The sequence below is a fragment of the Podarcis vaucheri genome, assembly GCF_965113315.1.
Source record: "Podarcis vaucheri genome assembly, chromosome: 2".
NCBI classification, from domain to species: Eukaryota; Metazoa; Chordata; class Lepidosauria; order Squamata; family Lacertidae; genus Podarcis; species Podarcis vaucheri.
Genome location: NC_138760.1, coordinates 28,966,057 through 29,110,235, shown reverse-complemented (window position 1 = coordinate 29,110,235; position 144,179 = coordinate 28,966,057). Strand labels below are relative to the sequence as shown.

The 144,179-nt window shown below is 43.6% G+C and overlaps 1 protein-coding gene across 2 annotated transcripts; it reads right to left on the bottom strand.

Annotated features, from left to right (window-relative positions):
* Positions 1 to 63,562: 63,562 nt before the first annotated feature.
* MAP2K6 (mitogen-activated protein kinase kinase 6) lies at positions 63,563 to 139,099 on the bottom strand. Of its 2 annotated transcripts, none has more exons than XM_082212771.1 (12): positions 138,651 to 139,099; positions 102,289 to 102,355; positions 96,627 to 96,675; positions 89,440 to 89,553; positions 85,552 to 85,671; positions 82,689 to 82,805; positions 81,241 to 81,292; positions 79,021 to 79,148; positions 78,304 to 78,381; positions 74,861 to 74,997; positions 71,401 to 71,446; positions 63,563 to 66,317 (listed from the first exon to the last, which is right to left on the bottom strand). In XM_082212771.1, the coding sequence occupies exons 1-12, from the start codon at positions 138,664 to 138,666 to the stop codon at positions 66,240 to 66,242; spliced, it is 1,002 nt and encodes a 333-aa protein (XP_082068897.1). In that variant the 5' UTR covers positions 138,667 to 139,099; the 3' UTR covers positions 63,563 to 66,239. The 2 variants fall into 2 exon arrangements, with proteins under 2 accessions (XP_082068897.1, XP_082068898.1); XM_082212772.1 differs by lacking the exon at positions 138,651 to 139,099 and adding an exon at positions 137,070 to 137,314.
* Between the last annotated feature and the right edge of the window lie 5,080 nt (positions 139,100 to 144,179).

Here is a 144,179-nt window from a genome sequence, read left to right as displayed (position 1 = left end):
ATGAAAAAGGCCCATATTGTTCTCATTTGTCTTCTGTTTCCAAAGGCCTGTGCGCCATGAGATTAGAAATGTCAGTGCATACATTTCCGATTTGTAAAGGAGACTATGCATCATGCTGAAATCGACTCCAGAAATACTCATGATTAATAAACTTCAAAGAGAGTGGGCCTTTTACTCAACCTTTACAGAAAACAAACCATCGCAAGGGTTACAGTCTTATGGAAGTAGATAATTCCTGGATGCCAACAGTCAATACAAGAATTTAGATTTGCCAGATATAAACCCAGATACTTATCTTTGGCTTATAGTTTCACAGTAGATATAGAAGCCATGACCTATATATGGTTAAGGCACATCTGCCTACTTAGGCCTACTTAGGGAAGCTCATCTCATGGCCCAGAGAAAGGGCTTTTTCTCTGCTGTGGATCTCCCTTCCTTTGGAGATATGACTGTTCCCCTTATTGATGATTTCTTGAAGGCAACTGAAAAAGCACAGGCATTGGGGTAAGGACTGTAGGTCAGATGTGTTTGCTTTAAACCCCAGGTGAAGCATTTGAACGCTTCAATAGTTTGCTGGCGCTTTGGTTTTATATGTAACATTATTGTTTGTGTCTCCTGCCCTGAGCTCCTTTGGAAGAAGGGTGGTCTACAAACAAACAGGAAAACAAATGTGATGTAGGTGCAGGGTGTATGTGTACATGGTGCAGCAAAACATGTGTAGTTATTATGTGCAACTAGCAAAATTCCCATCATTATGACAGAATAATAATAATAATAATAATAATAATAATAATAATAATAATAATAATAAAGTATTTATACCCCACCCATCTGGCTGGGCTTCCCCAGCTACTCTGGGTGGCTTCCAACAAAATATTAAAATACAGTAATGCATCAAACATTAAAAGCTTCCCGAAACAGGGCTGCCTTCAGTTGTCTTCTAAAAGTCTGGTAGTTGTTGTTGTTCTCTTTGACATCTAGTGGGAGGGTGTTCCTTTGCTCCAGGTTTATCTCCATTCCCCCCTTAAGCATTGCTTCACATCGGAGTTTGTTTCCTGGCCACATTCACAGAATGCTTGGCTAGTGCTATTTTTCAGTGGACATAAAATGTGATGTGTAGAGCCTAATTTGGCACACTACCAAGGGAATATTTCCCCATTAATACAGTATGCACAGTGCTAGATGTTCAGATCTGGGCCTTCAGAAATTAAGGTATGCAAGGAAGAATGGTGTCTCCTTAATGAAGTCTTGCGACCCATACTTGTTTTAGAGATTATCGGCAGAGTTGAGTTTGTCCTTTAGATGGGGAAGCTGTGGCCCTCAAAATGTTGTTGGACTTCAGTTCCCCCATCAACCCCAGCCAATGTGCTCAGGGGTGATGGGAATTGTAGTCCAACCACATCTGAGTAGCAACACGTTCCCCATCCCGCTAGAGAAGATAGCATCAACATTAAATACAAAGTAACTTTTGCAAGGCCCAAGAAGGCAGATCTGATTCTCTGGACTGTGTACAAAGCAAGAGACAAAGTTATACCAAACATGGGAATAAGTGATGCACAAGTAGAATCATAGAATCATAGAATCATAGAATCATAGAGTTGGAAGAGACCACAAGGGCCATCGAGTCCAACCCCCTGCCAAGCAGGAAACACCATCAGAGCACTCCTGACATATGGTTGTCAAGCCTCTGCTTAAAGACCTCCAAAGTAGGAGACTCCACCACACTCCTTGGCAGCAAATTCCACTGTCGAACAGCTCTTACTGTCAGGAAGTTCTTCCTAATGTTTAGGTGGAATCTTCTTTCTTGTAGCTTGGATCCATTGCTCCGTGTCCGCTTCTCCGGAGCAGCAGAAAACAACCTTTCTCCCTCCTCTATGTGACATCCTTTTATATATTTGAACATGGCTATCATATCACCCCTTAACCTCCTCTTCTCCAGGCTAAACATGCCCAGCTCCCTTAGCCGTTCCTCATAAGGCATCGTTTCCAGGCCTTTGACCATTTTGGTTGCCCTCCTCTGGACACGTTCCAGTTTGTCAGTGTCCTTCTTGAATTGTGGTGCCCAGAACTGGACACAGTACTCCAGGTGTGGTCTGACCAGAGCAGAATACAGTGGCACTATTACTTCCCTTGATCTAGATGCTATACTCCTATTGATGCAGCCCAGAATTGCATTGGCTTTTTTAGCTGCCGCGTCACACTGTTGGCTCATGTCGAGTTTGTGGTCAACCAAGACTCCTAGATCCTTTTCACATGTACTGCTCTCAAGCCAGGTGTCACCCATCTTGTATTTGTGCCTCTCATTTTTTTTGCCCAAGTGCAATACTTTACATTTCTCCCTGTTAAAATTCATCTTGTTTATTTTTGCCCAGTTCTCTAATCTGTCAAGGTCGTTTTGAAGTGTGATCCTGTCCTCTGGGGTGTTAGCCACCCCTCCCAGTTTGGTGTCATCTGCAAATTTGATCAGGATGCCCTTGAGTCCATCATCCAAGTCGTTGATAAAGATGTTGAATAAGACCGGGCCCAAGACAGAACCCTGTGGCACCCCACTAGTCACTCTTCTCCAGGATGAAGAGGAACCATTGATGAGACCCTTTGGGTTCGGTCAGTCAGCCAGTTACAAATCCACTGAGTGGTAGCATAGTCAAGACCGCATTTTACCAGCTTCTTTACAAGTATGTGGACTCTTCCCAGAATAAGTCAGAGCAATCGCTTGCATACATCACACTGGGATATTTATGTCGCTTGCATACATCACACTGGGATATTTATGTCGTGGTTAGTTAATAGAGAGATCAGGACATAGTCTTTTAATCATCCAGTGGTCTATCACAGAGCAATTTCGAATTAACCAAAGGCAGTCATTGTGTCTATTTATTTGTTGTCTTCCTTTTTGACCAAAAGGACCAAAAAATACTAATTCATTCCTGACTTTTCCCCCACTTTTCCGGGGCAACTCCCCTGCCATTCTCCATCTAAATTCTCTCCTCCTTCCACCCCTCTCCTGCAGAACACGAAACAAAAATGTTTCTCTTATATTAATTTTGTTGCTCAAGCAGAGCAACTGATTGTTACTCAAGCTGTCATACAAAAGCTTGAAGTCAAGTGACTCAGTTGTGTAGAGTTTTATTTAAACTATTTGTCCAGTGGGGATGCATGGGCAATTACCAGGTTGGTCACATGCAACTCATGTGACTCTGGCTTGTTGCAGGTCTATTTATTTCTTCTTGTTGTGAATCATCATTGCAGGAACACCTGTTTGCAGCAGGTCTCACATTAAATATCAGTTTAAGGGCTACCTGACCATGACAACATTTCAATTTATTTATAATATTTCTTACCTGCCCTTGAACATAAGTTCCCAGAGCAGGTTACAACAATGGAAGATACAATTATAAAAGCTGATAGAACCATTAATGTTATCAGCAAAGTAAAACCAGTGTGTTCTTGATCCATTGCATGACTGCTCAGAAGTAAGCTCCACTGTGTTTATTGAACCCTGGGAACTGTCGCCTACCTCTAACAGAGCTACAATCGCCAGCACCCTTAACAAACTATAGTTCTCGGGAGTCTTTGGGAGAAGCCTTGCGATTTAAACGTTTGGTGGGGAAACAAGGCTTGCCTTCTTCAGATTTTATTATGGATCAAAGCTGCTATAATCCAAGAAATTACTCATTTATTCCACTTCTCTGAAACAAAATATGATCACTCTTCATGGAATGCAAATATATCTCAGGGGAGGATGGTTTGCTTTATTTGTTTTGGTTTGGTTTTTTAAGCAATCTAATTCTCAGAGCAAATATAGCATCATTTGTGGACTTCTTGTTTCATTACTTCGTCTGCTCCACAGCTGCTTTGCACTTGCCTAACACAAAAAGTCAGCGGCCTTATGTGGTAATTCTCCCTCATCCCCCATGCACCCAGCTTTGGAAGTATCTGTTATAACTGCATTTGCACACACATACGCACAACCACTGCCAAGTTTTTTTAAAAATAAAAAAATGTTGTTTTCTCTCCACAGCAAGGCTGTTGTCTTGTAGAACAGCCTTGTTATTGATGTTGATTTTCAGCACCTGACATAAGAAGACCAATTGAAATGAGTTTGTCGCAGGGATACAAAGTTAAAGCTGGTTGTTTCCCTTGTGGCAAAAGGCATCATTCCACTCATATAATTATAGTATTGTAGCGTTAGAAGGCACCTTCTAGGGTCATCTAGTCCCCTTGCAATGCAGGAATCTCAACTAAAGCATCCATGACAGATAGCCGTCCAACCTCTGCTTAAATATTCCTAATGAAGGAGAGTCCACAATCTCCCAAGGGAGACCATTCCACTGTCAAATAGCAATTACTGTCAGAAAGTTCTTCCTGATATTTAGTCAGAAACTCCTTTCTTGTGACTTGAATCCATTGGTTTAGGACCTACCCTCCAGAGCAGAAGAAAACAAGCTTGCTCTATCTTCCATTTGACAGCCCTTGAGATATTTTAAGGTGACTATCATACCTTCGATCACTGCAGATGGTGACTGCAGTCACGAAATTAAAAGACGCCTGCTTCTTGGGAGAAAAGCAATGACAAACCTAGACAGCATCTTAAAAAGCAGAGACATCACCTTGCCAACAGAGGTCCGAATAGTTAAAGCTATGGTTTCCCCAGTAGTAATGTATGGAAGTGAGAGCTGGACCATAAAGAAGTTTGGTAGCCGAAGAATTGGCGCTTTTCAATTATGGTGCTGGAGGAGACTCTTGCGAGTCCCATGGACTGCAAGAAGATCAAACCGATCCATTCTGAAGGAAATCAGCCCTGAGTGCTCACTGGAAGGACAGATCCTGAAGCTGAGGCTCCAATACTTTGGCCACCTCATGAGAAGAAAAGACCCTGATGTTGGAAAAGATTGAGGGCACAAGGAGAAGGGGATGACAAAGGACGAGATGGTTGGACAGTGTTCTTGAAGCTACCAGTATGAGTTTGACCAAGCTGCGGGAAGCAGTGGAAGACAGGAGTGCCTGGCGTACTCTGGTCCATGGGGTCATGAAGAGTCGGACACGACTAAACGACTAAACAACAACAACAACAATCATACCTTCTCTCAGTCTCCTCTTTCAGATCACTGCTACCAAGTTTTGCAGGTATGGGTGTGTGGGTAAAGGTGAAGGTGAAGGTAAAGGTAAATCAGCCGAGGGAGCTAATGTTTGTCCGCGGACAGCTTTCCGGGTCATGTGGCCAGCATGACTAAACCACTTCTGGTGCAACGGAACACCATGAAGGAAACCAGAGCTCATGGAAGCGCTGTTTACCTTCCCGCCACAGCGGTACCTTTTTATCTACTTCCACTGGCATGCTTTCAAACTGCTGGGTTGGCAGGAGCTGGGACAGAGCAACGGGAGCTCACTCCATTGCAGGGATTTGCACCGCCAACCTTCTGATTGGCAAACCCAAGAGGCTCAGTGGTTTAGACCACAGTGTCTAGATAGATAGATAGATAGATAGATAGATAGATAGATAGATAGATAGACAGACAGACAGACACAAATAAGAGAAGTGGTAGACTAAGTTTTATATTACCACTATGGATTTATATGTGTTATTAATTATTACATTTACATCCCACCTTCCTTGGAAGGAGCATGCATCATATCATACATGGAAGTTATCTTCACGGGTAGCCATCAGCACTAAAACTGCAGGTTGGGAAAAGAAGGGAACACATATGCAGTGAACAGAGTGCAGGAAACTTGAGGGATTCATGAAACTCTTCCCTGATTGTTTCAACCCACACATCCCCAGTTACCCTGAATGATTTTATTGGTGAAATTTGTCTCGGCCCCTGGTTTAATCTGTTTATTTCTTTTACATTTATACCCCACCTTTCCTCCAAAGAACTCAGGGTGGTGTGCCTAGCTCTCTCGCTTCTATCGTCACAACAACCCTGTAAGGTAGACAAGGCTAAGAGACAGTGGCTGGTCCATGGTCACCCAGTGTTCTTCATACCTGAGTGGGGATTTGAACCCTAGTTAATAATAATAATAATAATTTATACCCCAGCCATCTGGCTGGGTTTCCCCAGCCACTCTGGGCAGCTTCCAACAGAATACTAAAATACAATAACCTATTAAACATTAAGAGCTTTCCTAAACAGGGCTGCCTTCAGATGTCTTCTAAAAGTCTGGTAGTTGTTTTTTTCTTTGACATCTGATGGGAGGGCGTTCCACAGGGAGGGCGCCACTACCGAGAAGGCCCTCTGCCTGGTTCCCTGTAACTTGGCTCCTCGCAGCGAGGGAACCGCCAGAAGGCCCTCAATGCTGGACCTCAGTGTCTGGGCAGAACAATGGAGGTGGAGATGCTCCTTCAGGTATACTGGACCAAGGCCGTTTAGGGCTTTAAAGGTCAGCACCAACACTTTGAATTGTGCTCAGAAATGGACTGGGAGCCAGTGTAGGTCTTTCAAGACCGGTGTTATGTGGTCTCGGCGGCCGCTCCCAGTCACCAGTCTAGCTGCCTCATTCTGGATTAGTTGAAGTTTCTGGGTCACCTTCAAAGGTAGCCCCACATAGAGCGCATTGCAGTAGTCCAAGCGGGCAGATAGGGTCTCAGCCTGCGTACCAGATGGAGCTTCCCCAAGTCCTTGTCCAACACTCTAATCACTAGGCCATCTTTTGATATCTTTCAAAAAAAATGTAAGGCAAATAAAACCTTAGCAACTCAGATTTTTTGTTCTCCAAGTTTCACGGTCAAGTGGGTGTGTTTTATATGTGCAGGTGGCAATCCTTAGCGCACTTGCTAAGGTCCCATGGAGCTCAGCAGTATTTAGTGCTTTGTGTTTGGGGCTGTACTGGCTTTCTAAGAAGCTTTACCAATTTCAGAGGGGAGGTGAGTAAAGCTCGTTCCCCCTGGAGAAAAACACAGGCTTTCCTTTCGCTGACCTGGGAGGCCACCACTTCAAAAGTTTTGCTTAAGCTGCACCACATAAATATGTTTAGGAGAAGTGCAAACATCTCTGCCAGAACTGGACAGCACATGCCAAAATATATAGAAACAACAAGCGGAAAGCCATCAAGAGTGCTGCTTCCTCGAGTAACAGAGACGTCGAGGTGGAAATGGAGTAGAACTTGGAACTTGAGCAATTCCTTCCAAAAAAGCAATGCAAAGGTACTTGCTTTTCCCCTCCCTTCCCCCACATGCCCCATTGTACAGTGGGGTCAAAACAACCATCTGGAAAGTGCCAAGAGAAACCTTGAAACGAACGGAGGGCTAACATGAAAGCTCAGAATCTACTCACTCTGGAAACGTTCCCCTGTTGATGTGGCATTTCAGATCTTTCTAATGCCCTTAGTTGATATTTTTAAGAATCAATGTAGGCAAGTTTCTCTCTCTCTCTCTCTCTCTCTCTCTCTCTCTCTCTCTCTCTCTCTCTCTCTGTGTGTGTGTGTGTTAGAATGAATTTTTTGGGGGGAGTGATCACATTGCTTTTTTTATTGGTTCTCCAGACATTTACCACAATAGAAACAGTCCAGTTTCAAACAAAAGAGACAAGGATTCTCCTGAGGTTTGCCACCTCACGCTGCAAACAGCACATCAAACCATATGTTCCTGTTTCAGATGGTTTCCAGGTGGTCATAGTCCACAAAGCTTGAATTCTGAAATAAGGGAGATGTGAGCTTTTACAGATCCTTCGGAATGCCTTTGGTTCATCCAGCTGAAGCTTAAGGAAAGCCCAATAGTTTTCTCACAAAGAGTTCTTGCAAATGTTCTATTTAAACTTCAAATCTACAAGGGTTATTTGTTTACTTCTTCGGGAGATCTGATTAGCATATGGCTGGATCAATAACGTTGCTTGAATTTGGCAGCACAGTCTTCTAACACAGAGTAGGACCATTCCGGGAGGTGGAGGCAGGCAAACAGAGGACTTGAATCCACTGGATCTAAAACCCCTTCATGATATGAATGACACATACCTAGGACTCAGCTACATTAGTCAAAAAAACAGCATTTTAAATGCATTATAAACATTCAACACCAGATGGTGCTGCAGAGCACAAAACTTTTCTGAGCAATTTTACATAGGGTTTTATCCCCTTTTGTTATAACGATTTAATTTATGACTTATTGATAGTGGTTTTCCCCTGTGTGTAGATCCACCCCTACAGCTGGGTCTAGAACCACTAATATCTGCACAGTCATCTTTAATTAAGCACTTGACTGCACATGGTATAGGACTGTGTACAAAATCATTCACATTTGCCATTAAAAACTTACTATTCGGGAATAAGCTTGCAGCTAATGTCTCACCGCAACTGCCCCATGTTACATAATAAATGGTATTTATTAAATTGCATTTGTTCTAGCAACTATTTTGTTAAAAAAAAAAAACAGATTTTTTTTTTAAGGAAGAAAAAGAAGATATTCTGAAGCAGTTTAGAATTGCCAGGACTGAGAGCTCAGTATTTCGACCCATGCTTCTTTGCTGCATATTCAGTGGATCATATGCTTGCATATTGAAAATGTGCAATGACTTTTAAATTATATAGTTCAATTACTGGAACTGATCTGCTACCCACACCTTCTGAAATTCCATAGCCCGGCTGCAAATTGCTATGATGACCTAACTGAGCAGGTTCTTAGTAGCTCAGAAGTTGTGGTGCACATCACTCACTCAAAGCTCCCATGCTTGCAATGCTACTTTGATGATTTGAACAGAGGAAGCAGTTCTGTGTGAGTACGTTGGCTGTTCCAATGAAAAGGAATGCTGTAAGCCAGACATGTTAAGAGATCTATGTATACAAAGACATAAACATACACATTTAAATAATAACAGTAGCCTCACATTTACATAGCCCATTGCAAGAAGTTAAAGCACTTTATTAAAGTAATCCTTCCTTCCCTATTTCCCAGGGACAGTCCCGGATTCACAAAAGCCATCCTGGTTTCTACTTTGATCCCAGAATGTCCCGCTTTTCCTTAAAGGTAAAGGGACCCCTGATCATTAGGTCCAGTTGTGGCTGACTCTGGGGTTGTGGCGCTCATCTCACTTTATTGGCCGAGGGAGCTGGCGTACAGCTTCTGGATCATGTGGCCAGCATGACTAAACCGCTTCTGGCGAACCAGAGCAGCGCACGGAAATGCCGTTTACCTTCCCGCTATTTATATTACCTTACCTATTTATCTACTTGCACTTTGATGTGCTTTCGAACTGCTAGGTTGGCAGGAGCACGGACCGAGCAATGGGAGCTCACCCCACCATGGGGATTCGAACCGCCAACCTTCTGATCAGCAAGCCCAAGAGGCTCAGTGGTTTAGACAACAGCGCCACCCGCAAATAGAACGTCCCTATTTTCATTGGAGAAATGTTGGAGGGTACTGAAATTAAGTGAGGCATCCCTAACTTCTTTTGGTGCTGTTAGCTGGTTCTTTCAGAAGTTGACAGAAAGGGCACAACATAAAATTAATAGCTGCAGGAGGAGGTCATAAACATGACACTGAGGGAAGAGGGCCAGCTTTCCCCATTTAAAATACCCCATTTGTGTTGTTGTTTTTCCTTGTTGAGAGAAGCAGGCTGGTATCAAACAGGTAGTTGCAATTTTCCCCTTGTGAAACAAGTAGCAGTGAGGGGCAGGGGATGCGATTCAGAAAACTGGTGCCAAGAGAAAAAATACCATGGGCTGTGGGACCTCTGTCCAGCAGCATGGTTAATATAGTGGAAGATTCTGCTCTCCCAAACAACATCTAAATTGGCCATATGAGCTCCTGCATGTTCCTCAAGGCAGAGATGTATTTCAAAAGCAACTCAGACAAGAATAATTTGGGAGTGTTTATTATTATATTAGGTCATTCAGAAGGCACAGCAACCGAACTCATGCAACCTCTCCCCCCCCCTCCTCCTTCTTCTCCCAAATAGCTTCCGGATGGTATTTTCCACCTCAGGAACCGCTTACTTGATTGGTATCATATATTTGTTCTTCAGTCTATTCATCGATCATTCTCTTGAATTCAGCAAGCAAGAGTCTGAGCTGCTTAGAAATGTATCCCGGCTGGGGAGGGCATGCCCTGACACGCAACTCAGAATGTAAGTAAGAATTTGAACTCACTGGCGCCGCCTCATGATGCATAATTCCCTCTGGAGAATGCCACATACATTTGGCTTTCCTTACCTGTAAATTTGTAAGCAGATGACTTACAAAGATTATTACAGTGGTACCTCAGGTTACAGATGCTTCAGGTTACAGACTCCGCTAACCCAGAAATAGTACCTCGGGTTAAGAACTTTACTTCAGGATGAGCACAGAAATCGTGTGGCGGCGGTGTGGCAGCAGCTGGAGGCCCCATTAGCTAAAGTGGTACCTCAGGTTAAGAACAGTTTCAGGTTAAGAATGGACCTCCAGAATGAATTAAGTTCTTAACCCGTGGTACCACTGTAGTTGCTCAATACAATCAGCCATCAGTATAGCCAGATAGATATGGGCAAGCTTAGGGGGCAGGAATCGTTTTTAAAAGAAAAGAAAAGAAATAAGCATTTTCTAAGCATACTGAAAAAGCATTTTTAATTATTTGACTCGGGGAAGATATTCATTAGCTCAGATGGCAGCACATGAGACTCTTAATCTTAGGGTCAGGGGTTCAAGCCCCAAAAAGAATTCATGGATTGCAGGGAGTTAGACTAGATGATGCTTGTGGTCCTTTCCAGACCCTACAAGTCTATGATTAGAATTGGTATTTATGTGCTGGCAGCATTGCAGCGTTTAGGCAACTTATGAAAGAATACCAAATCACAAATAAAAATAAATAAAGAAACGTATCTGAAAAACAGCAGCAAACAACCAAATTCCTCCATTATGCAAACCTGTTCATAAAAGCAAAATCCCCATAACACAATGACAAAAGTAAAAGTAAAGGTAAAGGGACCCCTGACCATTAGGTCCAGTCATGACCAACTCTGGGGTTGCAGCGCTCAGCTCGCTTTACTGGCCGAGGGAGCAGGCGTACAGCTTCCGGGTCATGTGGCCAGCATGACTAGGCCACTTCTGGCGAAACAGAGCAGCGCACGGAAACACCGTTTACCTTCCCGCTGGAGCGGTACCTATTTATCTACTTGCACTTTGACGTGCTTTCGAACTGCTAGGTTGGCAGGAGCAGGAACCGAGCAACGGGAGCTCACCCTGTCGTGGGGATTTGAACTGCTGACCTTCTGATCAGCAAGTCCTAGGCTCTGTGGTTTAACCCACAGCACCACCCGCATCCCAATGACAAAAGTAGCAACCTCAATAAACGATTGAAAACTAACAAAAGAAGATATTAACTCCAAAGCCGTAACTGCATGGGAAGGAATAATAGGCAGGAGATCTGACAAGCAGAGCACCTTGGAATCTCAGATTTTCCTGCCTAATAGCTGCTGTTGCTGCTGCTCCTTGTAAACTGTATGAAGACATGTACTTTGCAATGTGAGGCAGAGATATCATGTTGCTTGCAAATGCACACAAGAGGAAATGTAAGCAGGGAGAGAAATATTCTAACATTTCAGAATACCTGCACATAGAATTATAGAGTTGGAAGGGACCCTAATGATCATCTACATAGTCCAACCCCCTACAATGCAAGAATATGCAGCTGTCCCAGGGATCAAACCTGCAACCTTGCCATTATCAGCACCACACTCTAACCAACTGAGCTATCCAGACTTTGCAAATGCATCTTCCAACTTGAATGTCCATATGCGTGCAGCAAAATTCTCGTTTCTTTCCTGGTGATTTTAAACACACACATAAAACCACACAGACCTGCATGCCCATGCTTCGAACAAAATCCCATATTCCTTTATGTCAGCAAATGAATGGAATTCTTGAATCCTGTTTAAGTGACTCTAATATCCTTCTGTGACTAAAATGGATCTGGGATGGACACTAGACCAGATGACTTGTCTGAAAATGTCAAGTTAGACACGACTATTTCAGAGATCATTATTTCCACCCAAAATGTAACATCCATGCAACATCTATTGTTCAATGTTAACCCAGAGCACCACCTATTGAATCGACGACAGCCGTTTCCAAACAGCAAACACTCTTTAAATGTGGCAGAGCTCCCCCTGGAGGAACCAGGAGGAGATTCTGTTGCCAATGCTGAAAAATTGACTCTTCCATGTAGCATCATGGTGGACAGTTTTTCAACTATCATAATATGAGTTTTGTTGCTGCTGTACTCATTTCTCAGATACAAATGAATGCAAAACAATAATAGACGCACCAAATACTCCTTCAACCAGTCCTTCTTTAATTTTATTTTTAAACTACTTCACTATATTCCGTATTTTTCGCTCTATAAGACACACTTTCCCCCTCCTAAAAAGTAAGGGGGAATGTGTGTGCGTCTTATGGAGCGAATGCAGGCTGCACAGCTATCCCAGAAGCCAGAACAGCAAGAGGGATCGAAGCGCAGCGCTCCCTCTAACTGTTCTAGCTTCTGGCTTAGCTGCACGCAGGCTCTCCCAGGCAAAGGAAGCCTTCATCCTGCTGCCCTGCAGAGGCTTCGCGTGGCTATCCCAGAAGCCAGAACAGCGAGAGGGATCATTGTGCAGTGCTCCCTCTTGCTGTTCTAGCTTCTGGTTTAGCCCCTCAGTCCCTTCCCCCACCTCCCGGAAAAGCCCCCAAGAGCCGCACAGAGCGTGTGTGCGGCTCTTGGGGGCTTTTCCCTGAGAAGCGAGAAGGGCAGCACTTCAGCTCCGCACAGCTCGTGAAAGGGAGCTCTGAGCAGAGCCTGGGATGCATACAGGCTCTGCTCAGCACTTCCTTTAAAGAATATTTTTTTCTTGCATTCCCCCTCTAAAAAATAGGTGCGTCTTATGCAGCGAAAAATACGGTGTGTATATATATCGATATATCCCATTTTCCAAAAAGCAATTGTGTCAATTGCCCTCTTCACTTTGTCATTTTATAGCGAGATTCATGCTTTGACAGTACTGTGCCAGCCATGCCACCTTGAAAATCCCACAGAGCATTTGGGGATCCCTCAGATTCCATCATTCTCTGGGGATGGGCCATCTCACATGGCCAGCCCCTTCAGGAGGACTTGCTGTCAACAGCCATTGCATTGTATCCTGCATATGTAGGATCTCCAAAGTGACTAGTGCAGGCATGGCCAAACTTGGCCCACCAGATGTTTTGGGACTACAACTCCCATCATCCCTAGCTAGCAGGACCAGTGGTCTGGGATTATGGGGGTTGTAGTCCCAAAACATCTGGAGGGCCAAGTTTGGCCATGCCTGGCCTAGCGCATAAATGGGGCTCTTTTGGTATTGCTGCTTTTGAGCATTTACTTAATGGTGATCTAATCCAATACTGCATGGCTTGTAGGTCTGCTGAGATGAGATCTCAGTTTCTCTACGGAACCATAGAAAAACTGGGATCTCGGCAGACCCACAAGTCACGCAGCACTGGGGCATAAACAAATGTTCAGAAGCAGCTGTACTAGCTGTTTAATTGGCTTTTCAAACTTGGCTCTGTGAACCTTACCATTTTATTAGGGGAGAATCCCTTGCAGCAGACAAAATGGTGGCACCTCAAAGCCCCCTCTCTATCGCAGTAAGGCAATTAGTCATAGAGGAACACAGGCAAAAGTCACGAGCAATGTGGCCTTTCTTCCTGCGGTGCATCTTGCTTTTGTGCTACGAGATATGAGGAAAAGATGACAGGCCGACCGTGTCAGGCTGATGAAGGCAAAGCTGCCAAGTTCTCCTTTGAAAAAAATAAAAACCACAACTTAATAGGAAACATCCTAGACAGCTTAATAGATATGAATCCCTGGGGGGTGGGGTGATCTAGTACCATGTTTTTTCAGATTCTGTGACTCAACACTTTATTGATGATGAGCTGCCTAAAATAGAGATCTGAGCAGCAACAGCTGCTGCAAATGGAATAACTGAGTAGCCACCTGATGCTCAAAGCCCTGTGAAATGGCAAGGTGTGGGATTCGTCAAGCAAACAATTCCCTCTACCAACGCCCAGTTTCATAGCAACTTGTCAGTGGGGACAAACAGACCACAACTCGCCCTTAGGCTAGCAGCAGGTGTGCCAACTCTAGGGGGCTGATGCGTCTCCAGGCCCCTCAATCTTTGTTGGCAAGGGGCTGGGGGCCCCTCAATGCTGAAAAGGCCCAACTAGTATTGAGTGTGTGCAGTGTCACTCACAGCATGCCAGAGTTTCAGCAACTGGCTCCTCCAGAATGCTCCAACTTCTCCAGAGCACATGACGTCTTGTGCGCATCCCTCGTGTGACATCACATGCATGCAACATGCGCTGCTGCCATCCCCCAAATTTTGGAGGCAACCTAACATTAATCACCTCCCTGGCCCAGCTGGCCATCCCCTTCCTAGTTTTTGGTGATAACATAATACATATAACATGAGAATACTGCTTAAAAAACAACAACTCCAAAAGTCCTATTATTTATTTAAAACATTTATTTCACTTTTTTTTTTAATCACACTCAGAGCAGATTATATCAATTTATAGTAAAACATTTTTTAATAGTAAAGCCAAAGGAAAAGATAAAACTAGATAATAGAACATATGAACAATTCTAAATTTCCAAAAAAGGATGCAAATCAATTTGGCAATTTTACTCTTTTCAGTGTTTTGTTGTTGTTGTTTAGTCATTTAGTCGTGTCCGACTCTTCGTGACCCCATGGACCAGAACACGCCAGGCACTCCCGTCTTCCACTGCCTCCCGCAGTTTGGCCAAACTCTTTAGTGTTTTAGTTACCCTTTTATGATTTATCAAACATCTAAATCTTTTTCACATCATGCCTTTTCCTATTAACTTTTAAACGTTTTAACACAGCAGTCCCTTCGTAGGGACGCTATGAATTCTCCTGGTCGAGCATCCATAAAGAATCACAGTTTTGAGGTCTGGGTGGGGGGTGATTTCTTAAGAGCCGCAACAGTTAAAACAATTTTAAACTGTGATGAAGACAACCTTGGATCACCCAACAGAGATGCACATGAAATCCTAGCCTTATGTTCTATGGTACAATGCAACATTTCAAGTGGGATTGTAAAATTGTAAAGAAATATTGGGAAATGATTTACAATGAAACGAAAAGATGTTTAAAATAACCTTTGTTTTTTTAAAAAAACAGAAGCTTTCTTACTAGGTATTACAGGAGCGGATTTACCAAAATCACAAAAGAACTTATTTATGTACACAACTACAGCCGCACAAACACTATTAGCACAACATTTGAAAGAAGAAGTGTCCCAGTTAAAGAAGATTGGCAACTCAGATTAATGGAATATGAAGAAATGGCAAAATTGACAATGAAACTAAGAGGAAGAGACAACAATGAATTTAAAGAAGATTGGGAGGAGTTTATTGCATATACACAGAAGCAAGGTTCACCGGTTAATAATTAGCAGAGTTCTGAGACTACTTGTAATTTAACTATGAATGGACAATGAGTAATTTGAATGGTTTATAACTCTACAATGGGCGTGTGGTATGTTGATAAACAATGGAACCAAGGAAGGGACTAAAGGGAAGTCAATTTGTTTTATTTTGTTTTGATTTAATATTGTTACTATTTTTACCTTTTATATTGTTAGAAAATTAATAAAATGTTATTTAAAAAACAATATTTCAAGTGGCATTACTTGAATGGCATCTTTAGTGAAGATCAAGGCGTCAAGATGAAACATGTTCAGACCACTTGGGGAGCCTGTGTGAGGCTGGACGCCATTTTAAGATCAGTGTTTGCTGCCAGTAAGATCTAATGAAAGCCATTCTTGCGGAGCAATGAGCACTACGTGCTAATTGGCATTTTATGTAACTGCAAAGTGTGCCATAAGTCTTCAGTTTAGCATAGCGATGCTAATTGCCACACAGATTGCACACTTGGTGAGAAGGAGGGTGCTTTGCTGGGAACTGAGCTGTGGAAAAAAGGAAGGAAGCTGTTTGCCAGCTGTCAAATCTTGAGAGGGCCAAACTAGACCTAATGCTAAATGCATTTTTAAAATGCAGTTCAGTAAATGTCCTCCTTCCCCTTCCTAATTAGCAAGTTTTACCTCATATGTTTAGGGCCACATTCACACCATACATTGAAAGTACTATGATGATATCGCTTTAAACAGTCACATGGCTTCCCGCAAAGAATTATGGGGGCTGTAGTTTCTTAAGGATGCTGAGAGTTGTTAGGGGACCTCTGTTCCCCCACAGGGCTACACTTTCCCAGAGACCCGAGCAAAGAGGAATTGTTCCTCTTGGGATTTAGCAACTCATAGAAGGATAGTGGCCCAGAAGGAATCAGATCCAAAGGATAATGATAATGATTTATTATTTATACCCCGCCCATCTGGCTGGGCTTCCCCAGATAGGTAGAAAACAGTATTTCCATGGTAGAGGAAGAAATTTGATTCAGTTCACATTTAAAGACAAATCTATCTAATTAACACTTCCTGAAAAACTATGCAAACAAATGCATAGCCATCCCCTTGAAATTCACAGTTCTCTGAATTTTGCAACACAGTGTACCGGACTGCATAAAACTGCATATATTTAGGAAATCAACATACAAAAGGCAATACATTAGGGATAACTGCATTGCAAAATGGTGTGTGTTAGGCAGAATTGCATACAGAAATGTGTAAATTAAAATAAGTACAGTGGTACCTCGCAAGACGAATGCCTCGCAAGACGAAAAATGCGCAAGACGAAAGAGTTTACCGTTTTTTGAGTCGTTCCGCAAGACGAATTTCCCTATGGGCTTGCTTCGCAAGACGAAACGTCTTGTGAGTTCTTGCGAGTTTGTTTCCTTTTTCTTAAAGCCGCTAAGCCGTTAATAGCCGCTAAGCTGCTAAGCCGCTAATAGCCGCTAATATCCGTGCTTCGCAAGACGAAGAGACTCGCGGAACGGATTAATTTCGTCTTGCGAGGCACCACTGTACACACAGAAATGCTGATAGATTTTTATGACTGTTTAAAAGTCGCAAACCGATGTAGAATAGAGCTGAATTTTAAGATTGGAAAAATGAGAAACTGAGAGAAACTGACATTGACAGATTCACCCACCCCTGTTTAGCAGGCTCATCTAGTCTCACCCTTGTGTGAGAAGCTGTGCCTGCTTCCCCCTCTTCTGCACAATTATTAAGATCTGTTTGCCCTCGAAACATTAAGCACAGAAATCGAAACGGGAAAGCACTACTGCCATTTTATTTGGCAGAAACCCATTGGGCATAGGCTCAAGATCAGGTGGGTTAGGGGTCCCTTAAGACTGCTTAACATTGCAAGAATAATCAGGATGGATGAAGAACAGTGTGATGTACATTTCCCCCAGTGCATATGTATAGCTCAAGCAGGTCTGATGCATAGCTGTCAACGTTTCCCTTTTTTTAAGGGAAATTCACTTATTCCGAATAGGATTCCTCGCAAGACAAGGGGAAAGTTGACAGCTATGGATGGAATGATTGTAAGGAACTACATGTGGGTGGTCATGCTAAATTCACTCCCATGGAGAGTACAAGGACGTGAGTTTGCGCATGTGTTGCATGTGTCATGCTAGAAGCTTTGGAGTTACGATCACTAGTGACTTGATCATGTATAAATAAATGTTTGTACCAGAAATTAGCAAAGCAGAGATTTCATCACCATGCTTCACCTTCCCCCAGTTGTTGTTTTCTAACTTGCAGGTTAAACAGGAAGTTTTCTGCAGGATGTGCCAGTATCCTCTGTTCGTGTTAATAACTTTAACACTTCGCTTTCCTTTTCTCCCACGATAAACTTAATGTTTCCTCCCAAGAGCTCTGACTTTGGATTTCCTGCAGCAGGCCAAAGTGTTTCATTCTTTTAACTCCTTAAAGAATCTATCTATTTCTCAGGACACTTTAAGGAAGCCTGTTGCAGTATCCGTTGTATTCCAGACCCACCTTTTCTTCAAATGAGGTAGTTACATCTCCTCGTTCACATGGATGTGAATGGGTAGACCAGATATGAAGAAAAAAAATTCCTGAAGCAAAATGAGAAGCAACGTTCTCAATCATGATTTGGAAAGGCAACAATAAACAAAATATGTTCATATGACAATCAGATTTGTACACTGATGGTATGCTTGTAGTTTCCTCTCTGGTAGGAATGCACTTAGTGTTCTATGTAATTATTATCTGTTCCTTTCCGCCACCTCTCTCATAAACACTCAACAAAGATTGTACACATACCCTAGGAAGGTGTGGATTTCTTGCAGAATCAACATGAAGACCACTGGAGTCATGCAGGCACCAGTATGCTCTGACCAGGCAGCACTCCAGCAGAGATGCCATTTGCGAGTACTGCTACCTGCATATGGAAGTCTTGCGCATGTTTTCTATCCTGCATGACTGCACCCAACCAAGTTACTATATAGTCAGGTAAAGTTCTCACCTTTATAAAGGCAGGAGCCCACTAATGTGAATTACACTAGCGTGCAAAACTATACATTATAATGCCCAGGTTGCAGGTTCAATCCACTGAGTCTCTTGGGCTTGCTGATCAGAAGGTCAGCGGTTCGAATCCCCATGACGGAGTGAGCTCCCGTTGCTCTGTCCCAACTCCTGCCAACCTAGCAGTTCGAAAGCACACCAGGGCAAGTAGATAAATAGGTACCACTGTGGTAGGAAGGTAAACGGCATTTCCACACACTCCGGTTTCTGTCACAGTGTTCCATTGCACCAGAAGCGGTTTAGTCATGCTGGCCACCTGACCCGGAAAGCTGACTGTGGACTAACGTCAGCTCCCTTAGCCTGAAAGCGAGATGAGCGCCGCAACCCCATAGTCCCCTTTGACTGGACTTAACCATCCAAGGGTCCTTTACCTTTTACCTTTCCTGCATTGCAGGGGTTCAGACTAGATGGTCCTCAGAGTACCTTCCAACTCTACACTTCTATGATGCTATGATTCTATGCAATGTTGATTCATTTATTCATTGTCTCCTCCAAAATACAAAGTAACTCATTAAACAAAGGGTGCTGGCTGCCTGCAGCCCTGGAACTAGCTATATTTCTGGATGGTCCCAATTTTATCCTGATTGCAAATATGTGTAAGTAGCTTGCCTAACCAGCTTGAGAAGCGAACTTTATGGTATTTTAGACAGGACTTTTTGCTGTTTTCATCTGGACTGAACTGATGAGGAGCCAGTGGAAAGCCTTCAGAATTGGACAAGGTGGCAGTTGGATGCCAGATTCACCTACTTTGTGATTTCAGACAACTACATAGGGCAGGACGGATCTCCCTTATTTAGCCTGTTTCAGTTTCTTAGCCTATGCGTCGTTATCTCCCAGGCAACCCACTAATAGGACATTAGACTTTGGGTGATACTAAGGGTCTTGTCAGAGGCCTCGGGGAAGTCAATATATAATGAATAAGTGCAACAAATCAATTCACAGCTTGCAAACTGGGCCAGTCATCCAGCCAGATTCATCGAGAAGTTGCACAGCATTTAAAATCATTGGCATGAATCATCACCTTTACCACAAGTTCATTCACCTCTGTAGGGCTGGGGGAGAAATTCAATTGGCATTTTAAAGCTAACCTACAAAACTGCACTTTCCAGAACAATACGCAAACTCAAACACAACCATCTTAGCCCTTCTCTCAATTTTGCTCTCTAGTTCTCCAGCCAAGTCATATATACATAAAGTGGACATAAAGTCTCCATAGCAATGTAAATATTGGTGAAAATAACATATAAATGTGCATGAAATTAGAGGAAACTGCTTTACAAAAATGTGCTTATTAGGCAAAATTGCATACCAAAAAATACATATCTTGCATTAGGAGAAATTTGCACTAAAATGCTAGTGAATTTTCATGTGGGCTTTTTTAAAAAAAATCTGCAAACTGATGTGGAAGCATGGATAACTGAATGTAAGGTGGGGAAAATTGGAAACTGAGACAAATCAACATGGACAGATTCACCCATCCCTATTCCCCAGTAACCTCCTGGCTTTTCAACAAAAATGTTTTCAGGGACAAGCGCAGAAGGTTGCTGAATGCAAACAAAGGATTTTGAGACTGTCCATGCTGACTCTTTTGAATCCTGAGTCATCTCTTACCATCCCCTTGATCTAATCGAGCTTCTCACCAGGGATGTGAAAGGAGGGGCTCGCCTTGGTAATAATAATAGCTCAAAAACAAACTCTGGAAACAGCGACTCATGAACTAGTTCAGGGAGGATGTTGTTTATATGTTAGATCCTGTTTTCTTCCTTGAGCAAAATGCTTCCCCTACCAGGTGCTTCTCCCAGAAATGCTACCCCTCCCTTTGCATGCGGAGAGCCCCGGGGCAACTTCCTGCCGCTTCTGTGTGAAAACCCAGCCGCTGGGAGGCAAGTGGGAATGCAGTGCGCCTGTCAAAGGTTATCTTCCCACCTGCGCTGCAACTCTCCGACGCAATAGGGGTCACTGTTGTCTGTTTAAGGTCACTTGCGTTATGTGACTCGGGCAGCGTCCTCTTCTGCTGTGCGAAAGGCTGAATTGGAAAGAGATAATGTGAAGGGTGTTTTAATTCAAAGGCCCCTGCAGTGTGACGTTATATGGGAGTACAGGACGCGGTGCCGCTGTGGTCTAAACCACTGAGCTTCTTGGCCGGAAGGTCAGCAGTTTGAATCCTCACAACGAGGTGAGCTCCCCTTGCTCGGTCCCAGCTCCTGCCCACCTAGCAGTTCAAAAGCACATCAGTGCAAGTAGATAAATAGGTACCAATGTGGCGGGAAGGTAAATGGCGTTTCAGTGCACTCTGGTTTCTCTCTCAGTGTTCCATTGCGCCAGAAGTAGTTTAGGCATGCAGGCCACCATGACTCAAAAAGCTGTCTGTGGACAAACGTCAGCTCCCTCGGCCTGAAAGTGAGATGAGCGCCGCAACCCCATAGTTGCCTTTGACTGGACTTAACCGTCCTTTACCTTTTTTCAATATGGGAATCTCTCCTGGGCCCGATTCATACACTCTGCCAGCAGCACAAGTGGATGTGCTTGATGCCAATGTACACAGTCCCAAATAGCACAAAGCAGGGAGGGGGAGCTTGTGGTCCTCTAAACGTTGTAGGACTGCAACTCCCATCTGCCCCAGGCAGGAGTTGCAGTCCAGCAACATCTCAAGGGCTGTACTGGTCCCATACCCTCCATCATTTATCTGGTGGAGATAGAGGCATCCTATTCAATACTACCACTTTCACCTTGGCCATAAAAATATTTCATTATTTGACCAATTTTCACATAAGACCGTTCAGATTTTCATGCCAAATTTTGACACTCAGGCACACCCAAATTCAGCGTGACTGGAAAGCATGATGTTCATATAGATAATTCCTAATATTCTGTTGTAAGCCATCTACCTAATATTGTCAGGGATGGAGTGCTGTATGTTGGCTTTCACAGTTTGTTTGCTTTCCGCAAAGTTATTATGTGCTGCTGTAGGGGGCCATAAGGTTCACCGCTGAGTCAGTGAAAGGATGGATATGGTTTGTTTTCCTGAAATGTGGAGCTATAATTTTTATTGATTGATAAAAGTATTTGTATGTTGCCTTTAGCGCTAAAAAGAGTCCCCCAAGTGGCTTACCTTAAAATACTGTACTTTTTCGTTTATAAGACAAGGGTTTATACTTTAAAAATAATGTTAAAAAAGGAGGGTAGTCTTATACCACGGTGGCAATCTCCTCCCCCCATTTTTTTAATTTTGAGTCCCCCAAAATAGGGGGCATCTTATACACTTTATTCCATAAAGCAGACAACATGCAACTATATATACGTATATACCTTTTTAAAAAAACAAACAAACATTTTTTTAAAAAAACATGAATTGAATATTGCAAAATTTCAACCATGGGTGCATGGGTGGGGAATATCACCTTGGAGAGCTCAGAAATGAATAATGAATTGCAATGTTTAAAATCAGGTGGGGGAAATGGGTGATTAGAGCATCGATCTTCCCAATGTTGTATGAATCTTTCTCAGATACACCTTGAAACACAGAGGATAAGTGCCAGACGTAGCCATCTGGCAGCCTTTAGAAAGTCGAATGAGGACAGGACTCTCCTTGGGAAATATAAATAAATATATCCAACATCCTCTTGTTACAGGTTTATGGCAATGAAAACACAACACATGCCTCGGGAGAAACGGGGGGGGGGGGAGAGGATGCCCAGCGGAAAACTACATCGTGTCTTTTTTAACATCTCTCGTTTCCTTCTCACCCATCGCAAGAATTTCCGCCCAGCCCTTTATTTCCTACATACACTTTTAAAAGATGGTCAAGAATCTGCTTCGGGTTTGCCTTCTGGATCAAGAAGCCCGGGCTTGACATGTGACGCAGAATGTTCAGACACATTTATTGTTTGTTTTGGATCACGAAGAAATATTGCTCTCGGGTGCACAGTTCCCATCGTACTTTACACAGTCAACAACATACACAGTACGCCAGTGTTGTTGTTGTCGTTCCTGGTTTTTGTTCACATAGGGCTTGTGAAAGGAGGAAAGAAACACAAGCAAATGAAAACCTATGTACATTGTAGCAGAATGCTTCTTTTTAATGTATGGGCACGATCCAGCCACAACGAAGCTCGATTCATTATGTCAGAATTACTTATGTGCTTAAGTCTCTCCCACTGAAACATATGAACAGACAGCTTATAGATGCAGACTTTCTTTGGATAAATACAATGATATTTGGAATGAGTTTGCACAGAGTTTATTAGGTCATTGACAATTATATGTGCATTAGGATAATAAGAATATGCACATCTGTGTATTAATGTATGGTAATGTAACAATCTTTTTCTTTTTTTCATTCTCTCACTTGTTTATTTATTTTTGCTCTCTATCTTTTTATAAATAAAATTCTTCTAATAAAATGTTACTTGTAATACTAATAACAATACAGTGGTACCTCGGGTTAAGAACTTAATTCGTTCTGGAGGTCCGTTCTTAACCTGAAACTGTTCTTAACCTGAGGTACCGCTTTAGCTAATGGGGCCTCCCACTGCCGCTGCACCACCACTGCGCGATTTCTGTTCTCATCCTGTAGAAAAGTTCTTGACCCGAGGTACTATTTCTGGGTTAATGGAGTCTGTAACCTGAAGCGCCTGTAACCCGAGGTACCACTGTAATAATAATAATAATAATAATAATAATAATAATAATAATAATAATAGTCTGTCCCATTGAAATTGCTTAACACTGGCTATATCATGTCAAATCTTCCTAATAAGCATGTAGGGGAGGCACTGCTTCCTCCCCTGAGCATTCTGGGTAGGTAAGCAGGTAGAACAAAAAACACAACACAAATGCAATCATTTGTCTTCCATTCTTCCAGGCAAGAAGCAGGCCATCCGAATAGCACATTAGACTCGCTTCACTTCCTGCATTTGCCACCTTTTCCCAAGCCACCCTGTACATCTTCCCTGTAGTTGCAGGAACCTGGCATTGTGGCCAGAATATAAGCATGACTGCTTCACACCCCATGGTTAGAAAGATGCTAAGGAGGACTTCAAGCAGTGCCCCTCCAGCTTATTGACTGATGGAACATGGAGTAGATGTGTTCAAGATCCAAGGTGGAAATCATGTCTCAGCTGCGCTCAGTAGAAGGGCATCTGTTTTGCATGCAGTCCTGTCATCTCCACATTCAGCTGGAAGAGGCTCCTGCCTGAAACCTCAGGAAGCCGCTGAAAGTAAATGAAGGTTATTCTGAGCTAGATGGACCAATGGTCTGAATAGCTCAGTTGGTTTGAGTGTGGTGCTGATAACACCAAGGTTTCAGGTTCGATCCCTGTCTGGGACAGTTGCATATTCCTGCAGGGTCCCTTCCAGCTCTACAAATCTATGAAAATTTGGTTTGTAAGGGAATTTGTAAAGCGTCCCTTTAATTGTAAAAATAGCATGCAAGAACCAAAGAACTTTATGGCAATAGAGAAAGGAAGGGAAATGTCAAAAGAGTACATAATGGGCTTTCAGAGGTGTCAAAAGGAAGCAATCTGACGTCTAAAGACGAGAAAGGTAGGGGTGTAACAGTTCATTGGTTAATATGGCTCATGCACGCTGAGGCTATTTAGAAACTTAGCAGCAACTTAAAAATAAAATGAAATATAAAGACTGCATCCTGTATCCAATGTCTGCAAGTGACACAAACAGGAAGAATTTGGAATGCGCCTCCCTATTCTACACTTCGTTCTAGATCCGCTGCCACTTCTGCAATGTTGGAACTCTTCTACATTTGAGCCGTTGCCAATGATGATAAATTAGAGTAGCCCAGGCTCAGTTTTTGGTTGTTTTCATTTGAAGAAAGGGTTTATAAAACTCAGGGATGATCCTACCATTAGGCAGACTGAGGTAGCTACCTCAGTTGGCCTATACTAGGGGCAGGAGATACAAGGAATTCCTGTGCCCTGTAAGCTAGCCTGCTGCCATCATGTACAGTCGTGTACAGTCAAATACACTGTCCCATTGTCGGTGTTGAAGTAAGATTCAGCTACTAGTTCAGTCAGATTTGGTACATGGAAAGGAGAGGAAACCTTCCTGGCCTTCACCTCAGGCAGCCAAATGTCTTGGTCCTGCCTGTTAATACTTGTACTCCTGAGCCACCTTACTTCCTTTGCTCAGCCAAATATTTACTTAAAGGTAAAGGTAAAGGGAGGACGCGGGTGGCGCTGTGGGTAAAACCTCAGCGCCTAGGACTTGCTGATCGCATGGTCGGCGGTTCGAATCCCCGCAGTGGGGTGCGCTCCCGTTGCTCGATCCCAGCGCCTGCCAACCTAGCAGTTTGAAAGCACCCCCGGGTGCAAGGAGATAAATAGGGACCGCTTACTAGCGGGAAGGTAAACAGCGTTTCCGTGTGCTGCGTTGGCTCACCAGAGCAGCTTCATCACGCTGGCCATGTGACCCGGAAGTGTCTGCGGACAGCGCTGGCTCCCGGCCTCTAGAGTGAGATGAGCGCACAACCCTAGAGTCTGTCAAGACTGGCCCGTACGAGCAGGGGTACCTTTACCTTTACCTTTAAAGGTAAAGGGACCCCTGACAGTTAGGTCCAGTCGTGACCGACTCTGGGGCTGCGGCACTCATCTCGCTTTATTGGCCGAGGGAGCCGGCATACAGCTTCCGGGTCATGTGGCCAGCATGACTAAGCCGCTTCTGGCGAACCAGAGCAGTGCACAGAAACGCCGTTTACCTTCCCACCAGAGCGGTACCTATTTATCTACTTGCACTTTGACATGTTTTCGAACTGCTAGGTTGGCAGTCAACGTCGATGCCAATACTGGGGTATATGGACTAATGGTCTGACTGCATGAATGAATGAATGAATCAATAATCAATCTTTATTTGCATCAGTCATCGACCATAGCAATAAAACAACAATACGATATACAAAGAACAGAAATAAAAAGTCAATTATATAAAATACATATTGGGGTTTTGAATCAATAGTCAAATGGTGGAACTTATTCTCACTGCCCCAGCTAAAAACCTTGCAACCTTTGCTGTCACCTGCTCATCTTGATCTGCCAAGAGAAAGGACACTGTGTCAGTGGTTGGGCGACCCGGAATGGACAATAAAAGAGGGGTGATAGTCTCATTCCTCAAGTCTTTATAAAGAGTGCGAGCCAGCAGGGCATGCACCACCGATTCGGTACTGCCATCTCCACAGGGACATGGTCTGACAGTATAAGGCAGTTTCCAGTGTGGTGTAGTGGTTAAGAGCAGTAGTCTCGTAATCTGGGGAACTGGGTTCGAGTCCCCGCTCCTCCACATGCGGCTGCTGGGTGACCTTGGGCCAGTCACACTTCTCTGAAGTCTCTCAGCCCCACTCACCTCACAGAGTGTTTGTTGTGGGGGAGGAAGGGAAAGGAGAATGTTAGCCGCTTTGAGACTCCTGAAGGGGAGTGAAAGGCGGGATATCAAATCCAAACTCTTCTTCTTCTTCCCTTGTTTCTTGCAAAAGCCTAAGTCCAGTAATACCTTGTCCCTGGATCCTGTTGCATTTGGAACAAAAGTTTCCTGTGTATTCTCCCTCCCTGTACCCAAATATCTGATTTTCTATATAGCATTTTGTGCTTCTCCTTTAATCTTGAATGAAAGCATGACCCTCTCACATACGGTATTACTACTCTGTTTTGGCACCAGCAATTTCCCGCAGGCTGGAGGTTAAATTGCCACATTACCTCGTACGTACCGTGTTTGAAGGAAGAAATTTTTTTTGCTTCTGTTGCTTACTGGCTCCTTTTTCACATTAGTCTGCTCAAACTTCTGATTGCTGGAGCAAAAATATCCTTTTCTTAATCCTGCAGACTTCAGCTAAGAGCCCCGGACATAGCCAGGCTAGCAGCAGAAACAGAGAAACATATGAGGCCTTTCCATGGCCTTTCCAAGGTTTCTTATTACTCCAATTTTCTGCCGCAATCAATCATGCTGTTCAAAGCTCCTAATAAGTTTGGTTAGCCAATGTAGAATAGTTACAACTTTTTGGATTTTCCAGAGGAGGCAAACTTACTGGAAAGATAACACACAATAAGATTAATGTGCACAATGTTGGAGAACTATGATTATGCATCCAACACTCTTTATAGGTCTAAATTCTACATAGGTCAGAAATGCCAAGGCTTATTTTGATCTCTCTTACAGCAGCAAACAGTGAGTCCACAAAAGGAAAGATAACTAGAATAATTGAAAAGGTGGTCACTGATATGGAATCCCTGTCTCAGGCTGCAATCCAAATCCGTCTTGGGCTGTGCATGTGTGTGGGGTGTAATAATAATAATAATAATAATAATAATAATAATAATAATAATAATAGTTTTTATTGTTTATATCCCACCCATCTGGCTGGGTTTCCCCAGCCACTCTGTGCAGCTTCCAGCACATATAAAACATAATAAAACATCAGACATTAAAAACTTTCTCATGCAGGGCTGCCTTTCGATGTCTTCTAAAATAGTTAGATAGTTGTTTATTTCCTTGACATCTGCTGGGAGGCCGTTCCACAGAGAGGGTGTCACTACCGAGAAGGCCCTCTGCCTGGTTCCCTGCAGCCTCACTTCTCGCAGTGAGGGAACTGCCAGAAGACCCTCAGAAGTGGACCTCATTGTCTGGGCTGAATGATGGGGGTGGATACGCTCCTTCAGGTATACCGGGCCGAGACCATTTAGGGCTTTCAAGATCAGCACCATCACTTTGTTTTTTTTTTATAATAATTTTTATTACATTTTTCCAAATTACAGAAAGAACAAAAGAAAAAGCAGAACAGAAGAAAAAAAGAAAAAAGAACAAAAAATCACATCCAATTCAACAGCTTATTTCAAATTTCCATTGGACTTCCCCACATCTCCCGCATAATGCATTCTTGATAATAAAGTCATCAGCAAATTATACCCTTATTTCGTGTGTTTCTTTATATTTTCAGTTGCAGTTTAAGTTTAAATCTCTTATTCTCCATTTACTCCAAAAATATAACATGATATCATTTTTACCCATTTAAACTTTGATTCTTTCACAAATGTTAGCAATTTCATAAATAATTAAATTTCATTGCTGGGGCTAACGTTCCAAATCATACGACGTCTTATGTTTCATACAACTTATAATACTTTTGCAAATAGTCTTTAAATTTTTTCCAGTCCTCCTCCATTGCCTCTTCTCCCAGGTCTCGGATTCTTGCAGTCATCTCGGCCAGCTCCATGTAGTTCATCAATTGCGTCTGCCACTCCTCCAGTGTGGGCAAATCTTGGGTCTTCCAATGCTTGGCGATAAGAATTCTTGCTGCAGTTGTAGCATACAGAAAAAAAGTTCTATCCTTTTTTAACACCTTCTGGCCGACAATGCCCAGAAGGAAGGCCTCTGGTTTCTTGGGAAAGGTGTACTTAAACACCTTTTTTAACTCGTTATAGATCATTTCCCAAAAGGCCTTCAATCTTGGACAAGTCCACCAGAGGTGAAAGAATGTCCCTTCAGCCTCCTTACATTTCCAACATTTATTATCAGACAAATGGTATATCTTAGCGAGCTTGACTGGGGTCATGTACCACCTGTATACCATTTTCATAATGTTTTCTTTCAGGGCATTACATGCCGTAAACCTCATACCGGTGGTCCATAACTTTTCCCAGTCCTCAGACATAATATTGTAACCAATGTCTTGAACCCATTTTATCATGGCTGATTTAACTGTCTCATCCTGAGTGTTCCATTTAAGCAGCAAGTTGTACATTCTCGATATTACCTTGGTCTTTGGTTCTAACAACTCTGTCTCAAGTTTCGATTTTTCCACCTGGAATCCTATTTTTTTATCTAGCTTAAAAACCTCATTAATTTGGGCATAATGTAGCCAATTTTGCACCTTATCCTTTAATTTTTCAAAGCTCTGCAACCTCCAATTACCTCCAATGCTTTCTATTATTTCCCAATATTTCGGCCAATATGCCTCCATATTGGATGTTTTCCGAGCTTTGGCCTCTATTGGTGAGATCCACCTCGGGGTTTTACTTTCCAATAAGTCTTTATATTTTTTCCAGACCATGAATATTGCTTTTCTGACAATATGGTTTTTAAACATTCCATGTGTTTTCCCCTTGTCATACCACAAATACGCATGCCAACCTAACGAATTATTAAAGCCTTCCAGATCTAGGACATCAGTGTTTTCCAATAAAATCCAATCTTTCATCCAGCAGAAGGCCGCAGCTTCATAGTATAACCTTAAGTCCGGCAGGGCAAACCCCCCTCTCTCCTTTGCATCAGTTAGTATTTTAAACTTTATTCGGGGCTTTTTGCCCTGCCAGACAAATTTAGAGATGTCCTTCTGCCACTTTCCAAAACAATCCACTCTGTCCACAATCTGCAAGGCCTGGAACAAAAACAACATTTTTGGCAAAACGTTCATTTTTATAGCTGCAATTCGGCCTAACAAGGATAGTTTCAATCTTGACCAAATTTCTAGATCTTTTTTAACTTCTGACCAACATTTTTCATAATTATCTTTAAATAAATTCAAATTCTTGGAGGACAGATTGACCCCCAGGTATTTCACTTTTTTTACAATGTTTAGTTCTGTTTCCTTCTGAAACCCCTCTGTTTCAGTAACCGTCAAGTTTTTCCCTAACACCTTAGTTTTTTGTTTGTTCAGCTTAAAACCCGCCACCCGACCAAATTTCTGAATCAGTTCCAAAACTCTTTTTGTACTAGGTTCTGGCTCCTGTAATGTTAAAACCAAGTCATCTGCAAATGCTTTCAGTTTATATTGTTTCGCTCCGACCCGTATTCCTTGTACCTGCCGATCCTCCCTTATCATATTCAGCAAAACCTCCAGGACTGAAATAAACAACAGAGGGGATAGGGGGCACCCCTGGCGTGTTCCTTTTTCAATATGAAGTTCTTCTGTCACCACATTGTTCACTATCAACTTAGCTTTTTGTTCTGAATAGATTGCCTCTATTCCGTTCTCAAACCCCCTTCCCACTCCCATCCCTTCCAAGTTTTTCTTCATAAATTTCCAAGAAATGTTGTCGAAGGCCTTCTCCGCATCAATAAAAATTAACACTGCTTTGGTGTTAATATTTGTTTGTAAAAGTTCCAGAATATCGATAATGTTCCTGGTATTATCATACAAATGTCTACCTGGGAGAAAGCCTGCTTGGTCCTTATGGATTACTTCATTTAGTACTTTTTTAAATCTGTTAGCCAAAACATCCGCAAATATTTTGTAATCCACGTTTAGGAGTGAGATGGGGCGGTAGTTCTTGAGTTGAGTCTTTTCAGTTTCCACTTTAGGTATCAGTGTGATGAATGCTTCTTTCCACGTATCCGGTGCCCTCCCTCCCCCCATAATCTGGTTACAAACCTCCATTAATGGTTGTATCAAATAGTCTTTTAAAATCCTGTAGTACTTGGAGGTGAGTCCATCAGGGCCCGGAGATTTGCCTAGTTGCATATTCTGAATGGCATCCTCGATTTCCTGTTGTGTTATTTTACAATTCAAGATTGATCTCTTCTCTTGAGATAATTTTGGTAGGCCGTTATCTTTCAAGAATTGTTCTATCTCAGTTGCTTCCTCGGGTTCTTGTGTATACAGTTTTTTAAAATATTTCTGGAAACACCTTCTAATTTCTCCCGGTTTCTGAATGTTTTTCCCTTCTACTTCTAAGTTGGTGACATAATTTAATTTTTGTCTCTTTTTCAACTGCCAAGCGAGCAGTTTCCCACATTTGTTCGCAGATTCAAAGGATCTTTGTTTCATTTGTTTGATTTTCCATTCCACTTCTTGGTTAATCAATTTCGCATATTGTGACTGGTGAAATTTGATTTCTCTTAAAGTCTCTTTTGATTTTGGATTCACTCTTAATTTTTTCTCTCCATCACTTATCTTCTCCAATATCTTGTCTTTTTTACTATTCCAAAGTTTTTTCTTAATTGTATTCTGTTGTATCAGAAACCCTCTCATAACAGCTTTGCTTGCGTCCCAGATAATTCTTTTTTCCACCGAGGTGTTCAAGTTAATTTCAAAATAATCTTTTAAAGTTTTTTGGGCCTTCTTTACGATCTCTTGATCTCTTAACAGGTTGTCATTCATTTTCCATCTGAAGGAGTCGGCAGTAGTAAATCTCATTTCCATTTTCAAAGCGTTATGGTCGGAGCAAGTCTTTGGGCAGATTTCTATTTTTGTAGTCTTAGGTGCCAGCCCTCTAGTTGCCCAGATTTGGTCGATTCTTGTCCATGACAGGTGGGCCTCAGAAAAGAAAGTTCCTTCTTTACCTAGGGGGTTTCTCGTCCTCCATAAGTCAATTAGGTCCATATTGTCAGTTAGTTCAAAGAAAGTTTTTGGTAGTCTTCCATCTTTAGTCAGATTCTGATTCTGTGACTTATCCATCAAAGTAGAGACGACCCCATTCATGTCTCCCATCATAATGATGTTGGAATAGTCCAGATAGTCCAGTAGTGTCTCATGCAACTTCTTATAAAATTCTGATTTCCCCTCATTTGGTGCATAGATTCCTAATATCAAAACTTTTTCTCCTTGGGTCGAAATTTCAATAGCCAGGATTCTTCCTTGTTCATCTTTAAACAAAAATTTTGGTGATAAATTCTCTTTGGCGTAAATCACCACGCCTCTCTTCTTAACTCTGTCTGATGAAATAAATTCTTGGCCTAATCTTTTATTTGTTAGCACCTTCCTGTGTGACCTGGTCACATGGGTTTCTTGCAAGCAAATTATATCCAAATTCTCTTTCTTTAGGATATGGAAGATCCTTTTGCGTTTTTCTGGGGAATTCGCGCCGTTAATGTTCCAACTATACAGCTGCAGAGACATCCTGTGTCAATCTGTTGTTACTCTTGTTGGGTGTCTTCTTTTTTGTCCAAATCCGAGGGTGGTAACTCTTTTCCTGACTCTGGTGGTGGCCAAATAGCTGCCGCTCCTTTCTGCAAGTCTTCTCCGTGGTCGTGTAGGAACTTCTGGCTATCCTCTTTCGTTTTGATTTTTATCTTCTTTCCTTTGTATTTGAATGAAAGGCCTTGTGGAAACTCCCACCTGTAAGGTATTCCGTTACCTCTCAAAAGTCCAGCTAGGTCAGTGTAGTTAGTTCTTAGATCCAGTAATTGTTTAGGAATATCCTTGTAAATTTGTGCTCTTCTGTCCTGGATCACAAGTGCTTTGTTAAAATGTAGGTCAAGTATCTTGTCTCTCTCCTGCTTAGTCCTTAAGATAATCAAACAGTCTCTAGGTCTGTCCTTCCCGGCAGCCCTTCCCAATCTGAATGCAGTTGTTATTTTGAAGTCTATATCTTCGTTTATACCCCAGAATTTAGCAAATTCTGCTGTTAAAAAGCCAATCAAGTCCTCTTTCTCAATCTCTGGGATAGAGCGTAATCTCAAATTATTTTCCCTGTTTCGCAGTTCCACCAAAGACAAATAGGCCTGCTGGTCAGTAATATGTTTATGGAGCGGCCTTACCTCTCCTTTCAATTCCTCCACTTCTTTGGTTACTGCATCTACTTTTTCATTCGCAGCCTCGGCCAATTTTCGATTTTCGGATACAACGTCCTTTAGGTTTCCAATATCTTGTGAATGCTTAGCCACCTGTTCAGAAAGTTTGGTAATTGAAGATGTGGCTAAGTCAATTTTTGCAGTTTGATCATCCACTTTTTTATTCAAAATTGCAAATTGTTGTAGCATTTCCTCTAGGAGAATGTTGGATCCCCCAGCTGCCATATCTTCACTTGTTGATTGTTCTGATTCTTCAGCTGGGGTTGTTGGTAATGGTACAGCCTGTAGAACCGCAGGGACTGAAGATCTGCGGGCCTGGGAAACCAAAGTTGTTTGTACCAATTTGCCTTTCCCTGCTTTCGACGCAGCTCTTGTTTTTGGTTTACCACTCATTCCACACTCATTCCACACCTGTCTTTGGATTCAAGGTCAAGCTGTCAAAAGTTCCATGGGAAAGACAGGCCTCAGAGTGAGTAACCAGACCACAGAGAGACAAAACAAAGTCAGTTCTCAGGAAATTGTAAATCCCAAACTCCACTAGGGGGAGTGTTGTTCAGTTCATGAAAGAAGAAACAAAGTTTCAGTCGCCATTAAAGTTCCTACAATTTGTTAAATTAATCAGTGTCTTTAGAGAAGATCTTTTCCCTCTGGCAGAGCCCTCTCAATTTTGCCACAATAGTTTCTTAAAAGGTGCAAAATACAGTTACTTAATTGTATCCACCGGTAATGCCTCTAAGTGTCTGTTTCAGCTTTGTAAGTGTATCCGCAACACAACTTTTTGCCCGCTGCAAGTCCGGGACTAGGGATTTTCAAGTCTTTAAAGTTTTTAAAAGTTTTAGCGGAGAAGGAACCCCAAGCAGAATAAACACAATCACAGGAAAATAAAGATAACTTGCCTTTCCCATCAGTTTCCAAACTTCTCCAGACGTATGCTGTCTCTCATTTAAAAAAACCCTTTTGTACTGCTTCCAGCTTGTCAGTTCCTTTGCCTTTGATCATTAAGCACCTCCGGGAGACGGACTTCCTTTTTCTCGTCTCCCGCTTTCAGCCAAATTCACAATTTGTAATCCAATCTCAAATAAATCCTACTCACGAGTAGTTGATTTGTAATCCAATGTGAAGGAAGAAAGGTCGGCGCTCATCGGTAACAGCCGCGCGGCTTCACTCCCGCAGAAAGAGCGATGAATCCACAGCACCGCTTCCCCTCCGCGCTTCCGGAGCCCCTTACGGGGTCCCTTCTTCGTTTTGGGGGTCGCTCTTGGTGCCCGCCGGATCCCACGGCCACGAGCTCGCTCTGCTCGTGGTTTAACTTAATGGGTCGTCGCTTCGCCGTAGCGAACAACCCTTTTCTGCGGAGCCCCTCTTTGCTGCGCAAAGAGGACCGCCATTACTCGTTTCGCGCCGCCTCCGGAACTGCAGCACCATCACTTTGAATTGTGCTTGGAAACGTACTTCTACAGTGCGGACCTCCCGCTTCAGGAGTGGTAGCTCCTGCAGTCAATCGGAAGCCCCGCAGTCAATCGAAAGCCGTGCCTTGGTTTTTGAACCATTTCAGGAGTCAAATGGAATCAATTAAGTTTGACAACCAAGGTAGGCCTGTACATTCAATTCAGCCTGACCATTCCCACCTGCCACCCACATAGTCTGAACAGAAGCACAGCTTGGCCTTGATTGTGGTTTGAAAGACTATCTGCTTCAGGTCCGTACTAAGAAGGAAATAATCCTGGGGACAACTTCTCAGTCAGTACTGGTCAATAAAAAATAGCATGAAATTGTGGAGGCCAGTTTCCATGCTACCCTTTCATGAGAAATGCCCAAACAGAGGAAACATTCAAGCAACGAAGGGAGGGGGAGATGGTGAAATGAGAAAAAGAAGCTTCCTTCATTTATAATCCAAGATCAAAAGCCGAAGTGATGCATAAAATTGTTCTTCATTCAGCTCAATGCACAGCTTTTCACGGCAGCAGGAAGGAAGGAAGATGCAACTTTCTCAGCTAGATGGAAATTGGAGCTTATTTCCAGATCTCACAGGTCAAGAGGTGATGGCGGGGAAAACAAGGTGACATGCATCTAAAAATATGTCTCAGCTTTGCTGGAAGAGGGGAGGGGGGCTTTTAACAACACAAGCAGAGGTGGAAGAAGACTAAAATAAGACCAGAATGTCCATAGGGGGTCAGTATGGTAGCATCTTGAACAGGTGTCTGGGAGTGGAGTAACTCCAGAAGAGGAAATGAGATCTGGAAGCAGGTGCTTGCAGATGAACAAAGAGAGACTTCAGCAAGGCCAGATTTAAAGACGGATTCACAGTGAAAGCTGCATTTGAGGCTGCTTCGTGGGAAGGCCATGCTTCCCTGTCCACCCGTTTTCATATCCAAGATTAGGCTCAGAAGTCTTGCACACAGACTTCCTCACACCAGTCAACCCCACGGTGCCCTGCCTCTCGGACAGAATGCTATATTGGAAATGCTTTGCTTTTTCGTAATGATTAAGTTACTATATTTTCTAGGACGCGGGTGGTGCTGTGGTCACTGAGCTGCTTGGGCTTGCTGATCAGAAGGTTGGCAGTTCAAATCGCCGACACGGAGTGAGCTCCCGTTGCTCTGTCCCAGCTCCTGCCAACCTAGCCATTCAAAAGCACACCAGCACAAGTCGATAAATAGGTACCACTGTGGCGGGAAGGTAAACGGTGTTTCCATGCCCTCTGGTTTCTGTCACGGTGTCTCATTGCACCAGACGTGGTTTAGTCGTGCTGGCCACATGACCCAGAAAGCTGATTGTGGACAAATGCCAGCTCCCTCGGCCTGAAAGCGAGATGAGCACCACAACCCCATAGTCACATTTGACAGGACTAAACGGTCCAGGGGTCCTTTACCTTTTTACCTTTTTATTTTCTGGCAAATACAATTAAGAGTAATTTAACATGAACGAAAACCTGACACTATGCTTTGTGTGATGGGTTTTCAAGGTGCTCTGTGTGGGAAGTGAGACAGATACTCCTGCTTTTTTTGATAATTTGGACATCATCTCCAGACTTAGCCTCCTCAACACTCATGCTTAGAAACATATAAAAAAATTGTCCAGTGGCACCTTAGAGAAAGCTCATACCAAGAACAAACTTAGTTGGTCTCTAAGGTGCCACTGGAATTTTTTATTTTATTTTTATATATATATTTACTGTGTCAGACCAACACGGCTACCTACCTGAATCTAGAACTCAGGCTTAGAAGTACGGTAACTTGATTCGATTTGTGGAAAGAGAAGGGCAAAAATGTCGATTTTGGATTCTCTTGGTTTCTCAACTTCTCAATCTTAAGTTCTCCACATTACTCATTGGTCTGTGAAACTTCTTTAAGTCCTCGTGAAAATACATCAGCATTGTAGTGTGAATATCTTCTAATAGATCCATGTTTATATATATATATTTTCCTAACATGCACCCTTTTGCAAAGCAATTTCCAGATTTGAGCATCATGCTCACTAATACAAATTTTTATGGACACTGTGCCCCAACATATGCATACTATACACACTCCTTGGCTGGAAAACTGCATTGCAAAATTCAAAGTATTATTATTATTATTATTATTATTAACTTTCAAAGGATGGCAGTGTTTTGGTTCTTGTGTTGTTTTGGAAAGTGTAGATTAGGTAAACTGTAATGCAAACTGAATTCCACCTCCTTGTTCCTATTTCTGGACTTAAACTTTTCTAAAGAAATAAAGGTCAGCAGGTACATTCTCCTTAATTATACAAGAAAACGTTTTCTAAAACCATTTTGAAATACATTACTGCTAGCTTATACTAGGTCCCTTGCCGTGTGTGTGTGTGTGTGTGTGTTTCTACCACTTACTAAAGGCATTTTAAATCCTGCTAAAGACACCAGGTTCCTGTGGGAAAACAAGGCATGCAATCAATGCAGAATTGAACCCTGTCTCTCACTAGTGGGTGTCACCTGCCTATCAGTGCCACCAGCTGATTGACAGGTGGGTGTGCCTTGGGGGAAATGGCCTTCCAGGCCAGATTCAAACCCCTAGTAGGCCAAAACTGACCCACATGCTACAGCTTCCCCAGCCTTGCTCTAGCATTAACCCTCTTCCCGCATCAGATTTTTCAGCTACCTCAAATCTTTGACACAACAGAATACAGTGGTGCCTCGCAAGACGAAATTAATTTGTTCCGCGAGTTTTGTCGTCTTGCGATTTTTTTTGTCTTGCGAAGCACGGTGTCGGGAAAGTTTTGGAAAAGCTTCAAAAATCACCAAAGTCTTTAAAAACCTCAAAAAAGGCTACCACACCGCGTTCTATGAGTTGCTCCTCGAAGTCAAGTCACAACTGTATTAACGGTGTTAAGAAAAAGGAAACAAACTTGCAAGACGTTTTCGTCTTGTGAAGCAAGCCCATAGGGAAAATCGTCTTGCGAAGCAGCTCAAAAAACAAAAAACCCTTTCGTCTAGCGAGTTTTTTGTCTTGCGAGGCATTCGTCTTGCGAGGTACCACTGTACATCAAGCCAACATGTTGCAAACCCCTATTTTGGTCTCCTTTATTTAGTTTTATTATAAAGACATTTAACGGCACAAGTCAAAGAGGTTGCACTACTTGTCATGAAATAGGACTGCCATACATCCGGGAATCGAACTGTCCAAATGGTGTTCGAGATGATTTTTCCGAATCGGCAAAATTTCCGGAAAAAACCCGGATGTGTGGCAACTGGACTTAACGGTCAGGGGTACCTTTACCTTTATGGCAACTAGGACAGTTTTTAAAGAAAAATTCTGCAAAAATCCAAATACAGCCCAAAGACTTAGGAAGAGGGAAAGGGAAAGCTTAAGAACTTTGCCCGGATTTTCACTTTGGGGAATATGCCAACCCTACATGAAATCCTTGCAGACCTGTTACTCCATCACCTCCCAGTTATTAACTGCATTGTCAGATTCAGTTGCTTTATGGGTCCATTTTACAGAACTTACAGTTCCCACGTGGAAAATGCCCCAGAGGGGGAATCAGTCCCATTCACATCTGCAGTCTCGTTTTCCTGTTGTTCCTTTCAGTTGCGTGACTTCTCATGGTGCAGCTTCTCATGTTTTCAGTGTATAAATGAATGTTATAATAATAAGCTTCCGTGAACAGCCAGGAAAAGGGATACCAAATTGCCCCCTCTAGATGTTGCTGGACTTTTAGCTTCCATCATTCCTGACCACCAGCCAAGCTGGCTGGGTCTGATGGGAGTTGGAGTCCAACACAATTTGAAAGGCATTTGGTTGGCTACCTATGGGCTATAACAGGCATAGTCAAACTCAGCCCTCCAGATGTTTTGGGACTACAACGCCCATGGTCCCTAGCTAACAGGACCAGTGGTCAGGGATGATGAGAGCTATAGTCCCAAAACATCTGTAGGGCCAAGTTTGCCTATGCCTGGGCTAGAATATAATGCCCAAACAAACAGAACGACGAGGCTTTGACTATTGGGTGGCTGCAGAACTTCCAGAGACTGTTGTTCTGTATATCCTTTGCAAGGCAGGCATTTACGTCAAATGTCCCATGGGCCTGACTTGGAATTAAGCCAGAGCCAAACATTTGTTATGATTCCAACAGGACATTGTATCCTGTTAAGTAAGCCAAGCATTCCCTTACAGGGAAGGAAAGATGCTTTGTCTCGTTTGATGGCAATCTAACAGTTCTGTAAGAGAATCCAAATGTATGTTGCACATGAATTTGCCTTGTAAGTGCAGGGGGAAAAAATCTTTTTGATTAAATTTATCATTTTACCAAATTCATTAATAACATTTTTTAAAGGTTCTGATTTGCATGTTAAGCCTACATCAAAGACAGCTGAGGTTGTAGACTGTAGTCTATTGTGCAGACAAAAGGAAATATGCAAATTCTCACCTTTAACAAGATTTCAATTGTAGTTGTTCTTAGTGCTTAGGGCAGCATATACTTAGCTGCTGATTTCAGGAAATGCATCGAAAACTGTTAGCAAGCAATGCCATTCACCCAACTTATTTGTTGAATGGACATTTTTACCATCATTAGAATATTATTGCTACAGCCTGTTTATTGACAGCAATTTATCTGGACCCAGCTTCCACAGGCAGTGTATAGTTCTTAGTAATGATTTGCTAAAGTTTTGTCCATTGTGAAATTATCCTAAGAGTTCTGTCTGACACAATTCCTTCACCACAGGCATAATTCGGGGGGGGGGGGACATAGCCCAAGATTAAGAAAGTGAAAATACACATTTTTTTCCTGGGTAAGCTTTAGGCAGAATCCAGACATGCACAGACATGTCTGCAAGACTTTATTCAAACTCTTTGGGGTTCGATCAAAACTCTTTGGATGATTAAGCCTGTGGAGGAAGCCTCACATTCTCATTTGATTTCAATTTAGGTGACTGTTTCATGGCAATAATAATAATAATAATAATAATAATAATAATAATAATAATAATAATTTATTTATATCCCGCCCTCCCCAGCCGAAGCCGGGCTCAGGGCGGCTAACAACAATAAAATAAGAATACTAGAATAAAGTAACAAGGAGCAAACCAGTTAAGTGAATTGGCTCTTAAAACATTAAAAACATCCTCTGATATGCTATCCAGTATTAACATTATCTCCTACCCAAGCCTATAATAGAGTATAACTCTTTAAAACACAACCACACTTAAAGAGCACAATGTTACAAGTTTCTCTGAACGTAGTCTAAAGTTATGGGAGCTGCAGGAAAGGGCAACTGTTTTCCTTAGACCTTACTATATAATATGCTACCAGGTCCAGCTAAATAAGGACTGCAGGTCAGAGGTGAATCAACAGAAGCTGGGTGAGGCTCTAAATTTAGCTATCTGCTCCTGTCATGGAGAATATATTTTTAGGCCCAAAGTCCTGGGAAGCCATTGTAACTGCATGCCACATGGACAGGGTGCAAACAGCACATATTTTCCATGACTATTGCACAGTCACATTTTTAAATGATCTCCCCCGCCCCGAATGATTCCATCTCCTCTGCTGAGATCACACAAACCTACCTGATTGGAAGTGGGTGGCGACAAAACCTTACGGGGAATGGAATTTTGTACCAATGGAAACAGGTTGAATTTTGTGGCTTTTGTATAGTCATTGAAATAATAGGTTGAAAGAAAAACACACCATGTGCAGTCTTGAGACCCACAATTAAATACTATCAATAGCATCATTCCTATTGTCTCCCCCTCTTTGTTGAAATGCAGATTGCAAGGGTCTCTGGCAAGGTTTCCTTGTTATGTTACTATGTAAAGTGGTGTTGGGGAGCTTGTGATCCTTATGTGGTACTGAACTATAATCCCAATCATTCCTGACTATTAGCCCTGCTGGGTTGGGTTGACGGGAGCCAGACTCTAACAACATCTGGCAAGTCAAAGGCTCTCCATCCCAGATGTTAAGCATAATGCAGATCAATTATTTGTAATTATAGATCATTGGGATATTTTGGAAATATCTGGCAACGTGAGAAGCTTCACAACGGTTGCACTGGTGAAAGCTATTGCCTTTCATGAACCCATCACTTCCTCTCTTTTTAAGTTAAACCACCTTCCTTCTGTAAGAACGAAATGTGATTTGTACAAAGCACGGCCTACAAGAATGCAACTGCCTACCAAACACACACAAATCAAAGGATGCTTCCCATAGAGTTATTATGGCTTGCCGTGTATACATTGCTTTTCAAGTATTCATTCATTGCTTTTCCAGAATGCAAGGTGCCTCTGTAATGGATGAGAAAAATGTAAATCTCAACGCTATGGATTATTTGCTATACACGAGTACTTTCATTATCCGTTCCAGAATTACGTGGTACTCATGTACTTTGTTGTGATAGCTCTATTTATTTTTTGTTTTGTTTTCTCCTATAAACTTAATAAAAATTACTGAAGGGGGGAAATATGCAAAGTGCTTTATAATCAATACCATCTCATCCTGAAAACAACCATGTCATCATTATTCCCATTTTCCTGATGGGAAGCTTAGCTTGAGAGACATATTTGCTTAGGGACATCCAAGGAGACCACGGATGGTGCAAAATATGAAACTCTAATATCTCTGATGGAAATCTGGCTGCCTGCTTTAAATCCCACCTTCAGGTAGTGGGATGTATGTGTGTGTGCTGTGCTTAATATTGGACAGGAAACTCTGCTGAGTGATGTGGTAATGTCTGGCCATCAACTGGAAGGCTGAAGAGCTTGCTCCAGTTTGACAGCTGCCTCCCGTAGGTCTCAGTGATCTGGCAGCTGTTTTACCATCTATGGCATCCCTATTTGAAATCAGCTTCAAACATTTTCCCAGCGCTAGCAATCTGAGCAGATGACTGCAGCATATTATTCCGGCTGGACTTCTTCTTTCCCATGTTTTAAGCTTTAATCCTTCCTCTGGGGATACCAAGTTGCACACGCTCGTGCTATTTTCTTTCTGGAGAGACTCTTTATACGTATTTTTTTTCATAATAAAAAAAATTATTTAGTTTTCAAGATCACTTGAAGATAATCCCAATGCAGCGAGGTTGGTATCAGTTACAAGCCTTTTTCCAGACAGTGTTTTAAGTTATGTCGTTTCTAATAAGTCAAAGCGCAAGAGTTGAATATATCGGCTTTGTTTTGCCGGCCTGAACTTTTGTCAATTTGCCACCTACAATGCTTGTGTGTTTGCTTTGAGCTGGCTGCCTGCATTTGCTTAATAAATTCCTTCATGCCAACTTGAATTACTCTGGACAATGGAAAAACTACTCAGCATATTCCATTGTGCACTGTACGTTTAGAGTGCTCTCATTTTTATATTACCTTGGGTGTATCTGCATGTAGGAATACATGCATAAGACACCGGAACTAATATGTCCTTTTTATTATTATCTGCATACACTGTTAACATTAGCAGATGAAAAACAGGAACATGGGAAGTTGCCTTATACATAGTCAGATCATTAGTCCATCTAATTCACTATTATTGTCCCCACCAGAAGTGGGAAATCTGCCCTTCAGATGTTGTAGGACTTCAACTCTTATCAGTCCTGGCCAGGGATGATGAGAAGGACATTGGAGGACAATAGGTTCCACATATCTGCTCTACATATAGAGAGGTCCATAGGGGCACATTTGGTCACCAGGCCTGAGGTTTCTCACCTCATTCTAGGGCTTCATAGGTTAGACCTTCAACTGATCTTGGAAACTCAATCTGGTACCCAATAAAGTTGTTTTTATTTAGAAGAATATGTCAACAAATCAGGCAGCAGCATTCTTGTGTTAGCACAAGTTTCTGAACCAACTTCATGGATGATCCCACACAAAGTGCATTTTCCTAGAAAAAGAGATGCCGGAACTCACCATGAACACCTCCCTCATTCTTTTAAAATGGCAAAGGTGCCCACCTGAGAGGTGCCAGAACTGAGTACCAGCTGAAAAGAAGCCCTGATTACAGCAGTCAATTTTCTTTGCTTCTGTCTTCCAACAGAAGTCACAGCCAGTGCACTAGCCAAAGCTAGCCAAAAGTCTTCATCTAGAAGCAAGGCCAACTCCCAAAGTGTTCCCAAGCGATAGACTTAATTCTCACAGGGAGAGCGATTGTGTCTAGAAAAAGCCTTTCTCTTTCCTATCTGCTTCTTGTCTCAATGGAACATAGGTTTATTCACCTTTCATAAGTTTGATCTGAAATTGTCAAGGCCAATGGCAAGTCACCTTCACTCACACAGTCACCCACCGCATGCACATATTTAGGTCCGTCACTGTGGTGTTCGTACGGAGCCCCCAGTCGTCTTACGGACTATTGACCCGTACACCACTAATCCGCTGCCACCAATCAGGTTCTCGCCAGTAAATCACTTAGTCTCAGTCAGGTTCTTAAGTTAACAAAGAAGAGTGTAGTTTATTGCAAACACAAATAAACTTTAATTGCCTTCAAAATCTTGTTACTCTTTACGTTCTTAGTCTTACTTTATCCTGTCTCTAACTCTTCTACCTCCCCTCACACAAGACCCAACTGCACTAACTGTCTCTCTAATTCCAGCTGTCTGCCAACTGCTTTCCCAACTGCCTTTCCCAACCAACCAACCAACCAACCAACCAACCAACCAACCAACCAACGGCTAAGCCCTTTTATAAACAGGTAGGCTCCGCCTCTGGCTTTTCTATTGGTCTACCTATTAACTCTTTCTCTCCCCCTGTACAGACATTTTAAAAAGAACGGGCAAACGCCACAGTCACTGTCCTGTGTGACCCCAATGGCCTCTCTTAAAGGCCTTGCATAGATGGAAAACAAACCAATGTCTAAGCCAACAGTTCACCTTTAAGAGCATTTGGCTTGAAATGAAGAGTGAAATTTGGGCAAGGCAGAGGAGCTGGAACTGGGTGTTATTCCAGGGAAGCTTACCACAGCCGTGGTAGCCATGGCAATACTCCCCTCCCACTTTAATTTTCTCCCCAAAAAGTACATTTTAAGGAAGTGGAATTATATTGAGTACATCCACCACCACCAACCTTTTCCCCACAGGATATGGGGAAGGTTGGGAGCTGAGCATGGGTGTGGGATGGTGGAGAGTGGCTTGCAGATTCAGGTAGGTAGCCGTGTTGGTCTGACGCAGTAGAAATATATTTTTAAAAAATTGTCCAGTAGCACCTTAGAGACCAGCTAAGTTTGTTCTTGGTATGCAGAGTTCGTGTGTTCAAGAAAAGGACCTCAGATAAATCCCTCATCCTAGGGGGCGTAGGATGGAAGTCGATGCTGTGCTCTTGTTATCATTCTGCCAGCGCAAGCATTACTGCTTGCCCTATGGAACAATCTCCACTGCTCCCCACCCCCCGCCTGCATGCTTCTCCTGACCCCCCACCCAGCAGATTTGAGAGAGGTGCACGTGGGGAGAAGACGGGGGGGAATGCCTCATTGTGCTAGCAGGAGTCATTGCACTGGCTTCCACAATTGCAGCTGGTTAATTAAATCCTTTAAAGCCCTAAACGGCCTCAGTCCTGTATACCTGAAGGAGCATCTCCACCCCCATCGTTCTGCCCGGACACTGAGATCCAGCGCTGAGGGGCTTCTGGCGGTTCCCTCGCTGCGAGAAGTGAGGTTACAGGGAACCAGACAGAGGGCCTTCTCAGTAGTGGTGCCCTCCCTTTGGATGGCAAGGAAAGAAACAACTATCTGACTTTTAGAAGACATCTGAAGGCGGCCCTGTTTAGGGAAGTTTTTAATATCTAATGCTGTATTGTTTTTAATACTTGATTGGAAGCCGCCCAGAGTGGCTGGGGAAACTCAGCCAGAGGAGCGGGGGTATAAATAATACTATATTATTATTATTATTATTATTATTATTATTATTATTATTAATCCAACCTAAAGAGTTGTTCTGCTACCACTTTCTTGAACCCCATGCCTCTTAATGATAAGTTAGATACCAAGATAAATGGGGGCCTTCTTCTTTTTTTTAAGAAGGGGCCTGATCACTGCTTCAGTAAAAGCAGCTAGTGAGCAACTGAAATGATAAATTTACCACCAAATTGAACAGGTTAAAACAGTTTACGATGGCTAGATGTCACCAGCCAAGTAGAGAAAATATCAAAAGGATCTTTATAATTATCACAAATGAATAACAGGGATATAGGTTTCAAAGGGTTTAAAAGCACCTATGTCTACTGGATTTCAGCCACGGCTTAAACATACCCGTTTCTCAAAGGGAGCTATCCCTGTAGTGATTTGTCTAAATAATATATATATATAATTTTTATTTATACCCCGCCCATCTGGCTGGGTTTCCCCAGCCACTCTGGGCAGCTTCCAGCAAAATATTAAAATACAATAATTCATCAAATATTAAACGCTTCCTTAAACAGGGCTGCCTTCAGATGTCTTCTAAAAGTCAGATTGCTATCAAAGGATTTACATTCTAAGAATTGGCATCCAAATCACAACAGCCTCTCAAACACAAGATGCTATTATTTTACAAAAAAATTGACATTGTCCAATGTGGATCCAACCAGTGCTGATTTAAATTTGGCTGCCCTTTTAAAGATCATTTTGAGTATTTAACTGCACTGGCAGCATAGATAGCAATAATAGTGAGCGGCTGTGCATGTTCTCTGTATACGTGCAGAAGCTGGCATGACGTGCACAACGCAGGATGCTGACAGTGTCAGTTTTGTCTATAATATTCAAAAGGAATCTAGTTTCTAGTCCAAAGGCTGCAAAAGTAGAATTGAAAGGGCATGGGCAATGCCTGGCAAAATGTCAGTGAACAGAAGGTGATGAAGCAGTATTTCCTGGGCTTGGAGGCAAAGCTTTTATACCATGGCTGTTGGAAAATTTATGTGCCAAAACAGATGCATGCAAATCAATATAATCTACATGATCTACATAGATTTAATTACTAACACCCATGCACTTAAAAGAACTGCCTTTATTATATTGACTGAGTCTGCCCTCATGACATAACTTCAAGTTTTCCATCTGATCCTATATCTAAATACAAGGAACATTAGAATTGTCAAAGCAGTGATACGTGGAACATCATAAGAAAAGCATATCATATTGTGGTTATTGCCAATATGCCAATTTAGGAACCGAATGGACTTTATCTCCTGGCCATCTATTGGACTTTCTCTTGATATGTTCTGTTTGAATGACGTGTTGGTCTATAGAATTACACTTTGTGAGATATTATATGTTGAATTGTGTTTGAAATAGAAGTCACATAGTCAAAAACAGCCTGTTAAGTTGTGTGTGTTGTTACCAGGATTGTATTTACGTAACCTTTAGTAGTCTTTCTCATGATCACTCTAATACCCATTTTATAGATGGGGAAATTATGCTGAAAAAAGCCTGGTGTCTCCAGACTTGCCAGTATTATGTTGGAGGGATTCATGCACAGACTGGAAACTGAAGTTTGCACAACTAAAGTAGATTAAAGGTCTCTGTCTTCCTGATTCACTAAATCCACCTTAACAAAACAAAGAAAAGAATCAAGACTTTTGCAGTTTGGAATGTAATAGGGAAATGAATAGTGTGGGGTGAATGAGTCCAATACTGGGGGAAAGATTCCTGCCTTACAGGGGGTTGGACTAGATGACCCTCATTGTCCCTTTCCAACTCTACAATTCTATGATTTTGTGATTAACAAGAAACTAATTAAACACCCCAAAGAAAAATCAGGAGAAATGCAAGTTGTTGTTGTTAGATTTTAAACATCTTTATTCAAAGTTCAAAAAGTACATAATTATATGTGCACTAAACAATGTGAGGCGCAAATAAAAAAGAGAATCAGAATCCGTGCAGAAGGGAAAATAAAGGGTGGAGGGAGGGGACCCAAAACTGTATCCTTTACAAGGTTGTTATTGTAGTTCACCAGATCTTAACCTATTACAGCATTTGTAAGAATGGATTCGAAATATCATTGAATTTGTCCATGGCACGTCTGCGTTTATATGCAAGTTGTTCATATGTTGCGAGTTTGTCTGAATCTTCAATCCAATCGTAGAAGGGAGCCGCATTTTTAGAAATGCATGTTGTTTTATAACCACCCTGCAAAGATATCAGAATGAATGCTCAATAAAGGCCCAGTAAAACCTAACCTCTGCCTAAGGTTTGTACAAGCAAATCAGGACGAATCCTTGATAAACACGTAAAGATTGCATCCCTCCCTGAGACCAGAGTGTCATGGCCAGTGAGACTAGACAGTACAAAACCGTGCCTGATGTGATGTAAGGCTGCATCCTGCATCAAACAAATGAAACTGCTACCTCTGCACAGGTGAGCCTCTCTGCCTTCCACAGGCTTGGAGTCAACAGCTATTCATGTGCAAAAGGCTCAGCGCAACCCTTTTCACAACTTGTTGAGATTCTATTCCGCTGCCCCACTTGGGTGGCGTCAAGTGAAATCTTGAGTTGGGATGCTGCATCAGTCTCTCTTCCAATGCATGATTTCTTTTGCTCTTTTGTTAAATGTATATACCCTGTTCTTCCTCCCAAAGGAGTTGGGCAGCAACCAGAGAACCAAAAATGACAAGACCTTTTCAATAATTCCAACGCAGATGTAGACTGGAAAGATCTCAGTTTAAAAGGGCTTTTTGAAAGAGGAAGGTCTTCAGTGGGTGCCAAAAAGGCAACTGAGACCGTGCCTGCCCAGTATTCAAAGGGAGGATGTTCTGAAAGGTAGGGACACAATCCAAAATATCCCATTCCGATATTATGAGGAATGGACCTCCTGATAAGATGGTGTCTGCAAACGGTTCTCACCTGCAGAGCACATTGATTGACTGGGTGTATAAGGGGTGAGATGATCTTCCTGTTCCCAAGCGGTATAGTTTGGGAGCCAGTGTGAGAGCCAGTGTGGTGTAGTGGTTCGGAGCAGTGGACTCGTAATCTGGGGAACCGGGTTTGCGTCTCCACTCCTCCACATGCAGCTGCTGGGCGACCTTGGGCCAGTCACACTTCTCTGAAGTCTCTCAGCCCCACTCACCTCACAGAATGTTTGTTGTGGGGGAGGAAGGGAAAGGAGATTGTGAGCCACTTTGAAACTCCTTAGGGTAGTGATAAAGCGGGATATCAAATCCAAACTCCTCCTCCTCCTCCTCCTCCTCCTCCTCCTCTTCTTCTTCTTCTTCTTCTTCTTCTTCTTCTTCTTCTTCTATAGAGCTTTATATGCCAAAACCAGCACATTCAACTTAGCCCAGTGGTTCACTGCATTCTTTCAACAGTGGGGTAATGTGTTGGCAATATCCTGCCCCAGTGAGCAGTCAAACCACCCCATTTTGCACCAGCTGCAACTTCCAGATCAATCTCAAGGGCATTACTCCCACCACCACCAGCAGCAGCAAATTGCAATAATCTGTCCTGGAAGTCACCAGTGTATGGAGGACAGAGGTAAATGCAATCCTGATACAGAAACAGTTGTAGCTGCCTTACCAGCCCAAGAGCACCCCCAGATTAACAATCCGATCTTTCAGGGGGGAGTACGACCCCATTATATCTCTCCTATGTTCTGGTGGTGGTTTATTTTAGAAAAAGAAAAAGAATGGGAGGGCAGTTATAGATGAGGGGGAAAGAGAACACTTGATGTAACTGAAGGTTCTCAGTTGCCTAGCAGAGAAACCACAGGTGTGCATTCCACACACACACACACACATTTTTCGAAATGCAGGTAGGTTCGTGTTACTTGACTAACCTGCGGGAATATTGGAAGGATGTGTCTGTCTCCACGGCAGGTCAGAGTTTTCCAGACCTCCCCCATCTTTAACAGCAGCACAAGTGTTTGACTTGAAGCCAACATCCAGTCAGTTCCAAACGATTTTACTTTCCTCTGCTATTAAAATACTGCTTGAATCAGGCTTTAATGTAATCCCTCTTGCCTCGTTACCTCTCTGTAAAATATGGAAATGTGTGTTTTGCTGCCTCCATGTGGTTGGCATTAGAAATGAGCAGATTATCGGGAAGCTGGCTGCTCCTTTTCCTATTGCTTTCGGTAACATTTGGGGAAGTTCCGTGGGCATCCATCTTTTTGACACCCTGGACCATTCATGTCTATTCTGAACTGCTGTAGTTCCTGTACTGGCAGGACTCCTCTCTCATTGTATTCCAACCAGTGCCAGTAATTTGAGCTATGATGCAGAGGAAATAAAGCTCTATTTGAGCTAAAATTGGTCCATTCAAAGCAATTTGAAAATCAACCCCCGCCACCACGTTTGCCTCAGGGGTTCCTCAGCTCTGTGACTCACCCTAAGCCACGACAGATCCATCTAAGTAGTTAAAATGTTGGTGAGCATTCTGTGACATCACAGCAGCTTAGCCAATGGCAAAAAGTGCATGGGCTCAGAAGTAGCAAATGCAACATTATATAATTCTATATAGTTGCACTTGTATGAGTGGTGGTGCAATAGCAGCTCTTTTCAGGCACTCATTGGACTTGGCTGCAAATCTGAGAAAACTATGTTCCTGCACAATAAACACACAGTGTTCCGATGTGGTAGCCAGAGAAGCCAGATGCTCATCATAGTTAGAAGACACAAACTCTTAACCTATATAGTGGTAGACTACCCATGCAGCAAATGGAGCAGCTGAAAACCTGTGATAGATGGTGGCTGGCTTATATTAGGGTCATTCCCCCCACAGGTGTGTCATGTCATGTCAAAAGAAAGTGACATTGCTGTTTCACAACAAGCTCTCGTTCAACAATAGGAATAAATGTGATTCTGGTAACCTGAAATGACAAAAACCCAAAATTAGCAGGAATTAGTGGGTCGGGGGAAGAAACTTGGGGAAGCAAAGAGAGGTCCAGAGGTTATCTGGAGCTGTCCGTTCAGCACTAGAACAATAACTGCGAAAACAGATGTCTGAGCGGAGTAACCAGAGGTCCAGGAACATTATTATTATTATTATTATTATTATTATTATTATTATTATTATTATTATTATTTATTTATTTATTTATACCCCGCCCATCTGGCTGAGTTTCCCCAGCCACTCTGAGCGGCTCCCAATCAGTGTTAAAAAGAGTACAGCGTTACATATTAAAAACTTCCCTGAACAGGGCTGCCTTAAGATGTCTTCTGAATGTCAGGTAATTATTTATCTCTTTGACATCTGATGGGAGGGCGTTCCACAGGGCGGGCGCCACTACCAAGAAGGCCCTCTGTCTGGTTCCCTGTAGCCTCACTTCTCGCAATGAGGGAACCGCCAGAAGGCCCTCGGCGCTGGATCTCAGTGTCCGGGCTGAACGATGGGGGTGGAGACGCTCCTTCAGGTATACAGGACCAAGGCCGTTTAGGGCTTTAAAGGTCAGCACCAACACTTTGAATCGTGCTCGGAAACGTACTGGCTATTATTCTTATTTAATTATTTGAACCAGGAGCATTCTGTTTTTCCTACCCAAGCAGACGTCCAAGATGGTTCAAAAAAGCTATTAAATCCCCAGAGACACAAGTCTCTGAGCTCCTCCCAGAGCTTGAAAGGGGTATGTTTAACCTCTAGTTCACTTGTAAAACTGCATTATCGTGTCACAGAATTATGCACATCTAAAAAGAGTGTCCGGACATGGGTGGTGCTGTGGGTTAAACCACAGAGCCTAGGACTTGCTGATCAGAAGGTCGCGGTTTGAATCCCAGTGATGGGGTGAGCTCCCGTTGCTTGGTCCCTGCTCCTGCCAACCTAGCAGTTCAAAAGCATGTCAAAGTGCAAGTAGATAAATAGGTACCGCTCCGGCGGGAAGGTAAATGGAGTTTCCGTGCACTGCTCTGGTTCGCCAGAAGCGGCTTAGCCATGCTGGCCACATGACCCGGAAGCTGTACGCCGCCCCCCTCGGCTAATAAAGCGAGATGAGTGCCGCAACCCCAGAGTCGGTCACAACTGGACCTAACGGTCAGGGGTCCCTTTACCTTTTTAAAAAGAGTGTCACAGACATGAAAAGTTTGGAAAGCTCTGTACTAAAGTGTCCACCAGGAAAACCTGTTTGCAGATGGTAGTTACAGAGTCAGCAATGCTCCAGTTATTGGCAGAAAGGGATAGCAAGACAAGCCTAAGTATTGCTACTCTTGGCTTCTAGAGGAGGAAGCCCACTGTAGCCGACCCCAACCCTGGAAAAGGCCATCAGAGAGAGCTGGCAGCAGTGAAAGAGAGGAGGAATTCTCCACTGCCAAGCCAGAGATCAACATACAGTCTGCATATTCTCTTTTCTACTCTGTAGAAGCTCCAAGCAGACAAAGGTTTGGGAGACAATATTCAAATAGATATGGCAGGTTGTAGTGATACACATATCTGCTTTTCCTGGGCATTGCTCAAGCATATGAAAGAAAGACTCACACATAGCTAATATACAGAAATTGAACAGTGTCATGGTGACTACTGAGACATGGTTAGAGGGGAACCTAACTTTTTTTTATTGCACCTTGCCCTGGGCTACAAATGGAATATGCAGAAATTGGCACAAATAGCAACCGGGTGGGTAGTGCCTGTAAGTAAGCCTGAATGGTACACTATTATGTCTACACAGCTTAACCTCAAAATAGGGGTGACTGGATTGTCCTGGAGGCGTAAGGATGTATATTCCTATCTACCCAGTTATGTGTCACAATATTTGTGCACAGATTATTATGGGGGGGTCATTTTCTGCATGTCCACCTGTAAACACATTAGGGGATGGCTCACCCAACAAGCTCAAAAGGCAACGAATACTGGCATGAAAGTAAATTGGAAAAACTTTGGTTGACTCTCCAAAGATGAATGCGGTAAGAAGTAGGAATGGACTGAGTTTGATAACCTGCAGTCCTTTTTTTCCTTCCTCATCAGTAACAGGAACATCAGAAGTTATGCAAAACGAAAAACATGCTCATTTGCTTATTGTATAATACAGGGTACAGGGTTTGGGTTAGTGTGACACAGAATTTTGATGATTATTTTCAAGCAGGGTTCCTGAGTGTAGTCAGGCAGAGGCCCTGACATTCTTCTTGGACTGTAAAAAAAAATACAGCTAACATCTTCAGACTGATCTTTTTAAATTAATATAAAATATCTTGTTCCCCAGGTATGAGCAAATGCTTGTACACCTCAGCCTTGCTTTAGAAGTAGATCAAGCTGACAGACAGACCACATCAGGTAACCAAATGGGTAGCATCTACAGGAAACTGTGGCGTGCATAACTTGGCCACTTCCCTCTCATTTCCCCAAGCATCTAACAATTTTTTAAAGCCCTAAAGGCTGTATAAAACCACAACCTTCCCTCCTGCTTGGAAAATGAAGTAGCTGTTGCAAACTCATACATCTCAAAATATTAACATCTGCTCCTGAAATTTCCATTGGGGCTGCCAAAAAAACGTTGCCTAACTGTACTGTGTGAGGCTCAACTTACAACGTGTCTGGATGATTCCCTTCTTGGCCCCAAACAAAAACTTTGATAATGTTTAATATCAATTTGTCATCTTCATTAATCAAAATGTTTTAGCACTTAATCCTTGTGTCAGGTGCCTCACGTAAAATGGAATAGATTGGGAGCCATTCCTAGCTAGTTTAGTTTTGCCATATTAGGAAATGGAATTATGGTTCCCTGCAAAATGCCTATGCAGTTCTTATCGTGATTTCATGCACTACAATTGGTAGAAAGAGCCTCTTTTTGTATATAATTGTGTGTGAAAAGGAGTGGGGTACAAAGGTGCATTTACATTGTTGTTGGCACCCATGTGTCTCAGGAGACAATGGAGGAGTGCACCTTTGGGGGTAAAGTCAAACCATTGGAGAGTTACAGCTGTAGAGACCATGATGAGAGAGACATGTTTTAGTGCGGATGGGGCAGATGAAGGAGCCTGGTTTCGCTGTTACAGGCACACCATAGTGTTTCTTCTCTCTGTGCTCCTCCCAATGGTCATTCCCTCCTCTGGTGACTGTTACGGATACATGACCCGACTGTCAAAATTAGAAGCATTCAGTGGAAGCATACATTTAAGTATCTGTTCCTAAACTAAAATGCCCCATTTCCACCTATTCCTAAAAGATTATTGCTACAGTGGTACCTCAGGTTAAGAACTTAATTCGTTCTGGAGGTCCGTTCTTAACCTGAAACTGTTCTTAACCTAAGGTACCACTTTAGCTAATGCGGCCTCTCGCTGCCGCTGCACCACAACGGTGCAATCTCTGTTCTTATCCTGAAGCAAAGTTCTTAACCTGAGGTACTATTTCTGGGTTAGAGGAGTCTGTAACCTGAAGCGTTTGTTACCCGTGGTACCACTGTACTTGCTCTTTTAGTTCAACACTGCAAGGCTCAACCTTGCCTTGTGAACATGTATTAAATGTCCTTCTACTGAGGCATGTGTTCATTTAGCTTGGTACAATCTTCTCCAACTGATGCCCCAACATCCCAGGCAAAGATTTCCCTCAGCCCAAACAACCAAGAGCCTTTCAACAGGAAATGACATTAATCAAACCTGGAACCCTCTGCATGCAAAGTCATTGAGCTATACAATCTCTCCCCTTAATAGGTTAAAAAAAAAGGTAAAGGCCCCCTGGACAGTTACGTCCAGTCAAAGGCAACTACGGAGTGTGGCGCTCATTTCGTTTTCAGGCCAAGGGAGCCAGCATTTGTCCGGAGACAGCTTTCCTGGTTATGTGGCCAGCATGACTGAATCACTTCTGGTGCAAAGGAACACAGTGACAGAAACCAGAGCTCACGGAAATGCCGTTTACTTTCCTTCTGCAGCAGTACCTATTTATCTACTTGCACTGGTATGCTTTCAAACTGCTAGGTTGGCAGGAGCTGGGACAGAGCAACGGGAGCTCACCCCATCACGGGGATTCAAACCGTTGACCTTCTGATCGACAAGCCCAAGAGGCTCAGCACCACCAACGTCTCTACAAATTGCATGTACCTGTAAGCAAACAGTGCTTACTTCTGAGCAAAGATATATATTGCCATCCGCTCTCCCCTTAATAGCCAGCAGTATTCAGGTACCTCTCCATTAAGGAAGACATGTTCTCTTCTGTTACCCTCTTGCAACCTGAGCTACATCAATGTTGAATTCATCTCATGGACTCATAACAATAAGCCCTGGAGAAAGGATGGGAAATGGGTGGCCTTGCAGATTTTGCTGGACTACAACTCCCATCACCTCTAATGATAGGCCATGCTGGCTGCAGCTGATGGGAGTTGTGGTCCAGCATTTAGAGGCCCTCAGATTCCCCATGCCTTCCCAGTGACTCTTATCCCACCATCAGCTTGAGCCCCGATTAGTTGACTTCCCAACACAAAAGGACCATTTTGCAAGAAGCACATCAAAACAAGTTAAGACCAGAAAGCAATTGACCACTATGCCTCTGTGTCTACGCGCCTCCAGCTGTTACACAGCTTTCCATTCCTTGTCTGCAATCTTAAATCCAAGTTCCAGGTCACGCCTAGCAAACAGATAGGCTGGTAGGCTGTCCTCAAAAAATTGTTTGCATATTTGTATCTAAGTCCCTGGCATTCAGGTGCAAAAGTGGTTTGTCATATGGCATGAGGGTGGATTGGAAAGCCCCTTGGGTGTTCCAAATTAGTCACATGCTTCTCTGGATCTCAGCCTCTGTTATACATATATTCCATGCTGACCTAAGAGAGAATTTCAGAGCAATGGGAGGTATCTGAAACTGAGACAACCTCTCCCTGTCTGCTGTCCAGAAGGACAGATCTTCTTACTTTCATGTAGCAACATTTAACAAAGTATGGGGGAGCTTTTTCTTACTTCTAGATATGGGTTGCTGATATTTTTATAGAAATTATTGCATTTATGTATTTAAAATTTATGTATTAATTTTTTTTATTTCTAAGCCCTACATTGTAAATCATCTAGAAGCTTCAACGTTGATGTAATAAAATATAATTACCACCACCACCGACTGACAAATGCTGGAAACCCAAATTTCTAACACCAAACACAAATGGCTAGGGGAAAACAAAGCCCATACAGATGGCGCTGCCAATTTACAATGGCGTTGTACGTATATGAGAGAAATGCATAGCATCTCAGACACTTGGACTTCATCCCTCCAGTTGAAGACATCCAGATTTTCCATCTGATCTTTGTCAGGATAACTTGGCCTTCAACTCAGCAGAGAATCAGAGTGATAAAAACCTGAAATAATCATTATCTGAAATGCTTTAGTAATGAATCCTCTGAGAGATATTTTGTCTCAAGGAGTGCACATAATAGTTAAGGCATAAAGGATTTTATAGAAACGTGGTTGTTCGTTTTTTGCTAAAAACAACTAACTAGACATATTTCAAGGGCTGACAATTTGATGAATGTCTTTTCTTTTCCTGAAACAAAGACCATTTGTCTACTTTACACAAGCTACTTTGGGTGCATTGAATGGTCTTCTTTATAAAACAATCCGTGGCAGATTCTTGCTTCCCGACACCTGAGAGTTCAGAGGATTCTGCTCCATCTTCAAAGAGCACCCCATGAACATGAAATTAACGAGAAATACACGTCCACCTTGAACATGAGTGAACAGTGCCACTCCAGCCATCTGTCTGGTACATTTTAGCCTGTGGTCAGTCAGCAAATTCTCCCAAACCAGATTTGATGCTATAATGTTAGCCTGGAAGTGGTAGTGATAGGGAGGCAATAATTAGCTGGAAGTTATAGTAGAAATGTTGTATAATAGTGTCTGGGTGTTTTTCAATCCTAATCCTACTCAGAATAAACCCAGTGATGTTAACAGGCATTACTAACGGGTTCATTAACTTTAATGGGTCTGTTCTAAATAGGACTCATTTAAATACCTCTTTGCTGCTCATCATGACTTCATTATACTTTCATTTTGTAAGGGATCATGTTCAATGTCCAGTTCCTTTCATTAAGTCAACAGACTATATTTATTAGACAAGAGCACCCCCATCCCCACAAAAACACACAACAACTTCCTCCCCCACAACAAACCCCTGTGAGGTGAGTGGGGCTGAGAGACTTCAAAGAAGTATGACTAGCCCAAGGTCACCCAGCAGCTGTATGTGGAGGAGCGGGGACGCGAACCCGGTTCCCCAGATTACGAGTCTATCGCTCTTAACCTCCACACCACAGCATCGGACTTACGCAATCAAAAATTAAGGGTTAAATGACCATGATGGCAAGGTCTGGATTTCATTGCTCAGTCATATATGGTGGTCACTTCTGTTGCAGCATGATCAGTGATTTTGATGTTGATGATGTTTCTTTTAAAAAAATAAGCAAAACAAAGGTATAGTGAAAGGTAATTATGCATGAATGCAGATTTAATTGAGCTTGGAAAATGTAAGGCAGTTGTAATACTGAATGTGTTTCAGGATAAATTATCACTCTATGAAGTATTTGTGAGCCATAAATTTTGCCATGCTTAAAAAAAAAATTATATATAATTATGTCTTTCTGTCATGTGATGCTAAAAATTATTCTCTTTGGGCCAACATGCATGTTTAAAATACACAAACAATTGCAGTTATATATTAGAGGGTTGTATGTTAGAGGGTTTTTAAGCCCAGGTCTTTTAATATGGTTGAGGAACATATGGGAAGGCAAGTGTTAAATTGCTTTGTTAGAATAGCTAAATAAAAGCAGGAATACTGGCTCAAAATGCACTGGAACTGTGGTTTCCAAATGATCATCAAGTAATAAGCACCGCATCTTTTGGGAGTTTCCAGTCTCCTTTCAATACACTCCAGTGATGCCAATTCTACAGTATATTTCGATTCATATATTCCTGTTTTCTCTGTATGCCAATAAAGCTTGATTGATTTGATTAATTGCAGCCGCTCCTTTAGGGCTCTTCGTTGTTCTTGCATTTCAACACTTCATCTTCAAACAGGATTCTTAGTGACCTTCCGCACAAAGATGTCGCATGAGAACAAGATAAAGAATTGCCCCATTAAAAATGGGTGATATGCAAAAGGTTAAAGGGTGGCAGCAGTTGTTTGTGTCATTGTTGCTGCTGCTTGCTTGTTTCACCTGTGGACTTGTTTCACCCTAATCCTTCCTAGCACTTGTCATGGCTGGAGAGAAAGCGGATGTGCAAGACTTCCTGCAGCAAATGCCACCTGAATTGAGATAAATATGGAAAACCTTTTGTTCATAGGATTCCAATGTGCAACGTGCCACTTCTGGGCTCCCAGGTCCATCCAGAACTGCAGTTCTGATGAATTTGTCATAGCCAGACAAAACTGAGAACTCAATAAATCCAGGGAGCTTCTTTAGAAGGAAAATGAGATGGAATGCTCTATGGAAAGAAGGAAAAAAACCCAAGGTGATGAAATGAGAAAGCACTGGGGACTATAAACCTGCCTTAATTTAGAAACACATCTGTCTGTCATTTTATATACTTCAGATATTGTTTCTTCCCACCTTAAAGTGTCTATTGCCTGTGTTCCCATACAGGGGGGTATAAGCCACTAGAACATATGTTACAGCTTAGATCTGTCCAACCGTTCCCAGACCAGGTCCAGCTGAAATATTAATTAGGAAATGCAATCCTCCCTACAAGAAAAAAAATTCTGGGGTTTTATGGCCCAGCTTACAGGATGCCGGTGATGATTGAAACTGCATAGCCCCAGATTTTTAAAGGCTTATAACCTATAGTAAGTGTATTTATTAACAGAGAGTGATTTTGCCAAATCGGCTGTCAACGACTTCCAGATTGCTGATGTCACAAGTCCTCATTCAGAGAGGGCAGATCATTGGTTTTTTGAGCGGCATTCTTGCTTCATTTTCTTCCGTGAGTCACATTGTCAATCTACTTGCAAATCCAGAGCACACATTAAATCACCAATGGAAAAAGTGCAGGGACTTCAAGATGGCAATCTGGGAGGCAGAACTGAATTATATCCCTGTAAATCGGTGGGCTGAGTTCAAGGCGCTGTCTCAAGATCTTCAAGTGCTGGAACAAAAACGCAACCAAGAATAATGGCAGAAAATGCACGTTTTGCAAGAAGTGATCCAGCAAAAAAAAAAATGGAGATTGTATACTGTCAGAAAATTCTTCCTGATGTTTAGTCGGAATCTCCTTCTTGTTACTTGGATCCATTGAGTCCTACTCTCCAGAGCAGGAGAAAACAAGCTTGTTCCATCTTCCATGTGACAGCCTATGTGACAGATATTTGAAGATGGCTATCATATCTCCTCTCATTCTCTTTTCCAAGCTAAACTCCTTCAGCCATCCTCATAAATCTCAGTTTCCACAATTTATCATCTTGCTCACCCTCCTCTGCCCACATTCCAGCTTGTCCATAACCTTTTTAAATTGTGGCACCCAGAACTGGACAGAGTATTCCAGGTGTGGTCTGACCAAGGCAGAATAGAGTGGTACTATTACTTCCCTTGATCTGGACACTATACTACTATACTTCTGTTGATTACAGTGCAAAAACTTCCAGGTTATCAGTGTTTCCTGAAAACAATTAACACAGAAAGGAATACTAAACTTCCACTAGATTTCCAGGACTGTCTTTCCCACAATGCAAAAAGATCATGTAAAACATGGAAATTACTGTATCAGTTAAGGAAACGTCAGGAAAACAGAATAAAGTGTCGTCCGAATGTAACCTAAGAGAGCTCAGAAAAGGATATTCCAAGCCTGGGTTTTGATTGATGGCTCTCGTTTGTTGGGAGTTACGTATATTATCTAGGGACGCAGGTGGCACTGTGGGCTAAACCACAGAGCCTAGGACATGCTGATCAGAAGGTTGGCGGTTCGAATCCCCGCAACGGGGTGAGCTCCCGTTGCTCGGTCCCTGCTCCTGCCAACCTAGCACTTCGAAAGTGCAAGTACAGTGGTGCCCCGCAAGACGAATGCCTCGCAATACAAAAAACTCGCTAGACGAAAGTTTTTTCCGTTCGCGATTTGCCTCGCAAGACGAATTTCCCCTATGGGCTTGCTTCGCAAGACGAAAACGTCTCGCGACTTTTTTTCTTTGACTAAAAACAAAGACATGTTTTGTTTATAAAGTTAATTTATTTTCCCTTAAATTTTTGAACTGCTCTTTACAGTATGTGTGACTTTAAAGAGCAGTTAATAAACTGTTGTTGTACCAAATTTGGCTTTGTTTGGACTTTTTTTGACCATAGGAACGCATTAATTGATTTTCAATGCATTCCTATGGGAAACTTTGCTTCGCAAGACGAAAAATTCGCTAGACGACAAAAATTGTGGAACGAATTAATTTCGTCTTGCGGGGCACCACTGTAGATAAATAGGTACCGCTCCGGCGGGAAGGTAAACGGTGTTTCCGTGCGCTATTCTGGTTCGCCAGAAGCAGCTTAGTCATGCTGGCCACATGACCCGGAAGCTGTATGCCGGCTCCCTCGGCCAATAAAGCGAGGTGAGCACTACAACCCCCGAGTCGGCCATGACTGGACCTAATGGTCAGGGGTCCCTTTACCTTTACTTTTTACGTATATTATCTAATAGGTTTCATGAAATTATTTTGATATATTGCAATATATCCTTCAGGAATGGTGGTAACAAGAAAAAGATTTTAGCTCAGAATACTGTGATTCAAAGCAAGCTTTCAAATCACTTCAGCCCTGCAGGAAAGAAGCATGCAAAGTGGGACAGCCCCACCCATCTTGAAACTCTTGCAGGGAATGAAGGAAACTACTGTTGAGCAGGGCATTTTGGTATTACAGGATCAACAAGCAGTTTTAATTGATGACTCCACCCATGATTTGGGCAATTTATCCCCAATTTACCAAGTGCAATTTTTAACTTCTGAAGGCAATAGGAAGCCTGATTGCAGATTTAGATCTTCTTGCCCAGATTTAGATCTTCTGCTGCACTGTGTTTATTACAAGGGTGATTAACTGAAAAGAAATTATTGGACAAATCGGCAGCATTAAAATTAGCACTTTCCCAATTTGACCTTGGGCTAGCAGACATTAGAATTAACAAGACTGTGCAAAGGGCTTTAGCTCAGATAATTTTTAACTGGTGGGTCCCCCCACTGTTGAACAGTGGGTATCACAAGAGAAGTGTAGCAGCAAAAAAATCAAAAGCTGCAGAGGCTGGATCTCACATCCTTTGACTGCAAGTAAGGACTTTCTTAGAAGTTCAGAGACTTCCTCGCCTTGGGCCTGATGAAACAATTCCCTCAGACTTACCTGTGAAGACTAGGAGGGCAAAAGTAATTAACAAATGCCTAAATAACAATGGGAGTAAGCACCAGTACTGGAAAAGCAAAAAGATCACAAAATATAAGAGAAGCATTAGTTCAAAGGGGTAAAGTAATAAGATTCATTTTTTACAATCTTTCTAAGTTGCTGGATAATAAGGCTGTCAAGGTTAAGCCAAAATCAAGGGAGATGGGATTAAGAATAAAAACTCCCTCTACTTCCAGGAAGACCTTAATGCACAGGATGCTATAAAAGACCGTATCTCACAACGGGCTCCATTAGCATCATGAGCTATCTTTCTCTTTCATCCTAAGGAAACACCAAGTAGTCCTATATAATTATCCTAAACATAAAGGATGACAAAGCCAATTTGAGGGCGAGATACATTTGGCACATCCTTTGAAGCATACTAAGCTGGATTCTATTGCTGTGAGAATTTGTTTTATGAATGACCCGATGCTAGAGCAACTATAATTTGTGCTCATTGTAAGTACTGTCTAGCATGCAATATCTGGAGTACTAGAACTCATTTAAACAAAACTGGCATTTGGCCCCATATATCAGCATCTGACACAGGAAGCAGCCATGCCCAATAACAATCAATGATTTATGGCAATTGGACACGAGTATGAAAATGTCAAATTTAATGTTTTACCCAATGAGGTTCTTTTCCCCAATTCATATCACCACAAACCAAGGAGTCTGGCCTTGAGGTAGGGAAGCATTCTTTGAGCCTAGAATGAAGCCTTGGCACTCTTGTTGGGCAAGGATCAGCTCAGCTCAGTAACCTCACAAGGCTATGTTCAACGCTATCTTTCTCGAGAAACTAGGCATTCAGTTCTTCACACGATTCTTTTCTGTATGCCCTATCCAAGGGAACGGTGGACACATGAGAAAGGGCCTTTTCAGTGATGCCCCCCCCCCATCTATGGAATGCACCTTAGGAAGATGTGCCTGACACCCTTTCTGTTTTAAGTGCCAAGCTAATACATTCCTGTTTACGCGACTTTCAGTGAGTTAATGTCTCTTTCAGCAGGGACGCAGGTGGCACTGTGTCAGGGACTGGGCAGAGGAGCAATGGTGGAGACCGCCTCCCCAGCCTCACCCTTACAGAGAAGATGGAGACACTTCAGATTTACAACAGGGGTTTGACCAGGGGAAGAGGAAGGGGGGGCGCGGTGAGTGCGGGCAGCCCTGGGTGTCACCACTGAAGGGGGCGACAAAATGCCGGGCGGCACTCACTGTGGGACCTGCATTGCGCCCGAGCCACGCATCTCTCCTGGGAGAAACGCGGTGACTTGGGCGCGTGGAGGCTCCACAATGCCCCAACAGGCCGACAGCTGCCTCCCCCCCCCCCTTAGCTGTAGGGCGGATGAGTGGGAGGAGGCAGGCAGACACCGGAGGCCCCGTGATGCGCCCCGCCCCAGACGCCCAAGTGACTTCCTCCGCTGCTGGGTTTGAGGGAGGTTACAGCTCAGAGGCAGATTGTCACGGCTAAAAATTGGCCGTGGTTTCTTTAATGCTAAGTCAGCATGAGTCAGCGGCCTACAATGACTCATGCAACCTTTCACCAAATTATACCTGTATATATAGAGTGGTCAATGTTAGTGTTGGGTGTGGGTTGGTTGGACGGTAGGATGGTTGCGTTTGATATGTCTAAAGCTGTTGGTCGTGGTTGGAGAAGACGACTTTTAAGAATAAAAGCAGCATTCTACTCTTTCTTAAGGACTCTTTGTGCCAACTAACGTCTGAGGACTAGGCAAAGGGGTAAAAAGGAGGTCAGAACCTTTTCTTTTACAAACACTGACACAGATGAGGGGGGAAAGCTGGGAAATAATGGGAGAGGAGGAGGAAGCACTAGGGGAGACAGCTGACAGATTCAGTGTCTTTAGAAAGCATTCCAGACCACCCTCCCAGAATATGGTGGGCATTAAAAGTAGGAGAGCAGAGAGCTCAAAGGCGAAAGGCACCCGTAGTGATGAATCATGAGAAAGTAGGAGACGGAGGGGGTGGGGATTCACCGGGAGCAGCACAATTACTCCAAGAGCCTGCATTTCTAAGTCTCTCTGTGAATACTGAATAAAAGGCATTGCTAAGAACTTTCCTTATCTTATCCATTCCTGGCAGCCTACTGTGGCGGGATCGGATCCCCTGACGCAGGGGTCAGCAAACTTTTTCAGCAGGGGGCCGGTCCACTATCCCTCAGACCTCGTGGGGGGCCGGACTATATTTTGGAAAAAAATATGAATGAATTCCTATGCCCCACAAATAACCCAGAGATACATTTTAAATAAAAGGACACATTCTACTCATGTAAAAACACGCTGATTCCCGGACCATCTGCGGGCTGGATTTGGAAGGCAATTGGGTCGGATCCCAGGCCTTAGTTTGCCTAACCATGCTCTGACGCCTGACACACTGTGGTCTGAACCAACGAGCCTCTTTGGTTTGCTGATCGTAAGGTCAGCAGTTCAAATCTGAGCGATGGTGTGAGCTCCCATTGCTCTGCCCCAACTCCTGCCTACCTAACGGTTCAAAAGCATACAAGCATGAGTAGATAAATAGGTACTGCTGCAGTGGGAAGGTAAATGGCGTTTCTGTGCGCTCTGGTTTCTGTTAGTGTCCCGTTGCGCCAGAAGCGTTTTAGTCATGCTGGCCCCATGACCCAGAAAGCTGTCTGTGAACAAACGCCAGCTCCCTCGGCCTGAAAGCGAGCGGAGCACCGCAACCCCATAGTCGCCTTTGACTGGACTTAACCGTCCAGGGGTCCTTTACCTTTACCATCTTTCATTGGTCATTATTCATCTATGGTTGGATGAGTGCTTTATATACCTTGAATTGTTAGCATTCCAAAATTTCCCCCTGGTTTTATATTGCTTCTATATGCTGTATTTTATTTTTGTCCAATCATTTGTGATGCTTCTTATTGTGAAAAGAGACTGGTAAATGAAATTAATATTAGTAATAATAGCAGCAGCAGCTATGTGAGGGGTAAACTATAGTTCCTGGGATTCTCCAGGTAAAGCAAAGTGCTTTAAATGTATGGCGAGAATGTGACCTTACTTCATTGATAACTTGCCCTTCCCTTTCCAATTAAAAGCAACGGCAACAAGATGTGTTTGACCAAGAACCTCAGTGGCAATATTCAGAGAAAAGAAGCCCTAAAATAATTAGGAGACTGAAAGGAAGGGTTGTGATTTGTTTTTGTTTGTTTTAATGGAGGAAAGAGTTATGCTATATCATGGTCTACATCTGAAAATAGGAAATCAGCAAGTAGGGTGGCATGAGAAAACAGAAGATTGCAACGAATATCCCTTGGTTCAGCAAGCAAGAGGGAAAATCAGGGCACCTGAACAAGCCTCAGAGCTACAGTTTTTCCTTCACAGTTCCAAAGAGTAATCATTAAGGGACAACGTTACTGGTTTACAAACTTCTAGGATATTCAACACAGTGGGGGCAGCTGCGAATAATGTGAATGCCCAGTGCACTTAAAATGCAATGCTTCTAAGTTTGGTTCCATGCATGGCCAAATATGCTGGTGTCGATAACAGGATCTCGTTCCATGCATGGGTTCCAAGTGCTCCTCCTTGTTCAGATTTTGCCAGTATTTGAACAATGGCATGCTCATCTCTTCTTCTCATCAGCAGCAAAAAGAAATCCCAAGCAGGAGAAAGCAGACGCAAGAAATCACAGGACATCTACGTTGCTCAAAAAGCTATTCTAAAGCACCTAAGTAAATTTAGGTCCCTTAAAAGTGGGTTAGGCACTTTGAAATTAAAGATACATTGGAACTACAATGACTTGACGCTCCACAAAACCTACTAGAATGGCTGAATCGCACAAAATTAACCCGTTGTGTCTGCACAGAGCACACCTAGAACCAATCCCATACCCAAAATAGCCTGCTGTGATAACGCCTTAATTTCTTTCAACTTCTACTTTGTTGATCAAGGGATATAGTGGAAGCTGAGACCAACTAGGATGAGCCTCTGGAAAACTGAAATCCATCACCTTGCCTTTGAATCCATCCAGATAAGTGGTTGCATAAGCTATTGCTTCTTTATAACAACATTACCATCTGCAAAGGAGATGATTTCAAGTTCAGAATTCTCTGCAATGACCCAAAAGGGACTTTGGGCCACGGTGCACATGGGAAAACTTCCTATGTGGGTCTCATTTCTGTGCACAAAACTGTCTTATGTATCCAAATATGCATAAACACCTCTGTTTGCACCTGTTTACACATGCTGGGCAGCCGGCATCAGTTGGGCTTCCTACTGCAGGAGACATCATATAGGCATCTAAGCACATGTGATGGCACATAAGGAAGGTACCTGAAATTTTCTCAATATAACAGTATCGGTTGTCGTATGTGAAGCTAAGACAGTGAACAAAGGAAGAATGAAAGCCCTGGGAGCCTTTGATAATGAAAACTAAGACTTGCTGGTTTCCCGCACACGTCTGGGTTACCTTTCGGCAATGTAAGCAAACGTCATGTATCTTGTACAAATATGATTGTGGCCCCTACCAAATGTTTGCTAATTCCAGTTAAAAAAAATCACAGAACCATGTACACAGAACAAGGCTATGGAGTAATCTCATCCAATACACCCCACCCACCCCGAAGCCCTAAGGCATCATCTTTTATGCAAAAACACCCCAAATGGATGCCTGTCCCAATTGCACTGGGCAACCTCCAAGAATGCAGTTTCCTCAACTTCCCCAGACAGCACGTCCTATTGAGGAACAATATGCATGAGCCAACGAGGCTTCTTCAAATGTGTAAATTTGAATCTGCTTTCCTGTAATTTAAACCCGTTGCTTCTGCTTCTGTCATCGGTGCACTATGTGATCATCTATTTCTTCTCCCCTTCTTTCCGAGATCCTTTAGGAAATGGATAATTTTGACTGCACCTTAACCACTTGAGATATCCCTAGAAACAATCTTCACTAACGTGGTATGTGAACTTTCAAATAAGAAGAACACACGGGCTTTGCAGTTTTGATTGGAAGGGGGAAATAACCAGGGTGTGCTTTATTCTAAGACTCGATAGAGGTCTATGTACCTGCCAAAGGACAAATTATACAGAGACAAGAGTTGACAAAAAAACTCAAAAGCACCTAAGTGATTAAGGAACTTAGACTCCACATTTTAATAAAGCCCGAGGCATGTAGTGTTGATTCACAGTGCAATAATCCTTTCTAAACTGACTTGCTGTAGACAGCACTGGCATTCTACTATAGGAAACCAATGGGGATATTAATATCGGCTATTAACACTGATCCTATCTCGTAAATCCAGCCTGTCTGTTACCACAGCACTCAAAGGTGTTCTGAGGTCAAGAGGATGTGGTGTCCAAACGAGTCTTCTATTCCAAGAGGAAAGCAGCAAAAACAATCTCTACAGCAAGCATCAGATCCATATGTAGGAAAACCAAAAAGCTGGTTTTAAATGTCATGTTTTTCAAAGTGAGAATTGATGCTGGAACCAGTTCTAAAAACTGGCTGGCTGAGCTGCAGCTGCAGCTGCAGACAATCAATCAAAGCAGCTCAGACTCAATGGGAAGGGGTGGGAATTGGAAGCGAGGGGGGGGGAAGCATGCACATAAAATGGAAAACTAGGAGCAGGTTACAAGCCTTTCTAGGCCTTTAAGATTACAAAGAAATGCGAGCCCACTTTAGTGTTTTGTCTGCAGTCAAATGTCTCCTGAATGGTTTCCAATCGGCGTACGCACCAACGACCGGTTGCGTTGTAAAATGTGGACTGCAGGAGAACAGGACGGCAAGTTCTGTGAACAAAATCGACACGGCAAACACTGACGCTTTGGGTCTTCACCTGGCGTGGCTGCTTGTCTGAATTCTGAGCTGCTCCACACTGATGCCCCCATGTCTGAATTCAGGGGCAGAAGTAGTGTGTCCCAAGTGAAAGGACAAAGCACTAGCAAGAAGGTTAACTTTCTCCCTCAACACCAAACCAGTAGTACAGCGTTCCTCACCCATTGTCAACACTGCCATGGTTCAGTTCAGGAAATGGAAACGCTTCAGGAGCAAAAGAGTTCTTGACAGAACTGCCACAGCCTCCGTCAGATAAGACCCCTGTGGCCTTGCTATAGAATATATTGAATGGAGATTAGGTGGCCATGCAAACCGCCGTAACAACAAAGCTGTGATTAAGGGCAGGTCAAGGTGGAAGAAGGCCTTGGGCAATTCCAGAAACAGTTACCACCAGGCCTTAAGTCACTCAAGTCAGTACTGTTTGGCCAAAAGAGTGTTTTTTTGAAAAGAACAACAACAATAATAATAATGGTCACAGCAACAAATTAAAATGAGGGGTGCAACACTTACTGTCCAACTCCTATTCACTTGGTTTTGCTATGCTTTTCAGACAGAAACACAGTTTGATCCTGTGCCAGACGTGTAGGGGTGGGACTTGCTCAGGTTAATCATCCAGAAAAAGTGAAAAGTTGTGAGGGGGTTGGTGGGAGATGAGCAATGAAGTGGCAATTTGTGTATGACGTGTGAGTGTTTGAGACAAAAAAAAAAGGGAATACTCCTGCCAGTATAAAAACGAGCAGTGCAAAACTGACTGGCCCCTGCCCCCGGCTTTTGCGTCCTCATCGAGAGCTGCTCCTTTCTAAGTTCCATTTTCCTTCAGGGCATCACCTTCTCTTCAGTCAAATGCATTGGCCCATGACTTACAGCCAAGTGAGAGGGCACTGGCTGTAGGTCATAAGGTGATTGATTCACCATTGCTTAGTAAACAGTTAATGTGTGAGACGTATATAGATATATATCCCGCACTTCAGAATATAATTATTCATTGGAGGCATAACCAAAGCAATGGAATAAGAAGTCACCACAGCAATGTTTTTGCATCCTCTTGATGTTTGTGCAAGAACCATGCTGTCTCTGGGCACTTCCTAAAGTAGGATGCAAGCCTTCTCATGAATCAGTGGGCTGCCTAACATATAAGCCAAACTCTTCATTGAAATTAAATTAGTCTTCCACCCTATACATATATATAATATTTATCTATATGGCCCATGCTTTCTCCTCCTCCGTTTCCCAGCAAAGCCCTATAAATACTAATCTTTGTAGCTTTAGCTGTTGCAGCTGTCATCACCCCCCACCTTCCAACTCCCACATAAGAACAACAACAACAAAAAAGTTCTATTAAAATCAAGCACTTAACATAAATATTAAAACAATGGTAGGGACAAAATATAACTCTACATATAGAACTTCATAACTACCGTAGCACCTATTACCATAAACGAAAGCAAATCTGGTCTGACAGGGAACATGAGGGGGGGTGGGACTGAGGCGACGCTTACAGAACTTGCGACTGTCGTCATTTCAATCACTCTTTTAAATTTTTGTTCGTTTACAGTTGACAACCTTATTAAAATTCATTTCACTAACCAGTTCATTCTAAGTTACTATGGTTACCAAGGAACCCTTTAAAAAATAAAAATAAAAACCTTCAAGAGGATGATGATAGGACTTTAGCAATAATAATAATATTAATAATAATAATAATTAAAAAAAACAAAAATTGGCCAGTGGCAGGTTCTCCTACTGGTTCTCCGATGAGGGCTGCCCTGCCACATGCCCCTCCTCCTAAAGCCCACCAGTCCACAGAAGGGTAAAATCATGTACAAGTCCATTTCTCAGTTCCCCAGGATGAGTTTGACAAAAGAAGCCACGTCTGTCTCTTTGGATTCGTGCAGGGTGAAGAAACTGTGTTTCTGAAAGAGAGAGCGAGAGAGAACCAGTGAGGGAAAGAGAGGGGAAACATGTCAAAACCTTCCATTACACCTCTCACAGGAATCCTAGATTCCCCACCACCACCACCACCACACACACACATTACCTATAAAGGGACCACAGTAATTCCCAACGCAGGTGACGCTGTGGGTTAAACCACAGAGCCTAGGACTTGCCGATCAAAAGGTCGGTGGTTTGAATCGCTGCGACAGGGTGAGCTCCCGTTGCTCGGTCCCTGCTCCTGCCAACCTAGCAGTTCGAAAGCACGTCAAAGTGCAAGTAAATAAGGAAGTGGGAAGGTAAACGGCGTTTCCATGTGCTGCTCTCATTCGCCAGAAGCGGCTTAGTCATCCTGGCCACATGACCCGGAAGCTGTCTGTGGACAAACGCCAGCTCCCTCGGCCAATAAAGTGAGATGAGCGCCGCAACCCCAGAGTCGGTCACGGCTGGACCTAATGGTCAGGGGTCCCTTTACCTTTTTAATTCCCAAACAGGGTGATGATGACAGCGGGCCTCAACTCGAGGTACATTTTCCGTGGGACACATTCAGATGCAGCACCAAGCCATCAACCATGGTTAACCAGGTGAGTTTGTGCAGGAGCCTCCCTTTCTCCAAAGAAGAAACAAGCCATGAAATTGGTTGGCTTAGCATTTCATCCCAACCACTGTCCCAGTTAGTTTTGCTGCAAACAAACCACAAGAGGAAGCCAAGGTTCCCAATTGTGGCTTCCTGGGGAGGGCTGCTTTGGGTGTAATGCTAAGCCAGCCATCCTTTGGTTTGTTTTTCTGCTGGCCACAGGAAATAGCAGAGCAGGGAGCTCAAGCCCAGCTCATGCACAGACGGATTTGCTCACCCATGGTTTATGGCTTAGTGTGGCATCCAAATGCAACCAAAGTCTCCACAGCAAAATACAGATGTCCTCCCCACCCATGGTCAAATATAAATGAACTGGATACAATAATATTGCAAAAATGGTAATCAGCATTCCGTCAGGGCTATCAAAGAAAAGCTTACCGTGAAAAGCAATTGAGAGCTATTGGAACAATAAATAAATACCACTGAACTGGACACAACTCAGCAACAAAAACTTCCATAAAGATTTAAATGAACAAGAAAAGAAAGATTCCTAACATCTTTCTTGTGTGGGAAGTGCTTTTCGTCTCTCTCTCTCTCTCTCTCTCATTAATTATCACAATAATCCCATTAAGTGAGTAGTCAATACATTTTTTACAGATAAGCAAAGCCAAGATCGAAAAAGAAGGATGTGCCCCGAAGTCAAAACTGGAAGTTCAAAGTTCAGGAAGGACTGAAAGATGCTCCTCCCTAACCACTACAGTGGACGCAATTCAGAGAGGGTTTCCTTTGTGAGGAAAGACTTGAAAAGGTCCTAAAAAATGAACGCAGACCCACCCGATCTTTTAAAAGAGATTCCCAAAGTATTTCAGTCAATGAGTTTTGAATGCGAAAGGTTTGCGGGAGGAGTGGGACATTTCTATGTGGTACGAGGTGTGACTCTCAAGTTTGATCTAGATCTCTTTGGCTGGCTCCTGGATTATGCATTGTAGCTGCAGTCACACCAGGGTTTAGGCGAGAGAAGAATCTATTCATCTAAATCCTGTCTCAGACTTATTTAGGGCTGGCTCAAACACAAGTATGTGCATATGTATAATTATATTTCTATATTGCCCTTCATCATAAGATCCCACGGCAGTTCGCAGAATAAAATACAGGATAAAAGCAAGTAAATAAGGACAGCGAAATGAAATGTTCATAAGTTATGTGCATGACACATGGTGGGGTCAGACGAAACTCCATAAATGGGCCATTATGTATGAACTGGGGTGTCTGCCAGTAATCTCTCCCCATGCAACATATATGCCACAAGAAACTGTGTGTGGGAGCTTAGGTAAAAGGTACCACTGCCCGTACGGGCCAGTCTTGACAGACTCTAGGGTTGTGCGCTCATCTCACTCTAGAGGCCGGGAGTCAGCGCTGTCTGCAGACACTTCCGGGTCACGTGGCCAGTGTGACAAAGCTGCTCTGGCGAGCCAGCGCAGCACACAGAAATGCCGTTTACCTTCCTGCCGGAGCGGTCCCTATTTATCTCCTTGCACCCGGGGGTGCTTTCGAACTGCTAGGTGGGCAGGAGCAGGGACCGAGCAACGGGAGCGCACCCCGCCGCGGGGATTCGAACTGCCGACCATGCGATCGGCAAGTCCTAGGCTCTGAGGTTTTACCCACAGCGCCACCCGCGTCCCTGTGTGGGAGCTTACTTCCATGCAATATACAACAACACAACAGTACACACAACAACACAACAGTACACCCATAGCCCTTAATTCATACTAAATGTCCAAAGTGTTGAGGTGTGTTTATGCAGGAATACTCTTGTGCCACACTGTACATGTTGGAGCAATGTGTAAGCCAGCCCTGTAGGAATGGGAAAGTGTTCCCATGCTCAGAAGAGGTGTTCCCCTGAACCCAGGCAGTGCAGAGCAGTGGGTATATCTAACATGGTACCCCTGCATGTGAGCAGAGCATCATCTGCAAAGGGCATTGAGGGGGTGAGGGAGGGAGAAAGAGTAACACTCATTCACTCCAGGTGGAGATGGGGCCTGGGAAAAGGTGGTCAAATATATGGGATCCTTCCACTAATATTAAGAACTTCACAGTAACCAGCCAGATGAAAATCTGAACACCAATGTCCGAAAAGAAAAAAGAAAAAAACTGTGAGGAAAATGACCAGTTTTCAAACTTTCAGCCTTCTGCAACTTCCCGGCTCATGGAACTGGCTTATGTTGCAAAGGATTCTGGGGTGAAGAATTTGTCCTTGGTCTTGGGCTTGTCTCCCAGCCTAACGAACACCCTTTTGGCCAATCTGTCTTTGAAGGAAGCTTTGCCTGCCATTAATGTTATTCTCCCAGGCGGAACCTCCTATCAGCTTCCAAGGAACCCCAGGGTTCCCCAGGACGCGTTTTGGAAACCACGGTGGTAATATAAAGCAAAGCGTAAGTAAGAAAGAAAATTAGCTCTCTAGCCATGCCCGAGTCATCCTCTCATTTTCCACTTGAAACCTCAACGACGCAGGAAAGCAAAGGAAGCCGCCTCAGCCTTCAAAGACAAGCAGCCCGTTCCAGGACCGCAATGTCTGCTGCCATGGGAAAGTGAAAAGGGCTAAGGGAGGAAAAGCCCAAACCACAGGACCTTACAACAATAATGTCAGCCATAAAATACCACAATGCTGAGATAGATTTCAGAGGTGATCCAATATCCTAATTCAATAGAAATGTGCAGGGCTGCCAACCAGAGTTTGGCTGAAGCACATGCCTTTCCTCACTTCCACCCTGGCGAACCCAGTGTGTGCTAAAAAGCCACGTGGTAAAAACACCGCTGTATGATTTGGAAGCAGGTGGAGGGATAAATTCTATAAATGCACGTATGGTACATTTTTAAACAAGAGCCAATAAATCAAGGCCTTTCTCCACCTAAAATAGCTGTTAATGAAAGGTACATAGGATCACAGAATGCTGGAGTTGGAAGGGACCACTAGCTTAATCCAGTCCAATCCCTTGCAATGCAGGAATCTTTTGCCCAACAAGGGGCTTGAACCCACGATCCTACGTGATAATTGATCCCTTTTGCAGAAATGCCATAGGAATTACTTATACACCAAAGAAAATCCCGTGTTGCAAAACAGAACACTCTGAACAACAACAAGCAACACGTCGGCTAATAATATACCGACAATATTTTTATAACACTATACTGTTTCAAAATTCATAAACAGAAGGCATATAATATGTGCATGGAGTCACAAACTAATAAGAATCAAATAAATGTTCCAAGAACAGGAATGGTAGGAGTGGTAAGTCACTGTCAAAGATCACTGAAATGGAGTCAGAATGCCTTTCCACAGTCAATGTCCTACAAACGTGAGCTGATGGGTGCTCCAAACGTCGAAATAGGCCGCTCCGAGCACAGCAGCAAGAACAGTACAGTGCTCCCAGGATAATGAACTGTTTCAATGATAAATCTTCATCAGCAAATTAATAGTTCCCAAAGGTACATCAAATGGCCATGGATCAGCTATCACTAAAAAGTGTAGTAAGCTGGTGCCATGTCGCTTGTTGTTGTTGCTTGTTGTTGTTCATAGGAATTACTTATACAAATTTCTTTTACAAGAAAAGAAGAGGATAATGGTTCAGAAACTTACACTTGGATATCAGAACCACCATTTAGTAAGAGTCAAAACAAAGTGGCAGACTTGGGAGTATCTCAGAATTTCACCAGCATTAAGAAGGAAATACGTACTGCAATATTATACACATAAATGGATGGGAGGGTTGAAATCGTTGTCAGAAGTCCCCACCTTCCTTCCCCAGGGACTTCACAGAGGTGAGCAGGACGTGGTGGTGGTTGCCACAAAAGTTTTTGGAAATTCTTGCAGTCTTGCTTGATATAGTGATTTTATGGGTACAGGTCATAGAAGAGAAAGGGAACTGCAACTTCTCTACCATAAAAATGGATCCCATGCAGTAAAAGCAGCTTGTAAATTTGTATAAAAGCCCCTTCAGAAAGAAAAACTACAGTCATCTCCCTCCAAACTGCAATGCCTTTTTAGCAACATCTGGGTGGAAATTGCTGAAATGTCCGGGAAAAGCTCAACAACTTTTGTGTCCAGATTTTCACTTTTTGAAATATGGCAACCCTAATTGGTTCTTGAGTTTCCATCTGGCAGAAACAGTAGTGCTGATTAAGGAGACTTAATGAATTTGATCTTTGAGGATTCCAGTACAAATTTACCCATTCTGCACCTCCCTGAGTAATGTGTGGGTTTGGGACTTAAGGCAACCACTGGATTTCACACTTCCTAAGGTAAGCTATTGGCTCAAAACATGATTCAGATAACGTAAAAGAACGCTAACATTTGTGGGTTTCCATCCACCCGGAGGGAAAACCCAAACCAATTCTCAGGATGAGCATCCGCAACGACAAGCTGCCAGAACCAAAACTTGTGTTTTCTGCCTGTACTGCACCCAGATCTGTTGCGACTACAAACTCACCATTAGTTCAGGGTATGTTGGCCTCTCTTTGGAATTCTTCTTCAAGCTTTAAGTGGGGGGGGGGGGGAGAGAGAGAGAGAGAGAAAGAAAAATTATAGATGTGTTTCAACCAATAGAAGCAAACAGCCAACTTGCCCGTGAAAAAAACAAGGAATTATCTGTGTCCCTGTAAAGGAGGGTGATGGGACTTGCTTTGCACCAGTCTCAGCACCAAAGGTCACCAGAAATGGAACCAAAGCGATGTCAACTGATGTCCACCCAAACATGTAACTAGATCATGCATGGTTCCAGCTCCCATGCCTATGCATGTAGAGAGCTATGAACACAGAATCCCTCCTGCATTAACTCCCATGCTTAAACTTCCCTTAAAACTGCAGGCATTGGAGAAGGGGCTAAGAGATGCTGCTCTCTGGCAATCATGTGAAGAGCCCTTCAGGCATATCATTTGTATGCTGACTTAAGTGTGACTGGGATTCCAAGGCAAACTTTTAATTCTGCACAGCTGGTGACAAGCTGTTTCAGTGCCCTCGCCAAACTTCAATTCCCAGTATACTTTGCAGGGCACCAGGACAAGTTGAACTGGCATAAAACTAATACTTACTTGTAGATGAGCCTCCTCAGACATTCCCACCCCCCAAAGAGATGAGCATATAAAATATTCATTTATCAGCTGTACACAACACGGGGGGACTGTTCTACCTTCCCATCACCTTTGATCTGCGTCACCCATTGCCAGGCCAGGCCAGCTGGGCATGCTTCATCCTTTCTGCAAACAGCTATTATTACTACAATGGGTGGCTGGGAAAGTTTGTCTGTGACTTGAACGGGTGAGGTGGAAGGGTAAAAAAGATCCATTTATTCCGGTCTCCCTGCAGCTGAAAATAGCTTTGAAGACAGGATGTAATAGCAACTCACTTCCTGGCAGAGTATTTACGGGGAAGATGCTTGGAGTGACTTGAAAAAAGATCTTCACACGTACACATGCTTTAGCAGAGAGGGGAAGGAGGTGTAAAGTGTCACACTGAGAGAAACAAAAGTATGATCATCGGGCTATAGTAAACACACCCTCTTCTGGGATTTGCCAAGCCCAGGGGGTAGGGGGGAAGTGGAGGATGCTTACTGAAGGGATATTTCCTGCCCATCTCTCACTGCATCATCTCCTAGCTTAGGTTTACGGAAACTCTTATGCTGTGTAATATAACAAAATCCAATGATTCTTTCGTGTGCGCATACACCCCATGTCTTTGCTTATCAAAACTGACAGGAGAGAGTGTGCACGTCGAAAATTGTTGGGGTTTTTTTTAAAAAAAATAAACTATCATCGAACTCTATCCAAGCTGGCCATGAGGAGATTTCATATTCTTCTGCTAATTTATTCCTTTCCCATAAGCTTTTCATAATTTTACTATGAACCTAGGCTGCATTTTTGTAGAGTTTAAATCTATTTCTCTCTCTCTCTGTCACACACACACACACACAGAGAGAGAGAGAGAGAGAGAGAGAGAGAGAGAGAGAGAGAGGATTTGGATGAAAGTAGCAATAAGAAGGCAGAAGGAAAGATAGGGGTAAACTGAAGATGCAAGATGTAAACTGAAGATGATAGACGGGATGATACGATGGCAAGTTTGGCCGTCTGAAAGAACATAAACTTACAGTGTGAGGACTAATGGCTCAAAAAAGGCCACCATGAAACAATGAAGTAAAACAGCACTCATTTAAATGTCACAAAAGGAACTCCATTCTTTTAGGCAGCCTGCAGGAACCAAAGACTCTACACTGCTCTATTTCAACGGTCCTTTCTCTTCTCCTCACACTCCCATCTACTTAGCAGGTCCACCTCCACATGCGATCTGCCTCGGCACAATGGCGTTTCACGTCTTGCCCCAGAGAAGTAAAGGACCAGAACTCTGACACACTGAGTCACTTCCCACATAGACCATTAGGAGGTCAACATGACATTTCCTGAAAGCTACAGGAAACAGTCCTTGAGGAAAGTTCACTCAGACACACGTGCCTCAGCTCAGGAAGAAGGGAGTGGAAGTAGAGATGGCTGACGTAAAGACCAGGCTCTGATATGCACCTTGTCCGATTCCCTTGAGAGCTTCTGCCTGTTTTCAAAACAATGGAGCAGCTACTTCCAGAGCAAGTATCTTGATCATGCCATTAGCAGCCAAAGGCAAGCATCTGCTGAGTAATTAAACTGGCTTATTTATTTATTTATTTTTAAAGTAAGTAGTGGACTAAAATAATTATCCCTACTTCCTCTACAGCATGGATATTTGTGACAAATTTTCAAGGAGGAATGGGCTTCTTATACCTGTCAGCCAGACCCATCAACCTCAATCCTGCAAAGATTTTAACTGATAAGCTGAATTCTGGGGACAAGGTGGGGTTTAACCCACAAGCATGGGTATTGCTCTATAAAGTAAAAGGTGATTGGCTCCTGCCCCAATGAGCTTACAATTTAAAATTTCACCCAGGGGGACAATAGCAAGTTCAGTCCAGCTACACCAGAGCTGGTTATTTGGGGCGAGCGGTGGGGTCATTTGTTGTTGGCGTTGCCGCAGAATTTTAATGCATTTTAAATCTGATTTAAGTTATTGTTTTGTTTTTTCTCCTTCACTGTAGTGTGAATTCTGGCCCCAACCCAATGCTTTTGACCCTTATAGCTGCAAACTTCCTTTTTACCTTTTTTTTAAGAGCCAAAAAGGCAGCATGTAATTCTTCTTTATTTAAAAAAACAACAAACGAATAACGTAATGCATTTGATTTATGTATTTATTGAAATAGTTTAAGACGTTATTTTGTTACTGCAAACTATCCCAAAATAATTAATGAAGGGTGGTGGAGAACTAATACTTTTAAATTACGTGTATGCATTTATATGCATACGTGTGTGTGTGTGTGTGTGTGTGTGTGTGTGTGTGTGTGTGTAAAACTATATACACACAGACTGATCGATATACTCCAAAATAAAATAAATCACAGTAGAACCAGTCAAATTCTACTGACAGCTTACTATTAAAACCAAGCAAATTCCTGGTGACCACGCAAAGGTCTTCAATAGCATTTGGCGCAAACAAACAACAATAAACTAGGTCAGGGATAGAGGAACCTCTGGCCTTCCAATGTTGTTGGACTACAATTCCTATCAGCCACAAGGGTCTATTTTGTGTTTCTAACTGGTTGGGTGTTCTTTAGATGTACACCACCTTGAGATGCTTGTTTGGAAGGTGATTAAATGTATCCACAGTAGCGATAATGACCATAATCATTAATACCTGCCTGTTGGTTGTGCTGGCTGGGGCTGATCACAGCTAGGAGTCCAACAACATTTCGAAAGCCAAAGGCTCACCTCCCACCCCACCCCCTTTGACTGCGTAAGTCTGGGAGCAGGCTCTAAAGTTAGGTTGGGGTCTCCTGGGGTCCCCACCCACCCCAAAAAATGACTCATGCTTACCACTGTGAGGTAAAATCAACAAACTCTGCAGAGAAGGTGTCTGGGAGCTGAGGCGATGGCTCTTCCACCACCTGTTTGAGCTGCTGGAATGGCGTCCCCCAGGACTCGTATGGAAACCGCAAAATGGCCAGTTCAATCTGGGCGTGGAGACAAGATGGAGAGACATCAATATCACTTTCTTAGGCTTTTTTTTTAAAAAAAAAGAAAGGTACCTTATAAAGGTACCTTTATAAAGTACCTTTATACAGTGGTACCTCAGGTTAAGAACCTAATTTGTTCTGGAGGTCCATTCTTAACCTGAAACTGTTCTTAACCTGAGATACCACTTTAGCTAAGGGGCCTCCCACTGCCCCTGCGCAATTTCTGTTCTCATCCTGAAGCAAAGTTCTTAAACCGAGGTACTATTTCTGGGTTAGCAAAGTATGTAACCTCAAGTATTTGTAACCTGAAGCGTGTGTATCCTGAGGTACCACTGTATACTAAAGGCAAGGAAAAAGCTGTGGCGCTGTGGTCTAAACCAATGAGCCTCTTGGGCTTGCCGATCAGAAGGTTGGTGGTTCAAATCCCTGTGATGGGGTGAGCTTCCATTGCTCGGTCCCTGCTCCTGCCAACCTAGCAGTTCAAAAGCACATCAAAGTGCAAGTAGATAAATAGGTACCGCTCCGGCAGGAAAGTAAACGGCGTTTCTGTGCGCTGCTCTGGTTCGCCAGAAGCAGCACAGTCATGCTGGCCACATGACCCGGAAGCTGTACACCGGCTCCCTCAGCCAGTAAAGCAAGATGAGTGCCGCAACCCCAGAGTCGTCTGCGACTGGACCTAATGGTCTGGAGTCCCTTTACCTTTATCTTATCTAAAAAGTACAGTGAGGAGACAAACAACACTGTTCCGTTTCCCTAACAACCGTAGCTTTTGCTGCCATCTGCAGGCATGGCCCTGCAATGGCACTGGACCTCCTCTTAAGGCTTCTGCTCCCTCTTTTCTTTTTTCCGCTCCCCCCTTAGAAACCCTGGGCTCATTTGGCGCCTCTGGAAGGCACAGCCTGTGCGAATCCCTGGAGACGGCATGTCTCTGGGAATATTTAAAAGTAGCAGCATGTGAGGCCAGTTCAGCTGGTTTGCACCACGTACCCACAGCCTTCCCTGGAGAATGCAGAATGCCAGGGGAAGGTATGCTCTCTGCCCTCCCGGCCTCTCCCTCTCCATTCCCTACCCACAGGGGCTGTTGCAACCAGAGGGGACTCATCGTTCCCTGGAGAATGATTCCAGTTTGCCAAAAGAAGCTGTCTGTTTGCTCTGAATGCTCTGATTCCCTGAAGCAGGCGTGGTGCCAGTTGAGCGAGTATGGAGACAGATTATGACTGCAGGGCACCAGGTTTCTTTCAGATAAACAACCTACACATGCACGCTGATGCCTAGCTGCATTAGCGTTTATCGGAAGAACTGTTTTAAAAGAGGCTGCGGAACGCGTGTACGTTCTGAAATTCACCTGCCTACCCAAACTAGTCTGGTTTTGGGTTGCTGTTTTTTAAGGAAGCCAGTCCCGATTTTAAAAACCGATCAGTCCCAAGGATGCTCAAAGCTGCTGACTTGGTTGCTCTAGAAAACAGGCTGCCGCCGGCATACAAGCTGACACTACATCCGGAAATCTAGGCGTCTCTCCTGGCAGCCTGCTTTCCTTCTGACCTGTTTCTGCCTATGGTTCTTAGCACAATTCATCTGATGTCTCTTGAACGTTGTCAAGAGAAGCTCGGATACCCACACGAAGTGAAAACACTCCTTTGTGGAGGGAATTAGGACCTCTGCAAACAAATGAGAAGGGACAGCTTTAGGTCTGCAAGAGGTCAGCTGGAGAAGGGGGGGCAGGGAAGCAAAATTGAAGATGGAAAGCAAAGCAGGAAAAGAAAGTAAAATCCACCACATTTTTTGCTTTAAACCTGCCAATAAATCCAGAAAGGGAAAAAAGTGAACTGCTCCAATGAAGCATTTCTTCATGCCAGTGGCTCTCAAAATGCATTTTGGGGGGCAGTCTCCAAGTTTTCAAGAAGTGTATTTGAGGCTCCTTAGTGAGAAGGTAAGTAATGGTGGGCAAGTTTCCTCAAAAGTCTGCTTACTTGCAACTACGGATCGGTGACAACTTGAGACACTGTGTTTGCGCCATGGCACACTCTCAAATCACATGTGGTGGTGATAAGGCTCAATAGGCCTGTACCCCACCTGAAAGGAAGGCATGCCCTAGAACCATCTCCCCCCGTTCCCCATCTCTCTTGCCTAGACAACATCTCCCATCAGCCTCAGCCAGCACGGGCAATTGTCAGGGATCATGGGATTTGTAGTCCAAAACACATGGTGGGTTGCTGAAGGATGCTCATATTCCCCACAGTTTTCTGCAACATGTGCTCCCCAGTAGACTATGGCTAAGGAAACGGTTCTCTTAAAAAGAAAAAGGCTGAAAACCACTGCTATATGCCTTATCTGTAATAGTGATCTCTGTCACGCACTCACTATCTCTCTCTCTCTCTCTCTCTCACACACACACACACACACAAATACCTGCCAGACAAATACAGTGGTACCTCAGGTTAAGTACTTAATTCGTTCCGGAGGTTCATACTTAACCTGAAACTGTTCTTAGCCTGAAGTACCACTTTAGCTAATGGGGCCTCCCACTGCCACTGCGCCGCCGGAGCACGATTTCTGTTCTCATCCTGAAGCAAAGTTCTTAACCTGAGGTACTATTTCTGGGTTAGCGGAGTCTGTAACCTGAAGCGTATGTAACCTGAAGTGTATGTAACCCAAGGTACCACTGTATATGGCATACAATGGAATACTAAAATGCACACATTTAGACTAAGAGTCATGGGTCTTGTTTCTGAAAAAAGGTTAACGACTACTGTTCCGGACTTCCTATAAACTCCAACCGCCAGTATTAATCCAGTATTAACACAACCCTCACATGAGTTACTCACAGCTCTTTCCAGCCTCAATAAAATACTAGAATCATAGAGTTGTAGAGCTGGAAGAGACTCCAAGGTAGGTTGCCTAGTCCAACCCCCTGCAATGCAGGAATTTCAGCTAAAGCATCCATGTAAAGAGGCAGAAGCAGTCAAACCGCATTCCCCACCCCCCCAAAAAATCAAGATATTTCTCCTGCTCTCACATAACCCCCATGACCGCAGTGGGCGCTGCTAAGTACAGTGGCGAACTTAAAACAGTGAAATTGTTAATCTTTCCTCTCACAGAATGTTCCGCATTTAAACATGGACACATTTCGAGTTCACCATGTCTTCAATGTATTGAAGGCTAAAGGCCTGAGCTATATTCAGGCATTTTATTAATCGCAATCAGCCGCAGATTGCAAAATATTTTATGTGTGGAACAAGGCCAAATGGACAAAACTCTCTTCTGTAGCCACAGTCCATCAGGCCTTCCTGTGTAAACTCTTACCATAGTGATTCCCAGACTCCAAATATCGGATTTGACGCTGTATCCCTTTTGGTTTAGTTCTGGGTTGATTCTTTCAGGCTGGGGTGGGGGGAGAAAGAGACAGAACACAAATAGTATTATATTTAGTTGCCCAAGTTGTAAATCCCTCAGCTGATGGAGGAAGAAGACTCTCTCAACTTCCTGTATGCATGCAAATGAATGAAGGTGTATGCAATGTGTAACTATTCCCTTAGGCTTTGAAGAGATTTCACAGGGAACGTATTTCTGCCTTAATCTGATTTTTGTTAAGAGTAGCCTTCCCCAACTTCGAATTTAACATACACTCTCCCGAGAGTACTGTCAGTGAAAGCAGTTTGGCTTGCCAGACAGAATGATCCCCCCTCGCCTTCCAGTACATGCAAGTCTGGGGATTCTCTACCCTGGCCAATTTCAGCAATTTGGGGAGTGGGGGGCAGATCCCATTGCACAAGTGGAAGCCCTTCTGCAAAGTAGAAATACTGAAAATGAACAGAAACGAAAACCTGCCCCCATACATGTAAAAAGAGTCAGGAAGTACAGTGAACTTTTCCCGTATTTTGCACTTACTGTAAGGTTGCCAGATGTCCCTGTTTCCCAGGGACAGTCCCCGGATTTACACATCAGTCCCCAAACAAAATCCACTGAAGTTGAAAAGTGTCCCCAGATTCATTGAAAAAAAACCTGGTAACCTGAACTTACTGCCATGTAAGGCTTGCAGCCAGCATCCATCGTCTTGGCCACAGAGTCAACGAGGTAACCGCTGATTCCAAAGTCACACATTTTCACCTGTCCCAGTGTGTTGATCAGTACGTTTGAGGGCTTGACATCTGCAAGGTGGAATGCACAGGAAGCAGGTTGCTTGCAGTAGTGTTACAGCAGAAATGGAAGAGGACAAACAAGAGCCACCAGAGGGCACCAGCATACATTTCACTTGTCATCTTGAGAACCACAGGAGATAAGAAAATGATGTCTTTTCCCAGGCTGTAGGCCAGGGACAGGGAGCCTGCCACCATACGGACGTTGGACTCCTATCCAGTAAAAGTTCAAAAACAGGGGTACAAGTTTGAGCAGAAGTCACAGGGGCCAAACAGAGATGCAGGTTCCATTCTGGCTCGCTGTTAACCATCGTTAAAGAGACTGGGAGCCAGCATTAAGAACCCATGCTTCTTCTTCTCCCTGGAGCACAACTGCTGACTTTCTTTCAACCATGGTTAGCACCAATATTCAGCAACAGTTATACCAGCCAGATTGTCCAAGACTTACAGAAACCCTGGTTTATTCTATGGCAGGGAAGAAGACGTAGAGAGCTAGTGGTCACATTTATGCTTAATGCTAAGCCATGTTTTAGAACTATGTGCAGAACTATGAGCCCGAGCAAAACCCTATTTGCAGGTGCTTTCCCCATTTTTCTCCTTCTACCAGGCAGCCAGAAGGACTTTGTGAGCGAGTCTCCCCTAATCTTGGCATGCCATTTTGTATTAAACAGGGATCATTGTTTATCGAACCTCTGGTTGGTTAAACAAGAGAGCTTCATTAAGCCATGGTTTGGCCTGCTTCACACATTTCATCCAACCATTGTTTAAAACAAACTATGGTTTAATGTGACTGAACTCGAAAGTTCCAACAGCACTCCTCCCTGACCGCTGATGAGACAAGTCAGAGTTTGGTTTGTCTGTCATCTAAACTGGAGGTTTCCTTCCTCCAAGCAAACATCAAACTAACAAATATACGGTTAAAAGAAAAAATTAAGAAAAGGGTCCGCAAACCTATGTTTCAGATAAAGGTGAGTCCTGGGGCTGAAAAGGTAGAAGACTACTGGTTGAGAGTTATATGTGACAGTAGCCATTGTATATTTCCAGTGCTGATTCCTGTTTTGTTAAATGTGGATTAATAAGGACTCACAGCAAAACAATTTCAATGAAATTATCTCTACTCTGAATTGCCATTAAAGAAGTGATTTATCTCTTACACTGAAGCAGAAGATGCTGGGTTTGCCTCCAAGCATCTTCCTATGACACTTAATGAGGGAGGATTCCGAGTGGGCAAGTTATATTACAATAGGAGCTCACCCCGTCACGCAGATTAGAACTGCCGACCGTAAAATTGGCAAGCCCAAGGGGCTCGGTGGTTTAAACCACAGTGCCACCTCCATCCCTGTTGCTTTGTCCCAGCTCCTGCCAACCTAGCAGTTTGAAAGCATACCAGCGCGAGTAGATAAATAAGTAGAGCTGCAACGGGAAGGTAAACGGCATTTCTGTGCACTCTGGCTTCTGTCACGGTGTCCCATTGTGCCAGAAGTGGTTTAGCCATGCTGGCCACATGACCCGGAAAGCTGTCTGTGGACAAGTGCCAGCTCCCTCAGCCTGAAAGGGGAGATGAGCACCGCACCCCATAGTCGAATTCGACTGGACTTAACTAGGTCCTTAACTAGCCATCACTGCTCAGCGCAGGCCCTGACTCTCCAAGTGAGGCTGTTTGTGAGACACAGGAGACTGGAAGGGATAGGGGGGAAATTCCACTGCACTAGCGGTTCTCCATTTTGCATCACTTTGGGTCCAATCCATTATACCACAGTAATCCTTACAACCGCAATGTACAGGTAGGCCAATTCCATTATCTCAGATGCAGGTGGGGATGCTGATGTAGGAAAAGTACCAAAAGAGCATTTGGCAAAGCCAAAATTAGAGTTCCAGCATTGAAGCAATACAGGCCAGGTCAAAATCGGCATCCTGAGTTGTGCCTGGAAAGAGTATGGGTACTAAGTACCCTCGGCCATCAGGGAGAAGAAGTCTTGTTTGCTGATGCAGCTTCAAACGGACCTAAACTGATGGAAATGCCATTTAGCACTTTGCACAGTGCTCTTCAACCCATTTTCCAGAACCAAGAATTGTTATGGCGTCCAACTCTGGTCGCACTTACCTCGGTGAATTACAGACAGCTTACTGTGTAGGTGCTCTAACGCTTTCACAATCTGGAAGAAGAAAAAAAGAACAGGGACAGACAGATAAGAACGAGCTGAAGCTGATGACTGGCAGAATCCGAGACCAGGGAGAAGAGTCGGTGAAAGAAGACTGGAAGAAATTCAAAGACTATTTACAGAAACATTGTAAAATTAATGAATGTTAGAAGGATGTTGGATAGAAACTAAGCGGTTTCCAGCTGTAATGCTTTAAGAGATAAGGGGGGGAAAAGGTTTTACAAATGGGTAAAAGTTTAATGGTAAGGATTTGCTGAACTAACAAATCGAACTGGAATACAAAGAAGGGAGGTATGAGGAGGTCCGAGGAAATAAGTGTATGGAAGTTATGCTATTGAAAATTAATGTGTGTTTTTAACTGTTTTTCATTTTGCATGTTTATTTTTCCTTTTTTGTTATATCTTAAAAACTTTCAATAAATATCTTTAAAAAAAGAAAAAGAACGAGCTGAAGCTGGCTGAAGCAGAAGTATTCTGCTTCGCTCGTTCCTCCCAGGCCACAGGTTAGCTCTTCTTTCAACACTTAACCAGGCTGGAGACAGTCTAGTTTGGGCGTTTGGGCAATTAACAGGTAGGAGAGTGCTGAGCTTGCAGTCTGGCACCAGGGTGATAAAACATGATTCATACTATTCATTGCTCTTCCAACCCCCCTCTTTGCAGTGTGCTCAAAATAAAACACTGATGTAACAACCTTCGAGGGATCACAGTGTGTTCAAGCTTTGGGCATCACTCTTTAGGAAGTTTTGATGGCTGAATTCCAGCAGAGTTCTAAATTCCTTGGAATTCCAGGTTATACACCCAGTATAAGGTGTCTCCGAAACGCATCTTCTAAGGGTAAAAGTACACAAAAAGAAAGGAGCCCTGGGATTGTTCCTCACCTGCAGAGGAAAAATATTGTTTTCCTCCACAGGTAAGAAAGGAGCTGGAGGGGGAAAGTTCCCTGTAGCAGAAAAATGGCTTGGAAAAAACAATTAAGCATCCCCTCTCCAATAGCAATCTGCGATCAAGCCACCAGTCCCTCATCAGCTAACTTTCAGTCTTTGAAACTAAAGTCAAAGAACAAACAGGTATTTTCATTGCATGTCATTTGGCCCTCAACTCACCTCTCTCTTAATGTTTCTCCACAGGGCTCCCTAACCCCGCTTTGCAAAACAAATTCTGGCTCTTCTCTCATGAAGGGCTTTCCAGGCTACTTTTAGGAAGATGTGGCTCATAAATACCAAGGATAAGCCCTAAAAGAGAAGCCAGATGCTATTTGTTCTCCATTTTCCCTTTGCAACTTTTGTGCATTTAACAGCTGACTGGCAGATGTGGGCTGCAAAGATGGAAAGGGAGCTGAATCCCCTTTGGAAGAGGATTAAAGCAAAAAAAAACAAACCAGAAGCACTCACTGAGATGGCTATTTTTCCTAAGATGTCCTCAGGAATCGTCAAGCCTTTGTCAATGACTTGCTTGTAGAACTTGTCCAGTGAAGTGTCCATCAATTCCATGCAAATCCAAACATCTCCCTGGGGAAAGGCAGAGGGAGAAGAATGGTGTCAATAATTGGCAAATAATTTGTTTGCCAACTGCAAACAAGCACACACACATACCTGCTTCCAACCAAGTGTATGTGCATTGCCTTCAATGCCTCCCTATTCTAATAATAATAATAATAATAATAATAATAATAATAACAACAACAACAACAATAACAACAACAACAACAATAATAATAATACAGTGGTACCTAGGGTTAAGAACTTAATTTGTTCTGGAGGTCTGTTCTTAACCTGAAACTGTTCTTAACCTGAAGCACCACTTTAGCTAACGGGGCCTCCCGCTGCTGCTGTGCCGCCGCTGCACGATTTCTGCTCTCATCCTGAAGCAAAGTTCTTAACCTGAGGTAATATTTCTGGGTTAGCAGAGTCTGTAACCTGTAAGCGTATGTAATCTGAAGCGTATGTAACCCGAGATACCCCTGTAGTAATAAAATAATAATAATAATAATAATAATAATAATAATAATAATAATAATAATGATGATGATGATGATGATGATTTTATATGCCGCCCTTCTGACTAGGTTGCCCCAGTCACTTTGGGCGGCTTCCAACAAATTAAAACATTAAGCACAGTAAAACATCAAGCATTAAAAGCTTTCCTATACAGGGCTGCCGTCAGATGTGTTCTGATAGTTGTTTATTTCCTTGACATCTGACAGGAGGGCACTCCACAGGGTGGGCACAACTACAAAGAAGGCCCTCTGCCTGATTCCCTATAGCCTCACTTCTCACAAAACTGTCAGAAGGCCCTCAGAGCTAGATCTTAGTGTCTGGGCTGAACGATTGGGGTGGAGACACTCCTTCATGTATACAGAGCTGAAGCTGTTTAGGGCTTTAAAGGTCAGCACCAGCGCTTTTGAGTTTGGTTCCCAGTACATTCTGGAGCACACGTATGAACGAATATCTCTCCCATCACACTGTGTAGCATGACATACAACCTGAATAAATACATGTACCAACATCTCATGGCAGTGCAGGATTTGGGAAGACCATGAGCAGAGTGTGGGGCATTGCACCCTCCCATCCCCTTGTCTGAATACCAGTCTCGGCCACAAGTTACCTCAGCCATTTCACTAATGATGTAAAATTAAGCTGCATAGCTATTTTATTTTCTGAAGATGCAGCATCGCAGCACAAAGCTGGCTCCCCTCTGACCACAGAAACATCGGGGCCTCAAGGCTAACTTCCTTGAGAAAGGGAACAAGTTTGCTAAGCGCAGCGGTAGCCAAGAAGGGCTATTTGAAGGATTATTTGGCCCATGTGAATTCCGTCCTCCAAAACAAATTCCAATTGGTGCAATGAGGAAACAGAAGCAGGATTTCAATTTCTGCAGTGATCATTTTCATGCCAAGCAAAACACCATTTTTTTAAAAAAATAATAATCTGGAATTCTGGCACTAAACGTCGCTTTCCTGTTGTGTGGAATTTTGTTTGGCTTTTTTAGGAAGTACTGGGAAACACGAGGTGTTGGGAGAGGAAGAAGGGACCTGGCACTGGAGAAAGGAGAAAAGGAAGTTACAAGCTGTCAGACAGGTTGGAATCCCTATTTCATCAATAAAGTTAACACAGAAGGAAAAGGGCAGGGAGCCAACCTTTTTTAATCAACCACTCTTTAACCATTTAACTGACTGCGTGCACCAAATGGAAGTTTTAAGAGAGAACCAAAAATTATTACTATTATTACACTCATATTCCAACTTTTCTCCAAGGTGACATATCTTTCCCTCTCCATTTTATGTTCACAACCATCCTGTGAGTTAGGTTTGGTTAAGAGATTGTGACTGGCTCAAGGTCACCCGGTGAGTTTCATGGCTGAGTGGTGATTTGAACCCTGGTCTCCCAGGTCCTAGTTCAGTGGTGGCCAAACTTGGCCTTCCAGCTGTTTTTGAACTACAACTCCCATCATCCCTAGCTAACAGGACCAGTGGTCAGGGATGATGGGAACTGTAGTCCAAAAACAGCTAGAGGGCCAAGGTTGGCCACCACTGTCCTAGTCCAACACTCTAACTGCTACACCATACTGGTTCCCAGTACGCACTTCCTGTACTATTCAGTACAGGAGCCAGTGTGGTGTAGTGGTTAAGAGCGGTAGACTCGTAATCTGGGGAACCGGGTTCGCGTCTCCGCTCCTCCACATGCAGCTGCTGGGTGACCTTGGGCTAGTCACACTTCTCTGAAGCCTCTCAGCCTCACTCACCTCACAGAGTGTTTGTTGTGGGGGAGGAAGGGAAAGGAGAATGTTAGCCGCTTTGAGACTCCTTCGGGTAGTGATAAAGCGGGATATCAAATCCAAACTCTTCTTCTTCTTCTCTGGAGTGGCTGAGAAGGTAGATATTTCTGTTAGCCCTCTGCAGATACCTTGCTCTGCTTTCCTATGGTCTAGCTAACTTGTGAGCTAACTAACATTACCACCCAGTATTGCTCAACTAAGATCTTGCACATATACTAAAAGAACGATCCATGTTCAGTGGGGATATGCACAAGTGGTATAGAAGGTGCTTGGCATGCAGAAGGTTCAAGGTTCAATCCCTTGAATCAGCAAGCAGGGGATGGAGCCTGACTGAGACCCTGGACAGCCACTGTAAGTTAGAATAAGCAGTGCATACTATGATCTGGTTGTTTTTTTAAAAAGGCGGCTATTTCCTATGTCCTGCACTGTGAAGCCTGCAGCCCAAATGAAGGATACAAGATGAGACCTACAAAGCCGTACCTCACGAAACAGCGCACCGTAGAAAGTTACAGTGAAGTGGCAGTCTACTGTCCTCATGGAGATATCCAGGTCCATCAGCAGTCTCTTCTGTTCCTGGCTGTTCACTGTCGCTCGGATTCGCTGAAAGAAAGACTCATTTTCAGCTTTCACTCTCCTCCTCCCCTGAGCCGTGTGAATTTCATCCAAGAACTCACTGACCAGGTACAAAAAAAGAGTGACTTTGCTTGGGTCATTTCGCCAAGCAAACGTCAACAGCGCCGCCTCCGTTTTCCTAAGGCAGCTTCACCTCCGCAACGCCCCATACTTTAAGCGAAAAAGAAAAGGCAAATGGTTGTGGCCTAACAGTTAAAAGCAAGGTAACCTAGGTCAATCTCACAACCTAAAAATGGATCGCGGGAGCAGCCACAGAAGCTCAAAGCCAGCAGAGATGTTGTCTTGGGAAACCCTGACTCCCGAGGAACTCTGGCAAAGTAATGCTTTAGTGGCAATGCGGCCCTTTGCACACTTACCTGGGAGTAATTCCCATTGAAACTAGGGAGACTTACTTCTGAGCAGACATACATAGGCTTAGGTTGCAAGTGTCTCATAACAGGCACCCAAAATTAGAGGCCATGCTTGCACGTTGCTTTTTTTTTCTCCCTTTAAGCCTCTTTTGTGCCTCTGTGAAATGGGGATAATAATGCTTACCTACCTCACAGGCGTAATTTATGTCTGGGAAGCACTGTGAGATCCTCGGATGTGAGGTGCTATAGAAGGGCAAAGGATTATTGTTACTACAGAAGTGCTTTATCTCCTCTCTCTCTCTCTCTTCTCTGTTTTTCCATCATTAACAAAGCTATGATGGCAGAACATTTGGTGGAGGGAAGCTACTGAAAGAGGCTCTGGTTTAGCAATACATCCTTCACCTGCCCCAATCTGGTGGCTCTCTGTGTATGCAGCACCTCTGATGCATTCAGCTTCATGTCAAGAACAGGTGGGTGGGTGGGTGTAACACACATACATATACAGATATAGGTATAGATACACACACACCCCTACATGCCTAAACATGTCCACCAATATTAATGTACACAGGCGGCCCCTGGTTACCTGAAAGGGTTTACACCAAAGCTCCTGTGAAGCTTCAGATCAGATCAGCTTGACCCTACACGGACATAAAGCTTAACCAGTATTCTGAATATTTTAGCCATAATGGAAGACTGGTTGCAAACTGTAGTGGATTTCCAGGGTATTGTTTGCATTAACCATGGTAATCTGTTGCCTCTGTGCTAAGTAAACCATGGTTAAAGGTAACTTCCACGCGTCTCCAGCCTCTTTGCTTGCAAGACAACAGGCATGCCTTGCTGGTGTCTCCTTACTCATGCCCTCTACAACAGCCGAACTTAGCTCAACAAGCTAAACTATGGTTTTACTGTACAACTGGGATCCTAAAAAAACCAAGATGAAGTTATTTTTTGCAGTGGTTCATGTTTCAAAATCCCTGGCAGGCAGTAGTACCATGTGCTGGGTAAACAGCTTGGCACCATGGACCAGATGGGGAAAATGTAGATTATGACTGCTCATTCCTTGGATTAACAGTGAGCTAACCATGGTTACTACCCTCTTCAAAGGACTTTCATAACCATATTTGACACTGGTGCCAGTACCTGCCCTTGTCCCCCAAATAATATATATATTACAGCTTTCAGAAAGGAAATGAGAACCTCAACAATCATTTCCAGTTTGTAGGATCATCAGCTTCAGTGGGAGATGCCAATATAAGCAGAAGTAAAACTTTCCCCCAACCGTTTTAATCCACTGGGAATGTGAAACATTTTTGAATAAAATGATTCCTCCCACCTCTTTCCGATTTGAAGATTTCAAAATTAAAGTCTCTCATTAAAATGGAAACCCAATTCGAAAAATCATTATAAACAAAACATTTTAGTAATACATAATTAAACATGGCCCTCTATGAAATACATGCTTGCAAGTACTTGAAATAGTTGCCATCCACAAAGCTCATATACTTACAGGTTACATTTTGCTCCAGTGAGGACTATCTAACATGGAAGTACGTTGGGCTCTACTGTTTTACAACATCCTAACCGAGAATAAGGCAATTTACATCTTCAACCAGTTCTTTGGGCTCTATTATGGACAGAAAAGGTTGGAGCCCACCTTTGTCAGTTTCCATTGAAATAAATGGGACAAAGACAAGACAACCAAGTCCAACTGTTCAGCTGCAATCCAATGCACACTTATCGGGGGAAAAGTCTCCATGAACTCATTGGGACTTGCTTCTAAATAGACATGCACAGGGTTGTGCTATGTCCATCTGGACCCAGCCCAAAGACAATATTGGCTGATAATAAAGATAATAACCAAACCACTGTGTTAGGGAACAGGAGTAAGCATACATTAATAGATTGCTATCAGAGTGGCATTCATGCCTAAAGGGAGATTGTAAAGATTAAGAAAACCTGTCCTACTGACAAGATGTCAAAGGCCCAGTTCTGATGGCCATGTATCAGCGTAGTTAAGTGTTACGACTGTGCAAGTGGTCTCTTCGTACGTCAGCTTAAGTCAAGATGTGATTATCCAAACACACTCAAAAGATGTATACTAACAAAATGAATTCATATGCACACCAACTCTTACATCCCTAGTTCAGTTCACACAAGACAAGCTGAGAGCAGATGCAAATAACCCTCAACATTGAAAAGTACTGCTCCCACATTTTGAAACCAATTGCCTTGGAGAGACTCAATACATTTTAGGGAAAAGGTGAAACAATCAAGTTACAAGAGTCAAGAGGCCTGGAATCAGACCAATGATTCACCAAGTCAAACACCCGAACTCTAACATGAGCCAACATAGGAGCCAACTCCTAGGGGCTGTGGGGGCTTTGCCCCCGCCCATTAAAATATTTGAGGGGGCTGCCCCCCACCCCAAGTTTGTGGGCATTGCCATTCAAATGGTGTGTGTGATCGGTTATGCAGGGCAGGCTTACTTGCCTCCCCGTCCCCCGCCCCATATTTTATTCAAGTTGGCACCCCTGGGAGCCAGCCAAATGCTTCCAAGGAGCCTATAAGGCTGATCTGGAGCACGGACAGGTGATAATTGGGTGGGAAACATGACCACGTATTTCAACCCTGAAATCTCCTCCAAATCCAAAGCAAGAATGCAAAGTTTAATTCTTAAATATAAAAATATAACTAGTGGAATGCAAGGCAATTTTGTGGTTTGACCCAATAGATGGCAGCTAGGATACAAATGTCTTAGGATGGAATTCAACATCATGCTATGCTGAATGTTCCATCTGCGCCAGCAATTCAGCTTGCCAGTTAGAACGATTTCCCCCCTCCTGCTGTTCTGGGGGTTCTCCCAACCAAGAGCCAATTTTTGGGTGGGGGGCAGAGAATGGGGAAGGTGGCAAGAAGAAAGCCCCATTGAACAAGCCCTTATGCTTGGCTTCCGCTGATGGGATTCATAAGGTAAGTCTCACCCCTTTACTCCATAATAATGATGTCCTGCTTAATTAAACACAATCCTCTGGTTCATTGGAAGGAATCCAGAACAATAAAACAGGCTGATCTTTGGGACTTCTTTAGATTTAATGAATGATGAGGGTTTACGCTTGCTCTACTTGAATCCCCAGAGTTTGGCTCGAGTCCTCCCACCAGGTCAGCACTTCAATAAATATTGCTTTTACCATTAAAAATCAATAAAAATCAATTATCAAAGCATTTGTGCATGTATGTTGTGTGTATGTGTGTGAGAGACAAGCACACAGAGAGACACATATATACACACACAAGTGTTGAAAAAGGTCAATAGCTGCTGGGAAGATAAGGAGTTAATTTGGACAGTTAATGCATTCAAAGAAGGAATAACCACGGAGTCTACCTTCACGGCCATAATTTGCCCACTGGGCATGTGCCGCATCATCTCTACCACGCCATACGCACCGCGGCCCAGTTCTGATATCGGCTCCAGGTCATCAGCTTTGACTTCAAAGTTCTGTGGAGAGATAAAGCCAAGAGAACGTCACCAGGAGCCAAGAAGTACAGTTATCCAATAATAATAATAATAATGCTTTCATCTGTACCCCACTCATCGGACTGGGTAGCTCCATCTCTAATGTGCCCAAACTGGTGGCTACTCAATGGATGACTATATAGTAAAGGTAAAGGGACCCCTGACCATCAGGTCCAGTCATGGTCGAGTCTGGGGTTGCGGCGCTCATCTCGCTTTATTGGCCGAGGGAGCTTCCGGGTCATGTGGCCAGCATGATTATATATATATATATATATATATATATATATATATATATATATATATATAATTAGTTTTTTAATATATCATTTTCAACAGTCATTCAACATAGGTCACATATTATAGTTTTCTGGACATCCATCAACCCAGTGGCGTAGCATGGGTTGTCAGCACCCGGGGCAAGGCAAGTAATTTGTGCCCCCTAACCCGTGGATTTTAGCAGGGGGCAGAGAGCTGCGAGTGCGAGCGTGCGCCCCCCAGATGTTGCGCCCGGTGCAGCCGGCCCTCCCTGCACCCCCCACGCTACGCCACTGCATCAACCACATCTGAATATTTTCCATTTTCCCCCACTTAATTTACATTTCTTAATTTCTCTATTGCTTTTAATTATCTTATCTATTGACTCTCTCATCATAGCCTTCCTTACAATATTTCATATATTCCTCCTTACAAAACTTCTTGCAGTCCTACTAGCATAATCTGTTGATTACAGTTGCTTTTCAAACAGTTCGCATATTTATTCCAGTCTTCTGTGAATCTCTGTTCCCGCAGGTTTCGAATCCTTCCTGTCATCTTATCTAATTCTGCATAGTCCATTAATTTCGTCTGGCATTCTTCTTTTGTCGGTAATTCTTCTTGTTTCCATTTCTGTGCCAACAGTACTCTTGCTGCTGCTGTTGCATATAAAAACAATTTTTTGTCCTGTCTGTTAATATCATCACTTAAAATACCAAGTAAAAATGCTTCTGGTTTTTTTTTTAAAAAAATATATATTACAACATCTTTTTCACCTCATTATGTATCATTTCCCAGAAGCCTTTTACTCAATGGATGACCTAGCTCTGAATTTCCAAATCTGTGCATACAGATCAGGCTTCTAAACAAGCCCACAATAATTACTAGCCCACTAAGAAGAGTCTATTGGGACGCGGGTGGCGCTGTGGGTTAAACCACAGAGCCTAGGAGTTGCCAATCAGAAGGTCGGCGGTTTGAATCCCCGCAACGGGGTGACCTCCCGTTGCTCGGTCCCTGCTCCTGCCAACCTAGCAGCTCGAAAGCACGTCAAAGAGCAAGTAGATAAATAGGTACTGCTCCGGTGGGAAGGTAAACGGCGTTTCTGTGCACTGCTCTGGTTCGCCAGAAGCAGCTTAGTCATGCTGGCCACATGACCCGGAAGCTGTACGCCGGCTCCCTTGGCCAATAAAGCAAGATGAGCGCCGCAACCCCAGAGTCGGCCACAACTGGACCTAATGGTCAGGGGTCCCTTTACCTAAGAGTCTATTAGGCTGGAATTCTGGGCTGGCCGCGGAGGGAGGAAGTTCCCTTCTCTACACGCAGAAGGTCCCGGGTTCAGTCCCTGCCATCTCAGAGCACGGCTGGGAAGAGAGTCTTGCTTGGAACCCTGGAGAGCTACTGCCAGCCAGTGCAGAAAATACTGAGCTAGGGCTCATTCAGACTTCCTTTTGCACCGCGCTTTCCAGGCACGGATCAATGCTTTAAAGCTCTTTGGGTGCTTTTTGTTTCCTCCATCCTTCATCCAAGTGCTCTCCCTGGGGAAACCCACGTTTTACAGCTGAATCAGAGCACGCATCAATCTGCAGGAAACCCTATTGCTCCGATTCAGCGGTAAAACCCAGGTTTTCGCAGGCAAAGCTCCGGAACTACAAAAAAATAAAATCCCTACCTGGACACAGAGCCTCAAAGTGCAGACCTGGGCCTAGAAATGTGGCAGAAAAATCTGGATGAGGCTTCAGTATAAGGCAGCATGACCTTCTACTCAACAGGTGGGAGTAGAAGAGACAGAGCTTCGGATGCACTTCCCTTCTTTTGCAGACAGCAGAGAAACCAACTAGACTAGTCGAGGAGGAAGAGAAGAGGTCTGACCCTCCTGTGCCAACCTGCACACTCACCTGCATGCAATTCCTGGCTGCCTATGGCTACCATGGGAAGGTTTTTTCCCCCTGCAAGGCTGATCTGGAGCACCAACATATCCTTGCTTCTTCAAAAGCACTTGGATGGATTTCATTATGCCATTTGAGTTCTGAAGATGGGGGCAAGCAGCTCTCTTTTACAGGTATGGGTAATTGTTTCTTTAAATGGTGTGTTGCTTTGACCAGGGGTCAGCAAACTTTTTCAGCAGGGGGCTGGTCCACTGTCCCTCAGACCTTGTGGGGGGCCAGACTATATGTATGAGGGGGGTGAACGAATTCCTACACCCCACAAATAACCCAGAGATGCATTTTAAATAAAAGCACACATTCTACTCATGTAAAAACACCAGGCAAGCCCCACAAATAACCCAAAGATGCATTTTAAATAAAACGACACATTCCACCCATGTAAACTGATGGTCCGCAGGATGGATTTTGAAGGCAAATTGGGCCGGATCCAGCCCCTTGGCCTGAGTTTGCCTACCCATGGCTTTGGCTGTGTACACTTGTACCACGAAACAGCAAGTTCAATGTCTATTTCTAGATTCCATCACTATAAAACACTTTTCTTAAAAAATCAGTTTACTCAAAGGGTTTGAAGTGATCCCCCCCCCACCTTCCAAGCAAATTTACGTCATCCCTCTCTTGCAATGATGATCACTGGGGTAGGGGGGAATGTGTACACCTGCTGTGACTTTTGCACATGTCAACACAAGACAAAGGTTAGACACATTGGGCGCACATTGCTTTCTATACCCACATTTTTATTTCCTGGGCTAGACGACAAAAAGTTAAGTAGTTGGCACAGGACGTTTGATCCCCTCATCTGCAAGGATGACGACCTGTCCCCATTCCTTCCAGTTCAGATGTTTGGCTTGGCCATTGGGCCTATGCCTGAATTTTACACACTCCTCCCTTGTTTTCTAGTTGTAGATAAACTACTACGGGTTTTCACATGTTGAGCCCTGAGAGGGAGAAACAGCTTTATTCTTCTGTGCCTTTAACTGCTGACAAAAACGGTGGACCAAATTCCAGCTCTCTTTAAAAGACTGAGCTGGGATGAAGGGGAGATTTGCAACAGCAAATGCATGTACAACTTATAGATCAAAATCTGCTTCCTCTACGAACCTTTTGGAACATCTCTCCCTTCTAGGGACAGAAGGGAACCTGCTTTTCTTGGAACAAAGGCATTCTACATCAGACATCTCTTTGATGCAATAGTGGGTCATTGTGCTCCAGATGGCTCTCTCACTCCCTCCCATCTCAAAACACCAAAAGTAGCGGGGGGGGGGTGCCTAGGTCTCTGAAAGGCAGACCTATAAAATGCTAATGAATATACAACATTGCCAATAAATTAGCACTCTGCCGCTTAGGTGTGAGACTGAACAGAAAAGGCTCAGACAGTGCTAGTGCCCATCTGTATCAGCCTTTACATCAATCCCTGCTGCATTTCCCCTCTTCTAACCAAGAAAAATGTCACAGATTTGGTAAGAACTGGCCTTCAAGCAATACAGTACCTGAAAAGGGACGTGGAGAATTCCAAATTAGAGAGGATGGGAGAAACACTGACTGACTGATTGTTTAATTTCCAAACCATTTAATATATTAAACACACATTAAGACTAATAACTCAGGAGGTGTATATGGAGTGTTATCGGTTAAAATATTCAAGGATAAACATAGAATGCTATGGAGAGGGGGATGGGAAGTCAATGGGTAAATTAGAGGTATTGTTGATGGTAAAGTATGCAAACTTTTGAAAACTAAATTAAAAAATTATATATATATATACACACACACACATACATACACACACACACACACACAGTGTTTTTTTCTAAAAAAATGTGTAGGGGTACTCTCATTTTGACTCAAGAAAATCACCATTTTATAGTTCAAATTGGAAAAAATAAATACAGTAAATGGACAAAAGTACAAAGATTCACAAAATGTTTAGGGGTATGCGTACCCCCTGAAAAAAGCACTACTAGTATATATATAATTCTGTTGGATCAGATCAAAGGTCCATTTAGTGCAGCATCTTCTTCCTCTTAAATGACCAACTTAGAAGCCTATAGGAAGACACACAAACTGGACAAAAATGCGACAGCCCAACGGATTAAGCTTTTTCTCATCGCTACATCTGCAGCAACCGTGTGGCGTGCAGACATGGGACATTTCAGAACATATGGAAATCCTCCTTTTGCCTTTATACCCAAACAGCACTGACCAGCGGCACAAACACCTGATGTTCTGCTGACAAACTCACATAATTCCTCTAAATAGGTGCAGTGGACCTGCTGGCACACCTCGACGCTCGTTTTACTAGCGGTCCCCCTGCCGTAAAAGTTGAATACTGGGTCTACTTGAAAATTACGGCCTTGAGAACAACGCCTTGTAGCTTTCTTGCTTAACAGCAGCGAGAGCAAGTGTTTGGAGGTAGCTGCTAATGCTAGCCAGAGCTTAGCAATAAGCATTTGGCGCTGAGCAACTGTTGCTATTAATATCAGTAAGCAGGTGCCTCTGTAGAGATGTTACATAAAAAGCTGAAGGGGGGCGGGGTTTGGGAAACGCAACCAGGCCTATTAATTTGGGTTATTCCTTGATGGAGCAGTAGGAGTCACCAGAGAATGAGGCAATCTGCTCTTTTTTTTACAGGGGATTTGTATACAGGTCTTTTTCTTAACTGTTCCCATAGTCAGATCTTTGAATTCTTCATTTTTGTTTCTAATAATAATGATAATAATTTTATTATTTATACCCCACCCAACTAGCGGGATTTCCCCAGCCCCTCTGGGCAGCTTAAGGGACAGAAAGGTAAAGGTAAAGGGAAAGGTAAAGGTAAAGGTAAAGGTAAAGGTAAAGGTACCCCTGACCATTAGGTCCAGTCGTGGATGACTCTGGGGTTGTGCGCTCATCTCGCTCTATAGGCTGAGGGAGCCAGCGTACAGCTTCCGGGTCATGTGGCCAGCATGACTAAGCCGCTTCTGGTGAAACCAGAGCAGCGCACGGAAATGGCGTTTACCTTCCCGCCGGAGCACTACCTATTTATCTACTTGCACTTTGACGTGCTTTTGAACTGCTAGGTGGGCAGGAGCTGGGAACAAACAACGGGAGCTCACCCCATCGTGGGGATTCGAGCCGCTGACCTTCTGTTCAGCAAGCCCTAGGCTCTGTGGTTTAACCCACAGCGCCACCCGCGTCCCTCTACAGCACATAGATAAACCTAATAAAATATCAAACATTTTAAAAAATCCTGATATAGGGCTGCCTTCAGATGTCTTCTAAAAAGTTGTGTAGTTCTTCATCTCCGTGAACATCTTATGGGAGGGTGTTCCACAGGGAGGGAGCCACTGCTGAGAAGGCCCTCTGCCTGGTCCCCTGTAACTTCAGTACACCCAAGTTAAAATAATGTAATCAAATGATGCCCATATATTTTAAATGGTACAAAAATGCATTTCAATATCCCACCCACCAAAGCCTGAGGACTTGAAACATATATTTTTTTTTAAAAAAAAATGAAAGCTGGTTTGAATCAGAGCTGTAGTTCACCAGCCATTAAATCCCACATGGAACAGACTTTTCGTGAGTCAGTTTGGGTTTCTCTGTACTGGTGTTCGAACAGCTGGCTTCCGTTTGATTTTGCAGCCATCTCACATGTGTCTTAGATCTTAAACTATTAAAAATATGCAAGACTTGACCATTTAGCTTGCATCTACTGCAGTCATAGGAGGGATTCCTATGACAACGACACATCCAGTCTTGGACTTCACTTAACAGAACCGCAGTTCTATGGAAGTGAATATTGCCTGTCCCAAAACACACTTACGCTTGCCCCAGTGGGTCTCAGCTATTAGCATAGCGAGCATCACCAAGTCAAGCCTCTCCGGAGCAAAGGCAGATGGTGGCCTGACACAGTTTCGCGTTAACACAATTTGGTTATCATTTGCATCCCATTTTCCAAACTTAGGTGGATGCCAAGCAGTAACTGTTGGACTTACACGATATTCTTATTCATAAACAGATGCTCTCATGAAAAGCTTAAGTCAGCCGTCAACTGAATTTGTGGACCACGGGATGCTGCAATACACATTTGTATGGAGAATGCAGTGTTCGACTCATGTCTGTCTTGAAGGCAAGGGAGCAATAGTGTAAGTCAGGGGTCAGCAAACCTTTTCAGCAGGGGGCCGGTCCACTGTCCCTCAGACTTTGTGGCGAGCCAGATTTTATTGGGGGAGGAAATGAACGAATTCCTATGCCCCACAAATAACCCAGAGATGCATTTTAAATAAAAGGACACAGTCTAATCATGTAAAAACACGCTGATTCCCGGACCGTCCAAGGGCCGGATTTAGAAGGCGATTGGGCCGGATCCGGCCCCCGGGCCTTAGTTTGCCTACCCATGCTTGTAAGTGAAGCTGCTTTTAAAAGTACAGTCGTGTGATTGCACAAACCACTGCAACAACTTGGTGTCAACCACCAAGTGGTTGTGCATAGTGTCACCAAATGAGGGCCTGCATATACCAGCCAGACACTCCCTAGCAGGGTCCCACATAGGTCTTACCATTGCTCCTGAGTAAAGCAGAGCTGCCTCCTTGATACCCCAAGCAATGTGGGAGAAAATACACAGCTTTACTCCAAGAGCATCCAAATACAAAGACAACATCAGCAAAGAGGTGAAAAGTCAAAACCTTTAACTTGTTTTGGTAGGTGAAACTTGTAATAAAGTGAACAGGTGAACCAAGGAAAGAGGGATGAGAAGCTCACTGACTTCTGTGCCAAGGAATGGGATTAGCAGGTTACTTATAAGCCACTCCTTTTAAATTCACTTCCTTCCCAGCTGGATGCACAGAACTCTTTAGAAGTTGTATTTGATCGTCACCGTACCTTGTCGCCAATGGAGATGCAGGCTTTGGAGTCCAAATCTCTAGGTGGCCTGCAAAATAGAAAAAAAAGAAGACCCAGAAAACAGGTTAGGAAGGAGGTATTTCAGGGCTCATATAAACACATGCAAGCACTTCATTTTTATTCCATCCTTTCACCCCTCAAGGAGATCAAGGTGACCCAGGCAGGGTTCCCAGGCAGTCTTCCACCCAGGCATGGGGCAATCCAAGGCCTGCTTAGCTTCACCAAGGCTGGTGCGCTGTGCGCTTTCTTTAGACCATGCGTCAGGAACCAAATGTGAATACATGTCATGTATACGCAACATCAGAATTAACCAAGGGTCACTCGGAAAGAGGGGTCTTTCCCATTTTTAATCCAACTTCCTGGTAAGAAATATGGTCACTCCTTTGAGATAACAATTGCAGCTACACTTCTGGGAATAACAGGTTTGGAATTGCCCAAGAAAGATGTTAAATTATTTTTGTATGCCACAACTACAGCAAGAATTTTGTTAGCGAAGAATTGGAAAACATAGGAAGTACCAACAGTGGAAGATTGGCAGATGAAGAGGATAGATTTTTCGGAGCTGGTCAACCTGACTGGAAGAGTCTGCGACCAGAAGGAGGAGGAGTACCAGCAAGACTGGATGAAATTTAAAGACTATTTAGCTAAATATGTTAAGATAACTTAATTGGAAAAGCTTGCAAATAATAGTTAGGCTTAGGATTTAAATATGTAAGGATAAGATTTAAGATGTTTAAAGTTAAATTAGAAAGAATGAAATATTTTAAGTGATTAAGTTAATTTTTTGAGAAAATCAATTTTGGAAAACTGTTAAAATGATATATAATGAAATTCAACCAAGGGGATTTGAGGAAGTCATTTAATAATGTTACCAAGATTTAAACTGGATGTATGTATGTATGTATGTATGTATGTATGTATGTATGTTTGTTTGTCTGTCTGTTTGTTTTTAATTTTTGGAAAATCAATTTTAAAAATTGGGGGGGGGAACAATTGCAACTACTATCTACAAAGGGAGAAGAGCGACAATTTTCACAAGCTGTCAAGACCCTCATGAGCGGCTTTTTAAAACAGCTTTCCAAAGAGAAAGCTCGGTCTCTCCCTCCCAAGTGACAAGGCCCTCCTTCTTGCCTACAGAGTTTTTCTGACACGCATTCCCCTTTCTAGCTCAAAATGGTGGCAGGCAAGGACCACCCCCAGTAGCAATACCAACACATATTGGGTTGAACCAGACCCTGAATGATCCTAAAGCTGATCTGAAATGGGCCTGTGGCGGACTCAAAATATTTCATCTCCAAATTCCAGCCCCCATTTTTGAATTTGCCACTCTTTTTCTCTCACCCCGCTGCAATATCTATTTTTAGTGCCCGCTCCACCTTAGAAATCACTGGTTTGGGGTTTCTCTACTAAGAAAAAACAGGGCTGCAAAAATTACATGGTGCAGTAAGAAACTAATGAAGTCAGGTAACCCCCAGCAAAAGCCAACATCTTTTCCATAAATAAGAAATACTCTTCTATTTATAGGCAGCCTGTAAAAAAAGACTGTATTTATCTTGTATTAATCTGCACCAGAAATAGCTAAGACCAAAGTGAGCAATGCTGAGCTTTGCCATAAATCCCTTCTTTCTGATGGAACATAAAGGGTCAGTCATGCTCCGGTTTTGCAAATGACTCCTAATCCAATACGTAAGGAGGCGCTCAGCTAAATTGCCCAAGTAAAACCACAACCAGTGTACCCCATGGGTTTAACATTTATGCCAGCTTGCACGGCACCTCTTTTTTATATATAAAAAGCGTGCCCTATAAAGCTCCCTCAGACTATCTACAGCCAAAAATAAGTGGGTCATTGAATGTGACCGTTGTGACAATCTTCATTAAAAGTTTTCTTTTCTTTTTGAAAAAAGTATGCCTCAAAAGCTCTTGCTTTGATATAGAATGCAAATCTTTTGTTTATTCATTATATACCACTTAATTACAGAAGCCTTTAATCACATAATAGGAAAGCAGTCCTAACTTCTAATAACGAACAGCAGCGTGTGGATGTAAACTGCTAAATTAAGCTATACTTCCTTCTATAAAGGTAAAGGGACCCCTGACCATTAGGTCCGGTCGTGGCCGACTCTGGGGTTGCGGCGCTCATCTCGCTTTATTGGCCAAGGGAGCTGGCGTACAGCTTCCAGGTCATGTGGCCAGCATGACTAAGCCGCTTCTGGCGAACCAGAGCAGCGCACGGAAATGCCGTTTACCTTCCCACCGGAGCGGTACCTATTTATCTACTTGCACTTTGACGTGCTTTCGAACTGCTAGGTTGGCAGGAGCAGGGACCGAGCAACGGGAGCTCGCCACGTCGCGGGGATTCAAACCGCCGGCCTTCTGATTGGCAAGCCCTAGGCTCTGTGGTTTAACGGTAAAGCTAGGCATTATGGTCAACATGTGGAAGCTTGTTCTCTAGCCTGTGGAGCAATGGGTGGGGGATGTAGAACTTTGTAGCATCACCACACAAGGCAAGTTCAACTAGATATTAAAAGGGGAGGACAGAGTAAGTAGACTATTTGATGGCTGTTTATAGGAGCAGCCGCACTTTTTGATATTGCTAAGCCCGAGCCTAAAAAAAAAAGTACCTTTGGTACAGTGGTGCCTCGCAAGACGAAAAGAATCCGTTCTGTGATTCTCTTCGTCTAGTGGTTTTTTCGTCTTGCAAAGCAAGCCCATTGACGGATTAGCGGATTAGCGCTATTAGCGGCTTTTAGCGGCTTATCTGCTGATCGGCTTAGCGGCTTAGAAAAAGGGGGGAGGGGAAAAAACCAGCAGGAACTCGCAAGACATTTTCGTCTTGCGAAGCAAGCCCATAGGAGATTCGTTTTGCAAAGCACCTCCAAAACAGAAAACCCTTTTATCTAGCGGGTTTTCCGTCTTGCGAGGCATTCGTCTTGCGGGGCACCACTGTACTATAATCCCACTACTTCGACTGAAGGACAGGAAGATGATTTCATCTGTTGACAGTGCCAGCTGTAATCCTTTTCCAATCCTAAAAGTTGAGCTCTGGAAATCTCATTCCATTCCAGAAAGTCTACAGAATCTCCATTTCTGGCTCTCTGGAAATCTCTCCACATCACTTTCTCTATCCTAGGCAGTCCTCTCTTTTGGGCATATTTTAACATCGCCCCTTGAGGTGTCCTGGCATTTGACTTTCTAATGCTACAGACCCATGTATGTGCCTGTGGATGGCACAGGCATGGCCCCTTGAAAGATCAAAGGAAGATCAGGGGTGGGAGATGGAAAATTGCCCTCCATAAGGTAATTAAAAGCCCTCCTAAGAGAATCTTCTGTCTTAATAAGTCCTTTCATTGACTGCAAGGGCAGTCTCAGGTTCCTGGTGGAGATCAAGCTTCATTTCACTGTTTCGAGTTGTGGGGAGATTGTGGGAAGAGAGGAGGGGGGCAGCAAATGCTCAGCCTTGAAGACTGTGTTCAGAGAGGCACCATAAGCTAAAACAGACCCCCTTTTTGAGAGAGAGGCATGCAGCAAACACAGTACATGAAAGAGAAAATAACAGGGCACTGCCCAGTGCCAGACAGGGCAGATTAGAGAGGAAAGCCTCCTTGACATAACCCATATCTTACCTTGGTACAATGAGAAAAGTTGAGAGTCTGTTGTGCTACCTAAAGAACTGTCAGGGGGCCCTCGGGTAACAAGCAAGTCACCAAATTTCAAGGATCCAAGATACACATCATGAGGCTGCCAAGACTAAGCAGGTTTATGTATTTTATCTGGAAGCAATGGAACCGACTTCCAAGGAAATCTGGTTAGGATAAAGGTGAGCACACTTTCTGGGTGAAGGACAGACTGAGAAATTATGACTGAGAGGCCAGGCGGATATAGAAAAACTTTTTTTTCTTCCTTCCTTCCTTCCTTCCTTCCTTCCTCTCTCTCTCTTTTTCTTCCTGATTATTTTCTCAGTTGGCACAGCAGCCAGCTGTCCACTGTTCCCAGAGTTTACTCCGTTTACATAAGGTGCAAGGTCTGTGATGGGTAATTTGACAACTCAATAATCTTGCAGCCAGGAGCTTGTAAGGTATGGTATATAAAAAAAAAAATAATCTGAGAATCTCTTGACAAACCCAGCCTTAGCCTTGCTTTCACCAAACCCAGAGATCCTGACCCTACGATCTGCCATAAAGATTTAATTCTTTTTTCTACTGGTAGCTGCACATCTAGTGATAGAGTATCACTGGAAATCCTAGGTGGAACTACCTCTATCTGAAGAAGTGTGAATGCACACGAAAGCTTATACCCAGAACTAACTCAGTTGGTCTCTAAGGTGCTACTGGACAATTTTTTAATTTATTTCCTCCAGAGATGTGGTTCAATAATATTTGGGATATAGCCAGTTCAGGGCAACTAACTGGGCTTAGAATGGTTACAAATGGGGTTATAAAGGAAAATACCTTTGATGAAACCTGGTCTCCCTTCTTTTTATATGTAAGGGAAAAAGAAAGCAAAGCTCTCCCACCAGTCTCACAAACCTGTCTGTGAAGAACCTATATGGACTTGCCAATGTTTTAAGACCACGTAAAATGACATTGGCCTGGCACCTGCTTCGTATAATATAGTCAGGTTTTCCAGAGCAGATTTTCAGACATGTGGAGAGAAAAGGAAGGGGGTGTTCTGTGGTGTGGACAGAACTCTGCTTGCGTGTGGCACAGGATAGAACCCTGTGGTTTTCACCTTCTCATTGAAACACAGTCCCCTAAGTACTATGTTGGACTGCTTCTAACACACCCCTGAGCTTGCCAACAGAAAATGTTTTACGTCAAGAAGCCATTAGGCATGCAAGAGTTGTTTCTCTGCATTGTGGTCTTTGTTAGGGAGCATTCACATCACCAATCTTCTTTCCAAAATCCATCTGAAACAAGCCCTGCACTATATTATCATGTTAACTTACGCAGGTATGTAAAGCTAACTGCACACGTTTGCAAGACAACTTAATATTGGGCCATTAACTTTCTTTCTCTCTGAGCCCGGCTTCGGCTGGGGAGGGCGGGATATAAATAAAATATTATTATTATTATTATTATTATTATTATTATTATTATTATTATTATTATTTCTAAATATTCAATAATGGAAAAATAATTTAAAGTGTGGTTTCCCTTTCTCTCCTCTTCTCCAAGTTTGCTTTGGAATATTAGAATGCAGACCCAGAGTTTCTTTTCGCTAGCTTGCACAATTGCGGACTGTTCCATTGTTTCGTCACTCCTGCACCACTCAGAACACCAGCTCTATGAAGAACCCCATTTTGCTTCAAGCCAGGCGTCCACAAGCAGAACCTCCTGGATCACGCACATCCCTACCCTGGAGGTCTCACGTCCACTGCAGTTTTCAAGCAGGTTAAGAAACAGAAGAACATTCCAAGTGGCAGAAAGACTCCCGCTGTTTCTTGCTCTGTGTACTCTGCACAAATGGGAGAGGACCCTGCCTCACTTCCATGTCGAGTCTGCATTCCTGGAGGCTCAGGGAGGGGATTGGTGATGACCAGAAATAATAGCTGGCTAGTACACCAAGTTTACATTTATGAACCCCTGCTTCCACACACCCCCAACCCAACCCAAAGCAATCATGCTGAGATTTCAAGACATACGTAGAGCTCGTCTGTGGTTGTTCAAATGCTTCTTTAGGAATTTTCAGCCCTGGATTTTTCTTCCTGCCTGTGAAATAAAGAACAGAGAGATGGGGGGAAATAAGAACAACTTTTCTTCGGGTTTCAGAAACATCTTGCAGCACAGGGCTTGTTTGTAGTGCTTGATTTAAGTGCCAGGTCTAATTTGACACAGGCACCTGAATGCTGAAGAGGAGAGGGTTGAAAATACAAAGTTTCTTTGTTGGGATTCAGATTATACACTTCGGGTTCTAACTGATGCAGTCAGCAGTTCAGGCACACATCTGCATATTCTCAATGCTGCATTCAACACAGCAGAATAATATGGCTTCCTGACATGTCCATCTTTCCTTAATTTGTTTTTTAACTCTCTAGCATTGCATTATATGGAGAGAGGAAATGAAAATGTGCAGGTGATTTTGGGGTGGGGGAAAGTTGTGACACCAAAGTGGACACCTTTGTGATCATGTCTTCCAGTCAAAAGAGGTGCTGTGAAAGACTTTGCCGTTTTAAATAGCTCAGAGACCCATACCCTGGCTTTTTCTGATCCTGGTATTTTGAAATCCACACGAGTCAAAAATGAAGCAACATGGAATGAAAATTGCAGGAATGAATGAATTTATCCTAAGGGCAAAACGGAGACTTGGTTAGCACAGAAACTGGGTGGCTGGGTCTGAAGGAGTGAGTCTCTATTAAGCAGACACATGGTTCGCGCAGCAAGCAATTGTTTATACACCGACCTGCCAAACTCTTCTTTAAATCCCTTCAACCTGAACTCTGTTAAAAGGCTACTATGTTAGCCCAAGCTACATTAAAGCATCAACACAGGAAAAACCAATAGGTTACACTAGCCAAGCCAGTCAGGCATGGAAGCCAAATCCATAACAACAACAACAACAACAACAACAACAACCACCACCACTCTGGGCAGCTTACAGAACATATAAAAACATAGTAAGACGTCAAACATTAAAAACTTCCTGATACAGGGCTGCCTTCAAATGTCTTCTAAAGGCTGTATAGTTACTAATCTCCTTGACCTCTGATGGAAGGGCATTCCACAGGGAGGGTGCCACTACCAAGAAGGCCCTCTGACTGGTCCCCTGTAGCTTCACTTCTCACAGTGAGGGACCTCGGAGCTGGACCTCAGTGTCCAGGCTGAGCAATGGAGAAGCTCCTTCCAGTATACTGGGCCAAGGCTGTTTAGGGCTCCAAGGGGCTGAGGTCCTTCCCCCCCCTCATAAAATATTTGAGGGGGACCCCCCTCAAGTTGAGGGGAATTCCCATTCAAATGGGGTATCTGTGCCATGCCATGTGATCAATTGCACGCAGGGCTTACCCGCCCCGCCCCAATATTTTATTCAAGTTGGGCCCCCTGCAGAAGGTGTAATATGCAGATCTATTGCAGCATCAAGTTCCAGTTTTTCAGGGGAGGAAGTAGCTAGAGAACAAAGCCTCAGGTCAGGAGCACAGATGCGAATCCATATCTTTTGACCATTTTGTAGCCCACAATAGGGACACTCCCGGGGAGGCATGCAGACTCAGGGGCGGAAGCCATGCAGCCGGATGCGGCAAGAGCAGAAAGCAGGTTGGCTACAAATGCCAAAACTGCACTCTGTACTATGAGACAAATCCATACAGAAGGCAAGATATTTGAAGACTTGGACTGTCCTCTCCACAATCGCCACAGAGACAATCTGCCCTCTGGGAAGGAAAGGAAAGAGGAAGGGAGGCAGGCTAAGACAACATCAGGACATTCTCCAGTCAGACGGTCGCTTCCTTGATCCCCCGCATGTGAGAAGTAAGTGTTCCTGGTTATTTTGGTGGTAGTGTTTTGGTGTTTGTGGCCCTGGTGCATCTGTTGTGTTTTACACAGGCGTTGTCAGCTGCTTTGAGGGCTTTAGGCAGAAAGCAGAACACAAATCTTCTAAATGAATGAATATGCGCTATATTGCACACAGCAGGAGCCTTGTGGAACCGCATGATGTGCAGCATCAAGAATGGGAATGAAAGGGATACCCTCACAGGTGTGTTGCTGGTGGGGGAACGCTACAAAATATTGGAAGGAATTCAACGACATTTCTGTTGCTATTATGATTGTTCGATTTCAGGTGGAAGGATCTCCGCCCCCCCAAAAAAAAAGTTAAATACAGGAACATGTGTAGAGAAAATCTGCTAGGCCGTTTTGTGTCTTTCCTCTTACCCCACCTTTTCGACAGCCAGAAGTAAAAGACTGGTGTGCTGGCACAATAGATAAGGTAAAGGTACCCCTGCCCGTACAGGCCAGTCTTGACAGACTCTAGGGTTGTGCGCCCATCTCACTTAAGAGGCCAGGGGCCAGCGCTGTCCGGAGACACTTCCGGGTCACGTGGCCAGCGTGACATCGCTGCTCTGGCGAGCCAGAGCCGCACACAGAAACGCCGTTTACCTTCCCGCCAGTAAGCGGTCCCTATTTATCTACTTGCACCCAGGGGTGCTTTTGAACTGCTAGGTTGGCAGGCGCTGGGACCGAGCAACGGGAGCGCACCCCGCCGCGGGGATTCGAACCGCCGACCTTTCGATCGGCAAGCCCTAGGTGCTGAGGCTTTTACCCACAGCACCCAAATAACATTATATGCATCCCTGAACTGCTCTGAGACCTCTAGGTATTCAATAAATAACAACAATAACAACAACAATCCCACTACCACACACATTCGGTTTGATTTTGAACAAAATCAGGAAACCATGGTTCTCCAGTTCTAAGCCTTAAAAGAGGGCTGTTTGTTTTCAGCAACATCAAAATAATGGACAAACCACCACACCACCTCCTCAGGCGTTGATTGCAACATTTGTCAATTAACTCTCATCGTTAAAAAATGCTTCTCTTGATATTTAGCCTGTAGCTTCCAGTCATTGCAACATGTCTGGGTTGGCAAAAATAAAAAGAAATGAAGGTGCCACTCTGTAAACACATACCTTCATTTGCCCAAGTAGCTGGGAATTACAGGTTGCTAGGGAGCACAGAGAACAACAAACCCCTTTTTTAAAAAATCCAAGTCAAATTCAACTGTAACAATGGGAATAAGGGGGGAAAGAAGGAAGCATATTCCCAGCATGGCCTGCAATAAGGAAATTTGGGGTAGGGTGGGAATAAAATAAAGTCTTGGGTTTCCTTTTTTTTAGAAGATATTCGCTATGTTTCAGGGCCCACCGTACCCCTTGTGACTTTAATTTCTTTTAAACTGTGTATTGTGTTTAATATCTTGTTTCTAAATTGCTGCAACCTACCCCTGGTAAAGAAACAAAACAGAACACAAAAAACAAAATGATAATGGTCAAGTGTTTACAGCCCATGGTTCAGTCAGGACAGGCCCAAGACATTTTGTGGCCTAAAGTGTTATGACCCAGGGATCAGGCTCCCGATCCTGAGGGGAAGAAGCCATAGACTCAGAGGACATCTCTGACCAGGGACACAAAGTGCCCTCTAAAACAGCCTATGGCATCCCTGCCCTCTCAAAAATCCAAACACCAGAGAAGCTTGTGATACCTCTCTGGCCTGAAGAGTTTGCATTACCCTCTTCAGGCTTCAGTCATTTCTAACCAGCACACAATTTCCCAGTGCATGCACAGAGTTGCACAGGGTGCTGTCCAGGGGTGGACAAAGTGGGGGGCGGGCCGCCCCGGGTGCCACTCGGGGGGGTGACAAGATGGCCCCTGCTTCCCCCCAGCTGTAGAGAGGCCAAGGGCGTGTGCAGTCAGTATGGGCGCCACTCGTGCGGCATCCATACAGGCTGCCACTTCTGCACCTGCGCACTCCATATGGGATGCCACACATGCGCAGTTCGTCCAGGATGCCACACGTGCGCAATCCGTACGGATGTTGTGTGTGTGCCACCGGGTGGTTCGCCCCGTCCCTCAACGTCCCGCCCCAGGTGCCAGAGAGGGTTCATCCGCCACTGTCCCTTTTTAAAAATAAAAAAGCCTCAATGAATTATCGCACAAGCGCTACTCTCAATCAGTGTATATGTATCTTAACTCTCCTTAATTTAAGATTTCAGTTATAGGTGCGATGAATACTTGATATTTATGACTTTTCTGCAGAGACTGAATTAATGAACCACCGTTTCAGCAGGCTTACCATTAAGTTCAATAATGAAAATCAATAGCCAATCAAGAAACAGGTTGTCTGGGGAGGTTTCGCGCCAATATTTGTTAGGGATTCGTTTGAAATAAGACATTCTTCCTGTTTTGTGTATACTGATGATTTCAGCAATTTATCATACTTTTCCATCTATAAGACTATGTTTTTTTTACTCTAAAATAATGTCTACCCTGATAGTATCTCCCCCCCCCCATTTTCTTAAATCGAAATCCCCCCAAACATGGGGATGTTATATGGGCGGAAAAATACGGTATATATCGCTTAGCACTGTGGTTTCTATATCATATATCACCCACAAACACTATTACATAGCCATAGCAGGTTTTCCACCTTTGTCTTGATGCTTTAATTCCCCCTTTTGAAGTTGCAAAGTACGGAATGGATTCTCTTTACCTGCTTAAGAAAACGAAACAGGCAGCACTGTGAAATACAGTGTGTGTGTGTGTGTGTGTGTGTGCACGCATGCGCGTGCCTGCTTTTCCCCTTTACTAGGTTTTTGGCATGTTAATATACTGCACTGATACTCCTCCAATCTCACAGAAATCCCCCTGATCTGGCAACTTGCCTTGACACCTGCGTACTTGCCTCTGAGCAAACCTGAGGACCTCCACTTAACAACCGTCTCAAACTGGCTCAGCGCCTCTTTCCTTACAACATCACACCATCACAACAACCAACCAACCCTTTTCCACCCTCCCAGCCTAACACACATGAAATCCTGCTTGATCTGCTAATGGTGTCATCTATGAAATGCTAATGAGAGGGCAATGAGACTAAGACGGACATAGCAACCACAAAGCAGAAACAGACATTCCTGAGCCCTCTATTCAAGGTGACTGCAGCTAGGCCATGCTTCCATTCATCTTGGAGACTATTAAAAAACAACAACAACCAGGTAGGAAAGAGTCCTGCCATCCACGGGTGTGAAAGGTTCGCCAGAGGAACAATGAGGCCCGCTTCCTGCATTATCCTTTCCTACAGACACTGATTTCCATTTTTTCCCATTGCTCACATCAGCTACCCAACCCACCTATCTGAGATACTAAACATATTTGCGTCAAAATATGACTGCAGTTTCCTGTACAGGCAACAGATAGCATACAGAGTAGCCCAAAGGCTAGCCCTGGTAGGCAGTTCAAAAGACAGAAAACTTGGGTCAATATTAGCAGTTTTTAAAATTTTGTTTGTGGGACGGTACTAGAAGAGTAAGAACCAAGGGAAGGGATTTAGTCTTTCAGCTGCGATTGGCTTTTGTTGCTTGTATGTCTTAAGTGAATGCAGTTTGCAGGCAGCTCTCAACTTTCACAGGGGTTACATTTTGGAAATAGTGCGTAAAATTGTGCAGAGTCATACACAAAAAGTGGGGGAATGGGTTCAATTGTGGGTGGGACTGCCAAAATCATTTTCCCGAATGCTCGCCCCAATTTAAAAAGAAAGTAATATTTCTGTCAAGCACGTAAAGGAGTTCGAAACACCCATTGTTCTAGGCGCATTTTGCAAGAGGGAATTTCATTAGTGTGAGCAGTTTCTGAGCTCTGGGCACAGTACTGTGCTTAAGATTTTAGATTAAAACTGCGGAGTGGAAGGAAAGGAGGACATTTTTCTACCTCCCCACTTCCAGCTACTCTCTGAAGACTGGAGAAGAGACCCTCTTAAGAATATTAGGGGGGTGGACAGGGGAAGGACTAGACCATGTGAAAAATGAATGTAATACAGTGGTACCTCGGGTTACATGCGCTTCAGGTTACATACAGTTCAGGTTACAGACTCCGCTAACCCAGAAATAGTGCTTCAGGTTAAGAACTTTGCTTCAGGATGAGAACAGAAATCGTGCTCCGGCAGCAGGAAGCCCCATTAGCTAAAGTGGTACCTCAGGTTAAGAACAGTTTCAGGTTAAGTACGGACCTCCGGAACGAATTAAGTACTTAACCCGAGGTACCACTGTATTTTAGTTGCAGTTCATTCATTTTCAGCTTTGTATTCTTGTTATATAAAAAAGGGGGGCAGGAAAGTTATCTTCAAAATAAGACCATCATTACGGATCATCTTCCAGGGCTGTTACTTAATGATTCCAGCACAGGCAAGGCAGCTATTAACTTGGCTATGCTAGAATCATTAACTAACAGTCCTAGATAATGATCTATAATGATGGTCTTATTTGCTTAGGTATCAAGAAAGAAGATTAGGGGGCTATTTGGCAACTGCTGTGTTTGTGAATCCTTGGGTTTACCAATATATTGGTCATTCCCTTTCTGCAACCGCATTCATTTTAGAGCAGGAACAGGGAACCTCCAGCGCATGGGCCAAATTTGGCTCGGCAGGGGATCCTAATTTGGCCTGTGAGGCTGTTTTCTGCGTCCCACACCTGATGTAATGCAGTAAAGACTTGGCTGTGAAGGAACAATCAGGAGTCTCAAAGTGCACTCTCAATTGTTCCTTGGCAAGCAGGGGTTGTATTCAGTGCCTTTTAATAGCATGCCTCGCTGTGTTGGGGTCCACTCGGAAGCTCTCAAGTGGCACCAATCCCTTCTGGAAGTTGGGTTGCAGTTCGTGCTTCTCAACTGACAGGCGTCAAATGTAAGCCTTGCTGGGATTGGCTGCTTTCGAGAGTTCTCAATTTTGAGCTCCCACATGTCACTGGTCCCTGCAGAGAACAGGACCCACTTTCCGCAGGAATCTTCCTTGGCAGACCGACTTGCATTCAAAAATTGTCCTTCTTGCGGACATGGTTTCAAACCAGACCTGCAAAAGGAAGGACAGAATTCACAAATGCACTCTAGGTGCATTCCTTACTCCTTCCTTCAAAGTTTGGTCACCTAATACCATGCTGGCTGGTGGGCAGCCCGGCCCATTTTTGTCAAAAACATGCAAAAAGCAGACATGGACTTGAACGATCTCTATTGGATCTCTGTCTTCATAAATGGTATAGAGACAGGACTGAGAAGTGAGGAAGCCAAAGTCTGTGTACGGCACATAATATTAAAGGTAGTGAATATTTAAGCAGACTGTACACACCTCAAAATGATTTCTTCTGAACCAGGTGAACCAACAAACATGGTTCAATGTAAAGAAAATCCAATTTATGGCATAGTGATGGCACCTTAACTGGTTATGTCTATTTGGAGACGTCTCCAGGTTATGGAAATCCAATTCATTTCAAGCTCTGTGGAGCTCCAACATATCTAATTTCTCTTTCTTTTTCCTCTTTCTTTCTTTCTCTCCTATCTATCTACCATACTGTATTTTTTAAATGAGGTTTCTTTATGACACAGGCTTTGTGGTGGATCTGGTTCCAAAATCCTATTCATTTTTGTTTTACTAACTGATCCACACGTTTAAAAACATTTTATCACGTGGATTCTTCGTTGTTTCAGAATGTATTTCATTTCATGATTAGGTAAGATGCTTTGTGAAGGCTTTGCCCTAAAAGGTAGCTTCTAAACAAGGGTATCATCACAAATGGTTAACAGCTTCTGAAGAAACCAGAAAGAAGCCATGGTTTAGCGCTGGCTTCCAGATCCTGGCTAATTTAGAAGTCATTAATCATAGCTCCTGATTTTGATGTTAACTGGAAGCTCTGGTTAACCAAGGCTCCTGGGCTTGTTCACTTGCTTGCACGACGGGAGGAGCGTGTACTGGGTCTCAGCATATCTCGGAAAGGCAGAATGGAAGTCTTTTAAACGCTGAGAGACGCCAATGTTTCCAAGCAAGAACACTGCCAAGAGTTTCAGCTTGCAGCTTCTAGGATCACTTTCCCTAATCCCAGTTGTTTACAGTAAGCCTCAGAAGCTGAAAAAGTGTAGCCTGTTTTCAATACATCATGAACTTCACACCCCACACTGGGTGGTATTGGCACTCCTAGAGACTGCTGCTACTGCTGCTGTTATAGCGAAACTGACTAATGCTACATTCATTCATAATGGCCTCCTTTGTTATGACAAGCCCACTGGGTGGAATACACTAGTTTCAAGAGCTACCATGTCCTGATTCCTGGGATCTATAAAGGGCTGCCTTCAAACACGCCACTTTAGCTTCAATACTGTCCACTAACTGTTAGCCACTCACCAAGGCAGAAACATTCCCCAGCTTCACTACCTGTAACTGGAGATCAGGGCTGTCTTAAGCATATGGCGCAAAGATCCACCTGGTGCCCCCCTCCCCCAGGTTGCCCAGTCCCAGGCGTGCAAGAGGGCGGAGCCAGCTAGCCACCTCAGTGTCTTACTGGCTCGGTCACCCCCGAACTCGCGGCGCAAAGCCACCCACAATAGAAGAGTCTGCCATGGCGCTCCATCCAATGGACAGGCTCTTCCCCGGACTCAACTCTCAGGCCCCAGACTTTTGACCTGGCACCCCTGTGAGCCTGGCGCCTGGGTGCCCCGCACCGCTAGCGCCTATGGGTAAGACGGACCTGCTGCAGATTCAGAAGGCGGTGGGGGAGAGGCAGTTCAATATGATCCACTAGCTTTCTACAAATCAGACTCCTGATATGGACTACGGTCGTACCTCACAATCCGTTCTGGAAGTCCGTTCAACTTCCAAAACGTTTGGAAGCCAAGGCACGGCTTGCAATTGGCTGCAGGAAGCCGCATCGGACATTCGGGTTCCAAAGAACATTCGCAAACCGGAACACTCACTTCCGGGCTTGCGGCGTTCGGGAGCCAAAACATGCGTCTCGCAAGGCGTTCAGCTTTGGAGATATGACTCTAGTAGCATTTGCAAATGCAAACCTCCCCCACCTAAATCATGGCTAGACAAACTAAGGCCCGGGGGCCGGATGCAGCCCAATCATCTTCTAAATCCAGCCGACGGATGGTCCGGGAATCAGCATGTTTTTACATGAGCAGAATGTGCCCTTTTATTTAAAATGCATCTCTGGGTTATTTGTGGGGCATAGGAATTCGTTCATTCCCCCCCCTCCAAAATAGACAGACAGACAGACAGACAGACAGATAGATAGATAGTCCGGGCCCCCCACAAGGTCTGAGCAACAGTGGACCGGCCCCCTGCTGGAAAAGTTTGCTGACCCCTGACCTAAACGGATTGACATAATCCAAAAGGGCTGCGGCGCATGAACTTTAAGAACAGTTGCCCTGAATCTCTGCACAAATGTTGAGTATTTGGGCCATGGTTTTTAAAAAAAGAACTTAGGGAAACGTTTTAACATTCAGTGCACACCAGGAGTGTAGAAGAAAACTGGGTGGTGTATTTTTTATTTATTTTTTTTATGTTTCCCTTTAACTCCAGTCCAGACAGTCAAATCTATCTTTGCCTCTCCTCAGGAAACACAAGTGCCAGAGTACATCATCTGGGCAAACTGCATTTGTTCCTTTCATGTTCTTTGCCTTAAGTGGCAAAACAGAAGTAACGCAATACATGGCTTACTAGCAGGCAGCTACTGAAAAAAAATCTAACCCAATGCATACCCAAGCCAGAAGAAGTGGGGATATACAGTGGGAGGAAATTACATTGGAAAGCATTTCAGTAAGTTTGCTGCCATCTCCAAAGGCACTGGTACCCGGTTTAGCAGTGCAAACAGCCCACCTGTAAGCTTTGTGCCGTGACAACATTCCACAGTTCATAGCATACAGTGAGGATTATATTCTACAAAGTGCAATTTGGAGGGAGGGGAGGCAAAACTAAAATAACAAGGTTGTTGCTAGTGAGGGTTGAAGTGCACTAGATGAACTGTGAAAATTGCAGGGATGTTTGTACAGTCTCAGTTCAGAGCACGGCATGGTTACTTGCGTCTCAAAACATTCCCCCTCGTGTGAGGAAAGTCCGATTTTTTCTAGCACCTGCAGAAGAAGCATCTACTTGGGGGCTGGCTTGCAAATCATTTTGGCGAGTTTTCAAGCAGCTGATTTATATGAAAAATTCCAATTAACCCACTCAAAAAATATATATATACCGTGTTCAACTACCCAAATCTCTGTCCGTGTAAACTTTTTTTTAAAAGTATTTATTTGATAAATTTGCACTCTGCACTTACAATCAGAATGTCCTCTGGCTGGGGTGGGGTGGGTTACACAAAATAGAATATTTGTTTCATAGCTTCCCCAAAATTTTCCACTTTTAATATTTTCATTTACTTATTACTGAACATTTCCATGGGTCTCTTGCTGTGATTTTTCTGACTGCCCAGGGTTCCCTCAAAATTATCCCTAATAAAAATAAATTTTAAAAAATTCAAAACTGGTGATGCTCATCTTCACATGCAGCCCTTGAAGAGCTGACCATGAGTCAATGCAGCGTGAAAAATGTTAGCAAACCCTGGCATAAAGGGATCTTCACCCAGTAATGCCAGCAGCAACCTTAGAACACTGGGAGGGTTTTCAGGCTGGGACAAGCTTTCATTGCATATGGTCAGCGCCTAGATGATATCAAGCGTCAAAACAACTTGGCCACAATAAGGAAATTTTGCCTATGGCATGACTATTTTCCACCTTCCCATTTCAACTCTGGCACCCTATCTGCATAACCTACCAATTCTAAAATATAGACATGCTTTTACTCTCGCAAGATTGAATGTATTGCCTTCGGCTGTACTTGAGGGACAATTCCAACAGATTCCACACGAAAAACGCTTATGCCCCTGTGGAGATGGCAGTACCAAATCGGTGGCGCGTACCCTTCTGGCTTGCACTCTTTATAAAGACTTGAGGAATGAGACTATCACCCCTCTTTTATTGTCCATTCCGGGTCGCCCAACCACTGCCACAGTGTCCTTTATCTTGGCAGATCAAAATGAGCAGGTGACAGCAAAGGTTGCAAGGTTTTTAGCTGAGGCAATCAGAATAAGATCCACTCTTTGACTATTGATTCAAAACCCTAAAATGTATTTTATATAATTGACTTTTTATTTCTATTCTTTGTATATTGTACAGTGGTGCCTCGCAAGACGAAAAGAATCCGTTCTGTGATTCTCTTCGTCTAGCGGTTTTTTCGTCTTGCGAAGCAAGCCCATTGACGGATTAGTGCTATTAGCGGCTTTTAGCGGCTTATCGGATCAGCTGATAAGCGGTTTAGCAGCTTAGAAAAAGGGGGGGAACCTGCAGGAACTCGCAAGACATTTTCGTCTTGCGAAGCAAGCCCATAGGAGATTCGTTTTGCGAAGCACCTCCAAAACGGAAAACTCTTTCGTCTAGCGAGTTTTCCTTCTTGCGAGGCATTCGTCTTGCGGGGCACCACTGTATTGTTGTTTTATTGCTATGACCGATGGCGACGCAAATAAAGATTCATTCATTCATTCATTGCATATGGCTTTCGCAAAATTTGAAACGAGCTCAAAGATATATTGTGCAACATACCACGTTTTCAAATACAAATGATGTACTTGGATAACTCAGTTGATTAGATTGGGTACTGATAACACCAAGGTTGCAAGTTTGATCCCTGTATGGGACATCTGCATATTCCTGCATTTCAGGAGGTTAGACTAGATGTTTCTCAGGGTCCCTTCCAAATTTTTATTTTTATTTTTAATTTTAATCCTTTGTGTTTATGCTTTTTTAAAAAAATCCTTCATTCTGGTTTTTAAATACTATGTTTTGTATGGTATTCATAATACCATACAAAACATAGTATGTAAAAACCAGAATGAAGGATTAAAGAAAGCAGAAAAACAAAGGATTAAAATAAAAAAAATAAAAACCAGCTATTGAATTCTTCATCAAATCATGGCATGAGGTCAATTTTTGAAATCCCCTTTGCACAGATCCTTGTGGCAACCCATGTAAAAAAGTGAAACCCTACAAGTCAAACAAAACAAAATCATTATCTGACAACAGACTACCATCAAAATTAAGCCCGGTAAAGGTGTGCTATCACAATAAAATAGTATCTAGAAATTTTAAAAAGGCTTCTAAGTATGAAGGACAAAATATATGTAGTATGGAAGACCAACTCTCAGTAATTTCACTAAGCCATTTATGCTGAGACAGAGAACCCTGGTGATATTGGTCTTCCATCACGGCTGATAGCATAGTCTCACAACTGACAGCTGTAAAGGCTTGGCTGTGCTTGGGAAAAATAAGATTAACTAAACAGGAAGCTCTGCAATGGTGATTTTAAAAAACAAAACCAACCACCTGGAAAATTTTAAACTTAAAATTAAATTGCTTTATCAGACAACACACTCCATTTAAAAGCCCTATCCCCTGAGATTAATGAGGGTGAGCAAAGAAAAATAGAGTAATAGCTGTATATTATTATGTATATATCTGGAAACCCAAGTGCTGCTATTCTGTAAAGTGATGCAATACAGTTAAGATAGATATCTAGCTAAAGAGTTTTCCAGGTTTTTTAGTAGTTAGGAGTACAGTGGTACCTCGGGTTAAGAACTGAATTCATTCTGGAGGTCCGTTCTTAACCTGAAACTGTTCTTAACCTGAGGTACCACTTTAGCCATTTGTGCCTCCCGCCACTGCCGCGCCGCCGCTTTGTGATTTCTGTTCTCATCCTGAAGCAAAGTTCTCAACCCGAGGTACTACTTCTGGGTTAGCGGAGTCTGTAACCTGAAGCATCTGTAACCTGAAGCGTCTGTAACCTGAAGTGTCTGTAACCCGAGGTACCACTGTAGTATTATTTGATCTCACTCTGCATCTGCTGATATCTTTGTGCATTCAGCAGCTTCCATGGGCGGAATGAATGCACACACACACACACACACACACACACTTGCCATTTTTGTTATTTATTGCACAGTAATCTGGCATGCGTAAAGCCCAGTGTCCAAAGTCTAGTGACAAAGAATGCACTGGAAATTTTACAGATGTCAAAGTATGCATACATCAACAAATGCTGGTCAATGGACCCCTTCCCACAAGGCCCATGAACCACAATTACTACTTCCTGACATACAGATAATCTCACTGCAACACATGTTATAATGTGGCCTCCAAACAGCCAATTGTCTTTTCAAAAACCCGCAAACAAGAGTTGGCAATACATAATAATCCCACCCCCTCTATTACAAGCCAGGAAATCCTGCAAAGATGACTCAGTTTTCTATTAATCATTCAGTCTCAGAAGAGAATGGCCATCATCCCATCTAGCGCAAATCCTGGCGCTTGTTTTCTTCCCCTTTCAACAGGCCCTCGTATCCTGCTAACTTCACTTTTATTTCCTAAATCAATCAAGCCTCTCTTAGAGCTGTTACATCAGTCTTGCGTTTAACACATCGCTTGCTGGAGATCAGAGAGCTGATGTTCCCTGTATATGAACATTTGGAGGGGTAGTACCCTCTAGAATGATGTTCTTGTTGATACTGATTTATATACTGCTATCTATTAACATCCTTTGAAATAAGGAAATACTTTACACTAGGGATTTCCACCCCACTGCAGCAGGCACAGCCCCACTGATTTGTTTGAAAAGGGGTCAGTTTCAGCACTGGACCACGTCTGTTGTTAAGAGGGATTGAGGAAATGAAGTTTTAAAAAATGAGAGGGTGGGTCTTATTGGCTTTTGTTGTGTTTTACTGTTGCATTCCATGGCAGGCTTAATTCTGCAATTTATTTATATTCTGGGATTCGAAAAGGATTCACCAGATTGTTCTTCTTCACACTTGCAAAAGAACTCACATTTTTCTGACCCGTGGGGGAAAACAACACTTGTCATTATAAAAAGACCAGAACAAGATTTTGAGGAACTTTGGAGTATAGAAGAGGAGACAACTACCCCAAATATCTTGTAATTGCATGCGAACATTATTTGTATTTGCTTTTATATTTAGCTAGTTGTTTAAAACTGCCAATAAATCTTAGGTTGCATATATTTTCCACTAGCAGGAATGGCCTGGTGTTGATTGGAATTTCTGAGAAATCAGAGCAGTTGTTTTTTTATTTTATTTATTATGTTTTGCCTTTTACAATGTTTCGACAATAGAAAACAAACGAATTCCACCTATGTTTTCTGCAACTTCCCTCCCCCCACCCCCCGCGGTATCTAATTATATATCATTTTCTTACTGGATAAACACAAAATCAGAGCAGTTTTGAGAGGTTCTGTCCATCACCTTTGGTTCCGAAGTGTCCAATTTTATAAAGGTCCAAAACATAGACAAAAACGTGTTTCATTATTTCAGGAACCATCGTGCAAAACCGGGTTACGATACTTTAAGAAGTGTGCAAATGTACGGAGAAAGGACAAACAGATGAACAAATTTCCAAAATAAAGAGTGGATTTTAGAGCTTTGTTGACAACAGGTTGGTGATGGATACAGTGGTGCCTCGCAAGACGAAATTAATCCATTCCACGAGTCTCTTCGTCTTGCGGTTTTTTCATCTTGTGAAGCACGGCTATTAGCGGCTTAGCAGCTATTAACGGCTTAGCGGCTAAACGGCTTAGCGGCTTTAAGAAAAAGGAAACAAACTCGCAAGAACTCACAAGACGTTTCGTCTTGCGAAGCAAGCCCATAGGGAAATTCGTCTTGCGGAACGACTCAAAAAACTCTTTCGTCTTGCGCGTTTTTCGTCTTGCAAGGCATTCGTCTTGCGAGGTACCACTGTAAATTCCTCCAAGCTGGACTTGGAATGCGACTGAAACTTCCCCACCTTCCCCCAGAGGTCCAAACTTGCTCATAACTCACTCTGAGGTTGCAGCAGAAGAATGTCTCTATCTCCATTGTTTGTCCCTGGCTCTTGGAATGCTTCACCACCACTGGTACCAGGTGGTCTGAAGAGCAAGACCTCCCTCCCTCTCTCTCTCCCTCTGGTAACATCACCACCACAGCAGCTGCCACTGTGTAAGTCAGGGACAGGAAAACTGGCTCTTTAGATCCAGCTGAGGTCCGGCGCCAAGGGCCTCCTGGCAGTTCCCTCACTGCGAGAAGCAAAGCTACAAGGAACCAGGCAGAGGGCCTTCTCGGTAGTGGCGCCCACCCTGTGGAATGCTCTCCCATCAGATGTCAAAGCGATGAACAACTACCTGACATTCAGAAGACATCTTAAGGCAGGGAAGTTTTTAATGTGTGACATTTTAGTGTATTTTTGGTTTCTGTGGAAGCCGCCCAGAGTGGCTGGGGAAACCCAGCCAGATGGGCGGGATACAAATAATAAATTATTATTATTATTATTATTATTATTATTATTATTATTATTTAGATGTTGTTGGACTCCAACTCCCATCAGTACCAGGCAGCACTGTCAATGGCCAGGGATGATGGGCTTTGTAGTTATGGGTTTCCCCATTGCAACAGTACATGAAAAGGGAAAGAAGAGTTTTAATCTGAGTGGCTTAGATTAAAATGTGAGTCGGAGATAATGTTCAACCTTGCACCAAGCCAAAGATTCATTGATTAACCAATGTATCTTGGGGGCTAGATGATAGCATCTCCCAAACTGGTGCAGTGAATTGCGTCTTGACAACACCGAAAACGTCAAAAAATGACAAAGAGAAAAGAAAACATCTTCATATCCAGATATTTTAAAACTGCTGCAAAGCTACGGCCTTGTGGGAGTGAAAGAACAAGACTGATTGTTCTGATAAAAAGTGTCTCCCGTTCTAGGAAAAGTTAACTGAATAGGAACAGAACAAGTCTGGTCCTGTCAGTCGCAGGGCAATAAAGGAATAAACGGGAAAACAACACAACGGCGAGGGAGAGGACTGGAGACAGACAGACAGCTCGTACGTGGAATGGTGACTGGAGAGACTATCACTCCGAGTCATGTTGCGCCAGGAATGAGCTGGTGTTCGCAGATGCCAGGCAGTGACATTTTGCAGAAGATGAATCTTGCAGCCTTCACTGTGGAGCAACTGCTGATCACCTCACAGGAGTGGGTGAATGCTGGAAAATGATGTGGATGCAGGCAAAGCCGTTCAAATGAAGCCCAGTCGGTCACTTAATATTGGGGTACCGAGTTCATTCATAGGCCACCCGCGCCCACCCCGATTACGCACGGACACAGGGAAGATAAATCTCTTTTTCAGCTCAGGAGAGAATCAATGCAGCACTAGGCTTGACAAAAAAAATCACAAGCCCTCGTAACCTCTGTTATAAGTTATCTCTTAAACCAATACCAATAAAAAACCAGAGACATGGGCAACTGGGGGAGCACTGCTTGTGATTCCCCCATGGTGCATAAATCACACTTGCAGTTCCTTTCTACCCAAAGTTCAGCGGCTACGCTGCCTTTTCATCCCAAAAATAGTGTTTTTCCCCATTGCTGCTTATCTCAAACACGGAAAACCACAGGAATTTCAAGCTGTAAAAAGAAAAAAAAAACTGGATTGTGAGAGGCTCGGAGTCCTTTCAGTTTCACTGGGGATCCTTTTTGTTTAGCAGATGCTTAATTTTCTCATCCTTGTGACCAGCTCTCTCAGGTCACTGGATTCCAAGGGAAATGTTTCCCCTTTGCACATTGAACCTTTTAAAAGACCACAGTAACTTAAAAGCATTGTTGATTCTAAAACCAAACAAAATGGGGAGAATTATCACTGCTGTGCGCATGTGGACATACCTATTTTCCAATAATTAGTACTGTGAAACATAATAAACCACACAAAAGAAAATGGGAACTGTAGTTGGAAAAACTTGACAGGCTGAGTTAAGCGAAGTCTTTAAGTCACCTACTTGACACTCTTTGTTTTTAAGAAACACCTCCCTACACTATTGAGATTTCAGGGGAAAAATATGATCCCCATTTGCAAGACCCGGTTTCTGTGTTTCACACCCAGTTTCAAGAGGGTAGAAGAATTTATACCACCTACAACTAGCAGCTGTTGACATTTATTCCCATATTTCCTCTCTTGTTCATAAAGCTCTAGGGTCAATGAGGTAGTCATACCTTGGTTCTCAAACACCTTGGTACTCAAACAACTTGGAACCCAAACACTGCAAACTAAGTGTTCCGGTTTGTGAACCTTTTTTGGAAGCCAAACGTACTCCATTTTGAGCGTTACGCTTCCAATCTGAGTGCCACACTTCCACTTTGAGTGTTACACTGAGGTCTGTCTGGTTTTGCTATTTATTTAGCATTTTTGTTTTTGCGGCTTTTTTGTTTTGTTTTTGTGACTGTGTGGAACCCAGTTCAGCTATTGATTGATTGATTGATTGATTGTGTGACTGCAGTACACTGTTTATTGCTTTAATTTTATGGATCGATGGTCTCGTTAGATAGTAAAATTCATGTTAAATTTCTGTTTTAGGGGTTGTTTTTAAAAGTCTGGAACGGATTAATCCATTTTGCATTACCTTCTATGGGAAAGCGGGCCTTGGTTTTGGAACGGACTTCCGGAACGGATTAAGTTTGAGAACCAAGGTACCACTCTGATGGATCACAGAGTGTCAACGACAAGCATCACATTACACTGAACTGCTTGGCATGTACCTATGTCATCCCAGTAACAACACTCCCCACCTGTCATTAAAGAAGAAAGAATACAAAGACATAGCTAAACTTACAATATAATGTGCAACTCGGCCCTCAATGCTTAGTTTTCTAGAGGAAAATCTGGACAGAACTTCATTATGGGTAGTTTTCATTTTATACTATACTGTAGTCATATGGCACAAAATGTAGGTACTGTATCTCACTGCAATGGTACATAAGCTAAGCTAATTCCATTTTACCAAAATTGGAATGAGTTAAAACAGGTGGTGGTGGTGGTTTAGTCGTTTAGCTGTGTCTGACTCTTCGTGACCCCATGGACCAGAGCACGCCAGGCACTCCTGTCTTCCACTGCCTCCCACAGTTTGGTCAAGCTCATGCTGGTAGCTTCGAGAACACTGTCCAACCATCTCGTCCTCTGTTGTCCCCTTCTCCTTGTGCCCTCAATCTTTCTCAACATCAGGGTCTTTTCCAGGGAGTCTTCTCTTCTCGTGAGGTGGCCAAAGTATTGGAGCCTCTGCTTCAGGATCTGTCCTTCCAGTGAGACTCAGGGCCGATTTCCTTAAGAATGGATAAGTTTGATCTTCTTGCAGTCCATGGGACTCTCAAGAGTCTCCTCCAACACCATAATTCAAAAGCATCAATTCTTCGGCGATCTGCCTTCTTTATGGTCCAGCTCTCACTTCCATACATCACTACTGGGAAAACCATAGCTTTAACAATACAGACCTTTGTCGGTAAGGTGATGTCTCTGCTTTTTAAGATGCTGTCTAGGTTTGTCATCACTTTTCTCCCAAGAAGCAGGCGTCTTTTAATTTCATGACTGCTGCCACCATCTGCAGTGATCATGGAGCCCAAGAAAGCAAAATCTCTCATTGTCTCCATTTCTTCCCCTTCTATTTGCCAGGAGGTAATGGGACCAGTGGCCATGATCTTCGTTTTTTTTATGTTGAGCTTCAGACCATATTTTGCACTCTCCTCTTTCACCCTCATTAAGAGGTTCTTTAATTTCTCCTCACTTTCTGCCATCAAAGTTGTGTCATCTGCATATCTGAGGTTGTTAGGTTGCATTAAAAGAATTGATTAAGTTAAAACCATTCTGATTTTATCTACAATTTGCAACCATCCAGAAACTGGTTATACACTGCAAATAAAGGAGCTTGAAGTTTTTCTGTTCTGTAGAGATGTGTAATTCCTCCCCCTCCCTCCCAAAATAATAATCTGAAGGCTTCCATAAAATCAAAAAGAGAGAGCAATAATGTTAGGTGAAAATTGGTTTTCAGGATTTTCTTGCAGTTATAATTAAACTTTTGTTTTTTAGCTGATTTTAACGCCACTATTTCACACACTTGAAAAATGTGATTCTAAAGCTTTCCAATAAGAAGATGAAGTTACAAATATGCCAGGTATTAGGAAGAAATGCAGCGTTTCTGGCAAAGTTTCAGGGTAAGGGCAAGGGCCTGGAGCACAAATAAAGAAGCAGAACCCATGTCCTCATGATTTCGCTCTTCGATGCTCTGTGGCAACAGGCCTCTCGCTGTCTGCTAGAGTGACTTTACATAAGTAATTCTGGCCAGCCAGGAAAGTGACCTCTGTTTGTTGTTCCTGGGCAGGCAGGCCTCTATTTGCTTCTCTGCTTCCAGTTCACATGGCCTCCCCTTTCAAATTCCAATTCCAGGACAAACGTCATCCGAGGAAGAAAGGCACTCCACAATCGGAGACGTGCCTAGCATTTCTCTCGCTACGGTTAAGCAGACTCTGCTTGCTTTCGACAATCACCCAATTATACCAGGATATTTTTTTTTATATGGATACAGTATGTGGTCATTTGCCCAGCAAGTATTTAAGGAAGGTCACATATTTAAGCAACGGCAAGCTATTAGGACACATTCTGGAAGGCCTCAAAATGAGTACTGTTATAAAACGTAACTCTGGCATTCTTGCAAAAAGATATAATACACCACTTTAACCCTGACTCCCTTCCCTACCTCTTTTCGTTCCCCTTCTTTTTTTGGAGGGGGTAACCCGAGCACAAATGCAACTCTGTGCAGGTACACAGGGTGCCCTAAATGTACAGTCAGCTCAAGACTTTAAGAACACAGCATAAACCAATTCAATGAAACAGGGAATCCAGAACAAACTGTATCCTCTCAACCCAGTAGGGTGCAGAACATCAATGATTTCCCTTCTTCTCTTTCCATGGTTCATTTTACATATCATAAATCCCTGCATATTTTACAAAAACTGTACCATTCAGTATTCCATTATTGTTGTTTAGTCGTTTAGTCGTGTCCGACTCTTCGTGACCCCATGGACCAGGCACTTCTGTCTTCCACTGCCTCCCGCAGTTTGGTCAAACTCATGCTGGTAGCTTCGAGAACACTATCCAACCATCTCGTCCTCTGTCGTCCCCTTCTCCTTGTGCCCTCCATCTTTCCCAACATCAGGGTCTTATTCCATTATTACATCCATCAAAACTTGCTTACACTGTTGAATTTATCTTAATGCTGCCAGCGTTTTCAGCTGTACAGAATTATTTCCCACATATTGAATAAATGTTTTCCAATCTTCTCTAAATGTACCTCTACTTACGTTCACCTCCAGTTACGTATCCTTTGGGATACGTATGCGGCAAACCCGGAAATATTTTTCCAGGTTTCGCCACGGGCGCATGCACATAATCGCTCTACCGCACCGAAGACGCATGTGCAGAAGCGGTCCCTCCAGTTGTGGAAACCTCAGGATCCGACCGGAGCTCCGCAACGGATATCGTCCACAACCAGAGGTACCACTGTATGTACTTCTTGTTCTCTTATACTATATGTTAAGTCTGCGAGATGTTTGGGCTAACAAAACACAGGCTGCAGTAGTGGCATACATAAATAACCTTTTTTGTTACCTGGGAACTTCAGTCCGGAGTTATCCCAAACAGAAAGGACTCTGGTTTCTTGGTGGGGGGGGGAGTACTTTTAAACATTTATTTTTTCCAATTCATTATGGATCATTTCCCAATACTCTTTTACCCTTTTACAAGTTCACCACATGTGAAAGAACCTTCCCTCCACCTCTTTGCATCTCCAGCACTTATCTGATTCGGACTGATACATCTTCATAAGCCTACTCAGAGTGAAATACCATCTGTGAATCATTTTCCGGTAGTTCTCCTTCAAAGGATAACATGCTGTAAACTTCAAGTCACTTTTCCAGAGTTTTCTTCCGAAGTTAAAATCTACCGTATTTTTCGCCCTATAGGACGCACTTTTTCCCCTCCAAAAATGAAGGGGAAATGTGTGTGTGTCCTATGGGGTGAATGAAGGCTTTTGCTGAAGCCTGGAGAGCGAGGGGGGTCATTGCACACCGACCCCTCTCACTCTCCAGGCTTCAGGAAGCTATCCGCAAGCCATGGGAGCCCAGCGGGAGTTCCCGCTGGGCTCGCAAGGCTTGCGGGCAGCAGCCTGTTCTGGGAGCTGGGGGGGGGAATAATTTTTTATTTATTTATTTCCCCCCTAAAAAAACTAGGTGCGCCCTATGGGCCAGTGCGCCCTATAAGGTGAAAAATACGGTATATTGCGTCCTATATCTATTGCCCAGTGTGTCATTGTGGCTTTAACAAGCTCGTCTTTTGATTCCCAGTCTAATAACAAATTATACATTTTAGACAAAAGTGTCTCTTTGTTTTGCAGCAGTTCTTTTTCGAATTGTGAACGTCGGTCCGCAAAACCATTTTTTTCTATCTAATTTAAACATTTCATGTAACTGATGTTATTGTGATACAGTGGTACCTCGGGTTAAGTACTTAATCCATTCCGGAGGTCTGTTCTTAACCTGAAACTGTTTTTAACCTGAGGCACCACTTTAGCTAACGGGGCCTCCTGCTGCTGCCAGGCCGCCGGAGCACGATTTCTGTTCTCATCCTGAAGCAAAGTTCTTAACCCGAGGTACTATTTCTGGGTTAGCAGAGTCTGTAACCTGAAGCGTATGTAACTCAAGGTACCACTGTACCATCAATGTTCAAGAACTTTCTATCCTCCAAATGTTGATGGACGACAACTCCCATTGGCCATCCTGGCTGAAAACGATGCGAGTTGGGAGTCCAGCAACAGGGTCACAGGTTCCCAATCCCTAATCTTTTGGGCAAAAGATTCCTGCATTGCAGGGGGTTGGACTAGATGACCCTCATGGCCCCTTCCAGCTCTACCATTTTATAATTCTATGCGCTGCCTCTTAAATCAGAAGCACTGTATCTGAATGCCCAAATACACCCCAGGAAAATTCTTCTAGCTGCAGCGCATTGACTGCTTCCAGGTGCTGAAGTCCTGGAGCAATGCAAGTCAGTATTTGAAACGGGGAAGTGGGTGGGACAGGCAAAACAGATGGTGTGGGCCCTTTCCTCGAGACTGGCATAACTGTTGTGGAGATATCATGTCTTCTGCGCTTTCTAGGCCGCCTCCCAGCCCCTGTGGCTGGGTGGAAAACACAGCCACACAAAAGCAGCAACCACGCAAAAGGCCACCATTTCCTCTCTCACAAATATATACAGAGCATTTGTGGTTTCACCCTATGTCATCTCTGCATTTTTAAAAAAAGAGGTTCCCGAGCGTCCAATCAAATCAGCTGTTATGTTCTTCAATCCTACTCCTACTGAAGTCCATAGAAAACTCCCAACAAAAGAATTGCAGCCTTAAGCGTTCACAGTGCGGTGAGCATCGAGGTGCTCAATGAAAAGGGCTCTTCCCTGGAATAAATAAAAAATGCCAGTAGGTCTCACGTCAAGCAGTTACGTAATGATAAATTTCATGAGAGAACTTTTGTGCCTGTGCACTCTGGGCATATGGAAGCAGGGTGAAGATGCACATACAGTGGTACCTCGGGTTAAGAACTTAATTAGTTCCGGAGGTCCGTTCTTAACCTGAAACTGTCCTTAACCTGGAGCACCACTTTAGCTAATGGGGCCTACCGCTGCTGCTGCTGCACCGCCGGAGCACGATTTCTGTTCTCATCCTGAAGCAAAGTTCTTAACCCGAGGTACTATTTCTGGGTTAGGAGTCTGTAACCTGAAGCATCTGTTGCCTGAAGCATCTGTAACCCGAGGTACCGCTGTACTGTAAATGAAAAGTGTTTCATAATCCCACTGCTCCCTTTAAACAAAAATAATGGGGGGGGGGAACGAACATAATTTTTCTTCTCTTCCCTTTCTTTTCTGTTCATGAGGAATTGGGGGAATAAGCTCGTTTTTATTCCACTTTGCAGCCAAGGACCCCTGAGCCCATGAACCAGAATTACAATGCAAGAATTAAAATACACGCGAAGAAAACAAAACTTCCATCAGTCAAATGAAAACAAGAGAAAATGCCAACATCTCTCAACTAACAAGAGATAGGCAAATCTCAGGAGCAGGAAGAAGTCTCTCATCACGCAAGCACACACACACACACACACAGCTTTCCCATCCATGCAGCAAAGATAAGCAGATTGTTCTTCTGCTGAGCATCAGAATGTTGACTGTGGTCAAGAACTGGAGAAGCTGCAATGCCCCCTCAAATAAGTCTGTGGGCTGCTCTTTTCCTAAAGGATGGAACAAATCAAGGGAGTCAGTTCCTGCAGCCAGCACAGGTACATCACTCAGGTTGGTTTCGGGCAGATGTAGGAAGCCCCTCTTTCTCCTTCCACCTGAAGAGCCCAGCCAGACCGCCATGGCCACAGCCTGTGAGGAGCAGCATGACTGCTCCCCTTACAGGCTGCAGCAGAAGCAAGCGAGGACCCAACTTACACCGAGCAACTGATCTCTTGGGTGTTGAACAAAATGCAGTTCTGGGAAATAGAGCAAAGGCCCAAAGAGTGGGAAAACAGGGCAGGGGAGACAACGCGCGCGCACACACACACCTACACTTTTCCTGAACACATCGGCAACTCCCAGCTGTTGGCTCTTAATAAAATAGTTTGTCCCCTCGGGCAACTCAATTTGGACAGATTGTAAAAGAGAAAAACTCTCGCCCATCCCCAGCCAGCTGCACCAAGTTGCTTCAGCTCCATGTGGCCCGTCTGAAGTTCAGAATGCTCAAATTCCATAGAGGCAGCCTGGAGATAGAAACGGCTTGAGCTGTGGGGGAGAAAATCACATGCACACACTTTGTGAACTGTCAAAGGAGCAGGTGGTGTGGAAGTGGTATAGCAGGGTGCTTCTGCACTGGACCCACGGGTCACACTGGCCCTTCCAGTGTGAATACTACCAGTGTTAGAAACTCAGATGTATAAGCTAGGCACCAAATAGCTCCAATACACCAAGGTTGCAGTTGTCATTTTGGGGCAAGACCACTCTAAAGTCTTATTTTTCAAATGGTGGACAGACTGTGATTGATTCTCAGTTAAACATCTGACCAGCTCAGATGACAGCCTTGAGCTACTATGTAAAGAACTTTGAGAATTTAAAGAAGGTCACTTGATCCAGTCCATGTATCTATTGGCTTATTCCAACCTCTTTTCCTTAATGGTGACTGCTCCTGCTCAAGGCTGCACAGAAAAAGCAACTGGGTTCCGGAAATTCATCCCAATTGTGCAGATAGAAATCTACAGGAGGAGGTATTTGTGTGTGTAAACAGTACAGATCCAGTGATCCACAGATGGTGGAGATTCCAGGCGCCATCCTGGAGCCCCAACATTTTCACTTGGTCACAAGTGGTCAAAAGTCAGGTGCAAAATGTGTCTGGCTGGCACCTGGCTAATGCTGAACACTGAATGCTATCCATACCAGTAATTCAGCGACTAACATCCACATATGTTTCCCTGCACTTCTACTCTTGGCTCACAATGTCTGACCCACCATTAAGCACGGGACAGAAATCACAGTTCTTTCTGAAAATTTTAATATGGGAAGTGTCATGGTCACAGACGATGTCCCTAGGAAAGCGACCACAGCTAGCAGAGCCATTTGGTGAAATCATAATCGTAGCATTGATTAATAACAATCCAATTTTAATTCAGCACCACTGCCCCTCTAACATCCAAGGGAATGGCTCAATTTCACATTGCACAGGCCCGGGAAATAAAGAGCTTTGCATTTATTCATTTTTTATGTATCTAAATGCTGCCGTTTTCTAGATAGGCAGACAAGGAATATATATGAGCATCAGACAAAACGGGCCAAATGAATCAATTAGCAGAAGCTCCAAATCAACTGGATTGTTCTTAGCAGCTGGAAATCCCAGCACCAGCTTCCTTTTCCCTAAGAAATCATTAGCATGTGCTCAATTTTGGGAAAGCGTCTTTTGCAGGCTTTCTCAATTCCCTGCAAGAACTGCTTGCTATCATCTTCATAAGTACCCTGCTTATGCTTCGTAAGTACCCTGCTTGTGTTGCATCTTGTTGTTTTGTCAGCTCCAGTAGCCTGCCCTCTACACGTCATATCCATGGGGTGAGCTACACAGAATCTGGAATTGTAGAAGAGGAGCTATGAACAAATAGGGACCCCTTCAGATTGACCCCACTTGTGCATTGGCAGAGGGCATGGCTTGCGTGCACACAAACACAGACACAGACGCACAGGATTCTAGGGCAGGGGTAGGCAACCTAAGGTCCATGGGCCGGATGCGGCCCAATCGCCTTCTAAATCCGGCCCGCGGACGGTCCGGGAATCAGCGTGTTTTTACATGAGTAGAATGTCTCCTTATATTTAAAATGCATCTCTGGGTTATTTGTGGGGCCTGCCTGGTGTTTTTACATGAGTAGAATGTGTGCTTTTGTTTAAAATGCATCTCTGGGTTATTTGTGGGGTCTAGGAATTCGTTCTTCTTTTTCCAAAATATAGTCTGCCCCCCCCCACATGGTCTGAGGGACGGTGGACCAGTCCCCAGCTGAAAAAGGTTGCTGACCCCTGTGCTAGAGGCAGGCTAGCTCACTCATTCAGCCACTTCACAGGTTCATTACCAAATGCCTGCTGTGTGTGACTCTTTGCACTGCATAATACAAACAAAGGGAAGAGTGGTAATAATCCAATTACCAAATGGTTTCTGGGGGTTGGGTTGGAGGAACACCTTATAAAGTACTCTTCTGAAAGCTGTGAACCTTCCCACATAACCCTGGAGAAGTACACAACAGTAGTTTACCTACGTTTAGCAAAAGGCAACTATGGAGTAGCCGAAGTGAGAGAGAAAATTCCTTCTCTGCCCTGTTGTTTCCTGAGAGTAAGTTTCACAGAACTCAATGGGGTTCAATTCCATGTAGATATAGACATATAGACACACACAACTGCACAACTAGCTGGTCACAAAAAAATAAAGATTTCCTAAAATGCATGTGAAGTATAATTGCACCCTCTGCAGCCACTGTCTCATTAAAGGCACTGCATGCAGCTTATTTTAAAAATTAAAAAATAAAGCTTCAGAATCACATGTACGGCAAAGGACCACTGTGGAAAACTGCTACAGTTCCCATGGCATCTCTGTGTATGTCGCCTATACAACCTGATATAACACCACAGGATTTTTCTTTTCCAAGACCTGTGTGGTTAGATGAAAAACAAAGGCAATATTGAAAGCTTGTAAACAGCCACCAGTCCTGTTCCCTGCAGAATTTCCTCCAGACAACCAGGTAAGGGGGCTATAAAAGAGACAGGAGATTCTTTTCATTTTGGGCAAGTGTACCGATGTAATATTTTTGTGCACTAGCTTCATTTGCAACATATTTAAGTATGTCCCACAAGCTGCTCCTGCTGTTATATGTATACAAGCCCCACTAAGGCGCACAGCAAGGCTTTTAAAATGTTTTGTTTCTTGCCAGTGGTGCGCCTCCAAGATGAGTTGGCACCTGCCAAGAAACACAGAGGGCATCACGCATACGAGAATGACGTTCGTGGCTCTCTGCATCACACGCACGCAGAGAATAGATCGCGAACTTTCAGGAAATTCCCACCCATCCCCACCCCCCCATTGCAAAACATCAAAATTTGGTGTGAGAATCATTTGGCAGAATGAACTCAAAGCAACAATATCTATTTAGGCAGTCGAGCCGCTCTGCATTCCAAAGACGGTGAGCAGCTTAGGATATATTTTTCTGCTCTCCAATCTTCAACTTAGCTTTCTGGTTTTAAATTCTGGACACCCCAACACCACATGGCTTCAAATATTATTATTTAAATATGCAAGAGGTTCAGTTCTGCCTCTTAAAACAAAATATATACAGTGGTACCTCGGATTACATATGCTTCAGGTTACATACGCTTCAGGCTGCAGACTCTGCTAACCCAGAAATAGTACCTCGGATTAAAAACTTTGCTTCAGGATGAGAACAGAAATCGTGCAGCGGCAGCAGGAGACCCCATTAGCTAAAGTGGGGCTTCAGGTTAAGAACAGTTTCAGGTTAAGAACGGACCTTTGGAATGAATTAAGTTCTTAACCCGAGGCACCACTGTACCTTCATGAGACGGGGGGGGGGGACCTTTGTATTTCAGCAATATAGAAGTAGAAAGATTGTCCAGTATCAGTGATGGAGATCATTAAACAACTTATGAAATGGGAATGGTTACAGGCAGCCTTTTAACGTATATTTAACTGCACATTAGCATGTAAGAACATAGAAGCCACTTGTCTAGGGATCAAAAGCTGGCATCCTTTGGGCCAAAGCCAGCCCCATAAGTCATGCCATATGTTCAGTCCCCTAGCTCTAAATAGGGGACCATGGGATAGCTTATCGTCTTTTGCTTTAGCAGCTGATAAATGGAGGAATAGGGGTGGGCAAAAGTGATCCTCTGGAAAAACTAGGCTTGGTAGTAGTAGGCTTGGATGAAACCCTCCACCCCACCCAAAAAACCAACCACATATCAGATACATTCAGTGATTCCGTCAAACATGTTCAGTATCCCTATCGTGCCATAAGGAAGATTTTAGCAGCAAAGAACAACTCCAATAATCATCTACAGAGTAAACTCATGAAGTTTAAACCTTTGCTAAACGTATTAGCTCAGATTACAACACATGCAAGTCAGAAGCTACAAATTCAATAAGCAAAGGGATTTTCTGTAAATCATCGTTAGCAATGATATTAAGGTTATTTGCAGTTTTCTAGGTCTTATAGCGTATGATCGTCAAAAAAACATTTTTACACCCTTTTTTCATATATCAACCAAGACATAAGACCAGCAACGCACAAAAATCAAAGTGGAATAAACATGATCTGTGCCCACGTTACGTAAGTGGACTTAAGCAACTTCTTTTTGCTTTTTCATGCCTTCCTATTCCCCACTATTATTCCATAAACCTGAAACATTTTTCACCTCTCCTACAAAAGTTTATAGCATCTAACAAAAATGGAATACACAATACAAAAAGATATTGTCTACAATAAATCTAGTGCTTTTGTGCATTTCATAGATCTCGCTGGCCCAACTTGCACAGTATGATAAGCCATAGTTTCTTTCCAAGCATTTTGCACCTGGCTAGCTACCAGGTCCCACCAAGTGAAAGTGTCCGGGTGCCAGGATGGTACCTGATGTCTCCACCATCTGGAGGGGAATGAATGGGAAGACTTGGATCTTGCCTGTTTTCACACACACTAACAACACATCCTGCAGAATTCTATCCATTATATGTTATCTGCACAATCAGAATGAATTTCGGAAACCAAAAAGTCAAATCGAAAAATACAACTTTTGAGCTGTCTGGCCCCAAAAATGGCAACTAGACAATCTGTTTTGGCAACTGCAACCTTGGCTTATGGAGCCATTTGGCACCCAGCTTATACATCCGAGTTTCTAACACTGAGTTGATGCCCAATAGCGGCAAGTAGCTGTGAGCATCACTCTGGGGCACTGTGGGAAATTCAAACAGCCCTCAGCCACCCTGGTAAGCTCACTGCAAGAGGGGCGTCAACAGCATAGGACAGGGTCTGCTGATGCAACTGGGGTCCCACTACCAGAAGTCACTGTGCCAAGTACACACTCTCAAACCTCATGCCTGATTTGAGTCAGAAAGATGGAACTTTGCCTGAAGAGCTACCACGGATCGTGTGTGCAGCAAGGCTCCAGATCCCTCTTCAGGGACATAAGAGACTTGAACTAAATCAGTCCCTTGCAACTGGCAAGCAGTGGGTTACCAGCATTTAATTTTAATTTTTAAAAATTTAATTTTCAAACTGCCCTTCACAAACATCATCACCATGGCAGTCTACAAGAAAATATTATTCCGAGAGGCACGGCTGCAACGAAAATCTGGCATGCGTGCAATGGATACCGTTTTTCTACTACTTTTCAAAGATAGCAGATGCTGTTCACATCTTGCACAGAATTCCACTACACATCCCCATTTCTCAAGTCGTTACATCCAAATGGGATTGAGCCATGCAAAATCTTGACACGTATTAGAAGCCACAAATCAGAAAGCAACAAAGAAGGCTTCTTCTCCTGTTTGCTTTTTTGGTTTTTCTAACCTATTCCATGTGCAGATAAAGGTAAAGAGACCCCTGACCATTAGGTCCAGTTGCGGTGCTCATCTCGCTTTATTGGCCGAGGGAGCTGGTGTGCAACTTCTGAGTCATGTGGCCAGCATGACTAAGCCGCTTCTGACGAACCAGAGCAGCGCACGGAAACGCCGTTTACCTTCCCGCCGGAGTGGTACCTATTTATCTACTTGCACTTTGACATGCTTTCAAACTGCTAGGTGGGCAGGAGCAGGGACCGAGCAACGGGAGCTCACCCCGTCGTGGGGATTCGAACTGCCGACCTTCTGATCGGCAAGTCCTAGGCTCTGTGGTTTAACCCACAGCACCACCTGGGTCATGTGCATTCCATGTGCAGAGGGAAGGATAAATAGACCAAACACATTATCAACTTTTTTTAAAAAAAGGAAAAGGATGCATTTAATTATTCCACAAGTCACAGAGGTTCACATTTTTCTAAGTACGGAATATTTTAAGCTTTTTTTTAATGTTCTTGTTGGTTCTGCATCCTTCCGCCCCAATTTGAAATTGATGCAGAGTGGAATTACCGTATCAACATAATGCAATATGGGGCATCCATCACACTGGGTGGAATTCAACATCAAGCTAAGGCAATTGTTCTGTCTGGGCAACTATATCAGCTTGCCAAATGTTAACAATCGCTCCTCTCCTCCACTGTTTTGGGCGGTGGAGGGGGGGTATCCTCAGAGCCACTTATTTTGCAGTCGGGGGCACACAGAGGGAGAAGGCAGGGAGGCCCATTGCAGAAGCAGCCCTTACACAGGGCTTCCACAGAAGTGGCTTCTTAGGTATGTGAAATAAAGAACACTTTTGAATGAGCAAAGAAACTTCACCTGAGCAGCTGCTGCTCTTGATATGCCACGGCTAGGTTTCACAGGGGATACCCTGCGTGCAACAGAACCTGCCGAAACCCATTGCCACCCTTCCTCCCTATCACAAAAGGCCTCTCTCTCCTGAAGGTCAGGGGAACTCAATGCACCTCGAAGACTCGCAAAAGGTCTGCAGCTCCTACTCGCTCTCCCAGCATCCCACCCCCCATGAGCTGAAGCACTTTCCATTCCAGCACAGGGCACTTTGGAGCTCAACCTTTGCTGCGCTCTTTTACCTGGGGATAATTTTCAGTGACTAATTCCAGCTAAGTGCCGATTTCAAGCACCCAGAACTAATTATCCTTCCACGAAACAATGGGGAGCATTACTTCAGTATTTAACCTCTCGCAACCAGTTCTGTAAATAGTCATTCGCGTTGCCTTAACGCTAGCTACGCGATCAAGATTGCACACAAAAGCAAAGCAAAACTTAACCAAATGCGATCACGGCCCACTCTTCCGAACGGAACTAGCAAAGAGCTAAAGTCAAGAGAACCTCGCAACCCCTTCAGAAGCGCTGTCTGTGGCGTTATTAGACTTGGTAGCTCAAAGCAGCTGCCATACACCTGTTGCACTCCTCTGTGAAGTGTTCCAGGTTCAATAAGGGTTTAATGGAATATTGAGGCCCCCTCCAGACTGCTGTTTAATAGCAGCTGTATGCAGCGACATGGCAATGATGCATTAGTGCCAGGAGGGAGCACAAACTAGGTGTCCCCATGCAGGTGACCCCAGTGTGGCATGGCCCGATGCCCCTCTCTGCCCACCAAGGGCCCTGCCTGCCAGCCCGGCTCCCCCCGCGCAGGCAGACAGGCAGTTCGGCAGGGTGGAGTCACTCCAATGGCATCAGCAACTAGGCTGCCCCCCCCCACGCACAGTGCGAGCACAGCCCTCCTGCCCAGCATGCCCTGGGCACCAGCAAACAACGCTATGCCACTAGTAGGGCATCTGAAACGGATTTCTATCAGATCAGCCCACATTCTCAGTTGTTCTCTTATACTTTCTAAAGTTTCTGTGTCACTGCATCCCCACTTGAACTCTACCTATTCTGTTTTCTGTGTTTTCACACACACACACACACACCCCCAAAAATTGCTCACCCTCTACACTAAGTGTAAGATAGTTGCACTATGATGCCATGCTTCTATATGTACACTTTCAAGGGTTTGGGTTCAGGCTGCGGTTGCAGGGCTAAACCAGAGCTCGTTTCCACACACAATGGAATGCCGGCACCTGGCATCAATAGGAACTATGCGGGAGTGGTTACATCACATAAGCGGGTACATTTCGGCACATTATCTGAAGACAGCCCTGTTTTTAATGTTTGACATTTTATTATGTTTTTATATTTTGCTGGAACCTAGCCAGATGGGCGGAGTATAAATAATAATATTACAGTCGTAGCTTGGTTCTCAAACAGAATCTGTTCCGAAATCCGTTTGACTTCCAAAAATGTTCAAAAACCAAGGTGCAGCTTCCGATTGGCTGCAGGAGCTTCCTGCACTCCATCGGAAGCCGCGTCAGACATTCGGCTTCCAAAAAAAAGTTCACAAACCACAACACTTACTTCCAGGTTTGCAGCATTTGGGAGCCAAAACGTTTGAGTCACAAGGCATTCGAGAACCAAGATACGACTGTATTATTATTATTATTATTATTATTATTATTATTATTACCACCATCAAGACGCTCTTGCACCATAGCATATTAAAAGCGGGACTAAAAGGATTTGTAGTATAAAAAGTTGCAGATATTTAGCAGGAAACTTCAGGGCCCTGACCAACTGCAGCCAAAGCAGTATAATCACCCTGAAATATTTGCATGTGCAAATTGCATTGAAAGCGCCATCATGCATAAACAATTTGAGTCCACCACGAGCACAGGTGAGGATGAATGTGCAATAAGAAGGATGTCTGGAGGAGCCCTGAGATAATTGTGAACGGTTCAATACCAGAAACCAAAAAGACTGCGAGCTAAAACGGGATTTAGAGCACAGTCCTAACAATGTTAAGTCCTGCTGAATTCAACAGCGCTCAAAAGTAAAGTAAGGTTCGTACTGCAAGCTTATGTCTTTCGCCTAGATCCGTATTTCCTAAAGTGTGGTACACATCGTCCCGGGGTACGCAAAAGGTTTTCAAAGGGGACATATTTCATTTATTAACTGAAAACAACTAACAGGTGGGAGCTGCCAGACTGGCTAATTTCACAGAAATCACTTAGAATGGTACCCTTATACATTTCTTTCTCGGAGAGCTAGTGGCTTACTTTAAATAATTTCTTTAAAAGCTAAGTTTGGGGCCTTTGCCATGAGGACATTTTCAGGCACTGTGGTGCCCAGAGTCATTAGGTTGGTGACTCCTGAATTACAACACCTAAGAACAATTCCAGAACATACTGAGAAAGATATCGGCTTAAAGGTCTTGTTGGAAGGGAAGAGGAAGGTTTTCAGTAGACTCTGAACAGTAAGAGACGGTGCCTGTCTGATATAATATGCCTGCCAGTGTGGTGTAGTGGTTAAGAGCGGTAGTCTCGTAATCTGGGGAACTGGGTTCGCGTCTCCGCTCCTCCACATGCAGCTGCTGGGTGACCTTGGGCTACTCACACTTCGTTGAAGTCTCCCAGCCCCACTCACCCCACAGAGTGTTTGTTGTGAGGGAGGAAGGGAAAGGAGAATGTTAGCCACTTAGAGACTCCTTAAAGGGAGTGAAAGGCGAGATATCAAATCCAAACTCAAAAAAAATATAGAATCATAGAATTGTAGAGTTGGAAGGGACCCTCAGGATCATCTTAGTCGAATCCCCTGCAATGCAGGAAAATGCAGCTGTCCCATAGGATGGAGATCGAACCTGCAACCTTGGCATTACCAGCACTATGCTCTAACCAACTGAGCTATCCATGCACTAAAGGGAGGGGATTCCAACATTGTTGAGAGCTAAGTACTACTTAAATCCGTTTTACCATGAGGTGAGGGTACCTGGAAATGCCTAAGTATGCCAACAGTCCTAGATTAGCTTGCCCTTTCAGAAGAACTGGCTTGCCCCATGGATAAGTCCCCCTTACGTAGTCTGCCTTGGCACTTCTGCTAGCAGAATGCGGTGGCACCCAGACAAAGGTTTCACAAGATCAACTTTCCCCATTTGGGTCAGGACCAGCAGCTTGTGGTTATAAAAAAGAAAACCCCACAAACCAGAAATGCCACAATTTAGGTAATAATAATAAAATTTTAAAAGATACAGAATCACAGAATCAAAAGGTAACCTAAGGGTGATCTGCAATGCAGGAACCTCAGCTAAAGCATCCATGCATAGCTGTCAACGTTTCCCTTTTTTAAAGGGAAATTCCCTTATTCCAAATAGGATTCCTCGCAAGAAAAGGGAAAAGTTGACAGCTATGCATCCATGACAGATGGCCACCCAACCTCTGCTTAAAAATCTCCAAGGAAGGAGAGTCCACCATCTCTCGTGGGAATCTCTTCCACAGTCAAAACAGTTCACCCTGTCAGAAGGTTCTTCCTGATGTTTAGTCAGAATCCCTTCTTCTACAGTGGTACCTCGGGTTACATACGCTTCAGGTTACATACACTTCAGGTTACATACTCTAACCCAGAAATAGTACCTCGGGTTGAGAACTTTGCTTCAGGATGAGAACAGAAATTGTGCAGCGGCGGCAGAGCAGCAGCAGGAGGCCCCATTTGCTAAAGTGGTGCTTCAGGTTAAGAACAGTTTCAGGTTAAGTACGGACCTCCGGAACGAATTAAGTACTTAACCTGAGGTACCACTGTAACTTGCAAGCCACTGGTTCGGGTCTTAGGAGAAAACAAGCTTGCTCCATCCTCCATCTGACAGCCCCTTGGACGCTGTATTTGAGGAATCATTTGCATGGCAGGGGGCTAGCTTCTCCTTTTATTAATCTAGGGACGCGGGTGGCGCTGTGGTCTAAACCACTGAGCCTCTTGGGCTTGCCGATCAGAAGGTCGGCGGTTCAAATCCCCGCGACGAGGTGAGCTCCCATTGCTAGGTCCCAGCTCCTGCCAACCTAGCAATTCGAAAGCATGCCAGTGCAAGTAGATAAATAGGTGCAAGTAGATAAAACGCTGCAGCAGCGTTTCCATGCGCTCTGGCTTCCATCATGTGTTCCATTGCGCCGGAAGTGATTTAGTCATGCTGGACACATGACCTGGAAAGCTGTCTGTGGACAAACGCCGGCTCCCTCGGCCTGAAAGCGATATGAGCACCGCAACCCCATAGTCGCCTTTGACTGGACTTAACAATCCAGGGGTCCTTTTTCAATCTCTTGTGTTTAAAAAAGCATACCCAAAGGAAGATTACTTTCTGCCATTACAGTTGTCAATGTGTATTATTTTTAAAATATTCCATCTCTTATAGCATCTCAAAAACATATAATCCACAGAATCCGGTAGTTCTCATGCTCAGCTGAAAGAAATATCAAGTAAATGCAATTGTATTTCCCTTTTATTGAAGCCTTGTAACCCTTGCTTTTTATTTCCTCCGTTCCCCCTGTTGTCCAACCCACCAGTTAACATTGCAGGGTAACCTGAGCAAAAGAGAAGTCCCTTGTCCCCAGTGAGCTTACAATCTGAAGTTCCGTCTACACAGTTATCCCCACAAACCTCAAAGTTAGGCCTTTTTCTTTCTGCCGGTTTAACACACTACCCCTTACAGTACTTTCTGCTGCATACAGACACCCTTATTCTTTTGAAATAAAGGTCTCTAGATGTTTTCGGAGCCAACATTTGCTTCATTTGTGTTCTTTATAGTACCTAAAAAAACACACACACACAACCTCATCTACCTGAAAATTGCATTCTACACATCTAAATATATGTATGGAAATGCTTCACGTGGACAGAATGAGAGTTGGAAAGGAAACCGGAATTCTAGGCTGGGAAATGATGGCCTTACCAGACAAGATGATGGATCCTGGCCGCAAACAAAACTGAATGAAAGCAAGATCTAACCTGAATGAATTGGTGCATTTTCCCCTTCAATTTAGACAAATCCAGTCCCTCAAAAAAAGGAGTACTTTTTCACTGTCTCTCTCCTCCACCTTTAATCAGTTTTTCCAAGGCAAGAGGAGGGAGATTCAGGTTTCTACATCCTCCCCTTTTCCTCCTCCGTGTATCAAATGATGGATTCCCCTCTTGGCTGCTAACTAGATCAACATGTTGGATCCGAAGAGAAAGGAAAAGTGCCACATTCTCTGCTAGCCATCCTTTTAGACTGGCAAAAAAAACCACCCTATTGGGCTCTTTTCTGCTGAGAGCTTCCAATCAGCCTCCATTTGGCCAGAAGAGAGGACTGCAGTAAATAGGGAATAAATTATGCAATTCAGCCGCCACAAAATGCAACTAGGGAAAGAGGGGGGGTTGACATTAAACACTGCGATTAGCACCCATTGCCTATCTAGCCCCCTTTCCCCGACCACTCTCGAGAGGAAAAAATGAAGTCGTCGATAAAGGAACTCATACAAGTGGCTTCCCAAAATGCATTCTGCACCACTGTGCACAGAATCCAAACCCACAAGTCCTGCAGCCTCTGTAACACAGATATTTGCAGTGCAAAACAGAATAAAACCCAGAAAACTGAATCCGTATATCCATGCATAGACAACTAGATTCCTCCCCTAACTGCATGACCCACGCAGGATGGCTACAGTAGTTCCCACTTTCAACATTACTCTTACAAAGTTTGAAGGGGACGCTTGTCTACATTTTTATTCCATGTCCATTATCCTTCCACGTTTGCCCATCTTTTAAACCGTGTTACCAGCCTGAGGAGGACACAGAACCTTCTCCAGTACTTTTGAGGAAAAGATCTGCTCTGCCTCCATTTACACACATCCCAAACCAAGAAATCCGTGTTCCAGTATAAGAAAACGTAGGAGACTTCCTTGCGTAACTTTCTCAAATCCATTCCTAAAACTACACACACAGCTTGCGACGACGGGGGGGGGGGTAGGTCTGTGGAAAATGAGCTCAGCATTGGCATCAGAACAATACTTTCCCATAGAAACAGAGGCATATATTTAATTCTTAGTAACTCCACTCAAGTTTCACCTTCCATTCCCTCCAGATAATTTAAATTTTTTTAATGCAAAGTTTGGCTTAAATTTGCAAGGTAAATTGTCTTGCAGATTTGCATTTCGCCTTTTTGGGAAAACGAAAAAAAGAAAATATACAGCAGCTAAATGCATAAGCCCTTCAAAAGCCTTTATCTGCCCTGACTGTGCAAAAGGCAAAAAAAGAGCTCTGTAATCCCAGCAGAAGAATGCAAATAACGTCAATGCACAGCTGAACTGCAAGCCCTGCCTTACAGGAACTATGTGTGCCTGTGTGTATGTGCGTGAGTGTGTGCGCGCGCCAGTGTGTGTCTGCAAGGAGAGAAAAAAAAGGTACATTCTAAACAGGAAATGCAACTGAGAGCTATTCAAAGCCTCAAACTTCAAAATGCAATTGCATCCCCAAAATTGCATGCATGCAATTCCATAATGCATGGACGACTTTTTGCATATCTGCAAGGAACGCAAGTCGGAGCCTTACCTCTCGGCTGAGACATTTTCCCCTCTGCTTTGATGGGGGAGGGGAACACAAAAGACTTTGCCTTCTCTCTTCAGTAGCTAGTTTTGCAACAAAGATGAAAACTGCAAGCGCTCAGTCTTCATGCAACTGGAGTTTTTCTGACTCCCTGCAGCAGATCTCCTTGCAGAGGAAGGAACTGCAATTGCACACCTTGCAAAACAGATTGCAAAGTGGGTTTTCACCCCCTATTGCAATGGTAAGGAAAGCTCTGCTGCACCTACATGATGGGCCAGGACTGGCAGCTAAAAGCTCCAAACTTGGATCCGAGTGCCTTAGTGCGCAGACGTCCTTTCTACGAGCAGCGCGTTGGTTTGTGGGTAATGTAGTTCATCCGGACAGCCCATTGAGAGCTTCTTTAAGGAGACTCCGTTGTCTTCATGCTCGAGGAGGGAGGTGGGTGGGATTAAGATACACGGAGCCATCTACTTGGAGGCGACTGCTCTGCAGCGGGGGCGCACAGATCCCACTGGAAAATGTAAGCAGGAAATGGAAACGGCCGCGCACAGTCTTCTGCTATGTAATCGGAAAGCTGCAGAGAAGCATTGCCTAGCAGAGCGAGCATGCAACCACGTTGCGAGACTTCGTGTCTATCCAATGGCAGTTTCATAACATAGGAATTGCCGTACTGCAGTCTAGCAGTCTGCCTCCAACAGTGGCGACCCCTCGCCTCGCGTGGTAGTACATATACCGGGGAATGCTCAGCCTCTCGGAAGAATATTGTCACTATACAGAAATACCAGCATGACTAGCCATTGAGCATCTTCTGAATTAATTTGCCTTAAGCTTTTAGTCTAAACACATACATGCAAGCAAGACACACTGCCCAAGATAAACAGTGGCGTTTCCCTCAATAAAGACTTTCTTGCCATCTAAATGGAGGCACTCCGTATTGTTTGGTGACAATATTTTGAAAATGCAGGTTGTTTTGCGTTCTCTTCAATTACAGTGGTACCTCGGGTTACATACGCTTCACGTTACAGACTCCGCTAACCCAGAAATAGTACCTCAGGTTAAGAACTTTGCTTCGGGATGAGAACAGAAATCTTGCTCCAGTGGCGCGGCGGCAGCAGGAGGCCCCACTAGCTAAAGTGGTGCTTCAGGTTAAGAACAGTTTCAGGTTAAGAACGGACCTCCGGAACGAATTAAGTACTTAACCTGAGGTACCACTGTACTTTTAAAAGACTGGCGGGCGAACCAGGATTTCTCCGGATCAACAAATCTCCGGTCTTTTAATTTCTACTTCGCTGCTATTAAAAATATTGCGATTATGATTTTAAGTATTGCCCCGTGCCATGCATTTCAAACACATTGTAGGGATTGGACTAAATGACCCTCGGGGTTCCTTCCAAGTCCACCGTTCTATGGATCACAAGAACTGATCGCAACGCTACAGCTCCCAACACCCTCCACAAACTACAGTTCCCGGGTTCTTTGGAGGAAGTCATTTGCTCGAAATCTATGGTGTGCATGTGAGCTCAGTCACATGTATAGTTCTCATCCCAGGACCTGACTAAAGCTCAGGGATAAGAGTCCAGGGGGTAGGAGCTAGTGCACTCAGTGCCATACCCTAATGATACAGAGGTGGGGGCCTGCAGGGAGCGCGCTGAGCACGGCTGTCACGAATTGCTGCCCACAGGTAGAATTCGTGCACCCAGGGACAGAGCCAAACAATAAACAGAAGCCCAGTGCTAAAAGAGCAGAGCCTGTGTAGAACGATTAGTTATGCTTCCCAGTCTCCTGAAACTGAGCGATGCAACCATACTCATAATACCAGAGACCAGCACACAATTCAGACTCCCTAATAGGTAAAAGGTAAAGGACCCCTGGGCGGTTAAGTCTAGACACCGTCATGGAAGCCAGAGCGCACAGGAACGCTGTTTACCTTCCCACCACAGTGGTACCTATTTATCTACTTGCACTGGTGTGCTTTCAAACTGCTAGGTGGGCAGAAGCAGGGACCGAGCAACGGGAGCTCACCCCGTCGCGGGGATTACCTTTATTCCCTAATGAATCACCAGCACAATACAGAAACTGCATTCATAAGCAGGGACACCAGCTGCAACCTACATCTCACATTTTGCTCACATATATGCATCACATAATTAATTTATTAATTTTTATTTACAAGACATTTCAGATAACAGCAGGTCCAAGAGGACAGTCGGTGAATTTATGCCTGTTCTGAAGGTCAGTCGGTGAATTTATGGCAGCCAAGTCGAACCACACCTAAGACAGATCACTCAAGGAAGTGAGCCAAACCACAGAGGACAAATGAGGCTACAGATTCACAGAGTGAACTGAAGACCGTTACACAGCAGATCACTCACGGCTGAGTGAGCCATCTTCACCACAGACTACAGTCGAGTCACAACGTAGCATTCAAGGAATGAAGTATCTATAAAACTTTTGCGAGTTGCATACTTCCTCCCGTACATTCGCTTAAAACAAACCTTCTCTTTCACACACATACACAGTCTCTCTTTCTCTTAACACACAAAGAACAACTACTCTCACTTTCTCACACTTACGGCTTCTTGCTTGTCCTGTGGGTTTGTGCTTCTAGAGGAGGAGACACAATCAACTCTGTCGGACTCTCGCTTGCCTTCTTCCAATGTTTATGTTGTACTGAACTCCATTGACTGGGAAGCTGAAGGCAAAAATGGGTCTTCATAGATTAGGTTAGTCAAGTGTCCTGAACCCCTGGCCTACCTGAAAAGAAGTCAATATGCCAAGTCCAAAACTCAAAAGTCCAGGGGTCAGTCCACACAACCGATGTTCAAAGCTCCAGAAACACAGTCCAACGCCAATCCAAGTAGCCAAGTCTGAAGTCCAGCAGTCCGGATACAGTCCAGAGTCAAACCCAAAACACAGTCCCATGGTGGTCCAGGAACGTCCAAGCCAAGGTCCATCAACATGGGCAGATGAGCAGACACAGCCCCTCTTTTGTACAGTGGTACCTCAGGTTACAGATGCTTCAGGTTACAGACTTCACTAACCCAGAAATAGTACCTTGGGTTAAGAACTTTACCTCAGAATGAGAACAGAAATCGTGTGGCAGCGGCACGGCGGCAGCAGGACGCCCCATTAGCTAAAGTGGTACCTCAGGTTAAGAACAGTTTCAGGTTAAGAATGGACCTTCAGAACGAATTAAGTTCTTAACCCGAGGTACCGCTGTATCTTACAGCATCTGGGCTTGTTGAGCCATGTGACCCTCACCTGCTCCAAGCCTACAGCTGAGGCGCCACACACACCTCTTCCCAGAGCTAGCAAGCCCCACCTGGCCACCTAGGAAGCTGGGCTGTGGGCATTTGCCTGCCTCAACCTCCTAGAGTGCCCCTCCCACTGCTCCCTATGCCTCAGAGCCCGCTGTGTTCGTGGAGACGGAGGCCACTCTGGCAATGGGTCCTGCCTCTCTGGTACCTGTGCATTGACCCCCATCACCTCGTCATCCTCCGTCACCCTTTGAGTACTTCCTTCCTCATCCCCAGCTTGTCCCCAGTGTGCCCTCGCAGGGATCCTCTTCCTCCTTTTCCTTCCCCCTGTTGTTCTGCTACTTCATGACACCAAGCCAGAAAGAAGAAGAAGAGTTTGGATTTGATATCCCGCTTTATCACTACCCGAAGGAGTTTCAAAGCAGCTAACATTCTCCTTTCCCTTTCTTCTCTGAGTGAAGCTGAGAGACTTCAGAGAAGTGTGACCTGCCCAAGGTCACCCAGCAGCTGCATGTGGAGGAGCGGGGAAGCGAACCCAGTTCACCAGATTACGAGTCCACCGCTCTTAACCACTACCACACCGGTTGTACCTTCTAACAAAATGTTTGAAGCTGCATTAAAAATCTAGGTCTCTTTTTCTGAGAATCTTTCCTAAGGGTGAACATGCTCTGAGTGTCCATCCTTATGTAGTTGAAGTGGTATTATTATCATCTTCATCTTCATTATCATTTTATACCCCTCCCAACCACTCTGGGCGCCTGAAGGACTGCTTGGCCCAGGTTCTAAGATCAGTTGAGAGCCTACTGTCTGTCCATAAGAGATGTTAGGCTGAGAGGATCCAGGAAGAGGGCCTATTCAGTGGTGGCCTTGCACTTCTGGAATGCCCTCCCGAATGATGTTGGCATGGTCCAATCCCTGTGGCTTTTTTCAGAAAACCCTTACGAGGTTTTCATTTCACTCTGCTTTCTATTAATCTCCATCTAAGTGAAGTTGTCCTGCTTAATTTAAAGGGTGCAGTACGGATATGAATCTGATTAATGTTGATATTGTTGTTCTTGTTTATAATTATTCAGGACGACTCCTTGTGAGGGCTAAGTAGTTGGAAAGGTGGTTGTGTTTTGTTTTTTTAATTAATAAAAATAAATGTGAACTTTATGGCAGAGTTGGAGATACATAAAAGCCGTCTGGAAAGATTGTGTTACCACAGAAATGTATTACAGGTTATGAACTGACCTATGCACTCCAGTCAATCCAGAAAAAAGGACTACCCAAATTTTGTAAATTACCTTCCCATTCCAGTACATGTAGAAGTTATGCAACATTACAGGGGAAAAACATTAGCGTCTCGAGGGGAACGTGTGACAAACAGTGGTTAAACTGGCACATTCTAAAAGACTATGGGAAAATAGAAATTCCTTCCTTTAGAAACAATTTAATACTGGTTATAGTTTACTGGAACATAGTTAAATCTTTTGGGAAGGTTGAGCAGGAAGTATTGGCTCTTTATAAGATAATGGCCTGCTTGGAATTACATGCAAGTTTTCTTTCTTTCTTGTTCTTGTGTGTATGTTTTTCTCTTTCCTTCCCCTGTTTTTGTATGTATGATATTTAAACCTGCATTTTATATTTCTGTTTTAATATATTAACTTTCATATTATGCCAGCACAATAAATAATAAATAATATGATTAATATTGGTTATGTAATTGTTGTATAGTTGCATAATTATGTAACTTTAAATGCATTTAAAGGCAGGAGAAGAGTGAAGATCATGCCTCTTTGCAGACTGAAATGCTTTCGCTTATGGAATGATCAGAAGAGTTGAATTCTACCCACCCACAAAAAAATAAAGATATTTTTGAACTGCATGCACCCACAAAAAAAAAAAATCAAGATATTTTTGAACTGCATGCATGAGACATTAATGTTGTTCTAGGGAAACCTTTGGTGTTTGCAGATGTTACTGTAATGTTGGGACGATATCTGGGCGTTGTGGGACCTCACTGAGGGGAAACGAAACTGGGTCCTGCGGGTGCTGGCGGTGGTGGAAAAATGACTGGTGCTGGAATATTGGAAAGAGCTCAGTTGATGAAGCACGATTCTCTTAAGTTCAGGGTTTGAGCCCCACATTTGGCAAAAGATGCGTGGCAGGGGGTTGGACTAGATGACCCTCGTGGTCCCTTTCAACTCTGCGTGGTATGAGATGTGTGTGCGAGAATAGAAATGAGTTCATGTCCTCCTGTTAGGATGTATTGACTCTCCTTCTATTGAAAGAAATG

Bases quoted from the DNA above. Each gene is read 5' to 3' on its own strand.
- MAP2K6 (XM_082212771.1), bottom strand. The intron at 89,554-96,626 runs GTACGGTGACGA...ATCTCTCCACAG, and splicing joins GCATCTCCATTGGCGACAAG to AACTTTGAAGTCAAAGCTGA. The intron at 82,806-85,551 runs GTACGGCTTTGT...GCCTTTCCCCAG, and splicing joins ACGGTGCGCTGTTTCGTGAG to GGAGATGTTTGGATTTGCAT.